Genomic DNA, 144,179 nt, shown 5'->3' on the forward strand with positions numbered 1-144,179 from the left:
ACGGTACTCCATTCTGTTAATTTATTTTTTATCTGTCGGCCCCAGCTGCGAACTTAGGCTCTGTGTGTAGTTAATCTGACCCTCTCTGTCGAGTCATCTCTATTTTACCTGCTGTTGTTGTGTTAGCTGATTAGCTGTTGTTGTTTTAGCTAGCTCTCCCAATCAACACCTGCGATTACTTTATGCCTGGGTGTATGTCTCTCTCAAATGTCAATATGCCTTGTATACTGTTGTTCAGGTTAGTTATCATTGTTTTAGTTTACAATGGAGCCCCTAGTTCCACTCTTCATGCGTCTCATATCTCCTTTGTCCCACCTCCCACACAGGCAGTGACCTCACCCATTACAACCAGCATGTCCAGAGATACAACCTCTCTTATCATCACCCAGTGCCTGGGCTTACCTCCGCTGTACCCGCACCCCACCATGCCCCTGTCTGCGCATTATGCCCTGAATATATTCTACCACGCCCAGAGATGCCCTCAATCTCACACAAATCATCAAGGAACCCACCAGGTACAACCCTTAATCTGTAAACATGGGCACCCTCATAGATGTTAACCTGACCAACTGGCCCTCCAAATACACCTCCGCTGTCTTCAATCAGGATCTCAGCGATCACTGCCTCATTGCCTGTATCCGCTACGGGTCCGCGGTCAAACGACCACCCCTCATCACTGTCAAACACTCCCTAAAACACTTCTGCAAGCAGGCCTTTCTAATTGACCTGGCCCGGGTATCCTGGAAGGATATTGACCTCATCCAGTCAGTTGAGGATGCCTGATCATTCTTTAAAAGTAACTTCCTCACCATCTTAGATAAGCATGCTCCGTTCAAAAAATGCAGAACTAAGAACAGATATAGCCCTTGGTTCACTCCAGACCTGATTGCCCTCGACCAGCACAAAAACATCCTGTGGCGGACTGGAATAGCATCGAATAGTCCCCGCAATATGCAACTGTTCAGGGAAGTCAGGAACCAATACACGCAGTCAGTCAGGAAAGCAAAGGCCAGCTTTTTCAAGCAGAAATTTGCATCCTGTTGCTCTAACTCCAAAAAGTTCTGGGACACTGTAAAGTCCATGGAGAACAAGAGCACCTCCTCCCAGCTGCCCACTGCACTGAGACTAGGTAACACGGTCACCACCGATAAATCCATGATAATCGAAAACTCCAAGAAGCATTTCTCAACGGCTGGCCATGCCTTCCTCCTGGCTACTCCAACCAAGTCAACAGACAGATCACTGTACCACCGTACCTTCTCCGCTGTGCAATCTGGTTTCCGAGCCGGTCACGGGTGCACCTCATTCACGCTCAAGGTACTAAAGAAAATCATAACCACCATCGATTAAAGACAGTACTGTGCAGCCGTCTTCATCGACCTGGCCAAGGCTTTCGACTCTGTCAATCACCATATTCTTATCGGTAGACTCAGTAGCCTCGGTTTTTCTAATGACTGCCTTGCCTGGTTCACCAACTACTTTGCAGACAGTTCAGTGTGTTAAATCGGAGGGCATGTTGTCCGGTCCTCTGGTAGTCTCTATGGGGGTGCCACAGGGTTCAATTCTCGGGCCGACTCTTTTCTCTGTATATATCAATGATGTTGCTCTTGCTGCGGGCGATTCCCTGATCCACCTCCACGCAGACAACACCATTCTGTGTACTTCTGGCCCTTCCTTGGACACTGTGCTATCTAACCTCCAAACGAGCTTCAATGCCATACAACACTCCTTCCGTGGCCTCCAACTACTCTTAAACGCTAGTAAAACTAAATGCATGCTTTTCAACCGTTCGCTGCCTGCACCCGCACGCCCGACTAGCATCACCACCCTGGATGGTTCCAACCTAGAATATGTGGACATCTATAAATATCTAGGTGTCTGGCTAGACTGTAAATTCTCCTTCCAAACTCATATCAAACATCTCCAATTTGAAATCAAATTTAGTCGGCTTTCTATATCGCAACAAAGCCTCCTTCACTCACGCCGCCAAATTTACCCTAGTAAAATTGACTATCCTACCGATCCTCAACTTCGGCGATGTCATCTACAAAATAGCTTCCAATACTCTACTCAGCAAACTAGATGCAGTTTATCACAGTGCCATCCGTTTTGTTACTAAAGCACCTTATACCACCCACCACTGCGACCTGTATGTTCTCGTCGGCTGGCCCTCACTACATATTCGGCACCAGACCCACTGGCTCCAGGTCATCTACAAGTCCATGCTAGGTAAAGCTCCGCCTTATCTCAGTTCACTGGTGGCACGATGGCAACACCCACCCGTAGCACGCGCTCCAGCAGGTGTAGCTCACTGATCATCCCTAAAGCCAACACCTCATTTGGCCGCCTTTCCTTCCAGTTCTCTGCTGCCTGTGACTGGAACGAATTGCAAAAATCGCTGAAGTTGGAGACGTTTATCTCCCTCACTAACTTTAAACATCTGCTATTAGAGCAGCTAACCGATCGCTGCAGCTTTTTCGCCTACCTCCTCATGCCTTTTTCACACAATGTATATAGAGTCTTTTTTTCTACTGTGTTATTGACTTGTTTATTGTTTCCTCCATGTGTAACTCTGTGTTGTTGTCTGTTCACACTGCTATGCTTTATCTTGGCCAGGTCACAGTTGTAAATGAGAACTTGTTCTCAACTAGCCTACCTGGTTTAATAAAGGTGAAAAAGGCAGAATCTGAAATGGCAGCCTATTCCCTAAACCCCGAGTCGGTATTCCCTTCGACCTCGCCCAACAATTGGGGAAAACAAACATTCTTTCCCGTTGACCCCCATTGTAAAAGAGCCAACTTCGGCGTAGATTTTTTGTTATACTGAAATAACAAGAAATGCTGAAAAGCTGCTGTGCTGGTCAATGTAACCAGGTAAGAAATCCCATGAGAAGAGCCCTGTGGTTTCAGGTTTTCGATGTGGAAGACTGGGAATTTGTGGGGACTCGGGGTCCAAGTAGGTAAAACATTTAATCACAGGTAAGACATTTGTTCAGTATAGTCTGTTTGCTAGTTGAGTTCCACTCACTACTTGTAGCTTTATAGTCAGTTTGTTTGTGTTGTTGTTCTTGGCTAGCGTGGGTAACGTTAGCGCCGTCACGAAATGGGGCATTAGGGAAGCCCTACAATATTATGTTTTTCTAAGGAGTGAGAACGCTTGGGAGCAGGCAATGCTGAAAAGTAATCTTTAGACATGTATTTTTCTTAAATGTATTTTTATAATTGACTAAAACAAGCAGACAAAAAGAAAATTGCATTTGAAAAAGGTCACTTTTTGATGTTATCCAATTGGGTAACCACGGGTTGTTTCACTTACAGGCGAGCTGGGCCGCAACGTTCTATTTAATACCGACTGGGACTATACAGTGTACTATTTTTGAACAGGGTTCACATAGGGCTCTGGTCAAAAGTAATGCGCTACAGATGTAGGATCTTAATTTGAGTCAGTTTGCTATAGCTGGAAAATAATCCTGTCGCGTTGTGAATTATTATGTGGATTATAATTAACTGACATTTTTGGGGGGGTTAATACATTATTTGTAAGGGAAAATCAAATATGAAATCAAGGTGAATTTACAAACTTCTGAAGTCCTTTTAAACCTTAAATACAGTTTTACATTTCCTCTATTGCAGGAAAGTTCTCTTGCAAAAGTGTGATCAATTTAAGATCCTACATCTGTATGAAGGGAATAGGGTGCAATTTCAGACACAACCAAAGGCTGCGTGCTTTTTATATTAGACATAGTTTTGATGGGCAAAGTGTCCGGGCAGTAACTCTGCATACCAGAGTTAGAGTCCAAGTCCAGACACAGATATTGGCTGTAGCTTGGGTGTGGGGTATGGTCCAAGCCTACGTGGGTCTGGGTGTTTGGGGGACTAGGAGTCAGTAGCAGCAGGGCTATTGTTATGGCTACATTGTATCTGTGCATTGAACAGGAAAACACAGCACACAAATAAATCATTAAAATGTAGGGATCATACAGGTTCCACATCTGGCTCCTCAGGCTTCCTCTAACACAAAGCCAAGCATATGAGACATAAGACCCGAATAAGGATGAAGGCAACTGGCTCAGGTTATCCATGAATCATACAGCCCAGGGATGGGCAACTTTAATGTGGTAGGGGCCACAAAAAATCTGAACGCATAATGAGGGGCCACAGTTGTGAGCAAAACCTTTTAGCATCCCCTCCTCCTGAGAGAACAGAGCCATTTTTTAAGTTTTAAAGTTATTTTTTGCACATTTTGATATGGGGATAATTGTGTAGTTTTAAAGCACGTTTGCTGCAATTCTACACATTTTGCCATAGGGTGGAGAGAATTTACAATTTTATAACTAATTTCATGCAATTCTACTAATTTTTTGTGCTGTTTTACAGATAATTCCCAAACATTCTACACATTTTTTCATAGGATGGAGAGAAATGTTAGCAGTTTTTGATATGATATCTGAGTGAGACCGACTAACAAAATCAATGGGGCCCCCCCGGCAGGTAATTTAACCAAGATTAATACATTTAGATAGCTGGTCGCTAGACTCATTTACCAATCGAAAAACAAATAGCTGACATGGGCTAATTGAGTAACTATCAGTGACTGACAACAAGAAAAAAACTGGTGATGCACAACCAAATTTCTAAATTGCACCTTGTGTATTTGTCACGAATCCCTCTGGAACTTTCATTACATACACCTGGCCCCTATTCCTAGTGATTAGTAATTGTATAAGTGTGTCCTTGGTTTACCATTGTCCTGTCGATTATTGTTACTATGTCCGTTGGTGCGTGTGAGTACCTGTGCTGTGTGTTTTGGCTTTCGTGCCATTATGGATTGAGCAGATGATTACGGGTTTCGTCTCGTGTGTTAATCATTATGGGCGTGTGTTATTTATTTGAGGTACTCCTCGCTCTTTTGTTTGGGTTTCAATCCTGTGTTTTTGTATAGTGTTTGTTTGGTCCCTGTGCCTTTACAGGGCACTCCGTAATTTGGGTACAATAAAAAACCCTACTACCCATTCCTGCGTCTGTCTCCCAAATCTCTTTATACCAACGTGACCCCGACTGAGTTTTTGTTTTGTAGAAATTTACCAGAGGGCCTTCAAAAGTTGTCAATTCCTGATATAGCCTAACATATGAATTATTATGTTATGTTTGTTATCAAAACTGCCAAATTGTGAGGAGGGATAATTTATATTAAAAGTTGCACTATACTTCTGCAAATGTAGATAAATACACTGGTTATGATGTAGTGTAAATGTCTGCAGAAAACCTCAATGGAAGTCCACTGAAAGCAAGTGAAATATATTCAGGTCTTCAATCTAATCCAGTCAGTCTCCCAAAGAAGACTTACTCAACAGTAATCATTTAAAATGTATGTTGAGGATGTAGGCTACTAACAATGTTTTGAAAATAAATCTGTAATATTTTTATAGAACAGTCCCTAAACTCCCATCCCTGGCTGTGAGATATTTGTCCACACAGTGACCGCAGTGCTGTGGGGTTATGGAATAACAAGGTGCTCCATGCATTATTAATGGAAGCTCGACCATGAATCTGTTTAGAATAATATCAGCTATTTCCCTCCGCCTCATTACTGTGTGTTTTTAAGCATGTGTTTGGTCGCCATGGACACCCCACTCTACAACATTCTCTCTCCTCCCCCCCACCTCCCTCTCCTATTGAGATTCAGATCATGAACAGCACTTGCTGTTTTTAATTTTCATTTCATCATAAGCGCTTTTAGACTGTTGCCAGAGCTTATTTGCAGTTTTTCTGCAGACCTCTTCACTACTGCCTTCTGACAGGACAGATGCTGCAATTAATCACGCCGGGCAGAGAAATGGGCATCATTGCTCCACACAGAGATGAAGAGCCAATCACTACACACTACAGCATCAGCAGCCAGCCCTCAAAACCCAAATTACAAATGCCTTTTCAAACGAACTAATTGAATACAAGGCCACATTTTGAAAATTATATCAATCGGTGGTATAAAATATGCATGAGTTTTATTTCACAATTTTTTTTCCAGGTCCAGATTTATTTCACAATTGGTTTATGATAAACATCACTCCCCCCTACGTAGTCTAATGGATTTTTTGCTCATTGTGGATATATGATAATTATTGTATGCCAGTCTTCCCTCCCCCACTCATTCACCATGTTGATGTAAGCCCTGATGATTGGGGTGGCAGGGTATCCTAGTGGTTAGAGCATTGGACTAGTAACCACAAGGTTGCAAGTTCAAATCCCTGAGCTGACAAGGCAAATCTGTCTATCTGCCCCTGAACAGGCAGTTAACCCACTGTTCCTAGGCAGTCATTGACAATAAGAATTTGTTCTTAACTGACTTGCCTAGTTAAGTAAGACATCATTTTAAAATGTTATCTTAGAAATGAAGTAGTTACTATGTGATGGTACGAAACGGTTAGTTCCAGGTGAAGAAAGAGTCAGAATCCAAAACATTTGTCAGTGAGAATGAGGACTGTTATTGAGACAAGCACCAGTTACATGCTGACTCTTTCCAGTCTCAACACTGTTTGTTTGACACAGTTACAATGGTTGGTACTCCATGTTGAAATCACAGAGAAACATATACAAACTATAATAATGGAAACAGGAGAAGTAGGTTTTATATCCCTGCATCGTTATTATTATTATTATTATTAAACGTCTTATTTACTCCATATAAAGCATACATATCACTTTTTTTAAATTATCTTGAAATAATTCTATACATAAATATTGTTTTTCTTTTCACATTTTTAAAAAATAAGGAGACTTCATACAAAATTATGGTTAATATCATGGCTTATAGTATAATAGAGTATAATATCATGGCTAATTATACTATTATGGCTAATTATACTATTATGGCTAATAGTATAATAGATGGAATGTCTCTGGTTGTGTTTTCATTTAAACTCAAATGTTAAATTAAATGTCCTATTAAGAGCTCAAAAACAAGTAGAATATTCATACTAAAATGCATTTATTCTATGGACAGTTTTAAGAAAGCAGTTGGATTTTTATCTAAGCAAAATACAAACAAATGAATTGCTGCTATTATAACTCATAAAAAAGTATAAAAGAGCAGAAATGCACTACGTGATATAGCAATCAGGTCATTTTACCAATGTTTTAATTACAGCCTCACATATTAAAACTTTACAACAGGTGATATGAAAAATGTACAACGCTTCTCTTTTCATCATGGATATATCACTTCATCTGGAAAGAAAATACCCTCATTGCCTTTTCAATTGGCTCTGACAGTGCAACAAAGTGTCTGCTACTTCTTCTGTTTACTTTTGATAAGTTTTGTAGTATCAAGGAGTACGTAGTGTAAAAATACATCAATCAATCATGAAACCATCAACCTTGATCGTGGAATTTTTCATTTACCATAAAATATCCCCTTTATCACACCAAATAAAAACATAATTTAATTCTTAAACATCTGAGGTAAAAACAAATACATAAAAGGAGGATTTTTTGGAGTGCCAGTTTTACACACACTTTTTGAGCAAATGGGTATTTTAGTGGAAAGAGGAGGCCCCCAACTCTACAAAACACTTACAGCAGGTTACATTTACAGTTTGATGACATAGGATGACATAAATGATCTTATGGCAGTTTATGTCTCTGTCTGTCCATTCTTCCATTCCTCCATCCAGCAACCCCCACAATCACCCATCCCCAAGACATTTTTCAGTTCCCTTTTTCCTTAAGATATTGTCTCTTGCCTTCATGCCATAGGATGAATGCGCTCAGATATCACATTGGCCTGAAATGCATGATGGTTTAATGGAGAGTTTCCTTTAGACAATTTGTTAACAGTTACATCTGCAGGAATGTAGGGCAAGAGAAAAATGGTAAAAAGGTAGAAAGTCTCATAATATACTGGCCAGTGTGGAAACAAGTTTAATGTGTGGGTTACTGGTCTCCAGTATTGTACCTGTAAGTCATTCAGTTCAGGTGTTCTTCTCTGGGAGAGGTTAGAGCTGCAAAACAAAATGCCTGTTGAAATCCATTCATTGTGTCCAGTAGTTGGGCTGAAATGACAACTTTGACCTCATAAATAAAGCTTTATCATTAAATAAAAACAGGGCATTCCTTCCCCTGTGTGAGTCAGGTATACCAGTCCTTTCACAAATGTGCCCAAAGTCAGTTTTGAATTGACAATTGAGCGGAGACAAACAAACAAACAATAAACAATCAATGGGCATTTGCCTACCGACTTATCCTCATAGCGCAGCCTATTTTATAGACAAAATCCAGCTAAGTTATCTGCCCCTTTACATGTCTACGTAGGTATTCATATCCGTCTATAACAATGGACAAGTTCTTTGTAAAACATTCTAATTCTTACACACTTCTTAAGTGCAACTTAGAAAAGCAACGTGGAAATTATGCTTTTATTTCTATTCCTCTTCTTTGAGATAAGATAGATATCTTCCATTCATTTGGCTCAGTAGATGGAGACCTGGGACAGAACCTGGGCGTGGGCCTGGATCTGGGAGGGGTGTGGCTGCTGGGGGGTGGGTTGGGGACTGCCCATGGAGGCGGAGCCCCCCACAGATTGAGGTGTGCTGGGTGAGTGTTGTGGTGGGGAACACTGGGACTGGTGCTGTTGCTGCTGTTGTTGGAGATGCTGCTGCATCTGCTGCTGGTGAAGCTGCTGCATCTGCATCTGGTGGAGTTGCAGTTGCTGTTGCTGCATATCATGCCTCTGCTGCTGCTGCTGCTGCTGCTGCTGCTGCTGTTGTTGTTGTTGTTGTTGTTGTTGTTGTTGCTGTTGCTGTTGCTGTATGTTGTGTTGCTGCAGCTGCTGCTGGAGGTGGTGCTGGAAATGCTGATGCTGCATCTGCTGCTGGATCTGCTGGTGGTGCATCTGCTGCTGCTGCATCTGGTGGTGCTGCAGATGTTGCTGCATCTGCTGCTGCTGTGTTTGCTGCTGCTGCAGCTGCTGCATGTGCCCCCCCACGCCACCCTGCATGGGCGGGCTCATCTGGGACACCGTGGGCTGGGCCCCGGCCACCATGGCCCCTCCTCCACCACCTCCACCCATCTGGTTCAGCAGCTGGGATGGCACACCGTTGGTCATGTTCTGGTGCTGCACCGTCACCGAGGTCACGATCTGGTTGCCCCCCAGCCTCATCTGCAGCGGCTTGGGGGCGATGGCCCGTGGCATGCCGTTCTGGAGAGCCTGGGCCATGGAGGACATAGAGGACATGGACGGGTGCTGGGAGAGTGGGGAAGGCAGCATCAGACCTGGGGACAGGCTGGTGGAGGCCAGGGTCTGCTGGACTGAACGGATGGTCTGAGCCTCTGCTGATTCCTGGGCAGCCTGGAAGTGAAACAACAGCATGTTAGATACAGACTAGGAATGGACACTAGACTAGACTTACTCACAAAATAAATGTTTATTTCGACAATAGCCTGAGGTAACAACGTAAAGCTATAAATCCTCTAACTTTCTAAGATTTCAATCTTGAAAAGATTCAGGATCTGCATGCAGCTCGTGCAGGAAGATTTGAATATCTAAGTTTACTACTTGTCACAATGAAATTCAAATCAAATCAATGTTTCTTTTGTCACATGCGCAGGATACTGCTGATATAAATGGTACAGTGAAATGCAGCGCTCCTCAACAATGCAGTACAAATATCAATATCAATTATAATCAAGTCAAATCAAAAATATAACAAGTCAGAAATAAAAACTAGGGGTCTTAGGCTTCTTCCCAGCAGTTCACACTTCTGTTGGGTGAAAAGTGAAAGAAAGCAGTGTCTCACCTTTGAAACCAGGCTGGCGCGGTAGGCAGCGAGGGCTTTTAAATATTCCTTTTTAGCAGCCTCTGTTTTGCTTTTATAGCCCTGTTATGACAAGACGGACAGGTGTGAATGACAGGTGACAAACAAAGGATCACTCTGTAAAGAGATACAACATCTAAATGCAGGCATAGGCAGCACAATATAACTGACTAAACAGCCTTCTACTTTTGATGTCTATATTCATTGATTTATTTTTGTAGCTCTCGACATATTGATTGGGAAAATAGCGGGCAGGAGAAATTATACAATCTGACTTCATGCATCCCCTTAGAGCAATTACTGCTAATTACTGATCATCATGCATTTGCTTCTCAATCAGATATAAAAGTCAAGGGCCAGTATTCACAAAGCATCTCAGAGTAGAAGTGCTCATTCAGGATCTCCCCTGTCCTGTCCTGTTCATATATAATCGTATTCAGTATGATCTAAAAGGCTAAACCGATTCTATATCAACACTCCTAGTCTGAGATGCTAGGGCTGTGTTTAGACAGGCATCCCAATTCAGATTAGTTTTTTCTTCCAATAATTGGTCTTTTGATTAATCACAGATCTTTTCACATCAGATCTTTTTCAGAACTGAAGATCAGAATTGATCCGAAAAAAAAGATCAGAATTGGGCTGCCTGTGTAAACACAGCCTTTGTGAATGCAGACCCAGTGGTGTAAATGTCATAGTGTAGGATTGCTCTGACAGATAATGATGGATTACCTGCTTCTGTTCCTCTCCCAAGCCATCCCACATGGAGGCCACTATCTTGGAAACCTCTCCGAAGGTGGCGTTGGGGTTTTGACCCTTAATGGCGGCCTGTGTGTCTCTGAAGAACAGGGCGTAGGCTGAAACTGGCTTCTGGGGCTCGTTGGGGTCCTTCTTCTTCTTCTTCTTGGGGGTCTTGGGCTTCTTCCCAGCATCTGGCGCTGGGCGCTTTTCTCCTGCCATTACCTGTTACAAGAAGAGTGATCTGGTTTAGACAGATTAATGTAATTCAATGGTGACTTGTGGTAGTGCCAAAGGAATTTGCATCTGACACTTTACTAACACAACCACCTTCAACAAATGCATATGAATATCAATCAGTCACTGTGCTATTCAATCAGGTATATTTCACACTAAAGTGAGCACAGTTTTAGTGCAGCCTTCTTTAAAATGTGTTTTTATTTAAGGCCCTTTCATAGAGTTTTCCTCACTCACCCTATTGTCCTGGTCTTGGTCGTCCTCGTTGATAGAGCTGGAGGGTGAGGGCGTGGCCGACTTGCTGGCTGGTGGTGAGGGCGAAGTATGGGGGATTTTGGGTCCTGTCATGTTCAAGCCTAGCTGGGCACTGAGCTGGGACTGGTTGATGGTGGTCAGCTGGTTACGGGACATCATACCATGGGGGTTGTTCATGCTGATGATGGATCTCATGACCATGGCGGGGTTAGGGGGGTATTGGCGGAGGTGGCCCTGCATGTTCTGAATCAGAGGAGAAAGAGAGGGAAAAGTCAGTAAATATGACAGCATCTTGTAAGAGACTGTACTGTATCTGTAGCCTGGTCCCAGATATGTTTATGCTATATAGCTATTTGTTTGGCATGACAACCAAATAGGAGTTGGCTATACAGCACAAACATATATTGGACCAGAGCATAACAGAACAAAAATCTGGTCATCACATTCTTCCAGACTGCCACATGGCCAGAATGCATGACATAACATACATCTTCAGTTTTCAAATGTTCAACCTGTACAAATCAGCTGGGCTTGACAATCTGGACCCTCTATTTCTGAAACTATCCGCCGCCATTGTCGCAACCCCTATTACCAGCCTGTTCGACCTCTCTTTCATATCGTCTGAGATCCCCAAGGATTGGAAAGCTGCCGCAGTCATCCCCCTCTTCAAAGGGGGAGACACCCTGGACCCAAACTGTTACAGACCTATATCCATCCTGCCCTGCCTATCTAAGGTCTTCGAAAGCCAAGTCAACAAACAGGTCACTGATCATCTCGAATCCCACCGTACCTTCTCCGCTATGCAATCTGGTTTCCGAGCCGGTCACGGGTGCACCTCAGCCACACTCAAGGTACTAAACGACATCATAACCGCCATCGATAAAAGACAGTACTGTGCAGCCGTCTTCATCGACCTTGCCAAGGCTTTCGACTCTCTCAATCACCATATTCTTATCGGCAGACTCAGTAGCCTCGGTTTTTCGGATGACTGCCTTGCCTGGTTCACCAATTACTTTGCAGACAGAGTTCAGTGTGTCAAATCGGAGGGCATGTTGTCCGGTCCTCTGGCAGTCTCTATGGGGGTGCCACAGGGTTCAATTCTCGGGCCGACTCTTTTCTCTGTATATATCAATGATGTTGCTCTTGCTGCGGGCGATTCCCTGATCCACCACTACGCAGACGACACCATTGTATACACTTTCGGCCCGTCATTGGACACTGTGCTATCTAACCTCCAAACAAGCTTCAATGCCATACAACACTCCTTCCGTGGCCTCCAACTGCTCTTAAACGCTAGTAAAACCAAATGCATGCTTATCAACCGATCGCTGCCTGCACCCGCATGCCCGACTAGCATCACCACCCTGGATGGTTCCGACCTTGAATATGTGGACATCTATAAGTACCTAGGTGTCTGGCTAGACTGCAAACTCTCCTTCCAGACTCATATCAAACATCTCCAATCGAAAATCAAATCAAGAGTCGGCTTTCTATTCCGCAACAAAGCCTCCTTCACTCACGCCGCCAAGCTTACCCTAGTAAAACTGACTATCCTACCGATCCTCGACTTTGGCGATGTCATCTACAAAATGGCTTCCAACACTCTACTCAGCAAACTGGATGCAGTTTATCACAGTGCCATCCGTTTTGTCACTAAAGCACCTTATACCACCCACCACTGCGACTTGTATGCTCTAGTCGGCTGGCCCTCGCTACATATTCGTCGCCAGACCCACTGGCTCCAGGTCATCTACAAGTCCATGCTAGGTAAAGCTCCGCCTTATCTCAGTTCACTGGTCACGATGGCAACACCCATCCGTAGCACGCGCTCCAGCAGGTGTATCTCACTGATCATCCCAAAAGCCAACACCTCATTTGGCCGCCTTTCGTTCCAGTACTCTGCTGCCTGTGACTGGAATGAATTGCAAAAATCGCTGAAGTTGGAGACTTTTATCTCCCTCACCAACTTCAAACATCTGAGCAGCTAACCGATCGCTGCAGCTGTACATAGTCTATTGGTAAATAGCCCACCCATTTTCACCTACCTCATCCCCATACTGTTTTTATTTATTTACTTTTCTGCCCTTTTGCACATCAATATCTCTACCTGTACATGACCATCTGATCATTTATCACTCCAGTGTTAATCTGCAAAATTGTAATTATTCACCTACCTCCTCATGCCTTTTGCACACATTGTATATAGACTCCCCTTTTTTCTACTGTGTTATTGACTTGTTAATTGTTTACTCCATGTGTAACTCTGTGTTGTCTGTTCACACTGCTATGCTTTATCTTGGCCAGGTCGCAGTTGAAAATGAGAACTTGTTCTCAACGAGCCTACCTGGTTAAATAAAGGTGTTCTCAACGAGCCTACCTGGTTAAATAAAGGTGTTCTCAACGAGCCTACCTGGTTAAATAAAGGTGTTCTCAACGAGCCTACCTGGTTAAATAAAGGTGTTCTCAACTAGCCTACCTGGTTAAATAAAGGTGAAATAAAAACATAAAAAAATAATAATAATAACACATGGCCCTGGGTCTTTAACTTCTCCCATTATCAACTATGATGAATTATCTTGAAACCTGAGTAGCCAGTTTGATCTGCCATTAATAAATAGCTTCACAGCTCAATTGCTACAGTTCACAACACTCTATTGTATGGAAATCTGTGGCACAGCTTTGACTGCTCAGACCCTGGTGTATAATGGACTGAGTTAGTACCCTTGAGATGGTTAGGCTACATAACCTCAAATGCCAGGACAAAAAAATAAAGATTGTGCAAGTCACGATTTGTATGCACAATGACTATCTCGAAAACATTTTGGATTTAATGCCCATACAACAAATAAAAATGTTATACATTTCTGTGAAATCTGACATTTTGAAGGTAATACATTTGCCCTAGTTGGCAGATGGGGGCCCAAATGATACCTTCTCCATTATGTTTAAAGATGAAATGCTATCTGCTGGCAGGTTTCATAGATCATACTTTAACTGCCAAAGAGTGAAAATATATTTATATATAATCAACTCTATAATTCAACTGTCTGAAGGGATACGATTGGCGTGTCATGGGCATTTTTCTTCCTCTTTATACAATGCTGAGTATATGATACCATCGATACCATCTTCATATTTTCTAATTTATCTTCCAGATAAAACATTATGCTTTTCAAAATCTCTTTGTGTAAAGGGAGAGGTAGATGTTTGCATTGAGAATTCCACTGAGGATGGAATTACATGGCCTGTCATTCTCTCAGAGGGGAGAATGATCAGGGATGCAGCGGAGGTGACAGGGAATAGTGAAAAATAACCAAACACAACAAAAATGTGATTTGTTTAGGAGGTGTGTGTGTTTGTGTGGTGTGTGTGTGTGTGTGTGTGTGTGTGTGTGTGTGTGTGTGTGTGTGTGTGTGTGTGTGTGTGTGTGTGTGTGTGTGTGTGTGTGTGTGTGTGTGTGTGTGTGTGTGTGTGTGTGTTCTCCCTGAGTAACATCCATCTGGTATTCAGCAGCAGCAAACTCCATCTCTCCCAACATCAACACATCATATACCCACACACCTTGCTTTATTGAGAGAACCTTACGAACCCTGTCTTCAAAACAATATTCAAACACCTTCTCAGAACAGAAACATATTGAATTTACAATCCATTTGTCTCCCATCTTTCTCATGTGCCATGTCTACTACCTATCATAAATCAGTCTACAAGGCAGATATGTATTCAATATTTACATAGAAATACTCCACCAGAGACGGAATAGAATACAATTTAATGATGCAAACATGCAAACCATTCAATTCGCTCTTTGAATAAATAGTGAAATAAAACATGCCAACCATTCAATTCTCTCTTTGAATAAATAGTGAAATAAAACGTGCCAACCATTCAATTTTCTCTTTGAATAAATAGTGAAATAAAACATGCCAACCATTCAATTCTCTCTTTGAATAAATAGTGAAATAAAACATGCCAACCATTCAATTCTCTCTTTGAATAAATAGTGTAATAAAACGTGCCAACCATTCAATTCTCTCTTTGAATAAATAGTGAAATAAAACATGCCAACCATTCAATTTTCTCTTTGAATAAATAGTGAAATAATACGTGCCAACCATTCAATTTTCTCTTTGAATAAATAGTGAAATAAAACGTGCCAACCATTCAATTCTCTCTTTGAATAAATAGTGAAATAAAACATGCCAACCATTCAATTCTCTCTTTGAAAAAATAGTGTAATAAAACGTGCCAACCATTCAATTCTCTCTTTGAATAAATAGTGAAATAAAACATGCCAACCATTCAATTCGCTCTTTGAATAAATGGTGAAATAAACTCGAGCAATGGGATAACGATGTAATGTTGATTTACATATCTTCAGTTTTCAAATGTTCCACTTGATGTGTAAGTCTCATTGTCACCTCCAAGTAGTGAGCTACAGTAAGTTAGTGCTCTGAGTGACTCTCTGCTCATTGAGAGCATCACAGATGAAACACACTGAGCTCTGTAGTCATGACCATCTGTGTAACAACATTTCAACACAATATCACAATGATGCAATATCACTTAGAGCAATGACACATCATGCCATTTGTGTCAAATGTTGAGTTTTCTTCATAACAGCTATGGCCCTGCCCTATTCAAAGATCGTTTGCCTTTCAAAATGTATCTTGTGTCTGCTGGCTTTGGTGATAGTTGCCATTTTTGTAAATGGGTTTGTGGTGAAATAGCTTACACTAGTGTTACAACAATATCACCAAACCCAGATTGCTATACAGACTATAGTGGTACAATACTATAAACTTGACTGGTGGCTATAAATACATCTACGGCTCTTTACAGCTCACAACTACTTACCTAAAAGAGTGAGTGATTCATGTAATCTATATGAAATATATATATATTTGCTATGCAACTACAGTGTAAAAAAAAGTACCATGTATGTAAAATGTGTGTAACATATATGCTGTATGTAACAAAAAAGCTGTACAAACAAAGTTTGAAGAGGAATGAGTGATTATAGAGTAGGTGAACATACCCTAGCTTAGGCCTAATGTTAACACATCTATATTAACCATACTATCAAAACACCCCTGGATAATACTAGTCCCTGAGAAAGGGCTACAGTGGTTGTGAATGTATTGTGTGAATCTGCAACAAGTCTGTTAATTTATGTCCTTCTGTCCTCTCAGTTGCATTTTAATTAGAATATTGGATGCGTCCTAACTGGCACCCTATTCTTTATATAGTGCACTACTTTTAACCAGGGCCCATAGTGCAATATGTTGGGAATAGGGTGCCTTTGGGACGCAGATATTGTCTGCAGTCACAGCAGACATCTAAGAAGACAGCTTGATAGTCATCATAAATCTGTAAATAAGTCATTTTCTTGAATGCACAATGGCCAGATGTGACAAGTGGGGCAGCAGGTAGCCTAGTGGTTAAGAGCGTTGGACCTGTAACCGAACGGTTGCTAGATCGAATCCCCGAGCTGACAAGGTAAAAATCTGTCATTCTGCCCCTGAACAAGGCAGTTAACCCACTGTTCCTAGGCTGTCATTGTAAATAAGAATGTGTTCTTAACTGACTTGCCTAACTAAATAAAAGTCAAATAAAAAAAACGTCCCTATCAGGCTCCATCCAGTTTGTGTGTGTGTATACATGGCCATGTGTATCAAACACAAGTAAACCTAGAGTCTATGCAATCTACTCTCCAATCAATATGGCTTTGTGAAGGAAATCTTGAGATGGAGACTCTCAACATCTATGCCTTTTAAAAAACCTCAAGCTCAAGGAACCAGCACGTCATGTGTACCTGTAAAGCTGTCACAAGCATATTGGCTTGTTTGATAGAAGGCTTTTAGCTTTGACTACACATCCTATCCTCTCCCCTGCACCAAAGCATCCCAACAACTATGTATAAGATGCAATAAAAAAAAAACAATAGCCGAGACCCTTCCACAACACACTGGCTAATAAACACAGCAGCTGGACTGAAAATGCAACATTACTTATTCAGAAGTACCAGAGATAAAATCTCAATATCAGTGATGTCAATGAAAAGAGCCTTGTGTCTGTTCTTGAAGATATTGGAATCAGAATTTGAGGAGGTGGGGAATTTAACAGGCTGAAAAGAATGTTAACAAGTTAAATTTCCATTCAATCATTGACAGAGGCTCTTGGAAATGTTCCATTGCAGAAGAGGGGTAAAATCATCTATATGGTAATTATAAGGATGAGTCCCCCAGTAACTTTCGCCAGCATGAAAGGTCAGTCCTATTAAAGATAGTTTATCAGTCCTCTGCACATAGTCCTTTACTGCATGTGCTTTTAAACGGGTACATCTTATTTTCTTACTCCTCCCTTTTCGGCTCCCTGCCCGCAGAACCTTGGTGCTTAAGCCAAATGAGAAAAATGGAATTTAGAATGCTGGTAAAGGCTATAATAGCATGAAGATAAATTGTTTTTCGACTCCTCTCTCCCCTGTCTCTGGCTTTAACAAACCTCACAGTATACTGCTGTGCATATACACAGTCACAGTCCATCCACTGACTAACCCCTCTCCATCCAACCCCCCAGCCCAAAAACAAAATCTTCCCTTCCACACTCCCATTTTACCTGACCTTGAAGGGCTACACATCCCCTTCCCCTTCTCCCGCTCCCCCATAAATGCCCTCCCCCAAAACCCTTCCTTCCCCCATTTCTCCCGGTGCACTGTGGGTATTTAAAACTTGTTCAACATGATATCATTTCATTTCAAGTGCTGGCTGCCTAAGAAAACTAAATTACAGAATCAATCATACAGAAGGTCAGGTTGAGACTTCATTACAAGTATTGCATGCCTGCATGAATATCTTTCATTTCTGACTGACCCAATATGTCACAACATCTCCACTCTCTGAAATGAATGTACAACTGATGTCAGTGCTACTCAGCTTGGAAGGAAGATAAGAGAGTGTAAAAAAAAAACTGTTTCTGCAACACTGGTCATATTTTCCATTTTATTCAAGACAGTGGTTTGTGACAGGTCAGAATCTAGGGGATTAGATTCATAGACTATCTGTACACTATCAGGGAGTAATTAACATACTGTACATACAGTCAGCTACAAATCCCCAGGTCAGACCAAATTGCATGGCATTACTGGATGTTGGCTATAGAGAAAAACAACTGTCAATGAATGTACTAGTCGAGCTGGCTAAATGTTTGTGTGTACTAAGTCATTAGGGTGAACATAGCGCACATGATGCAGATTAGATTCCTACTGACAAGACTTGGCAAATAGTCCGTATGTATTCATGTAAATACAATAAACATGCATCTCTGCATCAATTTTGGGCAACAAACTAAGAAAGATACATTTGACTCCATATTAATCTCTATTCAAACGGGATATTTGGGCTATTTCTAACCCAATTATGAAGATGTGACACGTAGAAGGGACCTTTTTATAGACCGCCATATCCACCCATACTTTCTTACAAGGGAGGAAACATGGGAAAAGTCTAACTCTGTGCAAGGATACTGTAGACAAGACAGAGATATTTTCAGAAATAGCACCCAGGGGCCTGTGCAGTGCATCGTAGAGAGCGAAAGAGAGAGAGAGAGAACAAGAGAGAACGGGAGCTCTAAATAAATAGAGACTGGCAGTTCCACCTCCAATAGTATTTGGCACTATTGACAGAGACCAAATCACAAATCAGGAGGACACATGCTGCGAGACACAAATGACAGTCAGAAGCTTGTTAGGAGAGCAGATTAAATAAATAATGACTTGCTTTCTGCCAGCCGTTTCTGACTGTCTGCAGCCCACAGACATGTATTTCTCTTTGTAGAACCATAGCATTTGTGGCCAATTTGCAAGACATACATGGAGCATTGGGGGAAAGGAATTAGTGGAACACTTGGCAGAGCAACTACATGGAGGGGGATTTGAAAATGGTACAGGTACATTGTACACCCGTTGTTTGTTTTTTTGTCATGGTGGTGTAGCGAGAGGCTATTACAGTTACGAATTACCCAATGCCACAGAGCTAAGAGAACAGAGAAAACTATTTGGGGAATATGAAAACTGTGGCTGGTTGGGAAACATACTTACTATGTTTTATTTGCATGGTTTATTTATATGTCCTTGCAGACGTTTCAAATAAGAGATACACAACAGTGTAGTGTACATAATGTTGTCCCCCAATGTCATGCCACTGACAAAATTAACCTAAAATATAATAACACTTTTATAAACACTGTATAGTTCATTAAAATAGTTACTTCCCTCAACCCTTTTCAAATCTCAAACCAAAGACAATGGCATAGATCAATGTAATTTCCCTGCGTTGTCTCTGTGTTCAGGACTTTTGGGGATCAACCCATATCCAGAATATAATGGAGTTCACGGTCGGTAAGCCTTTCTGCCTTTCTGTCTGTGGTACAATGTTTGCTGAGTGATAAAGGAGCAGAGCAGTGTGCAACAGTCTCCCAGTGACAATGCCACGAGGCAAAGGAGCAGAAACCGCACATTCTTTCCCTGTAGTTTTAATAGAGTCTCCTTACAATCAGAGACATGAGCCATGCAAATGGTGTTAAAGAGGAATAATGTTGGAGAATCAAATCTAATCCTCCACCAAGTCGTGAGAACAGTCAGGACTGTAATTGTGTCAAGGTTCCGTTTCATCTCCAGATGTAAAAAAGCTTAACTGACCATGAAATGAAAATTCTTTAGGCAAAAGTCTTCCGGGGCTCGCTTATGCAGCACAGATATTTTAAAAGCTGCAATTATTTTACATGCCAGCAGCATGGAAGGGAGGAAAAAAGGCAATGAAATGTTATAGCGCCTGCCCATATCGGAATGTAAATACATATTCTGTAATATCATACACTGTATGTGATTCACCATATGTGTCTGGTTTAAAAGTGGGGGGTCTGAAATACATTTTTACATGGATAATAAGCTAAAACTATCATGATATTTTTGTTCAATGTAATGATTGTTTTTGCAGTTCACCCCCCAAAAAACACAGCATCAATATCATCTTTCTGCTTATAATGCTTTTTGCTTCCATATTTTCTTCCTATAATGATCCCATATTACTGTGATAGTGTCAGCGAGTGACATTTCCACGTTTCCTCCTCAATGCATTTCATCCTCAATGGCATTTAAGAAAGCTTTTTCTATCAAAATGTTTTAAATCTATAACATAGAACTCTATCAACATACAGAAAGTGATTACTGGGTTCCGGAACCATTCCACATTCTCTCATCCACACCAATGAACAGGAAGGCTAAGCTGGAGATCCATTCATTGACTCCCTTTCTAAGTACTCACACCGAAGGTTAATTCTAGTAGCATCGTGATATTTAACCAAATACAAAACCTGGGATTCTGAACTCTGAAACAAAGCTCTGTCTGTCAGTTGACTGAGTGCATTCAGGCTCTGAACATAACAACATGTGGATATATTTTCCTATTATAAAGAGGGTTATTTTTGTCGGCTCTGGTTTTCCTTTATAAACCCAAACAGAATTCAGTATTTACATACTGCGACCATTGTCTCGCTAGCATTGTGATACCGTTCCATCCTCCAGCTTTATAAACGGGCCAGATGCTGTGCCAGATGCAGTAACAACTGGAGGTGTGCACTGAGTGCAGTCAAGGTTACTCTATGGCCTAATAAAGGGTAAAGGTATTCTCCAGGTAGTCAGATCATACTGTAATGGTCACATGGGCTCTCCTGACCTTTTTCTATTTATATGTGTATATGACAGCACCTTGATCATGTACCCAAGTGTTGATGCCTGGTACTCCATTTTCTATGTGCATGAACAAATATGTCAAATTGACACCTTTAACCCACCCTCGCCCTATAATTATTGATGAGGTGCATGTCCTAATAGCACGCTGTACTTGATGCCTATGCATGTGACCATAGTATCTATTAAATCCCTCTACCCTAAGTGTTGGTCCAGTCTAGTACTCACCAATGGCAGGCCGTTGATGCTGGAGAGCCCCTCCTGGTCCATGAGGTTGCGTGAGATGGTGATGGAGGGCAGCTCCAGGCTCTGAGGGGGGAACTGGGGGGTGAAGGGTCCCCTGTGCTGGAGCGGGTGCCCCGGGAATGGGGAGTCCACATCCGATAGGCCCAGGCCAGACTCTGTCTCTGGAGGAGGGGTGATGGGAGGGATCTCAAACTCCTCGTCTCCCAGGCTGGGGGTGTGGAATGTCTAGAGAGCAGATAGGGAGAGGAAAGTACACGGTCATATCATTGGATTCATGTTTGCGAAATCAATACAGATCATGTGTACTGTATAGGAAACTAGTAGTGAAAGTTGGCTGAGCGGGAAAAGGAAGGAAAAGCACACACCCACATCAATGGATGAATTTATGATCAGTGTATGTGTACTGACGCTACCAGCCTAGATACTTTATAATGACATTTAGCTAAAACTATCTGCAGATGTAGGATCTTCATTTGAGCCAGTTTGCTAAAGCAGAAAAATAATCCTGCAGCAACAGGAAATGTGAATTATTATGTGGATTATAATTAATGGAAAAAATAGACAAATATGCACATCCAATTCATCAGGTGCAGGCCAGAAGAATGTATCAAAGAAAAAAATAAATGTCCACAACTCTGGTATGATCCCAATGATCATGTTACAGATGTAGGATCTTAATTTGATCACCCTGTTGCAGGAGAACTTTCCTGCAATGCAGGAAATGTTAAAGGTGTAGTGTATTTGAGGTTTAAAAAGAATTCTGAAGTTTGTAATTTCCACTTTAACATTTCAGAGTAGATTTTTCCTTATGAAGAATGTGTCAACCCCTACAAAATTTTCATTAATTATAATCAAAGGAAAAAAGGAATATCTGCAACTCTGCTATGCTCCCATGGGGATTTTATCAGACGCACAAAACAGACAACGTTTTGATCCGAGTTTGAATCATTCTTATCTCTCATACCTGCATGAAGCCTTCCTTTCAGGGATGTATTGTTTAAAAGAGGAGAAGTTAGGTGGAGTGGTACTAACACTTGTCTGTAACCATACAGAAATGTAACATTTCTTAAAACCCATTAAAGTTCACTCTGAGCAAAGTAAGGAGGGAAGAGGGGAAAAAAAGCAACTACAAAAAAGTGAAGAAATCATGAGAGAGGAGAGGATACATGATAAAAGCCCCTTAATCTCAGGGATGGAAGATCTTTGGTCTGAAGTGCGGAGAAAATACACGTCACAGAGACATGGGTTTAAAGAAAATATTCGGAGAAATATTACGCTTGGCCAGAAGGGTTTCTCATTGTTCCCCTTGGTTGAACCCTTAAATCTGCTCATCAAACAGTCTAATCCCTCTGCCTGCAGAATTCAAGCTTTTGGACACACTTAATTAGCTTATTTGGATTCTTGGAGATGGTACCAAATGCTCTGCTCACCTACTGCTGGTCTTGTCTTCATTGGTACATTCCTTAAGCCACTCAGTAAAAGGCCAACGTATTCACATAGCGACCCACTATGACCACATCAGAGTTACATGCATATAGGACGCGCCACAATTGGAATCAGCCACTACTAGCATGGCAGTCAAGATACTCTTTCCTCAATATCAAAGGTCTAAAGTCGAGTTGAAATAAGTATTTCTGTTTGTTGTTTGTTTCTGTGTGTTGATATCAGTGTTAATACACTTTTTTTTACCAGGACAAGCTTAGAGGGGAGGCAGAACAGAAGTCCATCAGCCTCTCTCTCTCTCTCTTTCGATCTCTCTCTTACAGGCAATGAAAAAACCCAAGGCAGTGGCAGCAGAGCGAATATGCCAGCTTAGTCCTTGATTAGAGAGTAGTAATGTTTCTGTTGCTTGCTTTGGCACACAGACACTTGAAACAAATTCATTGCCTACTCAGGGCAGCTGTCTTGACAAGCACTGATGAATTCCAGAGGCAGAGACAGCTAATAGAGTTGTATTTTCATGTTCCCTTAGTTTCAGACCACTTTTAAACTTTCTGATGCTTGTTTCACAGCTGTTCAATCAGTCCTCCTTTCTGAAGGAGTCACTGCATGTTCATCACAGCTCTGGACTCTGGCTTAAGGCTTCCTCATGCTTCGGTTCTGGGGGCGCATAGCAGGACTCAACTAGTGTGCTCGCATACTTTTGACCTTTGCTTGAAAAGACCTTTGCTTTAAAAAAAAAAAAAAAAATGCCAATAGTACTAGTTAGTCCATCTTGAGACGCCGTAACCAGTATAGAATTACTCAAAATGAATCTCCTTTTTACGCTGCTGCTACTCTCTGTTAATCATATATGCATCGTCACTGTAACTATACACTCATGTACATACTACCTCAATTGGGCCGACCAACCACTGCTCCCGCACATTGACTAACCGGGCTATCTGCATTGTGTCCCACTGACCACTCGCCAACCACTCGCTACTGCTACTATATTTTCATCATATATGCATAGTCACTGTAATCATATCTACAAGTACATACTACCTCAATCAGCCTGACTAACCGGTGTCTGTATGTAGCCTCGCTACTTTTATAGCCTCGCTACTTTTATAGCCTGTCTTTTTACTGTTGTTTTTATTTCTTTACTTACCTATTATTCACCTAATACCTTTTTGCACAATTAGTTAGAGTGTGTAAGTAAGCATTTCACTGTATTCGGCACACATGACAAATAAACTTTGATTTGATTTAAGATTAATCTAAGGTAATAACAAAAAAAATCTGTCATTCATTTAGATGTTTTTGCCAAGGAGATCTTAGTCGCGCAACTTTAAACCTAACTAGGATGTTTGGTTTAGTATTTCTCAAGTGAAAAGATTTGCATGAAAACGAGTCGTCTATCATTGAATGACGACAAACACTTCTTTGAACAATCCCTACTGTTGACCAATTACAAATAGATTTGGTTTGCCTCAATAAAAAATTATGTGTGTATGAACAGCCGGAGAAAAATCTAGCCAAAGGACAAAACAAACAACATTTTCACAAAATGTCATCATAATATATGTATGAACTGTTTCAGTTGGGAAGCATGCGGACAGTTTTATACTGTCTTAGAAAAAAGGGTTCCAAAAGGGTTCTTTGGCTGTCCCCATAGGAGAACCCTTTTTGGTTCCACATTGAACCATTTTGGGTTCCTTGTAGAACCCTCTGTGGAAAAGGTCCTACATAAACCCAAAAGGCTTTAACCTGGAACCAAAATGGGTTCTCCTATGGGGACAGGCAAAGAACCCTGTTTAAGGTTCTAGATACAGTTGAGGTCGGAAGTTTACATACACTGAGGTTGGAGTCATTAAAACTTGTTTTTCAACCTCTCCCCAAATTTCTTGTTAACAAACTATAGTTTTGTTAAGTCGTTTAGGACATCTACTTTTTGCATGACACAAGTCATTTTTCCAACAATTGATTACAGACAGATTATTTCACTTATAATTCACTATATCACAATTCCAGTGGGTCAGAAGTTCACATACACTAAGTTGACTGTGCCTTTAAGCAGCTTGGAAAATTACAGAAAGTGATGTCATGGCTTTAGAAGCTTCTGATAGGCTAATTGACATCACTTGAGTCAATTGGAGGTGTACCTGTGGATGTATTTCAAGGCATACCTTCAAACTCAGTGCATATTTGCTTGACATTATGGGAAAATCAAAATAAATCAGGCAAGACCTCAGAAAAATAATTGTTGACCTCCACAAGTCTGGTTCATCCTTGGGAACAATTTCCAAAAGCCTGAAGGTACCACGTTCATCTGTACAAACAATAGTACTCAAGTATAAACACCATGGGACAACGCAGCCATCATACTGCTCAGGAAGGAGACATCTCCTAGAGATGAATGTACTTTGGTGCGAAAAGTACAAATATATCCTAGAACAACAGCAAAGGACCTTGTGAAGATGCTGGAGGAAACAGGTACAAAAGTATCTACATCCACAGTAAAACGAGTCCTATACTGACATAACCTGAAAGGCTGCTCAGCAAGGAAGAAACCACTGCTCCAAAACCGCAATAAAAAAGCCAGACTGCGGCTTGCAACTGCACATGGGAACAAAGATCGTACTTTTTGGAGAAATGTCCTCTGGTCTGATGAAACAAAAATAGAAGTGTTAGGCCATAATGACCATCGTTATATTTGGAGGAAAAAGGGGGAGGCTTGCAAGCTGAAGAACACCATCCCAACCGTGAAGCACAGGGGTGGCAGCATCATGTTGGGGGGTTGCTTTGCTGCAGGAGGGACTGGTGCACTTCACAAAATAAATGGCATCACGAGAAGGAGAAATATGTGGATATGTTGAAGTAACATCTCAAGACATCAGTCAGGAAGTTAAAGCTTGGTCGCAAATGGGTCTTCCAAATGGACAATGACACCAAGCAAACTTCCAAAGTTGTGGCAAAATGGCTTAAGGACAACAAAGTCAAGGTATTGGAGTGGCCATCACAAAGCCCTGACCTCCTACAGAAAATGTGTGGGCAGAACTGCAAAAGCATGTGCGAGCAAGGAGGCCTACAAACCTGACTCAGTTACACCAGCTCTGTCAGGAGGAATGGGCCAACATTCACCCAACTTATTGTGGGAAACGTGTGGAAGGCTTCCCGAAACATTTGACTAAAGTTAAACAATTTAAAGACAATGCTACCAAATACTAATTGAGTGTATGTAAACTTCTGACCCACTGGGAATGTAATGAAAGAAATAAAAGCTGAAATAAATCACTCTCTCTACTATTATTCTGACATTTTACATTCTTAAAATAAAGTGGTGTTCCTAACTGACCTAAGGCAGGGAAATTTTACTAGGATTAAATGTCAGGAATTGTGAAAAACTGAGATTAAATGTATTTGGCTAAGGTAAACTTCCAACTTCAACTGTATATATTTTTTCTAAGAATGTAGAGGAGAGCAGGATAAATTACAGAAAGCTTTTAACAACCATGTACTGTGCTCTAGTCTACTACTGCCATCTTATTTAATGTTAACGCCACCGAAAAAGCAATGGAACTTTTTTTATTTTTTTATTTAACTAGGCAAGTCAGGTAAGAAAATAATATTATTTTCAGTGATAACCCACTGTTCCTAGGCTAACTGACTTGTTCGGGGGCAGAACGGCAGATTTTTACCTTGTCAGCTCAGGGATTTGATCTTGCAACCTTGCAACTGTTTGGTTACTCAGCCAATGCTCTAACCAGGCCAATGCTCTAATCAGGAGAGAACATCATCATCACAGGCTTCATTACCAATCTGAACCTGTCATTTAGAGAAGAATGATGTGCAGTAAAAAGGGCCTCTCTGTTTGTTTGGCTGGTTTCACAGGCCTCAGAAGGATACTTTAGGGGAGGAAAAAAGGACCTCACCATTACATTCATTTGTATTACTCTCTAACCTTTTCATATGGGTACAACTTGCCAAGATCTGTGTGGAAGAAGCTAAACCAGGACAGTGAACAGAGCTGGATAGGGATGTTGGACCGTAGGCTGATGCATTGTGGCCTGAATTATAGTGGCAAGCAGGATGAGGTTTGAGACAGCCTTCCCTTAGACGAAGATGAGCAAAGGTGAGCTCCATTTTTATCGTAAAACAGAGCTAATGTGACCGTGACCTTCAAGATAAACTGACCTGCCCTGGAGGGCAGGAATAGAGGAATGTTATTTTCCTAGTTTCTGATAAATAGTGTAATTGTCACGCCCTGGTCGAAGTATGTATGTTTGTCTTCATTTATTTGGCCAGGCCAGGGGGTGACATGGGTTATTGTGGTGTGTTTTTGTCATGGGGGGGGGGTTGTGGGGTGTCTAGCATAGTCTATGGCTGCCTGAGGCGGTTCTCAATCAGAGTCAGAGTCAGAACCATATTTAGGCAGCCATATTCTTTGAGTTGTCGTGGGTGATTGTTCCTGTCTCTGTGTTAGTTGTCACGAGATAGGCTGTATAGGTTTTCACGTTCCGTTTGTTGTTTTTGTATTGTTCGTGTTTTTCCTTTATTAAAGATGTATCGAACTAACCACGCTGCATTTTGGTCCGACTCTCCTTCAACGGAAGAAAGCCGTTACAGAATCACCCACCACACCCGGACCAAGCAGCGTGGTGACAGGCAGCGACAGCAGAAGCAGCGAAAGGAGGAATGGACATGGGAAGACGTTTTGGGTGGCAAGGGTTGTTACACTTGGGAGGAGATACTGGCTGGAAGAGATCGCCTCCCATGGGAACAGGTGGAGGCACTTAGGAGAGCAGAGGCAGCCGGAGAGAGGAGCCAACGATACGAGGGAACACGGTTGGCAAGGAAGCCCGAAAGTCAGCCCCAAAAATGTATTGGGGGGGGCTCAGGGAGAGTGTTGCAGAGTCAGGGTTTAGACCTGAGCCAACTCCCCCTGTTTATCGTGAGGAGCAGCGATCACAGGACTTCTGGACTTGGGAGGAGATATTGGACGGAAAAGGACCCTGGGCACAGCCTGGTGAATATCGACGCCCCAAAGAAGAACTGGAGGCGGCTAAAGCGGAGAGGCGCTGGTATGAAGAGGCAGCACGGCGACGCGGAGGGAAGCCTGAAAGTCAGCCCCACAAATTTATTTGGGGGGGGGGTCTCACAGGGAGTATGGCTACGCCAGGTAGGAGACCTGCGCAAACTTCCTGTGCTTACCGGGGGGCTAAAGAGACCGGGCAGGCACCGTGTTATGCTATGGAGCGCACGGTGTCTCCAGTGCGGGTGCATAGCCCGGTGCGGTACATACCAGCTCTTCGTATTGGCCGGGCTAGAGTGGGCATCAAGCCAGGTAAGGTTGGGCAGGCTCGGTGCTCAAGAGCTCCAGTGCGCCTGCACGGTCCGGTCTATCCAGTGCCACTTCCACACACCAGTCCTCCGGTGGCAGCTCCCCGCACCAGGCTTCCTGTGCGTGTCCTCGGTCCAGTACCACCAGTTCCAGCACCACGCACCAGGCCTTCAGTGCGTCCCGCCTGTTTAGCGCTGCCAGAGCCTTTCTCCTCTCCTGCGCTGTCGGAGCCTCCCGCCTGTTCAGCGCTGTCGGAGCCTTTCTCCTCTCCTGCGCTGCCGGAGCCTCCCGCCTGTTCAGCGCAGCCGGAGCCTTCCTCCTCTACAGCGCTGCTGGAGTCTCCTGCCTGTTCAGCGCAGCCAGAGCCTTCCTCCTCTCCTGTGCTGCCGGAGTCTCCCGCCTATTCAGCGCTGCCAGAGCCTTCCTCCTCTACAGCGCTGCTGGAGTCTCCTGCCTGTTCAGCGCAGCCAGAGCTGCCAGTCTGCATGGAGCAGCCAGAGCTGCCAGCCTGCATAGAGCTGCTAGTCTGCATAGAGCAGCCAGAGCTGCCAGTCTGCATGGAGCAGCCAGAGCTGCCAGTTTGCATGGAGCAGCCAGAGCTGCCAGTCTGCATGGAGCAGCCAGAGCAGCTAGATCCGCCAGTCAGCCAGGATCTGCCAGTCAGCCAGGATCTGCCAGTCAGCCATGATCTTCCAGATCTGCCAGTCAGCCATGATCTTCCAGATCTGCCAGTCAGCCAGACTCTTCCAGATCTGCCAGTCAACCAGACTCTTCCAGATCTGCCAGTCAACCAGACTCTTCCAGATCTGCCAGTCAACCAGACTCTTCCAGATCCGCCAGTCAACCAGACTCTTCCAGATCCGCCAGCCAGCCAGGATCTGACGGAGCCAACTACATGCCTGAGCTTCCTCTCAGTGCTGAGCTTCCTTTCAGTGCTGAGCTTCCTCTCAGTGCTGAGCTTCCCCTCAGTCCCGAGCATCCCCTCAGTCCCGAGCTACCCCTCAGTCCCGAGCTGCCCCTCAGTCCCGAGCTGCCCCTCAGTCCCGAGCTGCCCCTCAGTCCCGAGCTGCCCATCAGTCCAGTGGGGTTCTGGGTGAGGACTACTAGGCCATGGTCGGCGGCGAGGGTGGACTATCCTAGGACGCGAGGGGGAGGAACTAAGATATTGATGGAGTGGGGTCCACGTCCCGACCCGGAGCCGCCACCATGGACAGACGCCCACCCGGACCCTCCCTATTGTTTTGATGTGCGCCCGGGAGTCCGCACCTTAGGGGAGGGGGGCTCTGTCACGCCCTGGTCGAAGTATGTATGTTTGTCTTCATTTATTTGGTCAGGCCAGGGGGTGACATGTGTTATTGTGGTGCGTTTTTGTCATGGGGTTTTTGTGGGGTGTCTAGCATAGTCTATGGCTGCCTGAGGCAGTTCTCAATCAGAGTCAGGTGATTTTCGTTGTCTCTGATTGGGAACCATATTTAGGCAGCCATATTCTTTGAGTGTTTCGTGGGTGATTGTTCCTGTCTCTGTGTTAGTTGTCACCAGATAGGCTGTATAGGTTTTCACGTTCCGTTTGTTGTTTTTGTATTGTTCGTGTTTTTTCTTTATTAAAGATGTATCGAACTAACCACGCTGCATTTTGGTCCGACTCTCCTTCAACGGAAGAAAGCCGTTACAGTAATGGAGGGAGGGAGAGAGAGAGGAAGTGAGATCGTTATCAAAGACTCATCACAACTCATGGTTGTGTTCCTCATCTCCCGTCCATAATGATGATCTAAATTAACATCTGCACGAGTTGGGAGCTGAAAATTGATACATGAAGTTAGCTAAGGCTCGCCTGGGGTACGGAGGGAGTGTGTCAGCTGTCAGTGCAGGGCAGGCCTCTCTTCCTCAGGGGAGAGGTGCCAGACTAGGAGTGCTTGCCTGCCTGCCTGGCTGGATGGATGGCTGGTGGAGCCCAGAGAGTAACACACTGTTACAGCATTGCAGCATTACTGCCTGGTGTCACTTCACATAAAACCTGGCTAATTCTGCACCAGGAGCAGTTTAGAGGGGCTCTGATCTCAGGTTAAGAGATGCACAATCCACTTCCTTCACATCAGCAGCCTGGTTATCCATTTAAATTATTATGAATGCTCAGCCCAGCCAAGTGCCAAGCAAACCAGATGTTGGCTTCATGTTTGTGTGTGTGTGTCCATGTCGGTCACTGTGTGTGTGTGTGTGTTATGTGTTATGTGTGCCTGCATGTGTGACGGGTCGTTCCATGGGCAGGCGGAGGGTCCGATGGCATAGGGGGCAGAGCAGGGCTTGTAAGAGGGAGCTGAGGCCAGACCAGATCAATCCAGCATGTGTGGGCAGATGTATAGGGAATCTCCCAAGCAGCCACAGAGCCCCAGTGCTGTATGATATAGTGTGTTGTTAATATACAGGCAGCATTACGTGCATGGTGAAAAGGCCAGTAGATTTATGACAAACACATTGGCTCACTGCTAAAGTGTTGACTATTGGAGCTAACAGGCAGGGATTATGGAAATGTTCAGGAAAAGCATGAGACGATTCATGGTTGAGTTTCTGATGCTAATGATCTGATGTGTTTCTGTGAACCATCGAGGACTCCACTCTCTCTCATATTCCTTCTATCTAGAACATGTATGGTGTTCTCACTCCCAATATCGAACACAGCAGCAAGAAAAAGCTTTTGAGGCAATATCTCCAGCCTTTCAATAAACTTCTGTAATCCAATTCACTGATGCAATAACCAAGACTTGTTAAAGGCAGAGCCATGCAATTACTGAATATAATAGGCCCCGGGATCAATAGAGCCAGGATTGAGACTCCAGTTTCCAATATCTAGCGAGGCAGCAGAGCATAAAGATACTCAAATGATAACATCACAGTGGGCTCGCAATCAACATTTCAAATTTGTAACCATCTCGAATCCATTTCTACATAGATCATTACTCCTGTCTAATTTGATTGGAAGGGAGAAGTGATACCCACCGCTGAGTGGAATTGAATCCCGGTGTACAGTATCATACTCTCTAAGGAGAGCAGTCAATCCTCCCTGTCAGGATGGGTGTTTTAACAGGAGCACACCAAGGTCATCTTATCTCATTCTGTAAGTTCAGAATAATAACACACCAGCCATCTACAGTAAATATCCAATGTTATTTTATCTGTTACATATGATGTTTTGGTTGATTTTGATACACCAGCCATCTACATATCCAACATTATTTTATCTATTGAATAAGCATATTGGTTTATTTTGATACACTAGTCATCTAAGTATCTAATATTGTTTTATCTATTTGAATAAACATGTTGGCTTATTTAAAGATGTTCTCTGAGTTTGAGTATACCAGTGAGTAATAGCATGTAGTGTTTGTGTAGAAATTACTCATTAACTAGTGTTCCGTATTATACAAGAGTTGCAGAATGCAGTTGTATATATTTAGCTGCTGTTAAAGTCACTCATTCATCATGGAGCCAGATCCATTTTGGCTGGTGCTGGTACAGAAGCCTTCCCTTCCAGTGCACCCAGAGCCAAGGCCTGTCACATTAACTTGATTAATACAGCGTTACAGTAGAGAGAAATCTCATTTTAGTGTGAAATTACACAACTCAAAGTGGAAAGTCACTTAAATTTCTCCTCAGTTCAGGTTACAAGAAACAATACTTCACATACTCCAATCCTTTTTTCATTAGAAAAAATAAATAATCTGTGCTCTGCCTGTGGTTAAACAATTTCTTTATCATTCTCTCTTTACATGCACATATGCACGCATGCACATACACACACACACACAAAAAGTGGGCTGAAGTACAATGCCATCTGCGCTGTAACACTGGAAACAGTTGTTCCTTTTGATAAAATGCAAATGAGCTGCTTGGCTATTCTATTAACTCTCCTGCCCTCGCCCTACCTACCACCCGCCCACCAGCCCCCACCCAGCCAGTCCAGCCACACTGGGCTTTCACAGCTTGGGCTGAATGCTCTCTGAACAGCTTGTGATGGCGTGGCCTCGACTCGCCTCACCACAGAGGGACTCAGCCATAGAAGTAGAGTTACTAGATTGGGTTAAAAAAAATCACCTTTGATCACGGCACATTGAGTTGCATGAGGATGCCGGTTCTAGTAATTATATTTCTTTGGCCTCAGCAGCCCCTGGACATGGAGGATGGATGCACCTAGTTTGAGAAAATGTGTTGGCAAATGGAACATCTCCCTATATGACTCTAAACTTCTTGATGCTACCCATCCCATTAGCGGGATCATTTTCATCAGCAATCGCTGTAATGCTATACATAGCACCACAGTCAAATAATATTACAAAAAAATATTCATATTCATGAAATCACAAGTGCAATATTGCAAAACACAGCTTAGCCTTTTGTTAATCCAGCTGTCGTCTTATGCTTTACAGCGAGAGCAATCCAAGCGTTTGTGTAAGTTTATCGATAGCATAACAAAACATTATGTACACTAAGCATTAATTAGTAGCTAGGTCATGAAAATCAGAGAAGCAATCAAATTAATCGTTTACCTTTGATGATCTTCAGATGTTTTCACTGACGAGACTCCCAGTTACACAACAAATGTTCCTTTTGTTCCATAAAGACTATTTTTATACCCAAAATACCTCCGGTTGTTTGTCGCGTTATGTTCAGAAATCCACAGGAAAGAGCGGTCATGACAACGCAGACGTATATTCCAAATAATATCCTTAATGCCCACAGAAACATGTCAAACGTTTTTTATAATCAATCCTCAGGTTGTTTTTAAAATATATATTCAATAATATCTCAAACGGGTGTGTAGGTTTTTCAATAATACCGGGAGAAACAATGGCCGCTTTACTCTGTAGCGCAAAACTCACTCTGAGAGCCCCCACCTATCCATTTACGCAATGTGATCTTTCACGCTCATTTTTCAAAATAAAAGCCTGACACTATGTCTAATGACTGTTGACACCTTAGGGAAGCCATAGAAAAAGGAATCTGGTTGACATCCCTTTGAATGTAGCATAGGCATGCATAGAAACAGAGAGGTTTCAAAATAAGAGGCACTTCCTGATTGGATTTTCCTCAGGTTTTCGCCTGCAATATCAGTTATGTTATACTCACAGACAATATATACAGTTTTGGAAACTTTAGAGTGTTTTCTATCCTAATCTGACAATTATATGCATATTCTAGTTTCTGGGGCTGAGAAATAGGCAGTTTCAAATGGGTACGTTTTTTAGCCAAAAATGAAAATACTGCCCCCTACACGCAAAAGGTTAAGGCTTTGTAGTTGGGTCAGTCTGTGCAGTCCCTGCTGTACTGTAACTGCTTGACTGAGTAGCATTACCATTGAGGTATTGAGTTAAGAAACTATAGCTTTCTCAACCATGGAGAGAGATGTGATGTGTAACATTACAAAGGAATCTGTTTTGCCCTTCTCTATGGCAATACTGTGGTTGCTTGGTACATGGTTGAGAGAGCAGGCTAGATCAGTCTCTCTTTAGACAGCACCATGGTACACTAAACAGTATGAGATTGCCCTGTTTTGAACTACTGTGGATAGATGATGAGTATTTTTGGTGCACTTATCCCTAATGACAGGGCAGGAAAGAGGGTGGAGGTCGACTACACTGGTATATTTAGCACACGGTTGAATCCTCAGTCACCAAAGCTCAGAGGGACATGAAATGTGAGTTTGTCAGCTTAGCAGCAGTAGTCCCAAACCTACTCTATGTGTCCTTACCATAACATACACAGATCATTCAGATACTTCTAAAGTCATGCCACATGACATTCAAGGCATTGGAACTACCAGGCAAGACAGAGAGTGGTTTTGTGAGTGATGGCACGTGTTTCTCCTCAGGCTCCTTGATCATGTCTTGGAACACGAGGGAAAACAGGTGATTACATCCCTAACTTTCTGACACCTCACCTTGACTCACCTAGAGACATCACAAGGCTTTCAGAAGAGAGGGCTCTATATTGAACTTGACTAATCTTACTAATTATCTACGCAGGGTCTTGCTTCAGTATGAAGCAATTTAACAGCAATATAACAAAAGCCTTATATTTATTTTACTAGGCAAGTCAGTTAAGAACACATTCTTACTTTCAATGACAGCCTAGGAACAGCCTAGAACGACAGATTTGTACCATTGTCAGCTCGGGGATTTGAACTTGCAACCTTTCGGTTACTAGTCCAATGCTCTAGCCACTAGGCTAGCCTGCCGCCCCAATAGAAATGTTTAAAATGAAGCAATTTATCAGCAATACAACAAAGCCTTACTCGATGTTAAAAACAACTGTAGCCTATAATTTGCTATAGCTCGTATGCCAGTACACTGTCTGAAAAAAATAGTAGTTAGTTATCTCTGACATCTGATTCATTGACTTCCCTACATCTCCATTATTGGCCTTGAAATGATCAGAATGTGGAGAAGGGATCAGAACGTGGAAACAGGATCAGAACGTGGAGAAGGGATCATAACGTGGAGAAGGGATCAGAACGTGGAGAAGGAATCAGAGCGTGGAGAAGGGATCAGAACGTGGAGAAGGGATCAGAGCGTGGAGAAGGGATCAGAACGTGGAGAAGGGATCAGAACATGGAGAAGGAATCAGAGCGTGGAGAAGGGATCAGAACGTGGAGAAGGAATCAGAGCGTGGAGAAGGGATCAGAACGTGGAGAAGGGATCAGAACATGGAGAAGGGATCAGAGCTTGGAGAAGGGATCAGAGCGTGGAGACAGTATCAGAACGTGGAGAAGGGATGAGAGCGTGGAGAAGGGATCAGAACGTGGAGAAGGAATCAGAGCGTGGAGAAGGGATCAGAACATGGAGAAGGGATCAGAGCATGGAGAAGGGATCAGAGCGTGGAGACGGTTTCAGAGCGTGGAGACGGTATCAGAACGTGGAGAAGGGATGAGAGCGTGGAGAAGGGATCAGAACGTGGAGAAGGGATCAGAGCGTGGAGAAGGGATCCGAGCGTGGAGAAGGGATCCGAGCGTGGAGAAGGGATCAGAATGTGGAGAAGGGATCAGAGCGTGGAGAAGGGATCCGAGCGTGGAGAAGGGATCCGAGCGTGGAGAAGGGATCAGAATGTGGAGAAGGGATCAGAACGTGGAGAAGGGATCAGAACGCGGAGAAGGCATCAGAATGTGGAGAAGGGATCAGAACGTGGATCAGAACGTGGAGAAGGGATCAGAACGCGGAGAAGGCATCAGAATGTGGAGAAGGGATCAGAATGTGGAGAAGGGATCAGAATGTGGATCAGAACGTAGAGAAGAGATCAGAACGTGGAGAAGAGATCAGAAAATGGAGAAGGAATAGTTGAGGAAAGTAGAGAAGGGATACTTACATCACCACCACCAGCGACATCTGCCATGTTCATGTAGTTGTTGTTGTTGGCAAACTGCAAGAGAAGAGAACAGATCATCATTATACCTCTGGCCTCGTACCAAGATTATGTCAAATCAGTGTCACAGAGATATTTCCTTTCACAGATCCATTCAATTAGTGCCACTTGCATTTACATTTTTCAAATTTACGTGTTGAGTTAAGTCCTAGTTGTTTCTGATTGGGTGAGTAATTTCTGCCACATTGCTCTATTGTCACGTAGTAGAAAGATGTCTTTCGAGAGGTTATAGCCAATTCACTGCAAGGTAATGAAAATCTGGGCCGGCTATTCATGCCTTATGGGATGGTAATTAAGCACGGGTTTGCATCACAAAGCAAAGTATCAAGATGTTCTGGCAGGTTATTAACTTCAAGTAACCCAAGGGAGGAGGATGCTGCCAAGGAACTAAAAAAAGATGGTGGGAGAGTACCAATAGGACATGGAGCGGTTGTGGTTTTTTGGATTGGTGAAAGGCAAGCATGAATGGAGGGGATACGTGTTGCTAGATGAGCTATTACAAAATGTGTCCTTTAGTTTAGTTAAGAAATAGCAACAGTTCTGTGTTTTGCGTCCATGACGAGCCCCCTAAACCCGCACACACAGCCCTCCTAGCAAAATGGCTGCCATTTCCTTTCTTCTGAGACACAAGCATGCTGACAGGTAGGAACAATGGGACACAGAATGAAGAATTATGCACTAACAGCTGGGCCCTAGAGCACAATGCACCTCTCTGTGACCAGGCTACAGCAGCAGCACAAACCCCACAAACCCCAGCCTACACCGGGCAGGGAGGAAGAGGGGAAGAGGTTTGTGTCTTCATGAGTCCTCCCTCTGTGAGACACTTTCTCCATTTGCACAAAGCACTGGAATAATCTCATTTTGTGTATTTATTTCAAAGTCATTCTAGTGAAACATTATGAATGTGGAACAAGTCAAATAATAGAGGGAGAGAAAAAATGGTTTCTTATCTTTAGCGGAAGCAAAACAATAGTGGAAATAAATTAAGACCATCAGATGAGAAGTGCATTAATTTATTTTCCACTCCTTTGTTTTTTTCTCCCCTCGTTTTCTTGTGAGTGGTTAGTATGCGAATGTAATTACCAAAAGAACTGTGGCTAATCAACTGTGAATGGTATCCATTAATTAGCCTATGCCTTGGAGAGAGAGCGTGTAGAATCAGCAGCAATGTTAACAGCGTAATGCACCAATGAGAAGGGAAGCCACAAGCCCCACTAGCAGTTGGCAAAGCAGGTGGTTTGATACATTCAACACAACCCGTTTGAAGACCTCTTTACCTGGAGCTGTCCCACTGAACTGTATCTGAGCTGAGCACTCAAACACACACACACACACTTCCCCCCTCTGTACTTTCAGACCTGACATGGCCCGGGTACACACACACACGCACGCACGCACGCACACACACACACACACACACACACACACACACACACACACACACACACACACATCTGGCATTCTGAGCAGCACTCTGCTAGTAATTAACCTTAACGCAGCCTGGGCTTATCTGTGAAGTGTTACACTGTCCCCTTCTTTTAGATTACAAATTGAAGCCTCAGAGATATCACTCTCTATTGAAACACAGGCAACATTGTGTTGATGTAGGGAGAGATAGGAGGGTTTTGTGCAGTGCTACCTCTTCCTAACACCCTTGATTTTCACTGGTGAGTGAAACGTTAGGGGGTGAACAAACAATAGCTCTGGAACCAAGAGAACTCTGAACATTGTGGGAAATGGAGAGGGAACATAAGGATCTAAGGAGGTGAATACATCATTTTGTTGTTATTGTGGGCTTTCTAATGGCAAGAACTGATGTGGAGGTAGGCTATGTCTTCACAGAGCATGCAGGTAGTGTGTTGGTTGTCAGTGTTTAGTTATTCATTAATGTCATCAACATCCAACTGTTTCCCAATGCAATTACTACCTGCAATATACAGATGTAGGATCTTAATTTTGATCACTCTTTTGTTGCTGAATATTTTTCTGTGCCGCAAAAAATGCAGTTGAGCTTCGTGATCTATATAAATTCACTGAAAACCCGCACTAACACACGGTTATATTGACAGTATTCCACTTTTCATGTAGCTTCATTTTGACCAGTTTATAGCCTAACCACTGATCAAGCAACATTATGGACTAAACATGAAAATCCTGTTGCACAGGATTATTTTGCTGCGACAATACAGGTCACATTAAGATCCTATATCTGTAAACTACCACCTCTGTGGTGTGTGCTCCCAACACATGGTGAATTTATACCTCAATAATACTGTATGTGCATGTCAGAGAACAAATCCATGTAAATTCTTCCATTGGCTGCCTCTCCTTCCAGTTCTCTGCTGCCATCGACTGGAACGAACTACCAAAATCTCTGAAACTGGAAACACTTATCTCCCTCACTAGCTTTAATTAAGCACTAGCTGTCAGAGTACCTCACAGATGACTGCACCTGTACATAGCCCATCTATAATTTAGCCCAAACAACTACTCCTTCCCCTACTGTATTTATTTATTATTTTGCTCCTTTGCACCCCATGATTTCTATTTCTACTTTGCACATTCTTCCACTGCAAATCTACCATTCCAGTGTTGTACTTGCTATATTGTATTTACTTCGGCACCATGGCCTTTTTTTGGCCTTTACCTCCCTTATCTCACCTCATTTGCTCACATCGTATATAGACTTATTTCTTCTACTGTATTATTGACTGTATGTTTGTTTTACTCCATGTGTAACTCTGCGTTGTTGTATGTGTCGAACTGCTTTGCTTTATCTTGGCCAGGTCACAATTGTAAATGAGAACTTGTTCTCAACTTGCCTACCTGGTTAAATAAAGATGAAATACAAAAATAAAAAATACCAACACCAGGCTCTAAGGTGAGACAATAGGAAAACAAACAACAACAATTGATGCTGGCCTGAGGTCCAGTAAATTAGCTTCAGAGAAAACACTGCAAAAAGGAAAGTATTGTGAAACTCTTTAGGAAGACGGCCCTGTTTCCATGAGGTGTGATTTATTGTGCTTCCAGTTCCAGGGCCCAGTTCTCTCCTCTGAGAACTAATCTGTATACCAAATGGCACCCTTTGCCCTATGTAGTGCACTAATTTTGATCAAAACCCTATGGGCCCTGGTCAAGAGCAGTGCACTATAAAAGGAACAGGGTGCCATTTGGGACACATCCTAGTCTCTCATCAACACCATTGGAAATAGTCCCCAGCCTCCAGTATCAATCTTGACCGTTAAGAGCTTTACCCTACCGTGGCAGTCGCTTGGCCACATCCTTCAGTGGACAGTGAGTAGCAACACGATCAGATCTTGTTATTATTATATTGTTGCTCCCAATTAATCTTTGTGGAACGCCGGCGTTTAATGTTCATGTTTCACGGCCGGCCCTGAGTCAAATGCCAGATGAAATTAAGTGTGATTGGAAGGACTGTGCAGCTGACGGCAGAGCCTGCACTAAAATGGGTCAGAGCAGACAATAAGCGCTCTGTAATTAAAATGATGAGATGAGCAGGATGGATGAACAAACTCTGCCTGCTACAGTCCTCGTTAGGACAAAACCAAACCACGCTATGTTACACAGGAAGCTTTTTGGCAGCAGTGAAATCTGCCACTGGTTGAACTAAGGGGTATTATCTCCCGAACATGACAGAGTAAATGTTACAGAAATGTTATCATGGGGTGTTCTTATAGGAACCAGGGAACTGGGGGTGAAAAATCTGTAGGAACATAAGAGCACAGCAGCAACAGGCCAGGCAAACCTGTTACTAAGCATTAGACAGCCCTCACATTCAAGCTCCAAGCCCAGCATGTTTGGAAAAACAAGTGATGTCTCTCTTTCCCTCTCCCAATCTCTCTTTCTCTGTCATTCTCTCTCTATATCTCCTAAAGGCTCTATCTGGCAGAGGGGAACAAGCAGCAGTAGAGTAGAGTAGAGCTTTAAAATAGCCTTGGGATAGAAGGCTTTTATTAACAGAGTGGATCCATGGCCAAAGGAGCTCTGTGTAACACGAGCCTCGACGGTGTGAGAGAGACAGAAACAACAGAGCAAACACACTGACTGACCGGCCATCTACCTAGTGTTTTCACTCCCAGCCACTTCCTCTCTATCTGCACCAGCAGCACATTTCTTTCTTCAATAAATGTTTCAGAGAACAGAGAATTAAAGAGCTTACATGATCCTGATCCTGCCGTGAAAAGGCTGTAAATGCTGTACTGTCTGGGAAAACACTCACAGAGAGAGACAGAAAAGCATTAAGCTTTCCTCACAGTGAATCAGACGAAGAGATTAGTTCATATTTCTCTCTGTGTTTTGAGGAGGGAAAGAATACCCAATATTTTTTCCATTGGCAGTCTTCTCTCTCATTATAGTGCTATGATGAGCTTTGTGAGAGCTGGAAGAGGAGGAGGGGAGATGGTGGCTCTTTACATCTTCATTTGCTGAGATGCATTTGCTTTCTCCATGTACTGTAAATACCATAGTAATTCATCGGTTTGCTTTTATTTGGAAAGACTTTCCACCCAGTAACTTGCATTAGGATCTTTTACTTCACATTTTCCTGTATGCATATATATTTACAAACTGACATTCTCCACATTTGATAACCCTGGCAAAGCCATTGTATGACTGATACCAGTGTCATTTCAATATCTTCTAACCATAGTTCAAGAATATTTGTATGAACATATGTCATATTGGAAATAAGCTGTTGACAGCTATTATACCAAACACTATTATTTCAACCCCAGGGCAAACACAATATTACACCAGTATGACCCCATCTAACCCCCAGTATGAGGTAGGAACCAAATGTATCAAATCAGTAAACATGGGAAGTACAAGTTAGACCCACAATTATGCCTTGAGAGCCTCGGTTGGACAACTGTCATATGATGATGCTCATAAATGTCAGCTTGGACTGTTGTGCTGGTTTGGTCACCATACAGTCCACATTCACAAGAGCATGAACAGAGAGCAAAGTCATCGAAAACATAATTTTATAAGAATAAATCAAGTAATTCTTTCCGCTTAAGTCTTGGAGTGTAAAATTACATACTAAATTGAATACAAAGGGTCTAGAATCTTCCCTCTTCATCTGCACTTTAGACTATTCAATTTCAAAGTTGACTCATGAATAAAGCAAAATTAAATGACCTCACAATAACTGATTGGCCATGTCACAAATATCCAGAGAAGAGAAAAAACAATGTCTACTCTGTGATGGACGAGAGTCAGAATGAGCAGAATATAGGCTACTTAGGTTACATAATACAATCCAAAGCCATCAGTATCAGTACCTGCTTGACAGCAGGTAAGCACCTTGACTGTGTTCCTCCTCCCTCCTCCTCACAGAAACACCAAAAACTAATTCAATCATGAGCAGACATTTGCCAGAAACATATCAGCTGCTGACAAGCAATTTTACAGTTCAACTATGAGCTCAGTAATCACAGCATAGCCTCCGTTCTCCGGGACATGATGCTTATGCTAATATGTTCTCCAGTCCAGTCATCGCTCTGTAAGAAGGATAAAACACCAGTCAACTTGAAACTACACTATGCCTCTAGTTCAGTCCAGAGTAAAACACAAGTACTTTGCTCTGTCTTTTTATTTGAATATTTCCATTAAGATGACAGCCACTGTAGCTTTGTCCCTTTCATTTAGCAGAAGGGAAGGAGACCAAGACTAGCAATACAAACGGAACACTTTCCCTTCTGCCCAACCTCCACCAGGCCAGTTGCAGCTTGGGTAAACACCAATCTCTGATTCCCTGGGTCCTTCTCACCAAATACATGCTCATTTACCACCCAATACAGCATAAACAGTCTGCAGCTGGACCCTCCTGTGATTATAGGGGCTATTCACCCCCAGCATGCCCCCATACATGCAGTGCCAAGCTGACACATATAATATATATATATATATATATATATATATATATATATATATATATATATATATATATATATTCCTCACTATGTGTTCTGCAGTCAATTTGTAAAGCGACTCTAGTGCACAGCGTGTCCACACAGTCAGCTCACAAGCTGTGTTCTGATCTGCAGGATGGATCGATCTGTAATTCAGTTTAAAGCTAAAATCATTACTCCCACAGCACAGCACAGACTGTTCCCTCCCATCAGAACTAACTGACTGTTGGTCCAGGACTACACAAGAAGTAACATTAAAGTGAATTTCTCTCTGTCTGTCTCCCATCTTTCCTTCTCTCTCTCTTATTCTCTCTACTAGAGGTTGACCGATTATGATTTTTCAACGCCGATACCAATACTGATTATTGGAGGACCAAAAAAGGCAGATAACGATTAATCGGCCGTTTAAAAAAAATCTATTTGTAATAATGACAATTGCAACAATACTGAATGAACACTAATTTTAACTTAATATAATACATAAATAAAATCAATTTAGCCTCAAATAAATCATGAAATATGTTTAATTTGGTTTAAATAATGCAAAAACAAAGTGTTGGAGAAGAATGTAAAAGTGCAATATGTACTATGTAAGAAAGCTAACGTTTAAGTTCCTTGCTCAGAACATGAGAACATATGAAAGCTGGTGGTTCCTTTTAACATGAGTCTTCAATATTCCCATGTAAGAAGTTTTAGGTTGTAGTTATTATAGGAATTATAGGACTATTTCCCTCATTTGTATTTCATTAAGCTTTGACTATTGGATGTTCTTATAGGCACTTTCGTATTGCCAGTGTAACAGTATAGCTTCCGCCCCTCTCCTCGCTCCTCTCTGGGCTCGAACCAGGAACACAACGACAACAGCCACCCTCGAAGCAGCGTTACCCATCACTCCACAAAAGCCGCAGCCCTTGCAGAGCAAGGGGAACAACTACTCCAAGTCTCAGAGCGAGTGACGTTTGAAACGCTATTAGTGCGCACCCTGCTAACTAGCTATCCATTTCACATCAGTTACACCAGCCTAATCTCATGAGTTGATAGGCTTGAAGTTATAAACAGCTACTGACAAACGCACAAAGGTGCTGTTTGAATGAATGCTTACGAGCCTGCTGGTGCCTACCATCGCTCAGTCAGACTGCTCTATCAAATCATAGACTTAGTTATAACATGATAACACACAGAAATACGAGCCTTAGGTCATTAATTTGGTCGAATCTGGAAACTATCATCTCGAAAACAAGACGTTTATTCTTTCAGTGAAATACGGAACCGTTCCGTATTTTATCTAACGGGTGGCATCCATATGTCTAGATATTCCTGTTACATTGTTACATTGCACAACCTTCAATGTTATGTCATATTTGCGGACGACACAACAGTGGTAGGCTTGATTACCAACAACGACGAGACGGCCTACAGGGAGGAGGTGAGGGCCCTCGGAGTGTGGTGTCAGGAAAATAACCTCACACTCAACGTCAACAAAACTAAGGAGATGATTGTGGACTTCAGGAAACAGCAGAGGGAACACCCCCCTATCCACATCGATGGAACAGTAGTGGAGAGGGTAGCTAGTTTTAAGTTCCTCGGCATACACATCACAGACAAACTGAATTGGTCCACTCACACTGACAGCGTCGTGAAGAAGGCGCAGCAGCGCCTATTCAACCTCAGGAGGCTGAAGAAATTTGGCTTGTCACCAAAAGCACTCACAAACTTCTACAGATGCACAATCGAGAGCATCCTGGCGGGCTGTATCACCGCCTGGTGCGGCAACTGCTCCGCCCTCAACCGTAAGGCTCTCCAGAGGGTAGTGAGGACTGCACAACGCATCACCGGGGGCAAACTACCTGCCCTCCAGGACACCTACACCACCCGTTGTTACAGGAAGGCCATAAAGATCATCAAGGACATCAACCACCCGAACCACTGCCTGTTCACCCCGCTATCATCCAGAAGGCGAGGTCAGTACAGGTGCATCAAAGCTGGGACCGAGAGACTGAAAAACAGCTTCTATTTCAAGGCCATCAGATTGTTAAACAGCCACCACTAACATTGAGTGGCTGCTGCCAACACACTGTCATTGACACTGACCCAACTCCAGCCATTTTAATAACGGGAAATGATGTAAATATATCACTAGCCACTTTAAACAATGCTACCTTATATAATGTTACTTACCCTACATTATTCATCCCATATGCATATGTATATACTGTACTCTACATCATCGACTGCATCCTTATGTAATACATGTATCACTAGCCACTTTAACTATGCCACTTTGTTTACTTTGTCTACACACTCATCTCATATGTATATACTGTACTCGATACCATCTACTGTATGCTGCTCTGTACCATCACTCATTCATATATCCTTATGTACATATTCCTTATCCCCTTACACTGTGTATAAGACAGTGGTTTTGGAATTGTTAGTTAGATTACTTGTTGGTTATCACTGCATTGTCGGAACTAGAAGCACAAGCATTTCGCTACACTCACATTAACATCTGCTAACCATGTGTATGTGACCAATAAAATTTGATTTGATTTTATTTATTTACGTACAATTCTGGCAAAATAGGCGGTCCAAACTGTTGCATATACACTGATATTAATATTGCCTGCTAAACTAGATTTCTTTTAGCTAAATATGCAGGTTTAAAAATATATACTTCTGTGTATTGATTTTAAGAGAGGCATTGATGTTTATGGTTAGGTACACATTGGAGCAACAATACGCACTGCATCGATTATATCTAACGCAGTACACGCTAGATAAACTAGTAATATCATCAACCATGTGTAGTTAACTAGTGATTATGATTGATTGATTGATCATTTTTTATAAGATAAGTTTAATGCTATCCAGCAACTTACCTTGGCTTACCGCATTCGCGTAACAGACAGTCTCCTCGTGGAGTGCAATGAGAGGCAGGTGGTGGACTAGTTAACTGTAAGTTTGCACGATTGAATCCCCCGAGCTGACATGGTAAAGATCTGTCATTCTGCCCCTGAATGAGGCAGTTAACTCACCGTTCCTAGGCCATCATTGAAAGTAAAAAAGTGTTCTTAACTGACTTGCCTAGTTAAATAAAGATTAAATAAAGGTGTAAAAAAAATGTTTTGTCCAAAAATACAGATTTCCGGTTGCTATGAAAACTTGAAATCGGCCCTAATTAATCGTCCATTCTGATTAATCCGTCGACCTCTACTCTCTATCTCTCTCTCTGTCCCTTACACTCTCTCTCTCTCTCTCCCGCTCTTTCTCTCTCTCTCTCTCGCTCTCTCGCACTAGGCTTGGGAGGTATCCAGATTTTCTTACCTTCATACCGACCATATGCCATCCCAGAATATTCAGTAATACCAGCAGTGAACAAAATCCCACTGAGCCTCTGTAATCCAAAGGTTAGAAATGCTAACAAGTACATGTAACATCCCATAGAGAATGCTAACTAAATGCTAACAAGCTTATTGTGAACATTTTATACAGTCTCTGACCTAAATTATTTACAGGACAGACATCCCAGCTCATAAAGTTATACAAAAAAATGCTACACAGTTTGTTGCACGCACAAAACAAATAATAGACAACAAGGCTCCAGCAATAGATTCTCTGGTGTTACCAATCTTAGCTTAATTTTGGAATAAGCTAACCACTTAGCTAGATAGAAAACTAGCTACTAAATTAGCAAATCAAAAGCACAACTGCAGAGCAATTAGAACATTTTAGACAGCTAACTTAATAGTAATAAGATATCTTGCTGGCAAAGATTTAGTTGTGAATTCCATGCTGTAACAAGGCTCCAGTCTCTCGTCATTGTGTGCTTGTAAGCAATCACCACATGACTGAGAACTATAATGAAAAATATGTGACAGGTGAAATAAAGAATGGGATTTTCTTAATCTCCTAACGTATTGCACAAATTGACTGTAAATATTTACTTAAAAAGTAGCTACAAACAGTAAAATTAATTTTTAAAAACTTAAATAACTAGTTTCAACGGTATTGACGGTATTATTGAAAAACGATCCCATGGCTATTTCCAAATACCCAGTTATATGGTACAGTATATACGGTATACCATTCAAGCCTATCTCTCACCCCTCACTAGATTAGAATGGAGCAGTAGAACAGGTCTGAGAGAGAAAGGCTTAGTGTTATCAACAGTTCTGAGAGACAAAGGCTTGGTGTTATCAGAAGTCTGGATCTAACAGATGACAGTTTTATTCAGTTTGTCTCTGATTGTCTCTCTCTTTAACAGCCTGTCCACTCTCTTCTTCTCTGGCCCTGCATTGGTTGCATCCCAAATGGAACACTATTCCATAGGTCTTTGGTCAAAAGTAGTGCACTATTCAGGAAATAGGTTGCTATTTGGGACATGCCCATTGTGTAGTCAGTCTTCCCTGTTTGCTTTAATAAATCTGACCTGATGGAATTGTTTAACCCCATGCTGGGAAATCAACATGGCTATAAAAGACCACCTGTTCACTGACTCTACCAGTGTTTGATGTCTTGAGTCACAAATATTACTCTATTACTTATATAGCAGTACTTTTGACCAGAGCCCTATGAGAGCCCTATGGGCCCTGGTCAAAAGTAGTGCACAATGTAGGGAATAGGGTCCCATTTGGGAAGCAGCCTCGGTGGAGTTGAGTGTATTAATAAAACTGAGTTTCAGGTCTCGTGTGCAGGTCCCCTCAGAAAGATTTTGTGTAAGCTCACTTTAACTTATATGAAAGACACAGTCCCAAGGGTGCTCTCTCTGAAATGTGAGAGCACCTAATATAGATGTGTCTATTTGGGACGGGAGTTAAACCTAAGTAGAGCCTCTCAGGTACTATATTACAGTACATGACATAACTAAGAATATTACTGCTTTCTTGTTGCTGGCTTAAGAAACATGGGCTACACTTGGAAACAAGCTGAAGTGGTCAATTAAGAAAATAAAGGAAATGAGATTGGATGATTTTATAGTGTGCTTTGCTTTCAAGTTTCTTATCTGGGCCAGCTTGTTTTGGTAGTGATGAGAGAGAGACTGTAAGTAAAAGTCTGAGGTTAGTGACGCAGACATCTTTTGTCGTGTTTGCTGCAGAGAAAACATAACCAACACTGGGCCGAGGAGAGTTGTGGTGTGGTTCCGTATGAAACATTTTTCTTGTTATTAATCCTGTGTCACATATTCACTGTTGTCCAAAAATGTTCCCTACAACTCAAACAATGAGTTCATCTGTTTCAGGAATATGGAATATGTGGATAAATAGGCAGTATCAATCAACCACGTTCAGAATTATGATGACACAAAGCTACTTCCATTACAGTCAAAACAAATGTCAGAAATTCACTGGATCTGTGATATATGTACACCAAAGCCTCAACGCTGTAGTCCATACTAGGACTGTTGTGGTGACCGTATTACCGCCACACCGGCGGTCACAAGTCATGAAGGCAGTCAAATTCCACGTGATCATTTAGTCATGGTAATTAGGCTTCTCCAAGCTCTGATGCTGCTGATGGTCATTAGTAGTCTACCAAACTTGCTAACTGCCTGGTACTCAGCACTTTATTGTCCCTCTAATCACTCTGACATCAATGCAAATGTGTTCGAAAATCAAATCAAACACTTCATGAGAGCTCATGAGCTCGTTTTGCAACATTTCTATAGGCTCTGCAATTGCGTGAGAAAATAGAGTGATAGACTCTATTAAAAAGAGGAAGATCCCATCAGCTTTCTATAGGCTAGGCCTACTATATTATTTTTCAACTCCTAATATTAAGTACATTGCTTATATTTACAGCAGGAGTATAGCCTACCTGGCTGGCATGGAAATAAACCACTGGAAAAGAGTTCTACATTTTTTTCCCGCTGCCCTTGTTTTGATACAGGTGCATGATTATGGTCCATTTTAAATCAAAACAAATTTCACACATATGTATTATTTAGTATATGTTGTCACGTGTGCTCACCTGCATGTCGTCAGACTCACCTGGACTCCATCACTTTCCTGATTACCTTCCCTATATATGTCCCTCCCTTTGGTTCCTTCCCTATATATGTCCCTCCCTTTGGTTCCTTCCCTATATATGTCCCTCCCTTTGGTTCCTTCCCTATACATGTCACTCCCTTTGGTTCCTTCCCTATACATGTCACTCCCTTTGGTTCCTTCCCTATATATGTCCCTCCCTTTGGTTCCTTCCCTATATATGTCCCTCCCTTTGGTTCCTTCCCTATACATGTCACTCCCTTTGGTTCCTTCCCTATACATGTTACTCCCTTTGGTTCCTTCCCTATACATGTCACTCCCTTTGGTTCCTTCCCTATACATGTCAATCCCTTTGGTTCCTTCCCTATACATGTCAATCCCTTTGGTTCCTTCCCTATACATGTCACTCCCTTTGGTTCCTTCCCCAGGCGTTATTGTTTCTGTTTCTGTTTCATGTCTGTGTGCTGTTAGTGTTTCTTGTTTTGTATTATGTCGCGTTTATTTAATTAAAACACTCACTCCCTGAACTTGCTTCCCGACTCTCAGCGCACATCGTTACATATGTAAAGACAAGATTAAATCAATAATTGTCTGATGGGTGACAATATTATCCTATCACGTGAATTATATATTATCACGTGTGAATGATGCCCAGCATAAGAAACAATGCCTTTTTTTGCGACTATTTCTAATCATAGTCGCACACCTCATGCAGCCTAGCCCAAGGTTTGTATCACAACTAAATTGTCCAAATAACTTCTTAAAATTAAGCACATTATTCTGCTTTACAAGGGATGTAGGGCCTAACTGGCATACATAAGTAGCGCGTGAGATCAATTTTGGGGAAGATAAGTTTCACAATAAAAATGTGCCTTTATAATAATATCATTACATGCATAATTGCATTTGCGGTCACTGTTGATAATGATGTTTTCCACTGATGGAACATTCGTGCTTATAGCCTTGCTATAATGTGAATAAATAGCCTAATAGTTTATCAACTTTTTAAGCTACTGTAAATGTTCTGATCTGTTGTGTCAGCCACATTGTGTAAAAAATATTTTTTGGTGCTAGTGGTTGTATTCATTTGGGATCTATCGCAACCCAGAACTGCTATGGTTTGAATATTTATTTATTGCACAGACTAGAATAGGTCAACCTTTGTACCATGGAGGATAGTAGATTGACATAGGCTAGTGCGTTTGCTGTTCGTTAGGCCTACTCATCTTGTTGGCTGACTAAAAGTAAATGTGGACAGTTCTTCCAATATCTTCAATATGCAAGTTGCGTCCCCGATGTGTCTGTTTTTACTTGCAGCCTGTGAGAAAGACCCAATCAAGCGATGGAGCGTGCAGCACTCAGCGAGAAGGGCACAACAGCCACTGGCCGCAAAAGGCATGAATTTTTTTAGGGTGCATTACGGTCACACAAAGTGGATGCCGCCATGAAATTCTAGGCATTATCAAGTGCTTGTCAAATTGTGAATGAGAGACTGATGTAGTGTGTACAGCCTGCACAATATAACAAAGCAAAGACCATGCCTTTCAAGCAACTTTTTCAAAGTATCATTAAAGTTTCGCATCATGCAGCCTTACAATGTATTAAAAATCTAAACATAAAGCCCGACATTGGTAGAACAACTAAAGTTACATTAATAACTCTAAATGAAGCATATAGGAGTAGCTATTTCTTTACTAACCGCTCAACACAAAGTAGTCACATGAGCGCACTCCCTCAAATCGTTTGGAGAATCCTTTCTATTTTATTCAGCTATGTTCAATTGTATTCTTCATACTATAAAATAATGGCACAGAATTCTAAGCAAATCCTGTCTGCTAAATTAATTAGTGTAGCCTACTACAGCCATTTGGCATAGCCAGATCAGGGCCTAACATAAGGACAACTCAGAGTATGCTATTCTGTTCTTCTGAAATAGACTAACTACATTTTCTTATCATGTTTCTTTAGACCTGTCTAAAATAAATAATAGATTTATTGTGAAGGTGTAGGATATATGACATGGATTTATGAGGCTTTTAAAGTGTATATGTTCATAAGGTCAGCATCAGGGGCTTGTAGGCTATGTGTGGAAGCCAAGAGATGCTAAATGTGTTTATGTTAATTAAAGGTCAATTACCGTGAGACCGACAGTCAGTTGATTGACAATCACCGGCTGACAAACCTTCGTGACCACCACATCCCTAGTTGATACCAATAATGACCAAAAGCATCTGTTCTAGCACTTTGCCTACATGGACTTGTGTCCTTAGCCTGGGTCCAATCCAGCTAGTCTACATATTATGTACATGAACCACCCCCTCCCCTCTTCTCCCTTTACCACTGAGTCTGGTCTGGTCCACACTCCCGAGAGCAAATCCTAAAAGAAAGCAGTAGCTGAATGAGGAGTTTCATCTTTGATCTAGAGGGGTGCAAAGCCATTGGCCCGCCGCCACAAAGGGGCTTAGGGCTGAGGAGAAGAGTATAAGGCCTCAGAAACATGGGGAAGCTTTCCCACAATGCCTGCTGTTAGCAGCACAGACACAGACACACAAGCCCAGTGCAGTCAAACATTTAATTTACCTGTGTTTTATATATATACAGTATTTCCACCTTATGAGGTTGGAATAATACTGCAAAATTGTGAAAATTATGACAATGCCGTTTTAGTGTAAGAGCTGTTTGAAAAGACCACCTGAAATTTCAGCTTATTTTGCTGGATGGAGTTTTGGCCTGCCAAGTGACATCACCAGGATGTACATTACTTAATAGACCAATAAGAAAGCGAGTTCCAAACCAGCTAGTTTTCAGTTTTCCCCTCCCTGCTCAGACCACTCCCAGACAGTCCTAGCAAAATTCTTGCTTGAGATATTGCCCTTTGCTAAGAAGCTATTTTTGCTTCTTTTTGACCATTTTAATTTAAAACAATCCCAGTAAGGTAATTAATTTTTGCCCAGAAATGATTTGATATTGAGAAAAGAACAGCTGCATAGGACCTTTAAGGAAATGACATGAGAGTAGTCCAAATCAGCTTGGTGGTGGTGTTGTCTTGCATTCGCCTCTAAACCTTGAATGTCTACATGCTGTTTACTTTGGGACAGCTTTGAAGTAACTCCAGCACCAAGATGCTATCATTTAAACCAGGCTTACTTTTACTGCACTCTTAGCTCTCTGGTCTATGGCTACTGTAGTTTTAGGTGTGTCATTATCTGAGATAATGCATTGTTTAATCGCCATACAGGAAAGATTTTCATCACAGTAGATGGGTTTGTTTCAGTGGTATTAGTGCTGATGGTGGTGTTGCTGTACTAGATATGACAGGTGGGTATGGGCTCAGTGACCTGGATCCATCCCTATTGAGAGCTGCAGAGAATGGAGTCTTCTCCTATTGCCTTGGCAGAACAGACACATTTCTCTATTCCCTGGACACTATTACTGGTTAAACACACTCATTAGAATGGTTTTGCCTCTGTACACACTGCAAAACGCAGGTACCAGTCACTGTTTGAGAGACTCACTGTAAGTTAATCCTCTAATTCTTTGAGAGTAATTGCATAAAAATGACATTTAACTCAGGAGGTTGAAACAACGTTTATAAACCAGGCTACCGTTATAATTTGACTCAGGCAGAAAAGCTTCCTGGATTAAAAGTGACAGTATGAAAGTTTTCTACCATCCAATGCTTATGTAAATAGATCTGATGTACCAACAAATTATTCCACCAGCAAATTCATTGTGTACAATCAGTAGGATCTGTAGTATTACCTGTTAAGCTTTCATGCTTCTTTTCTTACTTGCAAAACAAAACTCTTTAGGCTAGTAATGGATTAGGTAAATACCTGTGTTTTTCTCCATGCATGTATTGTAAAGATACAGCTGTAAACTGGCGTGGGTGTACTGTATCTATCTACCCTGTGCTGTGCTGTGCTGTGCTGTGCTGTGCTGTGCTGTGCTGTTGTAACAGTATAACTTTAGACCGTCCCCTCGCCCATACCCGGGCACAAACCAGGGACCCTCTGCACACATCAACAACAGTCACCCACGGAGCATCGTTACCCATCGCTCCACAAAAGCCGCGGCCCTTGCAGAGCAAGGGGAACTACTACTTCAAGGTCTCAGAGCAAGTGACGTCACCGATTGAAACGCTATTTAGCGCGCACCGCTAACTAAGCTAGCCGTTTCACATCCGTTACACTCACCCCCCTTTTGACCTTCCTCCTTTTCCGCAGCAAACAGTGATCCGGGGCAACATCAATGTAACAGTATAACTTTAGACCGTCCCCTCGCCCATACCCGGGCGCGAACAAGGGACCCTCTGCACACATCAACAACAGTCACCCACGGAGCATCGTTACCCATCGCTCCACAAAAGCCGCGGCCCTTGCAGAGCAAGGGAAACTACTACTTCAAGGTCTCAGAGCAAGTGACGTCACCGATTGAAACGCTATTTAGCGCGCACCGCTAACTAAGCTAGCCGTTTCACATCCGTTACACTGTGCAGTGCTGTGCAGTGCTGTGCTGTGCAGTACTGTGCTGTGCTGTGCTGTGCAGACCTGTGCTGTGCTGTGCTGTGCAGACCTGTGCTGTGCTGTGCAGTGCTGTGCTGTGCTGTGATGTGCTGTGCAGTGCTGTGCTGTGCTGTGATGTGCTATGCTGTGCTGTGCAGTGCTGTGCTGTGCTGTGCTGTGCAGTGCTGTGCTGTGCTGTGCTGTGATGTGCTATGCTGTGCTGTGCTGTGATGTGATGTGATGTGCTGTGCAGTGCAGTGCTGTGCTGTGCTGTGCTGTGCTGTGATATGGTGTGATGTGATGTGCTGTGCTGTGCTGTGCTGTGATGTGCTGTGATGTGCTGTGATGTGCTGTGCTGTGATGTGATGTGCTGTGCAGTGCTGTGCTGTGCTGTGATGTGCTATGCTGTGCTGTGCTGTGCTGTGCTGTGATGTGCTGTGCAGTGCTGTGCTGTGCTGTGCAGTACTGTGCTGTGCTGTGCTGTGCAGACCTGTGCTATGCTGTGTTGTGCTGTGCTATGCTGTGTTGTGCTGTGCTGTGCTGTGCTGTGCTGTGCTGTGCTGTGCTGTGATGTGATGTGCTGTGATGTGGTGTGATGTGCTGTTCTGTGCTGGCTGCATGCATCCTTCCTTGCCATGTATTTTTCTCGATAAGACTACAGTAAGTATAAACCGACCAGTTGTTCAATCTCTATAAATCTGAGAAACACAAACTGCTGAGCGGTGACTCATATATCAGTCTATTATACACTACAGGGCTGACTGTATTAAACAAATGGATATGCCTGCAGCTGGAGGAGAGAGCCAGTATAGGGGAGCAGAGGTTATTGTCTAATTTCAATCTTGGCTGCCTTCCCAGAACTTTACCACGTTCCAATTTGTGGCTGTGTTGCTTGGCACTACTGACAGAACAGAGAGAGGTCCTGCTGCAAATACTGTTTGTGTTCGGCTACAGAAATGTGTCTGGAAAACTGGCAATCAACAGGTCGGCACAGATTAACGCAATGACTGGAGCAAATTAGCTGAAATTGTGGAAATGCTATCGATAAAGATGTTTTCCTTTGGGTTGTTGAGCGACATATACCTGCCATTTTTGCCAGTCGTTGTTAGTTGTTAACAGTATTGTTCTCCTACACAATCATTGGGGGATGGTGTGTAAGATCACATATACACCCATTATGGCACAAGAGTCTATGTTAATACACTGCCTAGCATGTTATGAATTGTTTTATTCCAAAGTGAAAGGACAGCTGCAAAGGACAACTGTGGACAACAAAAACAGCTGTTTATACCTGCATATTACAGACAATTAGCTATTTCAAGTCTGTATTTTCCAGCATACTGCCCTCCATTCAGCAATTTGACTGACAATTCGTGGCAACAGGGCCTCCGAAAACAAAATAAAAAAAACAAGCGTCTGTTGAGTTTCAGATATTATTTTCGTTATGTGACAGGAGCCATCAAGACTAAATGCTCTGTTCATGCTTTTCACTCTATTTACAACTGAAGTGCCATTTTAACATTTCACTTTTCAAAGGACGTGTAAGATTATGATACCTACTGTTGAATAATTACAAAGACTTCATCTTCATTATTTATTTCACATCACAGCAACCAGTGACATTTAGAGAGCTTAAGAAGAAATCCGCACTACCGATATGTTTAAACACAATGTAAAATGATTCCGTTCCTCAATGTTAGAAAGAACAACGAGATCAAAGTGAACCTGAACATGACAGTCCACAGAGTTAATGTTTTAGAGGATTTCTTTTTTACAGGGAAGGAAAAAGAGAAGCTGAGCTTAGCTAGCAAAGCATTGAAAAAGGTGAAGAGAAAATATACCTCTCTCTCTGTCTGTCTGTCTCTCCGTCTCTCTCTCTCTCAATTAAATTCAAAGGTGCTTTTTTTGTCATGAGAAACATATGTTTACATTGTCAAAGCAAGTGAAATAAACAATAAACAAAGGTGAGAAGACACAAAACATTAACAAAAAACGATTAGAATTTAACAGTAAATATTGCACTCAAAAAGGTTTCAAAAAGATAAATACTTTTCAAGTGTTATATTATCAGCTATTTACAGTGTTTTAGTAATGTGCAAATAGTTGAAGTACGAATAGTACGGGAAGATAAATAAGCAGATAAATATTGGTGGTATTTGCAATGTTGTTTGTGCTCCTCTTGTTTCCCTTTTCTCATGGCAACGGGCCACAAACCTTGCTGCCATGATTACACAGATATGGGAGTTTATCAATGTTTGATTTGTTTTCAAATGATTTGTGTGTCTGTGTGATTTTTTCTCTCTCTCAAAAATATCCTTGTTGAGGCTGACACGTAAAAGGCATTTGACCAATCAAATACAGCCATGACACTTAAAAGTGTGGATTTCCCTCGGGATAATATAAGGCTAAGCGTTTGCCTTTACGAATAATGTATGAGCCAATGGTATAACTCATAAAGTCAGTCATGTGCGCATACAGTACATTACAACCATAAACCAGCATCTGGTTCTGGAATGGAAAGTAGGAGAGTCATGGTAATGTCATTAGTCTATCCAACCCCTTTCAACTGAGTATACTAGATGAAGTGAAATACATTACATTAAGATCATGGTTCAATTAGATTTGTTAGTGTGTTCTAGAACATGAGGATCTACTTATTGCAACGTAGAGGTGCTTTAATGGACAGTTTAATGCTGGGTATCAATTAGGTTGACTTCAGAGATGAAGTAGTGTACAGTTTGTTTTAAACAACTACGGGAAAAAGTATCTGTTTTTCCACGCTTAAAAATAACACTGCTCATTTGATATTGTACACTACTCCACCTCTGAGGCAGCAAGGTCTGCTAAGTGTCTATAGCAAAATAAGCCATTGACTTCCTCCTTTGACCACAGCTCCCTCAGAGCAGTTTTATCCCATTTCTAACAGTCCAGGAAGATGATAAAGGGGTCAGACAGTGACATATGCTGTATTTGAGCCTTGACCTCTATGTTAGGGGTAAATGGGAACCACGCTGTAAGTTTCTGCACCAAAATAAACGAGACAGTTCAGCAAAGGCCGGGTTCCACCATACGTTCTACAAAGAACCCAAGCACTTTCCCCACTGTGTGTGTGTATGTGTGTACATGCCTCTCCATTGGTCTTCATTAAGCTTGTGTTTGAACTGTTTCTCCACATCTCTGTAAGTATAGTCTACTGGGAGCAGCTGCAGCCCCTTCATACTGTAGCAGCCCACATCTCATCTACTCTACACTGTCCTTCTCACTATCCTTCACGTCCTTCTTTAAAGACACAGAGAGTGAGAGGCTTTTAAACAGTTGTGCTGGACAGGTGGAGAGAAAACACCACTTTCTTTTGGAGAGAGAGAGAGAGAGTGACAGCCAATTTACCTGCAGAGAGGGGGGCAGATTCAAAGGACACAGAGATAATTCATCTCTTCATTCATGTAAACTGAAGAGATCGACCAAATCAGCTCTCCAACAGTATTGACTGTTAGCTCCTTGTATTTGACAGTTTTTGTTAAATCGGGAGCATTACTGCTATCATGCTGGCCCCAAAATCCAAATAAAGGCCTGGATTGGAAAACGAGGCGACCATCACACTGGGAAGCAATAATAATCCCAATCTCTTTATTCAAATCTGCCATGTGTGGATATTCAGTGTGACTGAATAGCCATGGGAATGTTGCTCCAGCATATCTCTCCTGTCTGTCTGTAATTGAGCAGATGTATACTCTGGAAAAGGCTTTCTTATTATAACTCGGCGACACAAAGTTTTCTATTTAATGTATTATTCATTTGTAAAGGCCTCTCTAAACAGGCACATCGCAAATTGTGATATATTATAATTCAGTTAATCTTTCTCACTAGCATCATCTGAATCCATATCCTTCATCCATATCATTTTTATATGATGATTTGTTACCCTCAGATTTGTTGTTGGCTCTCTCTCGCCCACAGACCATCAGACATCAGTGCTAGTTACGCTGGTCAGTGTAGAGTTGTCAGATCCAGGAATTCAAAGATCAGGAACAACAATAGCCAGAGGCCTGCCTGACTGGGCTCTAAAAGCCTCTATGTCAGCACACAGTGGTTTGACAGCCTGTGTAACAAACTCTGGATGTATTTTATCTTACAAGCTTTACATAGAGTGTTGCATATTCTCTCAGTTATGTTAGTATCACTTTCTACAGAGAAACATCATGTTTTTATAATTAAAAGAGAAACATGATACTGATCATATATTATCATGAGTGTTTCCTCACAAGTGCTGTATGTGGGGTGAGTTCAGTGAATAGAATTATGTGGTCAAATATGACGAGATGCAAAAAAGGACAACAATTTAAATTAGTAAAACATGTGAAGCCATCACACTGAAGCCTAATAAAGAGCATATATTAATTGTAATCCCATGTGGGTAATTATGAAAGGAATATGCTCAACCACAATTTGGGAAACTCTGCCAGATTCAGCAATAGTAGCCATTACGTTAACTACTATACATTTATGAAATAGTGCTGTGAATATCCTTTCCCTCAAATAATATTTTATTCACTTTTAGGAAAAGGGATATGTTACTTTTATGTTCCCTAAACACCCAATGCTCTGATTCATAATTTGTCATTGTTATTCAGAACTCGCTCACCTCCACTTAAAACATGATCCTTCTGGAGTCTAATGAAGCACCAAGGTAGGTCCCGGGGGGTTCCGCCTTGCCAGAGAAAACCTCTGATTTATGTACTACTTTGGTTTTCCTGCTTAAGGCTTGCCTGTTGTGTTGTGAGAGAGATGACCCCATCACCTGCCTGGTGATGAATATGCAGATGGAGCATTTACTCTTATTTGTTAATTAGCTCCTGTGAAAAATATATTCTCTCTGAAAATGTTAATACCCACAATACACTACAAACAGCCAGTCTGAACATAAGGCTCTCTTTCTGTCCTATCGTTTCCCAGTCTCCGCCTTCTCACAATTAAACCAAAAACAATCTGCCTGTATTTGCAATGACACTCCATTGCTGGATAAACTTTGATACCCAGATTAAATAAAATGACACTTTTGGACGGCACTAAGCAGCCATCGTGCGGAACTGATTGGCTTTTAAAAACATCAATTAGTACTCAACCTTGTGGCTGTCCAACTGTAGCCTGCTAATGTGAGTGCACACACTTGTGATTTAGCCTCAATATCATGGCTCTATCAGGCCTCAGTTTAGCCTGGAGAGATATTAGCACAGCCCACTCTCATGTTGGAGTGTCACGGACCTCTTCATCTGTTTTGAGTAAACAAAATAAAACTGCAACCGGAAAATATGAGGGCTTGTTTGTAGTTAGACATGCTGGAGGAAAACATAGAAAGGGAATTTGTGCCTTTGATCCGCAAACATGATCTGAAACCCCCTGCACACTAGGCTCGTTCATAAAATGAAAGAGATCCGGGAATTGAATAAACAGGCCTGGTATGTGGTGGACACTGGTGGAAAATGTGTTAATGTTATGAAAACATTACACATCCTGCATTTTTTGTTGTTTAACCTTTAGCTAGGCAATTCAGTTAAGAAAAAAGTCTTATTTACAATGACAGCCTACTGGGGAACAGTGGGTCAATTGCCTTGTTCAGGGGAAGAATGACAGACTTCAACCGTGTCAGTTTAGGGATTCGATCCAATAACCTTCCAGTTACTGGCCAAATGCTATAACCACTAGGCTACCTGCAGCCCCTGGATGCTGTGTACATATGTAATCATTAGTCCATCTGCTGAATGTACTATCCTCAGGCAAAAAAATATATAAACTGGAAAGAAAAAATGTAAATATGCTTGAATTCTTTGAGCCTGTCCCATCTGTAAATAATTGGAAAGATGCTTTAATTCTTTGAGGGAGTCCAATAGGTTGGGCGATATACCGTTTACACCATATACTGGAGTATTTTGAAATACAGTTGGTATTATTTTTTCAAAACTATTATTTGACACATCTTAGATTTCTTATAGTTATACTTTACTACCTCCGCAGCCCCACGAGGCAGGGGTGCCCACAGATCCCCCCTTGACTTTTTCAACATTTTGTTACAGCCTTATTCTAAAATGTATTTTTTTCCCTCATCAATCTACACACAATACCAAAACAAAAACAGGTTTTTAGACATTTTTTAAATATCACATTTACATAAGTATTCTTGGGTATGATGCTACAAGCTCGGCACATCTGTATTTGTGGACTTTCTCCCATTATTCTCTGCAGATCCTCTCAAGCTCTGTCAAGTTGGATGGGGAGCGTTGCTGCACAGCTATTTTCAGGTCTCCAGAGATGTTTGATCGGGTTCAAATCCGGGCTCTGGTTTTGCCACTCAAGTACATTCAGAAACTTGTCCCGGAGCCACTCTTGCATTGTCTTGGTTGTGTGCTTAGGGTTGTTGTCCTGTTGGAAAGTGAAACTTCGCACAGTCTGAGGTCCTGAGCACTCTGGAGCAGGTTTTCATTAAGGTCCTCTCTGTACTTTGCTCCATTCATCTTTGCCTCGATCCTGACTGGTATCCCAGTACCTTCTGCTGAACAACATGATGCAACATGATGCTTCCACCACCATGCTTCACCGTAGGGTTCCAGGTTTCCTCCAGACCTGACGCTTTGCATGCAGGTCAAAGAGTTCAATCTTGGTTTCATCAGACCAGAACATTTTGTTTCTTATGGTCTGAGAGTCTTAGGTTCCTTTTGGCAAACTCCAAGCGGGCTGTCATGTGCCTTTTACTGAGGAGTGGCTTCCATCTGGCCATTTTACTATAAAGGCCTGATTGGTGGAGTGCTGCAGAGATGGTTTTCCTTCTGGAAGGTTCTCCCATCTCCACAGAGGAACTCTAGAGCTCTGTCAGAGTGACCATCAGGTTCTTGGTCAGCTCCCTGACCAATGCCCTTCTCCCCTGATTACTCAGTTTGGCCAGGTGGACAGCTCTAGAAGGAGTCTTAGTGGTTCCAAATTTCTCCCATTTACGAATAATGGAGGCCACTGTGTTCTTGGGGACCTTCAATGCTGCAGAAATGTTTTGGTACCCTTCCCCAGATCTGTGCCTCGACAAAACAGATCTGTGTCTGCGGACAATTCCTTCAACCTCATGACACTGTCAACTTTGGGACCTTATACAGACAGCTGCGTGCCTTTCCAAAACATGTCCAATTAATTCAATTTCCCACAGGTGGACTCCAATCAAGTTGTAGAAACATCTCAAGGATGATCAATGGAAACAGGACCTGAGCTCAATTTTGAGTCTAATAGCAAAGGGTTTGAATACTTATGTAAATAAGGTTTTTCTGTTTTATATATTTTATAAACCTGCATTAAAAAAATTAAAATCTGTTTTCCCTTTGTCATTATGGAGTATTGTGTGTAGATTGCTGAGGATTTTTTCAAATTTAATAAATTTTAGAATAAGGCTGTAACATAAAAAAATGTGGAAAATGTCTGAATACTTTCCGAAGGCACTGTATGTCTACAGAAGTATGTGGACTCCCCTTCAAGTTAGTGGATTCGGCTATTTCAGCCACACCTGTTGCTGAAAGGTGTATAAAATCGAGCACACATCCATGTAATCTCCTTTGACAACCATTGGCAGTAGAATGGGATTACTGAAGAGCTCAGTGACTTTCAACGTGGCACTATCATAGGATGCCAACTTTCCAAAAAGTAATGTTGTCAGATTTCTGCCCTGCTAGAGCTTCCCCGGTCAACTGTAAGTGCTGTTATTGTGAAGTGGAAATGTGGGGGCGCCCCTGCCTCGTGGTGGCTGTGGGGGTGCATGCTACACCTCTGCTTACAACTATAAATTCAGTATAACTATAAGAATTCTAAGATGTGTCAAATAAATTATATCCAGCTCAGGGCTCCAGCTATGCATTTGGTTAGTCCCTAGATGTCAAGATCAAGCTCCTTGGTTACAGCAGAGACATTCAATTCCCCCTGGATGAAGATCCCTGTTGCCTAAATTGTTTTGTGTGTCAAAAAAAAATGTAATAAATGTTTTTGGGAGGTTACAGAAATGGTATGAAGGTATGAAAACCTGGATACTGCCCAACCCTAGAGTCCATATTTGGTAACTAGCAAACTACCAGTCCAACAGAGAACAATATGAGAAATAACTTATTGTAATTGCAATAACAGTAATTGCAATAATAATGGCGAGCACAATTACACAGAGGAATGTGCTTCAAGTTTATGTCTGATAAGAGCCAAAGCATCAGACAATCACTGAGGTAATTACAGAAAGATATGTAACTCACACTCCTCCATATAACTTCAGCATATCGCCTCATTAACGACCATCTTAATTCCATTTTATCCACAGTTTATTACAATACTCACCACTCACAGATGTTGGTAAACATGAATAAAGCTTCGCTTGGAACATGCCTCAGTAAACAATGCTTTTTTTCTGGTATTTCTCGACATTTGGGCCGAGAAAATGTATTATCTTTTGAAGCAATAGTTAATCGCTATATAGGCTAAGTATTGCTTAAATATCTTACTAGCATCTGGAGGATAGCTTGTGGAGGAGAAGTAGGTGTAATCTATGATGTCAGCAACAGGCTAATGTTGTCATTAGCCAATAGGAACGAATGTCTTACGCTTACAGTCCAATCAAAATATGACATCACCAGACATCCTCAATGTTTTGTGGCAACAGGATCCCTAGATAGTAGAAGGCTTTATTAGTCAGTGATCAAAGCTAATGGTGCTAGGCCGCTAGCACTATGGCCTGTTGAGAAGCAAATGGTCTGGATAAAGCAGTAGGAACATGATCCAAGCTACTATCCAAAGCATACAGATATGCTGCTGTTTCAACAACATCACAAATTGAGACCTTTGTAACACCAGACAACTGCTTTCAACATACACAAAGGATCTGACATTGGACAGTGACCAATCTCTGGCTCTCTCCAGGAGAAGCAATGGCACTCTAATAGACTTCACTGAAAACAAACCACGACAACAAAGAAATACTTGATTTACTTTAAATGACTGTTGTCATTCAAGCCAGCCACACCCATGTAAAAGGAAGTGTGGTGTATCAAGGGTAAACCCCTAAGTATTGGTGCACAGTACCTTGCAAACGTATTCATCCCTCTTGGCAATTTTCCTATTTTGTTGCATTTACAACCTGTAATTTAAATTGATTTTTTATTTGGATTTCATTTAATGGATATACACAAAATAGTCCAAATTGGTGAAGTGATTTTTTTTTTAAATAATACAAAGCGGAAAAGTGGTGTGTGCATATGTATTCACCCCCTTTGCTATGAAGCCCCTAAATAAGATCTGGTGCAACCAATTACCTTCAGAAGTCACATAATTAGTTAAATAAAGTCCACCTGTGTGCAATCTAAGTGTCACATGATCCGTCACATGATCTCAGTATATATATACACCTGTTCTGAAAGGCCCCAGAGTCTGCAACACCACTAAGCAAAGGGCACCACCAAGCAAATGGCACCATGAAGACCAAGTAGCTCTCCAAACCGGTCAGGGACAAAGTTGTGGAGAAGTACAGATTAGAGCTGGGTTATACAAAAATATCAGAAACTTTGAACATTCCACGGAGCACCATTAAATCCATTATTTAAAAATGGAAAGAATATGGCACCACAATAAACCTGCCGAGAGAGAGAGGGCCGCCCACCAAAACTCATGGACCAGGCAAGGATGGCATTAATCAGAGAGGCAACAAAGAGACCAAAGATAACTCTGAAGGGGCTGCAAAGCTTTTTGGCCATCAAGGAAAACGCTATGTCGGGCGCAAACCCAACACCTCTCATCACCCCGAGAACTCATTCCCCTCAGTGAACTACGGTGGTGGCAGCATCATGCTGTGGGGCTGTTTTTCATCGGCAGACACTGGGAAACTGGTCAGAATTGAAAAAATGATGGGTGGCACTAAATACAGGGAAATTCTTGAGGAAAACCTGTTTCAGTCTTCCAGAGATTTGAGACTGGGACGGAGGTTCACCTTCCAGCAGGACAATGACCCTAAGCATACTGCTCAAGCAACACTCGAGTGGTTTAAGGGGAAACATTTAAATGTCTTGGAATGGCCTAGTCAAAGCTCAGACCTCAATCCAATTGACAATCTGTGGTGTGACATAAAGATTGCTGTACACCAGTGGAACCCATCCAACTTGAAGGAGCTGGAGCAGTTTTGCCTTGAAGAATGGGCAGAAATCCCAGTGGCTAGATGTGCCAAGATGATAGAGACAGTTATGCACGCTCCAGTTTTCAGTTTTTTTTGTCTTATTTCTTATTTGTTTCACAATAAAAAATATTTTGCATCTTCAAAGTGGTAGGCATGTTGTGTAAATCAAATGAAACAACCCCCCCAAAAAAATATATATATATATTGATTCCAATTAGTAAGACAACAAAATAGGAAAAATGCCAAGGGGGTGAATACTTTTGCAAGCCACTGTACATCAGACAAACAACTTGTGATACTACCTAACAGAGCTATCTTAGAATTGCCAGTAATCTCAATGTCACTAGAACAATCCCAAAACCAAAACTCTGTAAGGTCTAGGCTGCTCTCCTAGAAGATGCATATTACAAGCTAATTGAGTCTGCTGGAAACTACAGGGGGGCTGAAGGTTCACCACGATTAGCTTGTGTAACTGTTGAAGGTCAACGCAGCTCTGCTGAGCAGCCACAAGCCTTCATAAAACCATGCAGCGTATCATTATTTTCACAGTGTTTCATTATGGATTGTTAACCTTGGCTAACTCCCCAACTAACGCTTTAATCAACTGCCTGTAATGTCTCTGATACAATGTTACCATTCTGCTTCTCCTTCTCATTTATCAGCGGGTAGGAAGGAAAAACGTACCTGTGTCTCCATTATAGAAAGAGAGAAAAAGAGCGAGAATAATAAGAGAGCAAGCTCCTTTCCCAGGATCTGCATGTGTCTGGAAAGACGTGAGTAAGAGCTTCCGATGAGGAGAGAGGAACGTTCAGGGTTATTGCCCATTGTCAGAGAAACTAGATCGTTTTCCTAGAAAGGAATGGAATATGAAAGACTTTTCAATAGCATGTAGTCTCAGGAGGAAACTAAAGAACTCCTCAATGCCGAAGCCTCTTTCTCCTTGGCCTGGTTCCTACCACTGGCATCCCACACCATAGCCACCTGTGAGGATGTGTACACTGGGTCCCACTGCAATGAAGAGATGAGCTCAAACAAAAAGCCTAAAATATCAGCTCCTTTCCGAAATGTACTAGGGGAGTCTTCATAAGACAAATACATTGTGGAACACTCTCATCAACTCATCAGTTTGCAAACAAGCAGAGGTTGCAACCAGCGACCTCTAAACCCCACAAGAATGATTGCCAAGAAACAAAAGAGAACTTAACCAACTAGTGGATGACTTTTCAGAGTCTTCTCCCTCCACATCAATACTGCTTTCAGAGATCCAGATGGAGGCCAGCAGCAAAGTGTCCCCTTATTGGGCCTTTATTGGTACATCCTACATGCAACAATGAATTAAGGCAGGGGAACGGGGAGGCACGCTTTTTGTTTAAGACAGTACGTCTGAGGCCAATAAAAATCAGCAATGAAGCAATCGCTGTATAATTTTTGGGAACCATCTGAAAAGAGAGCACTTTCCAGTTTTAAAATGCGTATGAAATAAATATTAGAGCCGAGCCAGAGCATGAGATAAACCATATGTTTCTTGGTGGATAAAAAGAATTATCCATAGGCTCGTGCTTTCTACAAAACGCTACATGTCTTTATCTTTTCTCCAATATATAAAAGTGAACTCATATAAATCTGCACTCCAACTAAATAGTGATTTACAGTAAATGTGTGGTACATTGAGAACAGATAGGGAAATGCTACTCGGGGGGGAGTATGTTACTTATCAAAAGTTGGGTTCAAAGCGGATATGTGAGAGGGATTTGTGTGGTTGCCAGACGTGTTATTTTATTGAGAGTAATGGTGCACCCCATAGGCTGATACAATCTGACAACATCTTAATGGTTATTGAATATGTTAGAGAGAGTTTGATGTTTTAGTAAAAATATCTGTTTTTCTCTCTCACTTTTTCTCTTTCCCTGTTTTGATATTGGGGCTCACTCACCATGTGTCTTATTTCATATGTTGGCATAATGATGAATTGCTTTGGGTTGTACAGTCAAGCACTTATTTTCAGAAAAACATTCCAGGCATCACTGTGAACTGATTGCTTTGGACAATTGTGTCCTTGGAGCGACATACTACAGGCTGGAGTAGTAACTAGAATTGTGTACTTGTACACAAATAAATGAATACTAAGTATCCATATATGAGATTAATGCTTTGTGACAGAGAGGATAAATGATCAATATATGAATAGGCACTACTATCCAGTTAAATAACCATGGACACAATCAACTATTTAAACCCATAAATAAACAACAAGAAACTAGAGGTCGACCGATTAATCGGAATGGACGATTAATTAGGGCCAATTTCAAGTTTTCATAACAATCGGAAATCGGTATTTTTGGGCACCGATTTCCGATTTCATTTGTTTTTTTAAATACATTTTTTATAGCTTTTATTTAACTAGGCAAGTCAGTTAAGAACACATTCTTATTTTCAATGACTGCTTAGGAACTGTGGGTTAACTGCCTTGTTCAGGGGCAGAACGCTCTAGTCCAACGCTCTAACCATTGCCCTCCACGAGTAGCCTGCCTGTTACGCGAATGCAGTAGAAGCCAAGGTAAATTGCTAGCTAGCATTAAACTTATCTTATAAAAAACAATCAATCATAATCACTAGTTATAACTACTAATCCAGTTTAGCAGGCAATATTAACCAGGTGAAATTGTGTCATTTCTCTTGCGTTCATTGCACACAGAGTCAGGGTATATGCAACAGTTTGGGCTGCCTGGCTCATTGCGGACTAATTTGTCAGCATTTTACGTCATTATGACATACATTGAAGGTTGTGCAATGTAACAAGAATATTGAGACTTAGAGATGCCACCGGTTAGATAAAATACCGAAATAATAAACGTTTTGTTTTCAAAATGATAGTTTCCGGATTCGATCATATTAATGACCAAAGGCTCGTATTTCTGTGTGTTATTATGTTATAATTAAGTCTGATTTGATAGAGCAGTCTGACTGAGCAGCAGCAGGCCCGTAATCATTCATTCAAACTGCACTTTCGTGCATTTTGCCAGCAGCTCTTCGCAAGCACAGCGCTGTTTATGACTTCAAGCCTATCCGTCTCATGGCTGGTGTAACCGATGTGAAATGGCTAGCTAGTTAGCTGGGTGTGCACTAATACTGTTTCAAACGTCACTCGCTTTTAGATTTGGAGTTGTTATTCCCCTTGCGCTGCAAGGGCCGTGGCTTTTGTGGAGCGATGGGTAACGATGCTTCGAGTGTGGCTGTTGTCGATGTGTTACTGGTTCGAGCCCAGGTAGGGGCGAGGAGGGGGACGGAAGCTATACTGTTACACTGGCAATACTATAGTGCATATAAGAACATCCAATAGTCAAAGGTATATGAAATACAAATGGTATAGAGAGAAATAGTCCTCTAAATACTATATTAACTACAACCTAAAACCTCTTACCTTGGAATATTGAAGTCTCATGTTAAAAGGAACCACCAACTTTCATATGTTCTCATGTTCTGAGCAAGGAACTTAAACGTTAGCTTTTTTACATGGCACATATTTTACACGGCACACATATTTACTTACTTTATTCTCCAACACTTTGTTTTTTCATTATTTAAACCAAATTGAACATGTTTCATTATTTATTTGAGGCTAAATTGATTTTATTGATGTTTTATATTAAGTTAAAATAAGTGTTAATTCAGTATTGTTGTTATTGTCATTATTACAAATAAAAAATATTAAAAATCATCCGATTAAATCGGTATCGGCTTTTTTGGCCCTCCAATAATCGGTATCAGTATCGGCGTTGAAAAATCAGAATCGGTCGATCTCTAACAGAAACATTCTCCCAATAACAGCTCTTTCAAAACTCTCAGAGCTAGGCCTACACAGAGAAGAGAGACAGACAAGGCCATGTCAGCACAGTGCCTATATACTGTAGATCTCTGCTACCATTTAATTCTAACATAAATTATGGCAAATTACATTTCCAGGAAAAACAAAGGACTTTCTGCAATAGAATATTCTTATCATTCTAATGCACGTCTATAAAAGATCCAATTAAAATCTGCCAGAGTGTGATGGCGCTTTTCCAATTTATATTAGCTTTTGAGGAGACTATTAAAGTTTATTTATTAGGTGAAGATGACTTTAAATACTACACTATTAACGCTGCAGTAAAATTGGATTAGCAGAGTGAGATTTTAACATTTACCCTGTTACCGCATATATAACGTTGGGGGAGGGGCGATCTACGATCAATGACTATGACCTTCTGAGGCCAACATGCCTCCTCTATTTCCATAACACTGACACCAGCTGTTGGCTTGGGGACCTCTGCACTGGCTGGGAAAATGTAAGAAAACAGTTTGGAAATGGAGATTAACATAGCCGTTAAAGTCAATGTGTTCTAAACGTGACACGGATTATTTCTTTACTACTGTATTACAGTAACCAAGGCATAGGTCCAAGTTACATTAAATCACCTATTGAAAAACAGTACGTTGTTACTGCGGTTAATTTCAGTCTCCCATTTAAACATTCAAATAGCTGTTGTATTACTCCATTTTCTGTATGCTTTGTTCAGCAGGTCTAATGGATATTTGCCCACCTGCTGACATTGTCTTCTCCCTAAAGGACGACCTGGTGGTGACACACACTGAGCATTATGGGAATGTTACATGGTCGTGGTGGCGCTATAGGCAGCTGAACAAAGGATAGCTGGACTAATCACCACAGTATGGCTGCGTCTGATATTGCACCCTATTCCCTATATAGTGCATATTGTTTTACCAGGGCCCTGGTCAAAAGTAGTGCAAATTAGGTGGCATTTTGGATGCACATAAATCTCCTTTGCCTTCTACATAATATCTCTCTCTCAGTCCCTACAGCACATAACTCACTAATGAGGTGACATTTCACAGTCACAACAACGCATTTCCCTGCAAATGAAAGTCATAACAGTCAGCAATACCTTGATGAGAAGTAAAATACTTCCTTTCTGAACAGTAAGGGATGGTCTGAAAAATAACACAGTCAAAAATTCAAACAATGGAACTTTTAAGTCTCGTTTTCTTGACAGGACCTCCTATTCACGTGTTGGGTGAAGGGGGTCATGCATATTTGATTGTGTAAAACGTCACATTTCTAATCTATCTACTAATTCAATCTGTGTTGGATTAAAGGTTAAATCCAGGGGAGTTGAGTTAAATGTTCTGATACAGTCCTCCGTCAGCCCATTACGAGGCATTAGAAATTAGATACGTGAAAAATATGATGGCAGTCTCACTGCAACAGTGCTTTAAAAATAAATGTAAGTGTCTTAACTGCAATGCGAATAATTTATAGGACACAATTTATTGAATCACCCAGCCAGAACTGATTGACTGGTCCCACTGCTTAATTCACAGTAAAAGCCGTTTCTGTGGCACATAATCATTTATTCTCTCTCTTTAAAGATGGAATCCTTAATGGTGAAGCTGTCATGTACGTTTGGGATATTATAACACCACAGAAGTTACAGCAAACAACAAACACAGTTGTTTTGCCTCGAACATCACTGCACGCTTCGATAGAACAGCAGAATATGTACTGGACAGGAGTTTGGTGACACCTTAATTGGGGAGGATGGGCTCGTGGTAATGGCTGGAGCGGAATCACTGGAATGGTATCAAAAACATCAAACACATAGTTTCCATGTGTTTGATGCCATTCCATTTGCTCGTTCCAGATATTATTATGAGCCATCCTCCTCTTAGCAGCCTCCACTGATGTACTGAAATTTGTTGTACCACGCTGCTGATTTCCATTTGGACGTTGCTCACCTCCGTTTAGTCGACAAAACAAAAACAATAACAATGGCGCTGGGGTGAACAGATTCTATCTTTAATAAGTCAGTGAGGTTGATGCTGTCAGAGATGTAGCGAGACAAATAGGATGAGACGGTTTATCGTGGTGGAAAAAGAAGATCTCATGGTGAGTTAGTAGACCCTGGTGTGATATAAAGAGACATGTTAGGCTTGCCTAACGACTCACCCTGGATTTAATTATTCTGCTCTATCAATCGCTCCATACATTCAGTCTAAAACTGTCGTTTGTGTGACTTCAAAATGAGGGTAGTTGTAGAGAACAAATTAATTAGCGATTGGATATTCTCTAACAAGTATAACCAATCAGATTACCAAAGTTAATGATGTCATCATATAGGCCAGCTCTGGACCAATCCATCGTTTTCTGGGACCAATCAGAACAGACAGAATGTGTTCACATTCTCAAAATAGTTGGAGATAGAGGCAATTCCAGACTCAACGTGGAGAAGAAACATCGGTTGGCCAGAGCGATGTGGATGAGTAGCCAGGCAAATGCTTGGCTGTGGTTTTAAAGCCTAAAGAAAGTCCATCTAGGACCCTTAGGCAGAGGACGTGCTACAGCTCAAGTTTCCAGGGTACAGTACCTTTGTTAAATGATTCAGAACTTTGACAGTTTAAGCAATACTGGTTAAATGAGGCCTTTCTCTCTCATTCACTTGCAGGTGTGTCATGATAAATGACCGTAACCCTACACCGAGCATGACACCTCAGCTCTGAGCTACTACCCGTCTATTATATCTGAGTGCTGTGGAGCTGTAACAGTGACACGGCTGTTGGATTGTCCAGAGAGAAAACAGAACCTTCTGAGACAGTCTCTCTGTTCCCATGTCCAAACTAGCATACTACTTAAAAGGAAGCAATGTATCGGGCATGTGTTCTACGTCGTAGGCTAGTGTGGACATTCCAAAATCAAATCATATTTTATTTGTCACATGCTTGGTAAACAACAAGTGAAATGCTTACTTATGGGCCCTTCTCAACAATGATAATAGAAAAGTAGATACACAATGAGTAACTTGGCTATATACAGGAAGTACCAGTACTGAGTCATTGTGCAGGGATACGGGGTAATAGAAGTAGATATGTACATATCGGTAGCTATAAAGTGACTAAGCAACAGGTTAGAAAATAAACAGTAGCAGCAGTGTACAGTATGTGATGAGTCAGAAGAGTTGGTGCACGAAGGGTCAATGCAAATAGTCCGGGTAGCTATTGGTTAACTATTTAACTAACTATTTAGCAGTCTTATGGCTTGGGGGTAGAAGCTGTTCAAGGTCCTGTTCGTTCCAGACTTGGTGCATCGGTACCGGTTGCCGTGCATGCCCATTATATTGTTTCATTCTAAGTAGTATGCTAGTGTGGATATTCAAATGTAGCAATACTTTGTGAACTCATATCTACATGCAGCCTGCTGGCTGATGATGGTGATGTGAGAAGAGGAGATGGAATGGATTCATGAGCACTGGGTGGTGGTTGGATTAAAAGTGGACACCGCAGAGACATACAAACACAAACAGGAGCACTCCCTGTGTGTGTGTGTGTGTGTGTGTGTGTGTGTGTGTGTATGTGTGTATGTGTGTATGTGTGTGTGTGTGTGTGTGTGTGTGTGTGTGTGTGTGTGTGTGTGTGTGTGTGTGTGTGTGTGTGTGTGTGTGTGTGTGTGTGTGTGTGTGTGTGTGTGTGTACACATTGCAAGGAATGATGCGTGTAATAGCTTAGATCATCTACAGCGCAGCCATAGAAAGCAGAGAGTATGATCTACTAATGTTCCACCACAAGGCCACCTCTAATATACAGTATATGACTCACAGTCCAGACACAGCTTCCATAGCAACAACTATTAGTGTCTTCCATGCAGGAAGCTTTACTGAGCTGATAGAAGTTCAGAGCTAGGACAAAAACGTAAACACTACATAGTTAATCACATACACACATCAGTTTAAATCATGTAGATAGAAATTGGGGAAATTGTCTGAATCTGCAGAGTAACTCACTTTCGGACAGAGCATCCATTAGCTCAGGGGTTCCAAGTACTGTACTTCAAGTGAGCGAGCTAAAAATACATTTCCCCAATCTCAAATGGAAAACTGGCTCTTTAATAAATCTGTTGAACTAGGCTTCTGACAAGCTGCAATTAAAATGCCCAGGAAACACATCAGCTTTTCACTTCCTCAACATTTAAACATTTAAACATATGACTTCAGTTACATCCATCAACTTTAGAAAATGGCAAAGTAAGCAGCTTCTCGGGGTACCAGCGATTTAGAGTCCTAGTAGTGTTTGGATATGTTTACAATGTGTGTGTGGTGAAATGGCACCAGCTGTGTACACTGACAAGATGCACACGGCCCACTGTGTGTTTGAAGAGCGTCTTAACCCCTTCAGTACCACTCCACAGACGGGACAACAAAGACCACGGGAGGCTAGGCCAATCTGGCTGTAGGGGACAATGGGGAGATATTGCCCCAAGGGTTTTCTGGTGTGAAGGGACTGTAATGTAGCATCTCTGAGTCTATTTATGTCCTTTCTGCTTTGTTTCCTATACATATGCAAGGGACAATAGGATCCAACCCATCCTCAATCAGGCTTTTGTTTCACCTACATGACTCATTTAAAGGCTCAGTAAAGTCCTAGAGTATGCTGACTGCAGCTGCAGCCTTCCATGCTCATGTGTTATGCTGTGAATAACTTCCCATTTGTTGTTCTTACAGTGTATGTAGTCTATTACGTATGATAGACAAGTGGTTGATACAACTCAAAGTTGAAATATAATCCATTGATAAGCGTTTCCTTGGATAAGAGGAAACATATCCATTTGGTACAGTCACAGAGGCTATCTGTCATCAGAGCCAATCAGCTATTACTATCAACCCTGCTCAGTGAAACACACTTTCTGTTTACAGCGGTTGTCATTGAAAGGATTCTTGGAAGACAATCGTTCACTCTTCCGTAATGACACCTTTTAAACCAACAGAAAAGTATGGCTACTGAACAGCGGAAAAATGATATCAATCACAGTTAACACAATGCTAATGCATATTACATAAACTTTGGATCTGAACATAGCCATCCACAATTTATAATCACTTACTGGCAGTATTAGTATTAGTTTCACAAACTGAAACTCTGTAGTAGTGACAGTGCTGCAGGTGCAACACATTTCTCAGTTACATCTGGTAACAACCAACTAATTACCTCTACCAGTGCAGCTAATGAAATGTATATTACATCTAAAACATTATTAAACTTCAGGGGAGTATAACACAGGACTATACATGTGCCAGTAACAGGGGAGGTGGGGGGGGCACGCTCATGAACAAAGGCATTTCAGTCAATCAAACAGTCAAATCAAACCTGACTTTGAGACATGCTAAATGTAAACCAGTACAGTTGAGAGAATACCAAAAAAGCTCATAGCCTTTAGTAGTGTCCAATCTGAAGAGTTTGCCCAGTTATGTAGACCACAAACTGTCCCACATTTAAACCAAGGGGGACATATAAAAGATTCAACGTTTGAGACAGAAAAGGAGAGAAAATACACCCTGATGACCAGAAATAATCTAGGCATGTATTCATAAGGTTTCACAAGTGAAGCCGGGCTTCTTGTAAATTTCACTGACTAAGACCACATGTGCTCAGTATAAACCAAAGAGCCAGTAAAAGCCAAGTCATTATCCCAGATAAATTGAATGTAATGTAAGACTGCACACAATTTCTGGAGTACCAACTACCAACCAATCAGTGGCTAAAAAGAGTCCTTGTGGGTATATACCCCTAAACATAGTTGCCCTGTGTCCCAGCTTAAATCAAAGCACTTTACCAAAGGCACCCTGCTGAGCCTGCCCTGTCATACACCTGAACACAATCCACACCATTAAATATTAAAAATGTATAGAATGATAGGTAGCATAGATGAAGTGTGCTTTAAATCAGCTCTTAATGACATTTATCATCAAGACATTTAAGTCAGAGTCCAAGGTTCAATTCTACTAGATTACTAGCAGCTCATGTTCCCTTGTAAAGTACATGATATTAACATATCCCCTTCATCTCATTGCCAAATCACGGCTGGATTCATTAGTCATGAATCATGATGACTGTAATACCTAATTAAGTTTGTGCCACTCATTTGGATGTTTCTGTAGATTTAAAAGAATCTGTGATGTTTGAAAGTGATTAAAACGGAATTATTTCCTCAGACAATATTTTGAGAGCGTGTTACTGTTTATACATCACATTGAGTACCCATTGACATTGACCAAGGCACTGTTAAAGCTTCTTGGAGCGGGAACTTGACATGAAAGCTATAATAAATAACTCTGTTATCAACCCACGTTAATTTGAGTCTCTACAACTTGAAAACCTGACACATCGTCTGGATGACTAATGTTTCCTCTCAATGAGTTTGGTCGAATCAGTTTCGGGATGATGTGCCTTGCATTATGCAAACACATGCAAATCTCCCTTCCACTCAGCATGCAGAGGCTTCTGAATTGGCATGTGATATGTGGTTTGTGATGAGACATGTTGCAGAGGGAGTGCTTCATTTCCTCTCCCTCTCAGACTACAATTGCATTTTTGCCTATTCCTGACAGAAATACTATTTCCTTTCTCAAACTTTGGCCCGGGGAGTTTTCAAGCAAACACAAAACCACACTTTATCTATTATAGGATAGTCAAACAAATGTGGTTGCACTTGGGAGCTTTAACAAGCCTGGGCTATTTGGCTAAGCAGACGCAAACACTGCTCTGGTCTCAGAATGTTCTCAGAACAGGGTTATAGTATGTTTTCTACTGGTTCTCAGAACAGTTTTAGAGGATGTTCTGGGGGAAAAGTCTGGAAACTCATTTGATATGGACTGTCTCTCTTTTGGCAGCTTACCATGCTTCCACATCCTGAAGATGTTGTCAAATAGAACCATTATCCTTTTCAAAACAACTACTCCTTTGTGCTTGTGATACAAAAACACCAAATATCTGCTGCTGGTTGTGTACTAAACCACCTGTCATTCTGGGACTGTTTGTGTAAGGATATCTCACATAGGATAACCCTACTAGGGACAGTATGACATTTTTTTTCAAAACACTGCAACACATCAGTAAACAGGGACATATTATCTGTGAGCAAAAGAAGGGATCACGATCTGAAACAACAGCAGTTGAATCAGACATCAGATATCAGATATAAACATAAACAACCGGCTCACTTCAAGGATAATGAATACCTTTCACAATTCATGAATTGGCCTCGAATATGACCAGCTCTATAGGTAGTGACATCACTTTATCATGTGCCTTCAGGGAATCTAAAACATATGAACTGCATGTTGATTGATGATGTAGACTAGAAGCTCCAGGTGGAATTATAAACACTGCACATTAAATGATTAAATTATTATGGATCAAGACACTTTTTAAAGGCTCTATCACACATGTAATCAAGTCGATCACTCATCGTAAAGTAGCAGTGTCACTGCCACCAGGCATGAATAGCTTACTCTGCAAGAGATAGGATACCAAAACTTCGTCCAACAGGGAGATGTGCTATATGAGAAAGCATTTCAAGCGTAAACATTATGACATGCAGAACTCCAGCACCAAATGAAGATGGTAACTTGCCTAATTGATTAAAGTGTGTAATGCACTGGTAAAACGACCTCTTGTTTTATTGTGTTATTCTGTCTATTTTATAAAAGCGTTGTAATGCCAATGCAGAATAGGATTAGATGATGAAGTAGCCTAATTAATTCTAAAATAAAACATTCCCAATCGTGTACAGCACCATTTTCCATTATATCAGTCTGTCTGGACTCAGGGGGAATGGGGTTTGAATACAGTGTGCAGAAACAAGATAGAAGTACGCAAAACAATGTAGATCACAAATGCTCACCTTATTATAGTTGTAGTAGCCCAAACAGTGGGAAAAATCCAGGTTTGGTGGGTCTCCTGGAATAGGATTTCCTCCGGCAGTCGGATAAAACCGTACATCCATGATGTACCAGGCAACAACGCAGCTGTACTGTGAACAGAGCTCAATTTGTTTCTACCTTTTTACAATCCACGCGCACAGAGTGAGAGAAAGGCGGCGAGGCGGGCAAGCTTTATCGGGACCGTAAATCAAAGAAATAGAAAGCGGGATAAGAAGAGGTAAGGGATAAAATACAACGTTTTGTTATTCCTCTTCTATTTGTTGAAGAAGCTTTTCATAGTTTTGAAACCCAAATAACGGTTGAGCTATGTCCAAGCTCGTCCTCAAGGTTTATGATATCTGCGCCAAGCGGTGATGTTTGCCCATGCATTTAGAGGCAGCTGCTGTACACAAAGAAGCCACGCGACCGGCAGGGACAGACTGCACAATCGTCTTTCCCCTGTTCAGCTAGCGAAACAAAATTGAAAACAGAGCTAACGTTGTAATAGGTGTATAAATAAGAAGTTTTCCCCCCACCGTCTCGTTTCTTTCAGAAGTTGTTTTTCCTCAACTTTGCACAGTAGTTGGCGAAGGTAGCACAAAGCAATGAGGATATTGTATTCCCTGGAATTCTGCTATAGTGTTCCACCAGTGGAGAGTGGGGTTTGGGACAAAATCTGATACATTTGTGCGGTCAACCAATAATGTGGAATTAGTAGATTTGCTTTACAACACTACATAGATACTTGGTTCAGTCTTTGGCTCTGTTGATGAACAATGTGTGAACAAATCGGGATACTCCCCGAACACAGCACGCCACTCCCATTTAGCCAGCATTTGCCTCAATGAAAACACTAGATAGTTACATTTTACACTGCTTTCAGTCTCTGGGGATACTTTGATTGACCGATTTTATATCTAAATACTCAATCAGCAATATACACATGTTTTTACAGCAGTTGCTTGAATTGCGAATTGAGTGGGATACAAACAATTAGTTTATGTTTGTAATAAACTGGTAATAAGATGGTCATGAACCTTATTACTATAATTGTTTCTATGTGCTTTACTAAATCACACATTTGTCCTAATGAAAATCTCTTCAAAACAAACAAACATGAGTTTTGAAAGCCAATCCAATTTTAGGAGTAGTTATAGCCTGAAGCAGCTTGTTGGTCCCCTCCCTAATATGACCACATGGGACACTAGAATGAATACAGTCTATTTACAATAATCATCATGTTTCAATGATGTGTCGCCCTACTTGTTTATTTTCTCCTCTGAAAAGATTGAACGAACAGTCAGTCTCCCATTACAGGGATTGGAGGAGATGTACTTTATGTGTGCTCGGCCTCTTATGTATATAATGATAACCTGATTTCTTGTCAGGCCGAGTCAAACATATACGGCCACATGTAGAGACATGGCCTATTAGATACTTCAACCACCTGCCTGCACATCTTTCTCTTCAGGATAGTAGGCCTGCTGCATACATACTGACCAGTGGAGAGATGAAAATGATGGGCATCACTTATTAGCACCCACAAAGAGACCCCGGACAAAGGGCTTTCTATTACCTTTCTGTCACTCACTCACTCACTCACTCACTCACTCACTCACTCACTCACTCACTCACTCACACACACACACACACATAAACATCTAAGGACAAAGTATTATTCTTCTTGTATGTAAACACATATCTACACATATACCTAAACATGGAGTGCTGTCATACGTGTTAGAGAAATGGAGATCTTGAGTTACTGAACATCTCAGATCTAAGGTTCCTTTGTGGTCCCAATTGGGTGAAGGTTTGGTGTATGTTTTCATTGTATAAGATATTCTGAACGTGGGAGGTGTTTAGCATGTGTTATTGAATCAAATAAATACAGTATATCATTGTATGCCCATGCTAGAAGATAATCAATGTTTTGAGTGCTGTCCAACGATCCAACGCTTGCTTTGAAATGGTTAACAAATTGTAAAAAATCCATGTAACTTCATCAAGAAAATATACTTTGCATTTATGGATACGTTGACCCAAGGTGGATGTTTTTATGTTATGTTTCTGGATAATTAAACTACAAACTTGTAAAAAAAAAAAATTTAAATAACATTATACATGTACACATACAGATACACCCACATATACACTCAATCACATCTCTTTCACTATCACTCACTCACTCACTCACTCACTCACTCACTCACTCACTCACACACACACACACACACACACACACACACACACACACACACACACACACACACACACACACACACGCACACGCACACGCACACACACGCACACAAATAAAAACCCACACAATCTCCCACATAATTTATCAGATAAGAGTGCCACCGCCCGCCCGCCACACTACATTTCTAATTCAATAGCTCATGGTTATTAGATATGTTTTGGTTTTGAATAAAGCACGGCTGTGCTCTGGCTCCGGCAGGTCTTTGGGTTGGTGTTGTTATTTATGTCTGTGTTTAATGTTGTTCGCCCATGCAGCTGCGGAGCTGAATTCATTTCCGTATTGTTGGTTGGGTGTCAGTGTCCCAGCCTGATGAATTATGCCTTGCTACCATGGATATGTCCCAAATGGCACCCTATTCCCGTTATAGTGCACTACTTTTGATCAGGGATGGGAATAGTGTGCCAATTGGGATGCACACATTTGTCATTTTCTCCCTCTCCAACTCTCTCAGGCAACATTGGAACCATTTGGTAACCTGAAAACAAATTATCTTCCGCTAGCTCTCGTTCAAATTCAATTAAATCAGTGCTGAGTAATTATGTGGAGGTACAAAAGAGTAATAAATGCAAAATAATTAATTAACCTAATAATCTTTATTTATGGTCCCCCTCATATTAAGTATGGGATTCCTTTGTGCGGCAACCTGAACAAATAACTGCTGTTGGATATTTGTAACTGAATTCTCGTGCTTGTTTTTCATCCTGTGTTACATTAGTGAAATCAAATGCTCATTATTTCCCATCTCAAATTAAAAACAGCTCAGGTACATGTCATACCCAGATCTGTTCTGATGACCATCTCATTCACCCATTAAGCACATATTGTGCATGATGGATACAGCTGCATCAGCATACGTGTGAGAATGTCAATCTATTCGAGGAAAGTGGAGAATTTATGTGAATTACTGACATGTGTTGGATATAAGATATGCAACCCTAACACCTGACCAAATGTGATGTGCAGAACATGTATTATCAAGCTACATTTGCTAAGACGAGACTAGATGATTTTATCAAAACATATAACATAATACTGTACATGTACAGCAAAACAAAATTTCATCGAGGAAGCTTTTATCCTTACTGAAGGGCACCATGTACCCAAGTACAATGTACAAATGTATTATCTCCATACTATTCTACTAAATCCACAACCTACTGTAACACTATTTCCAAGGCTACAACCTCACCTTGACATGGGAAGCCTGGAAGCTTCCTGTGCTTTGTGTTTGTTCTGTCGGGCCATTGGTTAATTAAACCTCTATCTATCCAGCCAATGGTTGTTTTGTGCATGTGCACCATAGCATTCGTCCATTTGATTTCTCTTTGTATACTGAACAAAAATATAAATGCACATGTAAAGTGTTAGTCCCATGTTTCCTGAGCTGAAATAAAAAATCCCAGAAATTTACCGTAAGCACAAAAAGCTTATTTCTCTAAAATGTTGTGCACAAATTAGTTTACATCCCTGTTAGTGATCCTTTCTCATTTGCCAAGCTAATCCATCCACCTGACAATTGTGGCATATCAAGAAGCTGATTAAACAGCATGGTCATTACATAGGTGACCCTTGTGCTGGGGGACAATAAAGGCCACTCTAAAATGTGCAGGTTTGTCACACAAAATGCCACAGATGTCTCAAGTTTTGAGGGAGGGTGCAATTGGGATGCTGACTGCAGGAATGTCCATCAGAGCTGTTTTCAGATAATTGAATGTTCATTTCTCTACCATAACGTCGTTATAGAGAATTTGGCAGTATGTCTACTGTGACTTCAGTAGTATCACAACTTGTTGTGTCTAGTAATACTGTAATTGTCATTCATGAATAGATTAATGGATGAATGCAATTCTTTGAGAGGAGATTTGTATTTCACAGTATTTTACTTTAATTATATGTGAATGGTGCAAGCAGGTTGGCTGCTAGGTAACGTGTTAACACATTACAGCATGTCAATGAATATTTGGTGTTTTATATTACTTTCACTTCTAGAGGCCTGAACAAAAGCTTCCACTTGGCAGCGACAACAGTGCAAAACAAACCAAGGACATGGCAAAATGCTCAACCATTAAATGATCCATAAGTGGTTTAGGTTTAAGACTTGCTGCCACTCCAATCTGTCCCCTATACAATTCAAATGGATGGGGCACTGCTACTACATATCAGTTAAATTGGTACAGCACTGTCACTCATGAGTGCAACAAATATAGCCTAAAAATATGTTAAGGACCCAGAAACAACAATACCATGTACCCACTAGTGGTCAAAAGGTTTTTGCTGCTCCAATAATACAGTATGGTATTTTATTCTGTGGGATTGAATTACTGTACCATTTGAAAATGGCAATTCTTTACAGAATCCTGTAGTTAAACGTTTCACTGTATTTTACTGTTAATAATACCCCAAATTAGCATATAAATGACAGTTTTCTATTACAGTGCACTGTTGGTGATCACTCAGTCAGTTCACACACACATATACACCTCCCTGACACACACTCCTAGGAGATAAATAGTGGCCTGCAGCTAGCCACTGAGGAGTGAACATGAAGTGGATAATGCAGACCCAAACCCCACAGAGAGAAAGAGACAGCCTCCTGAGCTGTGGACAGTCATTAAGCATCTTTCTAGCTCCTTTTGAATACCTCCACCACAGAAGAAGATACTGTGCCATGATTTACAGTCATTTGACCAATCAGATCATATCCTTTGACTATAGTGCACGATATAGTGAATAGGGTGTCATTTAGTCTGAGTATATCTAGCATCCAGCAATCCTTCTCACCCCCAACAAGATTTAGATGCAAGTGGCTGTTCCACTGGTTGTCATAAGGTGTATGCACCAATTTGTAAGTCGCTCTGGATAAGAGCGTCTGCTAAATGACTTAAATGTAAATGTAATGTAAATGTTCATCCCGCAGGAGATAGATTTAGATGTGCTGTGCTGTGTTTCATGCCATGCTCTTGGGGACCATTGCCTCTATTACACTACTCGGTAATGATGAGAAGATTAAAGCCAAACTGAACCATCCTCTTCCTCTAAGGTGATAGGCCTATGCGGTGATGTCACAGGGCATGTTTGTGTAACATTTCTTTGAATGCTGAATCATATCCGCGGCACCTACATTTGCATTTGAACATTTGTAATACCATTAACGCCTCAAAGCACAGTTTCTAGGGAATATGTGTTACTGAAACAGTTATTTTCACTGACTGTTGTTTAAATGCTCAAACATGAACATGAAATGGGAGATGAATCTGTCTCTAGAATGTGTAGCTTTTCAATGATGATGTCTACCAGAAACCTATTCAATTTTCATTGAATGATGTTCTATACTAAGGTGCTGAAACTCCATTCCACTCAGTCCCACCCCATCCCAAAATACAGTGCATACTAGCACCCTAATTAATATGCATGACTTGAGTTCCCTCCTTAGTGGCCAACATTGTATTTATATTCAGAGACAGTTTAATCATTCAAAGTAAGCCATCCCCTATTCGAGTAACACATACAGTACATTAAGAAGATTGTAATTGCAACCTCTACAAATTGATTTCCCCTGCCCTTTAAAACAAAGACAAAAATATTGTTTATAAGTAACATGTTACACAGTAACCACTGTTACTGTTAATACTATGTTATTATACAGTTATTACTGTATACAGGACCTAAATAACACTAGCTACCCCTCTCATAACCCCCAAGTAGACCAATGAAAAGTAATCTACAGAACTCTGACAAATCTACAGGATACTTCATTATATTATTCTCAATTAAAACCTGTCGTCAGCAGCATTAGTAATCTTAGCGCTCGTCATTCATACTAATTAGTAGAGCAGCCTCCAGTGTCTCATGCTGGAAGAGGATATTTCAATATCCCATTAAATGATGCAGAGATATGATGCTGATTGACATTCTGTAAAAACTCGGGGAAGTAATTACATTATATGCTTCAGTGTTTTTATAATCATTTCATATTTCACAAGGCTTTCCGTGTGTAAAACATATAATTGTGAGAACCCTCCACAAGGGCTTCATATTAATGTCAGCGTGATACTAAAGTTAAAGAATCTTATTATCTGACACTTTTACATGGTATTTTTGTATAAGGTTAACGCCTGCACTTCTTTGTATACAATCTGATCTACCCACAATATTGACAGATACATGAAACTTAAGATTGTCTTGAGGTAAAATAAGAAATAGCTATCTCCCGAAGAGCTTATTTTCCAAATGCTACAGCATAATGAGATTTCTACCCACAACCTCTTTTGATGGATAGTTTGGGGTTGCCATTTTGGTAAATTAAATAAATTATTCTGCCACAATTTGCTTTGTCACATCTTTGTGTAGTCTGTTCCCCTTCATTGCTCTGAATGAGAATGTATTCTCTTCATCTCATCGTTAACTAAGCAAATGAGCATGTTTACAGGCTTGCTGTCACCCTCCTGCATAAATACCCATCTACATTGATCCTATTGTTGTCTGAAATTCAAGTATGTCATGTCAACGCATTCTTTCTGTCATAATGGTAAGCATTGAATTCTGCTAGTGACTTTCAGGGCAACATGTTCCTGTTCAGTTTGTACAAATCTAATCAAACATTATTTGTCACACGTGCCAAATACGGCAAGTGTAGACCTTCCCATGAAATGCTTACTTACAAGCTCTTAACCAACAGTGCAGTTCAAGTAGAGTTAAGAACATATTTACCAAATAAACTAAAGTAAAAATAATAAAAAGTAACACAATAACATAACAATAACGAGGCTATATACAGAGGGTACCAGTAGCGAGTCAGTGTGCGGGGGTACAGGTTAGAGGTCATGTATACATGTCGGTAGGGGTGAAGTGACTATGCATAGATAATAAACAGCGAGTAGCAACAGTGTACAAAATAAAATGGGGGTCCGGTGGCCATTTGATACATTTTTCAGCAGTCTTATGGCTTGGGGGTAGAAGCTTTTAAGAAGCCTTTTGGTCCTAGACTTGGAGCTCCGGTACAACTTGCCGTGCGATAGCAGAGAAAACAGTCTATGACTTAGGTGACTGGAGTTTCTGACAATTTCATGGGCTTTCCTCTGAGACAGCATATTATATAGGTCCTGGATTGCAGGAAGCTTGGCCCCAGTGATGTACTGGGCCATACGCACTACCCTGTGTAAGTGCCTTACGGTCAGAGGCTGAGCAGTTGCCATACCAGGCAGTGATGCAACCGGTCAAGATGCCATCGATGGTGCAGCTGTAGAACTTTTTGAGGATCTGGGGACCCATTCCAAATATTTTGTTGTCATGCCCTCTTCACGACTGTCTTGGTGTGTTTGGAACATGATAGATCATTGGTGATGTGGACACCAAGGAACTTGAAACTCTTGACCCGCTCCACTACAGCCCCGTTGATGTTAGTGGGGCCTGTTCGGCCCGCCTTTTCCTGTAGTCCACAATCAGCTCCTTTGTCTTGCTCACATTGAGGGAGTGGTTGTTGTCCTGGCACCACACTGCCAGTTCTCTGACCTCCTCCCTATAGGCTGTCTCATAATTATTGGTGATCAGGTCTGTTGTGTCGTCAGTAAACATAATGATGGTGTTGGAGTCGTGTTTGGCCACTCAGTCGTGTATGAACAGGGAGTACAGGAGAGGACTAAGTACACACCTCTGAGGGGCCCCAGTGTTGAGGATCAGCATGGCAGATGTGTTGTTGCCTACCCTTACCACCTGGGGGTGGCCCGTCAGGAAGTCCAGGATCCAGATGCAGAGGGAGGTGTTTAGTCCCAGGGTCCTTAGCTTAGTGATCAGCTTTGTGGGCATTATGGTGTTGAACGCTGAGCTGTAGTCAATGAACATCATTCTCACATAGGTGTTCCTTTTCTCCAGGTGAGAAAGGGTAGTGTGGAGTGTGTTTGAGATTGCGTCATATGTGGATCTGTTGGGGCGGTATGCGAATTGGAGTGGGTCAAGGGTATCCAGAAGGATGCTGTTGATGTGAGCCATGACCAGCCTTTCAAAGCACTTCATGGCCGACGTGAGTGCTACGGGGCGGTAATAATTTAGGCAGGTTACCTTCGCTTCCTTGGGCACAGGGACTATGGTGGTCTGCTTGAAACATGTAGGTATTACAGACTCAGAGGTTGAAAATGTCAGTGAAGACACTTGCCAGTTGGTCCGCACATGCTTCGAGTACACGTCCTGGTAATCCATCTGGCCTCGCGGCTTTGTGAATACTGACCTGTTTAAAGGTCTTTCTCACAACAGCTAACGAGAGCGTTATCACACAGTCATCCAGAACAGTGCTAAAATAATGACAAGGCCCTATTAGAGCTGTCACAGTGACCGTATTACCGCCACACCGGCGATCACGAGTCATGAAGGCAAGTCAAATTCCACATGACCGTTTAGTCGCTGTAACTAGGCTTCTCCAAGCTCTGATGCTGCTGATGGCCATTAGTAGCCCACCAAACTTGCTAACTGCCTGGACTCAGCACTCTTGTCCCTCTAATCCAGTGGTTCCCAACTTTTTATAGTGCTGTACCCCTTCAAACATTCAACCTCCAGCTGTGTACCCCCTCTAGCACCAGGGTCAGCGCACTCTCAAATGTTGTTTTTTGCCATCATTGTAAGCCTGCCACACACACACTATACGATACATTTATTAAACATAAGAATAAGGGTGAGTTTTTGTCACAACCCGGCTTGTGGGAAGTGACAAAGAGCTCTTATAGGACCAGGTGTCACGTTCATCATAACGAGGAGACCAAGGTGCAGTGTGATAAGAATACATTCTTCTTTAATGAAAGAGTGACTGACCATAGTATACAAAACAACAAAACGAATGTAACGCTATAAGACACGAGTTCTGACAGGCAACTACACATAGACAATAACCCACAAAAACAAAATGGAAAATGGCAACCTAAATAGGATCCCCAATCAGAGACAACAATAAACAGCCTATGGCTGATCCTCGCCATAGGCCCCGGGCTGGGGACCCTCGCTGCGTGGATCATTGTTCTGGATTGGGGACCGTCGCTGGAGACCCCGGGCTGGGGACCGTTGCTGGAGACCCCGGGCTGGGGACCGTCGCTAGAGACCCCGGACTGTGGCCCATCGTCGGAGACCCCGGGCTGGGGACCGTCGCCGGAGACCCCGGGCTGGGGACCGTCGCTGGAGATCCCGGGCTGGGGACCGTCGCTGGAGGCCCCGGACTGTGGCCCATCGTTGGAGGCTCCGGACTGTGGTCCGTCGTTGGAGGTTCTGGACTGTGGCCCGTCGTTGGAGGTTCCGGACTGTGGCCCATCGTAGGAGGTTCCGGACTGTGGCCCGTTGTTGGAGGTTCCGGACTGTGGCCTGTCGTTGGAGGTTCCGGTCTGTGAACTGTCGCCGGACGCTCTGGACTGGGTACTGTTGCCGGACGCTCTGGACTGGGTACTGTCGCCGGACGCTCTGGACTGGGTACTGTCGCCGTACGCTCTGGACTGGTTACTGTCGCTGGACGCTCTGGACTGGGTACTGTCACCGGACACACTGGACTGCCGAGGCGCACTGTAGGTCTGGTGCGTGGTGCCGGGGACTGGTGCTACCGGGCTGGGGACACTCACCTCAGGGCGAGTGCGGGGAGGAGGAACAGGGTGTACTGGAGGCACGCTGGAGGAAGAGGACGAGGAGTAGGAACAGAACACACTAGGTTGTGTAGGTACACTGGAGAATTGGTGTGTATAGCCGGCATCAATTGTTCCGGAACTTTAACACATGTTTCAGGATGAGTACAAGAAACGGACACAGGTGGCATCGGACAGCTAACACGCTCCTCAAGGCGAATGCCGTGCATACTATGCCAAACCATCAGCTCTCTCTCTCTTCACTCTCTTCCAATTTCATCAACAACTCCTTGAATGTCTCATAATCTCTCCTCCGTTCACTCTCCACCAATCTGTCCAATAACTCCTCGACAATATCAGACTCACTCCTCAACTTTGCCGACTGCTACATGTGCTCCCCCCCAAAAGATGAATGGGGTTTCTGTGGCCTACCTCCCCGACGTCGTTGCTGTCCTCTCTTACTTTGCTGTTCCTCCTGCGCAGTTTCCACCTGCCTCCATGGTAGGCGATCCTCTCCTGCCAAAATCTCCTCCGACGTCCAGGATCCTTTACCGTCCAGTATTTCGTCCCAGGTCCATTTTTCCACAAAGCGCCGTTCCTCCCTTGGCAACCTAAATAGGATCCCCAATCAGAGACAACGATAAACAGCTGCATCTGATTTGGAACCAATTCAGGCCACCATACACCTACATTTACCTAGACATACCAAACCCCATAGATGTACAAAAACCCTAGACAAGACAAAAACACACTTACCACCCTCGTCACACCCAGACCTAACCAAAATAATAAAGAAAACAAAGATTACTAAGGTCAGGGCGTGACACCAGGGCGCAAATAATAACATAATAATAATCAATAATTTTAGCTCTTTATTTAGCCATCTTACATATAAAACCTTATTTGTTCATCAGAAATTGTGCTTGAAAGGATGCACATAACTCTGAAATGTTGGGTTGTATTGGAGAGAGTCTCAGTCTTAAATCATTTTCCACACACAGTCTGTGCCTGTATTTAGTTTTCATGCTAGTGAGGGCCGAGAATCCACTCACATTGGTACGTGGTTGCAAAGGGAATCAGTGTCTTAACAGTGCGATTTGCCAAGGCAAGAAACTCTGAGCGCAGCCCTATCCAGAAATCTGACAGTGGCTTCTGATTAAATTCAATTTTCAAAGAACCGCTTGTTGCAATTTTGATGAGGCTCTCTTGTTCAGATATCGGTAAGTAGACTGGAGGAAGGGCATGAAAGGGGTAACGAATCCAGTTGTTTGTGTTGTCCGTTTCGGGAAAGTACCTGCGTAATTGCTCACAAAGGTGCTTCGCTTTATCACATTTGACATTGTCCATAAGCTTGAGTTCATTTGCACACAAAAAAATCATACAATGATGGAAAGACCTGTGTGTTGTCCTTGTTAATGCAGATAGGAAAGAGCTCCAACTTCTTAATCATAGCCTCACTTTTGTCCTGCATATTGAATATAGTTGCGGAGAGTCCCTGTAATCCAAGATTCAGATCATTCAGGCGAGAAAAAACATCACCTAGATAGGCCAGTCGTGTGAGAAACTCGTCATCACGCAAGAGGTCAGACAAGTGAAAATTATGGTCAATAAAGAAAACTTTAAGCTCGTCTCTCAATTTTTAAAAATGTGTCAATACTTTGCCCCTTGATAACCAGTGCACTTCTGTATGTTGTAAAAGCGTTACGTAGTCGCTGCCCATATCATTGCATAGTTCAGAAAATACACAAGAGTTCAGGGACCTTGGTTTAACAAAGTTAACCATTTTCATTATAGTGTCCAAAATGTCTTTCAAGCTGTCAGGCATTCCCTTGGCAGCAAGTGCCTCTCGTGGATGCTGCAGTGTACCCAAGTGGCGTCGGGAGCAACTGCTTGCACACACGTTACCATTCCACTATGTCTCCCTGTCATGGATTTTGCACCATCAGTACAGATACCAACACATCTTGACCACCAAAGTCCATTTCATGTCACAAAGCTGTCCAGTACTTGAAAAATATCCTCTCATAATGTTCTGGTTTCCAGTGGTTTGCAGAAGAGGATATCTTCCTTAATTGACCCCCCATAAACGTAAAGACATGCCTATACCAGGACCTGAGCCAGGCCCGCCATGTCTGTTGACTCATCCAGCTGTAATGCATATAATTCACTGGCTTGTATGCGAAGCAGTAATTGTTTCAAAACATCTCCTGCCATGTCACTGATGCGTCGTGAAACAGTGTTGTTTGAAGAAGTCATTGTCAGTATATATTCTTTTTGCCTTTTCCCCCAGCAATGTCCCAGCCATATCCGCGGCAGCAGGAATAATGAAGTCCTCCACAATAGCATGGAGCTTGCCTGTCATAGCCACTCGGTAGCTCACCATATAAGACGATTCTAGCCCTTTGTTATTAATGGTATCTGTTGCTTTCATACAGGTCTAACTACTCGAAAGTCATCTTTCTTCTCGCTCAAAATACTTCCCGTAGCTTATTTTTTAAATTGTCATGTTTCGTTTCTAAATGTCTGCGCAAGAGTAAAGGTTTCCCGTGAGAGAGTAACGGTTAATGTGATTGGATGTTAATTATTAATGAATTAATTGTTGTTATTTCGCTGAACACTATATGGTTTAATTGTATTTTTGGCAGTGAAACGAGGCTACTCGTGTATAGTCGAAAATGTATAGCCACGTTGGAAAATATAAATGTACTGTTTGAAAATGTGAAGAAATAAAAATGTTAAATACATTTTTAAAACTTCTTAATTTGGCGTACCCCCGAAGGCATTGTGCGTATCCCTAAGGGTATAGGCTATGCAATTGCGTGAGATAGCATCTATTAAAAAGAGGAGGATCCCATCAGCTTTCTTTAGGTTAGCCTAGCCCATAAGCCTATTTGATAAGGTTTGTATCGCAACACAAGTGGCCAAATAATTCACTTTACAATATAAATATAATCACAGGTAGAACAGTTGAAACTGGAGCAGCAGCACGGCCATGTGGACTGGGGACAGCAAGGAGTCATCATGTCAGGTAGTCCTGAGGCATGGTCCTAGGGCTCAGGTCCTCCGAGAGAGAAAGAAAGAGAGAATTAGAGAGAGCATACTTAAAATCACACAGGACACCGGATAGGACAGGAGAAGTACTCCAGATATAACAAACTGACCCTAGCCCCCCGACACATTAGGACAGGAGAAGTACTCCAGATATAACAAACTGGCTCTTCATGAGAGCCAGTTTAATCATAGTACTTGATGGTTTTTGTAACTGCACTTGACATTTTCCTTATTGACTGACCTTCATGTCTTTCAGTAAGGATGGACTGTCATTTCTCTTTGCTTATTTGAGCTGTTCTTGCCATAATATGGACTTGATCTTTTCCCAAATAGGGATATATTCTGTATACCACCCCTACCTTGTCACAACACAACTCAAGCTCAAGCACATTTTTAAGAAGAAAATAAATTCCACAAATAAATTTTTAACAAGGCACACCTGTTAATTGAAATGCATTCCAGGTGACTAACTCATGAAGCTGGTTGACAGAATGCCAACAGTGGCTACTTTCAATAATCTCAAATATAAAATATATTTTGTTATGTTTAACACTTTTTCGGTTACTACATGATTCCATATGTGTTATTTCATAATGTTGATATCTTCACTGTCATTCTACAATGTAGAAAATAGTTAAAATAAAGAAAGCCCCTTGTGAGTAGGTGAGTAGGTGTGTCCAAACTTGATCGGTACTGTATATGTATATTTGGTGTGTATATTTGGTGTGTAATGTGTATATTTGTGTTGTATTGTGCAGGGCACATGTAACCCAAAAGAGTTCTACCTTGAATCAAAAAGGGTTACCATATGGGGACAGACTAATAACCCTTTATTTCTAAGAATGTAGAGTTGCCAGGGTCACAGGCTGCTAAACCCTCTCATCTCCATAGCACACATGAAAGGTACTGCAAAAGAATGAATCTAAGGACAGAGTTCCAGAGTCCGAGTCTATTTAGAAAATCATTTTCTGCTCTTATGTGTCCACTAATGGCAGTGATAATGCTGACAACTGGCATCAAAGACAAGTTATTCTGTTTGATTCAGTGTGACCACTCTCTAATGGCTGTCACTGGTCTTATTCTGATGTTTATATCATAGGTTTGTAGCTAGGAATCTCATCAATATTTATGCAACACTGCAGTTAAGCACTGCTCACTCCTCACTATTGCACAGCTTGAGGGCTGTTTGCCGTTAGCTGTTCTGCTTTGAGCGTTGAATATTACATATTGCCCGTTGGATAGAAAAGCTCACAGGAGTCTAGCGGCTGTAGGCTGGCTTAATCTGAAGCTCATTTAAAACAATACATGAAGACTTTATCTTACCCATAGGTGTCCAGTAGAGATAGCTGTTGAATGGGGTATTTATTTTGTGCTTTTACCATGGCCTGGAATATTACTGTAGTGTTGGTCCCTGAGCATTGAGGAAATACAATCTGATCACATCGAAATGATATGTGATATGGTATGGACACTGGTCTTGGAAAGGGACCCTTAAATTTGGTGTTTCAATAGATAGAAGAGCGATAGAATAGCATTTCCTACTTGGTTTTATCTTGATTTGTTTTCCTATTGGCTTTGAACTACAATTTTTACAACATAATACATTAAACTACAAACACATTCTGGATGACCTTTTCTGGCCATTATCTCAATGATATCATGGCTTGTCTTTACGATAGCCATTCAAACACATTAAACAGTAGCCTGAGAATGGAGTTGGCCTCTTGGCCCGTAGTCTTTCGAATTAAATGTCAACAAGAGTGTAAAACTAAATGTGACTTCATATTCCGTTGAATATAACTGTGTCATTTGCTGATATCAAATCAAATCAAATCCAATGTTATTTGTCACATACACATGGTTAGCAGATGTTAATGCGAGTGTAGCGAAATGCTTGTGCTTCTAGTTCCGACAATGCAGTAATAACCAACAAGTAATCTAACTAACAATTCCAAAACTACTGGCTTATACACAGTGTAAGGGGATAAAGAACATGTACATAAAGATATATGAATGAGTGATGGTACAGAGCAGCATAGGCAAGATACAGTAGATGGTATCGAGTACAGTATATACATATGAGATGAGTATGTAAACAAAGTGGCATAGTTAAAGTGGCTAGTGATACATGTATTACATAAGGATGCAGTAGATGATATAGAGTACAGTATATACGTATGCGTATGAGATGAATAATGTATAATATGTAACATTATATAAGGTAGCAATGTTTAAAGTGGCTAGTGATATATTTTACATCATTTCCCATCAATTCCCATTATTAAAGTGGCTGGAGTTGCGTCAGTGTCAGTGTCAGTGTGTTGGCAGCAGCCACTCAATGCTAGTGGTGGCTGTTTAACAGTCTGATGGCCTTGAGATAGAAGCTGTTTTTCAGTCTCTCGGTCCCAGCTTTGATGCACCTGTACTGACCTCGCCTTCTGGATGATAGCGGGGTGAACAGGCAGTGGCTCGGGTGGTTGTTGTCCTTGATGATCTTTATGGCCTTCCTGTAACATTGGGTGGTGTATGTGTCCTGGAGGGCAGGTAGTTTTCCCCCGGTGATGCGTTGTGCAGACCTCACTACCCTCTGGAGAGCCTTACGGTTGTGGGCGGAGCAGTTGCCGTACCAGGCGGTGATACAGCCCGCCAGGATGCTCTCGATTGTGCATCTGTAGAAGTTTGTGAGTGCTTTTGGTGACAAGCCGAATTTCTTCAGCCTCCTGAGGTTGAAGAGGCGCTGCTGCGCCTTCTTCACGATGCTGTCTGTGTGAGTGGACCAATTCAGTTTGTCTGTGATGTGTATGCCAAGGAACTTAAAACTTGCTACCCTCTCCACTACTGTTCCATCGATGTGGATAGGGGGGTGTTCCCTCTGCTGCTTCCTGAAGTCCACAATCATCTCCTTAGTTTTGTTGACGTTGAGTGTGAGGTTATTTTCCTGACACCACACTCCGAGGGCCCTCACCTCCTCCCTGTAGGCCGTCTCGTCGTTGTTGGTAATCAAGCCTACCACTCTTGTGTCGTCCGCAAACTTGATGATTGAGTTGGAGGCGTGCGTGGCCACGCAGTCGTGGGTGAACAGGGAGTACAGGAGAGGGCTCAGAACGCACCCTTGTGGGGCCCCAGTGTTGAGGATCAGCGGGGTGGAGATGTTGTTGCCTACCCTCACCACCTGGGGGCGGCCCGTCAGGAAGTCCAGTACCCAGTTGCACAGGGCGGGGTCGAGACCCAGGGTCTCGAGCTTGATGACGAGCTTGGAGGGTACTATGGTGTTGAATGCCGAGCTGTATTCGATGAACAGCATTCTCACATAGGTATTCCTCTTTTCCAGATGGGTTAGGGCAGTGTGCAGTGTGGTTGAGATTGCATCGTCTGTGGACCTATTTGGGCGGTAAGCAAATTGGAGTGGGTCTAGGGTGTCAGGTAGGGTGGAGGTGATATGGTCCTTGACTAGTCTCTCAAAGCACTTCATGATGACGGAAGTGAGTGCTACGGGGCGGTAGTCGTTTAGCTCAGTTATCTTAGCTTTCTTGGGAACAGGACCAATGGTGGCCCTCTTGAAGCATGTGGGAACAGCAGACTGGTATAGGGATTGATTGAATATGTCCGTAAACACACCGGCCAGCTGGTCTGCGCATGCTCTGAGGGCGCGGCTGGGGATGCCGTCTGGGCCTGCAGCCTTGCGAGGGTTAACACGTTTAAATGTCTTACTCACCTCGGCTGCAGTGAAGGAGAGTCCGCATGTTTTCGTTGCGTATTCGTCAATGTTGTTCTCTGACGCAATACGAAACATTTCCCAGTCCACGTGATGGAAGCATTCTTGGAGTGTGGAGTCAGCTTGGTCGGCCCAGCGTTGGACAGACCTCAGCGTGGGACCTTCTTTTTTTAGTTTCTGTCTGTAGGCAGGGATCAACAAAATGGAGTCGTGGTCAGCTTTTCCGAAAGGAGGGCGGGGCAGGGCCTTCACGGAAGTTAGAGTAACAATGATCCAAGGTTTTTCCACCCCTGGTTGCGCAATCGATATGCTGATAAAATTTAGGGAGTCTTGTTTTCAGATTTGCCTTGTTAAAATCCCCAGCTACAATGAATGCAGCCTCCGGATAAATGGATTCCAGTTTGCAAAGAGTCAAATAAAGTTCGTTCAGAGCCATCGATGTGTTTGCTTGGGGGGGGGGGATATATACGGCTGCGATTATAATCGAAGAGAATTCTCTTGGTAGATAATGTGGTCGACATTTGATTGTGAGGAATTCTAAATCAGGTGAACAGGAGGATTTGAGTTCCTATATGTTTCTTTCATCACACCATGTCTCGTTGGCCATAAGGCATACGCCCCCGCCCCTCTTCTTACCAGAAAGATGTTTGTTTCTGTCGGCGTGATGCGTGGAGAAACCCGCTGGCTGCACCGCCTCCGATAGCGTCTCTCCAGTGAGCCATTTTTCCGTGAAGCAAAGAACGTTACAGTCTCTGATGTCCCTCTGGAATGCTATCCTTGCTCGGATTTCATCAACCTTGTTGTCAAGAGACTGGACATTGGCGAGAAGAATGCTAGGGAGTGGTGCATGATGTGCCCGTCTCCGGAGTCTGACCAGAAGACCGCCTCGTTTCCCTCTTTTTCGGAGTCGTTTTTTTGGGTCGCTGCATGGGATCCATTCCGTTGTCCTGTTTGAAAGGCAGAACACAGGATCCGCGTCGCGAAAATCATATTCTTGGTCGTACTGATGGTGAGTTGACGCTGATCTTATATTCAGTAGTTCTTCTCGACTGTATGTAATGAAACCTAAGATGACCTGGGGTACTAATGTAAGAAATAACACGTAAAAAAACTGCATGGTTTCCTAGGAACGCGAAGCGAGGCGGCCATCTCTGTCGGCGCCGGAAGTTGTGATATTGAGTCTGCCAGAGAAGTATGCCTCATCTCTATGGTCATAAATTAGTCCAGATTTGTCCCTGTTTGAGTGACACGTATTTGATTTGTAGCAAGTAGTTAATTTCAAGCCTAATCGGGTATGCTATCATTTAACTCAACTTCCTGTCATTCCTACTGATGGAATAGAATCCTGTCCTCTGGACTCATGTCATTCTATTTGACTAATGTCATTCTATTTGACTAATGTCATTCTATTCAAATTATGTACAGATGTAGGATCCTAATTCGAGCCAGTTTGCTACAGCAGCAAAATAATCCTGGAGCAACAGGAAATGTTATTTATTATTTGGATTATAATTAATGGACATTTTTGTAGGGGTTGATACATTCCTCGTAAGGGATAATCAAGTTTGAAATGTCAGGAAAGTTGTTCTGCAACAGGGTGATCAAATTAAGATCCTATATTTGTAATTCTATTTCAATTTCTAAACACAAGCAACCTGCTGAGGTAAATAGTAGCTACACTGTTGATGGCACAAACATATTAGGTTGTAACTTGTATGGTAATATAACTAACAAGTCAGAACAAATTGGTATTGTTTTTCTATGACAACCAATCTAATCTGATTCCCAATACAGATATTTGATTTAGCGTTAGGGTTGCCATGACACCAGAGGAGTGTCATATTAAGCTCTGTGAGAACTGGCTCAGTCAGAAGAGAGGGAGGACAGCCATGTTTAGACAGTGGAGAAACAGAGGTAGTAGATGGATCTGGGTCTTAGCCAGGATCATACTGCTACTGTCTCTGTCTCTCTCAACTGTCATTTACATTAGCACAGAGAGATCAGAGGCTCAGTCAGATACATTCAGAGTCACCCCTCCCATTGTGTGTTAGTGTGTTATTTGGACAAGTACAGGATTTGATGTTTAGGGTTTATTATATTTTCAATAATCAGCTATAGGCTTCTGACTACTCATTTGAATAGTGTCCATATCATGGAGATCTATGTCATGTGACCTTTGTTATTCTAATGACGACTAACAGAGATGAGAGCATATTCAGACTACAACTTGGACACTATCCAAAATGTGCTCTTAAGTGATGAAATGAGGGTTTTGGAATAATAATAGCTTATAGATCATTCTCTGTTTAGAACATAATGTATGATAAATCCCCCTACAGTATGCTGTCAGCTACCCACAGATAAAGGGCTTGTACTTATCCAGAACTAACAACTTCTCTTGTTTGTCTTAGTTTATGTATTGGCTTATTGTAGATAAAGACGACCATTCAAGCATTTTGTGGTCAGGTTTAAGCATACATGTTTGTTTACTGTATACAAACCCAATTCTTGTACAACTATGTCTTGCGTGTGTATCTTAAATGTAAATGTAAATGTAAATGTATCAATAGTATTCAAACTCGTGTCCAACAACTAGGATTTAAAAAAATCTGTGATTACATTTCTTGTAGAGAGAAACACTCCATGCTACCCAAAGCAACAGAAAGAAAGATTCATTCTAGAATAGAGGTGGAAGACATAGAAAGGAGGAGAAGACGATAGAGGGATAGATGTCTGCAGACAGTCAATTTACTCCCAAACACTGTTTGGGTTATTGAGAATGATAACAATGTAGTGAGGAGGCCTTTGTATCGTCACACACAGACATGTGTTTCTCTGAGGCAGACATAATTGGCATTCTTTCCTTCCCGGTTCTATCTGGGCAACATCAATCTGTATTGCAGGGCTGTCAGAACTGTCTGAGTCACAGAATAAAGCCTGGCTCCTAAAAGAGAGATGCTGTGAAGTGGTGGAGCTAACAGCCTACCACAAGATGTTGCTGAGGATGAGAGGATATGATACCGCTGGTCGACAGATAGAAGAGACTCAATCCTACTCTTTACTCCATGTGTCATGGGGCAGGTTCAGTGAAAAACAGACTTTAGCACTAAAGCCCCATACATGGTGACAGTTACAGATGGATTCTCTTTTTGATGTCCAATACCACATCAATAACAGAGAAAATGGACAGGTGTGTATACAACACCAGAAACCATGTCATAAAATGACAGTACTCAGACTGGCTTTACTGTCAATGGATTTGGATTGCTTATTTCTTTTAAAATGTGAACAAATGTAAGGCTTACAATTTAATAAGGATACATGTATTTCATAAGGATGACATGATAACATATTTATCCATCTAATAAAATAATGTGAGACTTTTTCAAATAATCAGTTTACATTATGAACATTATGAATGTTCTGAATTCTCTCATAACTAGGATAAAAAAGATTGTTTGAGGGAGAGGCAATATTTTACTGGGTGAAAAAGGAGCAGGCAATCTGCCTTTAGAGTAGAGAAGGCAGCAGTGTTTTATAATGGAAGAAATTCAATGTGACATGTCGAGAATGAATTGCTCAGTCAACCAGAAATATCCCTTGTTCTAATGGCCTGGGACATTCAATGGTGTATTCCCTCCCCTTCCCTCCCCATCTCTCTCTCTCTCTCTCTCTCTCTCTCTCTCTCTCTCACTCTCTCCTCTTCCCCCATCTCTCTCTCACTCTCTCACTCTCTCACTCTCTCATTCTCTCATTCTCTCTCTCTCTCTCCCCTTCCCCCATCTCTCTCTCACTCTCTCCTCTTCCCCCATCTCTCTCTCTCTCTCCCTCTCTCTACCTCTCTCTCACTCTACCTCTCTCTCTCTCTCTCTCTTTCTCTCTGTTTGTGAGTCTATATGTGTAAACCCAACACGTTATAAATGATCTATGACCACTGATATTGATATTACTCTAAGAGTGGCAGCCAGGTTTCCACTAAAGAAGCTACATTTGTACAACAACAACTAAAGGACCTAATTGACCTATGAAAATTTAATTTGCTCGGATTTCATCGCCACGCGTTGTAACGATCCATTGATTCATTTTTCAAACAGAGCTGGCCTGTCTCTAAGGTTCATTAGCCAATAAAGTAAAGGGAAAATTCTGGACCTACTGTATCTAAAATTGTATTACAATGTACAATTTGAAAATACACAGTAGCCTATAAAGCTCCACTGATGGTTATTGTGCTTGTCATGTGTACAGTGAGCTATGTGTATACAGTATCTTATATCTGTCATCATACTGGTAGAGATTTTTTGCTTCTCTGGTTTAATTTAAATGTAGATCTTCGGTCAGTGAAATAAAATATTCCCAGGGCATTCCCCTCACTGGAGAGATATGGAATATATTGTCATGTATCCTTTACCAGTATCGCAAAATATATTTAGAAATCCATGTTATTCAATTATTGCACCCACACTGCTCGTACCCGCCAACGAGCATCTGCGATGCCAAGGGCTAAAATAGAACTCCTTTCTATTTCTATAAGTCCTGCCTCTCCCATCTCCTCATTGGTTTATAGAAGCAGGTACCCACGTGCCATCTCCTCGTTGGTTATACCCACGTGAGTGACTGAAAGACGAACTGTTTTGCCTGTAGTCGTGGTAATACTATGAAAGTTTAGATGCCAATCACCATATAAGTTCAAAGATGAAAAAGCTGGAAGGAGGAGAGATGACTAGAAACAATTCGGTTGGATGTTTTATGTGTGGATTAATTGGCGGAGTAGAGGAGCTTGTGCATTTCAGGTAAAATAACAACTCAATGTTTATATCCCAGGACAAATTAGCTAGCAACAGCAAGCTAGCTAAATAGGAAAAATTAGCTAGCAAGTGCACGCTAACTAGCTAAATTGCCATATATGTTTAATGCTTTTCGACCTGTCCCCAAATTAATGTGATTGGTTCAGAGTTTGTTTTTCTATTTTAACCTGCGTGTCGTGATCGCTTTTGGTGTAGGGGAACAAAAATAAATGTATGCACGATAGCGCACAATGGCGCAGGCGCGCAACCGGTTTGGGTTCCGTGTAAGGGTGTGCTCTACACAAGATTGACATTTCATTTATCAGTCCTGTCCACACACACGATGTCTCTATACCTTACATGACATAATGATCTTCTGGGTGGTTTAATCATGGGTTGTAAGATCCCCTTCTATTATCAAAGACTGATAAATGATGATAAATGTCTAAGATGTCACCATCACATCCATTACAGGGGTATTTTGCCACACACTCACACACAATTTCATTATGTATCAGTGAGTGTGTCAGTGGTATTGTTGTAAATAGTGCTGATTCTCCCGTGTCATCAACAGGGTTTGGTGGAGGACGACCCAGCATCTAATCTGCCCATAGGACGGGTTAACAGTAACACACACTCACAGTCAGCGTAGCCTACCACTGCCTCTCTGAATACTAAATAACTCTATATTAATACATTCAAAATGGTGTGAAGATCAGCTCTCAATGTGGTAACTATACTGTATGTACTGTACGTTCAACCAGAAACAAGAAATGATCAGGATTCAAAGGCTAAAAAGACATACTACATCTGGGAGTTATCCTACATCTCTATCCTATATATCCCTATCTATCTTCTGATACCAGGTTATACTGGAGTTTATCATGATTACAGATTAACCAGGGGTGAAAGTAGATTACATTTCTTACCGGTAAGGGACACCTAAGTACATGCACACACTTTTTTTAAATAGGCCTACTACAAAAATTACAGGGTAGCCGACTCTGCTGACACTGACAAATAGACAAATAAAAACTATTTTGTCTGATCCACATAATCTGCCTACAAAAAGGGGAGACACAAATACAATATGACGTCCATCTAACCTGGAGGAGGAAATTATTGTCTGAAAACAAACAAAAGTGGCACTGACCCAATGATAAAGACACTGAATAGAGGTAGAGGTATATCAAGCTATACTCAAAGATGCAATGTTAGCTTGTTTTAACTACTCCTATAGAAATGGTAGTCTGTAAGGTACTCAGTAGGATGGTCTGATTTCACTATTATTAAAACAAGACCCAGATGGCAAATATAAATATCCAGTCTATCTAAAAAAAACTGGAGGCCCTTTACATTTCAATGTTGTAATGCAAAAATACTAGCGAAATGCATAGCACTCAGAATTAAAAAGGTTTTACCAGATATTGTTCATCCTGATTTGACAGGTTTTTTACATGGACGATACATTGGAGATAATGTACGACAACTACTAGAAATAATATAACAACATGAAACATCTAAGAAGCCATGCCTGGTATTTCTAGTGGATTTTTTCCATTTTGGTGATTCTCTTATAAAATAGGTAAAAATAATGTATAGCAACCCCAGGTGTAAAATAGTAAATAGCGGAATTGTCAAGAGGAGTTAAACAAGGGTGTCCGCTGTCACCATATATATTCGTTTTTGCCATCGAAATGCTAGCTATTAAAATCAGAATCAGTGTAAATAAGTATTTAACTGATCATCAAAAAGAAAGGAGGACCAAAGCACTCTTCATATAATAGATTAAAATGCCTTTATTAGTATGGCATGTTCAATAGAAACAAAGTTTTTAAAAACCGACGCGTTTCGGATGCATGGCCTTCGTCAGGGAGTACAAAAAAAAGAGGAATACAAGGTCCTCTTTTATTAAACAGCTTAGCCCTAATTGGAAGAGGGAGTGGTTACACAATTGATTGGACACACCTCGTAAGCAATACTATACACATTAAAATACTGTAGCTATGTTATCATAAAAATACAACTCCAAACTAGAAGTATCAGAACACTAAAAGGTAGTTCTAACCCTAAATATGACTGGGAGAAGTGTCAAGAACAAGAAAGCTAAATATACCATAGTACACTAGAACACAGCAAAACATGAACAACAACAGTCTAACCAAAGCTGAAGGCAATAGAGCAAAATGTCCACTAGATGACAGCAAATGGACCCATCACAACCCTACAGGAAGGGTGAGAAATCCATATCTTCATTTAAACCAGGGTATTTAGTGGCCTGTAGTTTGTAAATCCAAAAACTTTCCCTTTGGTTTAACTGTTTAAGACGGTCCCCTTTTCTAATAGAGGCCGGAATATGATCGAAACCCATAGCTTGTAGGGAGGCAGGGTTGCCATGGTGTAAGGACTTGTAGAGCCTTGCCATGGGGTAGTCTTCATTACCTACCCGTATGGTGTACTTGTCCATAAATGAACAGATTGTGGTTAAAAAAGCAGACAAAGGTGGTGCTACAGCAGTGTGGAGTAAAGACAAATATGTAACAGAAGCCTGCCGTCAATTAGACAATGATGAATTCTACCAATATCTTACCTTCAACCCTAGTGGTAATGAAAGTCTGCCATCTCTAAGTACATTGATTACTTTATTAAGCCTTTTCTGACGTCACTCCCAGCCTATCTTCAAGATACCACAGAGGAATTGAACAATATAGGTACAGCTTCCTTTTTAGTCACCATGGATGTGGAATCTCTATACACCACCATTGAGCATGAACAAGGTTTGGCAGCTGTGCACCATTTCTTGAGTACCTCACTGACTGAATGTACTCTTAATCATAACATTTTTATCTTTCAGGACCGTATTAAACAGGTCAAAGGTTGTGCCATGGGAGCTACAGCCCTTCCTACGCTGGTTTGTACTTGGGTAAATGGGAAAATGACTTCATTTTGGATCCTTCTAATAACCATTTCTTTGACCGGATTATATGGTGGGGACACTATATTGATGATGTTTGCCTGTTTTGGTCCGGTTCTGTTTGGGTTATTTCCTTCCACCAATACCTTAACAACATTAACCCTAACATCAAACTAACTATGGAGTACAGCAAGGATAACATTCATCTTTTGGACCTCGACATTAGTAAAAATGACAAAGGTTGTTTGCACACATCAATCTTTAGGAAGCCTACAGATGGGAATACCATTCTGAGGGCAGACAGCTTTCACCCTAAAAGGCTAAAAGAAAACATTCCATATGGCCAATTCCAAAGAGTCCGCAGAATTTGCGATCAGGAAACAGACTACAGTGTCAAATCTGTTGAATTGGAGAATCGCTTCTTGAATCGGGGCTACAGCGTTCAGGTCCTGAAAGATGCCGCTATAAGGGCTGGATAACTTGACAGAGAGAACTTTTTTGCGAAGGGGAGAGCCTCGTGATACATCAGAGAGGGTGTATTTTGTTACAAGATACAGCACTGAAGCAGAGAGCATTAAAATAATCATTATAAACAATCGGGGAATCATCCAAAGTGATACGCTACTACACCAAGTCTTTCCTGAGCCACCAGTCATAAGCTTTAAGAGATGTCCTACCCTAAATGACAAATTAGTCCACAGTTATCTTCTGGGTGACTCTCAAAAAACTTGGCTTGACCACAAACCCAAGGGCTCTTTTAAATGTAACCATTGCAACCATTGCAGTAATATTGTACAGAAGAAGTATTTTGTTGACACAGCTTCCAAAATGGAGTATTACGTCAAGCATTTCATTAACTGTAAAACCACTCATGTCATCTATAGATTGGAATGTCCACAATTACATTTACATTACATTACATTTAAGTCATTTAGCAGACGCTCTTATCCAGAGCGACTTACAAATTGGTGCATTCACCTTATGACATCCAGTGGAACAGCCACTTTACAATAGTGCATCTAAATCTTTTAAGGGGGGGGGGGGTTGAGAAGGATTACTTTATCCTATCCTAGGTATTCCTTAAAGAGGTGGGGTTTCAGTTGTCTCCGGAAGGTGGTGATTGACTCCGCTGTCCTGGCGTCGTGAGGGAGTTTGTTCCACCATTGGGGAGCCAGAGCAGTGAACAGTTTTGACTGGGCTGAGCGGGAACTGTACTTCCTCAGTGGTAGGGAGGCGAGCAGGCCAGAGGTGGATGAACGCAGTGCCCTTGTTTGGGTGTAGGGCCTGATCAGAGCCTGGAGGTAACAATGCAAGGTGTTCTACATTGGAAGGACAAAGAGACGCCTTCAAGACCGCTTAGCGGAACACAAGTACGCCATACGGGTAGGTAATGAAGACTACCCCATGGCAAGGCACTACAAGTCCCTACACCATGGCAACCCTGCCTCCCTACAAGCTATGGGTATTGATCATATTCTGGCCTCTATTAGAAAAGGGGACCGTCTTAAACAGTTAAACCAAAGGGAAAGTTTTTGGATTTACAAACTACAGGCCACTAAATACCCTGGTTTAAATGAAGATATGGATTTCTCACCCTTCCTGTAGTGTTGTGATGGGTCCATTTGCTGTCATCTAGTGGACATTTTGCTCTATTGCTCTCAGCTATGGTTAGACTGTTGTTGTTCATGTTTTGCTGTGTTCTAGTGTACTATGGTATATTTAGCTTTCTTATTCTTGACACTTCTCCCAGTCATATTTAGGGTTAGAACTACCTTTTAGTCTTCTGATACTTCTAATTTGGAGTTGTATTTTTATGATAACATAGCTACAGTATTTTAATGTGTATAGTATTGCTTACTAGGTGTGTCCAATCAATTGTGTAACCACTCCATCTTCCAATTAGGGATAATTGATAAGCTGTTTAAAAGAGGACCTTGTATTCCTCTTTTTTTGTACTCCCTGACGAAGGTCATGCAGCCAAAACGCGTCGGTTTAAAAAAAACTTTGTTTCTATTGAACATGCCATACTAATAAAGGCATTTTAATCAATTATATGAAGAGTGCCTTGGTCCTCCTTTCAATTTGATGACCAATTTACCCCTTTTACCAAAGAGCACCTTCTATCTCCCAAAATGTACTATTGTGTACCTTAGTAGCGCTTCCCTTCCACCTCTTTCTACGAAGAATTTAACTGACTTGCCTAGTTAAATAAAGGTTAAATAAAAAAAATAAAAGGTTGGGAACCACTGGTATACGCTATGCTACACTCATACACAGTAATGCTTGTGAATGCAAACAAAACACACATATTTGCCTGTTTCCTCAGTGGTGGCTGAACACTTAATACCAGTATGTGGTGGTCTATGGGGGTATGAGGCCTGACAAAGTAGTGGACTAGACTGTGTCATTGAATCATTAGCAGTGGAAGGCCCCCTCCTGCAGAACCTAATGCACTGTTTCTCTGTTCACATGCTCTGCATTTAATCTATGGACCATGGCGCTGACTGACTGTGCTCTAATACTCTCTGACGCATTAGCATTAAGCTGGGGCTATAATATAATGTCTAGTAGATCTAGTAGAGAGAAAAAAGAGCCTCCCTGCTATGCAGCACTCTGTTCAGGGACAATGCTTAGAATCACCACATTATTAGTCAATTCTCCCCAGCCATAAAGAACGGGAAAAAAATGGGAGAAAAAAATTCACCACAGAATATTAATGCAAAAATCCAAACACATTTGTTCCCATGGCAACCATTCAGCATGTCATTCACATGTCAAGCGGCATCAGCGTGCGATGGGCTCCATTGTCCGAGGGCCTGCTGCTGCCTTGACGAGTCCCCCTCTGTTGCAGCACGGTTTGGACTGAGACACATTCAGACAACACTTCAATCCCCCTCCCACACCCCTCTGACCGACATCCAGGTCATTCACCACAGTGTTATTTCTCTCTTTAATTCACGTTTGGCTAGTTTTTCTTTACCGATAATCACACAACAAATAACCACCATGGAAAAAGAGAAGTAGAGAGTTAGAGAGAGAGAGAGAGCGCAGAGGCAGGGCTATTTGGCTTCTTTTTAAATACAAAGCGAGGATTAGATTCAATTCAGGGGGCCTGCTCGTTCAGATCAACACCTCAAATATTTCTGCTTTATTTGGTAGATTTAGTGGGCGGTACGGTGAATGCAGAGCTCACGACTGGCTGTCTAGATCAGTTCGGCAATCACAATGGACGAGAAGGCCATTTGATTTCTGTAATGTCTGCTAACATGGTCTAGTGTTACCGCTGGATGACTGGCAATGCTCCAGTATTTCCTCCCTGCATTGATGTCAATATTGTAATGTTAAAGAAATCATAGTTAAGCTTGTGCAGAAATTATTGTACTGCTATTGTAGCATGGTCAACTGATTGACGTTTACAGTGTTTTTGTTCAAGGTAGTTGATAGCTATGATAGTGAGGGACAATGCTCAAAAAACTCATATACAGCATACAGGGTATAGGTCTGACAACATTTCAGTGCTATGCAAAGAACAACATTATTCATTAGAAACTGTCTGAAAAAACGAATTCTCCCTGTGCCTGTGAAGTACAGATTGTTCTCCTGAGTAAAGCTGAAGCTGAAGACGACAGAGGTTCATACTCAAACAGCAATCTCTCAATGTCTGTGCGTGAGTGTGCACGTGCACGTGCGTGTGCATGTGTGGAATTGAAGCTGATGACAACAGAGGATCATACTCAAGCAACAATCCCTCAGACCAGCCCTTCACTGAGGAGCACAGCCATACTACCCCCACCCAATCATCTGACAACAACCAGATCAATAGACATCAGTGTGCATAATATATGATATCGAACAGTGTTGAAATCTGTGTTTTTGTATTTCCATTTGATTAACCCTCCAGCAGCTCTTAATTAAATGAGCATGCACATCCAACAATACACTGATTATCTACTATACTGAGTCTAAAATAAAAGCCTGTAGGATAGAACAGTGACTTGTAATCGTGCATATACTACACTAATACAACTCCATGCTTTTATAAGATTCCTGTTTGTTATTGTTACACAATCTAATCTACAAATCGTTATAATGCTTGCTGTTATTCCCATGTTGTCCTTCCCTTCCTGATACAAAAACCCATCGCAAATCTATTACAGCTCACCCAGAATGTTCCCAACTCCAGATGCCAGTACAGTCTATTTCAGCAGATACAGGAACAACTTTCATGCAGTCTGTCTAACATTGCAGAGAAGTTACTGTAGTTACGTATAATGTCTTCCAAATAAGAATTTTGATGGATCAAACGGAAGGAGTGAGAGAGAAAGAGAGAGAGTGTGAGAGAGGGTGAAAGTGGCGCGCGTGAGAGAGAGAGAGAAACTGGGAGAGAGAAAGAGAAAGGGAGAGAAGGAGAGAGAGAAAGAGAGAGAGAGAGCAATAGAAATAGAGAGAGTAGTATTTTACTCTCCTCCACTGTGGCTCACCCTTAGAGTTATTCAAACAACAACAGTGAAATGATGAACTCAGCACAGGAGCTGTAGAGCTGAATGAATGAGAACTTTATTTTGAGTATATTAAAAATTAAACAGAGCGGCACAGTAGTTGTATAATAATATACCAAAGGCACGTAGCCATGGAAATGGAAGGTCATTGAAGTGCCTGCTGCATTTCCACTGTTCTCTTGTTTTATTTCCATCTCAGCTGAATGCCTGGGGGAGAGAAACTATCAAAAATGCTCTTTTATATTCAACATCTGTTATACAACATGTAGTAATTAATACCGTGCATACTATTGTTGTTTAACAAGGACAGTGAATGATGTTCTTCTCTCTATACAGTAGCTGCATAGGAACATCTACCAGTATTCACTATCACCTCTCAAAATGCAGTAGCCTTGAAGTACATTCAGTGAATATAGATACAATATAAAATACAACGCAGTTTTACAACCCCAAAAGGCTTCTATAGTCTTCCCATAGTAAGTTATGTATTCTGCAATGTCCTGAATCATATTGCTGTTTCACCCCCAAAGCTATCTTAAACAACAGAAACAATCAGAATCTTGATAGTCAGCAGCTTATTTTACTTAGCGTTATTATGGTAAATATAGTTAAAAGACGTAAAGAGTAAGTCAGATTATCATACAGTATATACATCTAGAGGGATAACGTCTAAACAAACTCCTGAAGCTGCCCTCTGACCTGATATGAAGTGTGAGAGTGTGAGAAACGACGGGTTAAACAGTGCCCAGGTTTAGACTGCTAAACAATGTCTCAATGGTTAAAGTGTGGCGTGGGAGTGAAGGCTAAAGAGACATACGACAGCCTCCCCGCCCACCCCTGCACCTCCCCTGCTCACAGCTAGTATCAGACCTAATGAGCCAGTAATCGGAGGAGTGGGATGTTTTTCTTTAGAGAAGCCTGGGGTCAGCAACACACAATGAAGACAACAACAAAGACTCTGTGGCGTAAATGACCGTTTTCTCTGAACTGCAGCGTCAGCGCGACCTTCAAAAGCATGCTGACAGAATATTCACCAAAATTCTATGGAAAACATATGAAAGGGCTTTTTGTTTGTAGATTTTCCTTTTTTTTATTATTGTAATGCGCCCGTCACGTCGAACCCCTCTGCGTTCTGGAACCAGTTTTGTGTGCATGCTCACTAGAGACAAGCTCGTTTTCCCACACATACTCATCAGTATCATCCATCCAGATGCTCGTGTAACAGGCAGTAATGTATTGTTTCTACTGTAGTTTCAAAGACTTCTTGATATTTGTTCCACAAAACATTGTATTTAATGGCTCTGCTCCAAACTAAGTCATGTTTCAATCAGTTAAGAGATGTTTTCTATCATCAATCCCCCATTCAATAGTGATACAGATGACACCTGGATGTCTGTAGCTACTTTTCCCTGTCCATGTGACTGTTCAAAAATCAACCATTTGGCCAGCCTCTCCATCCAAATGTATTTCAGGTGTCCAACTCTACCCCACAATCACAGAGCCCTCTATGAAAGGCTGATTGGCTTTTTGTTAGTTTTGTATTCAAACGGAAAACGCTTTTGATATTTCTGCAATTATATCAGTGTTTGGCTGACCTCTTGAGCTACACACGGCTATCAAAGCCCATCAATTTGTCTCTATTGTCTGCATGCGGCAGGGTGAAATGAAAGAATATGGAAGCACATAACAATGCAAACTGACTACAATGACAGTTTATCAAATACAAAACCACCTGAGTGTTTAGATGGAACATTTAGAGCCTTGATTAAACACGTTTTTGTATTGAGAAGAGTAGTGACAGATGTTTTCATATTTTCTATTTTACTTACTATAAACACAGAGGAAAGTTGTTGCTGTAATTGAAGTAGATAAGGTAAGGTAAATCAAGTAAGGTGTGCATTTTATTCAACAACCTTGTTTTTCAGAACATGTTAGCTAACTTCACTGGCTACTTGTAGTGTGACATGTCCGATGACGGACACAGGTGTGCTGCATAGGTTGTCCACCTCACCCTGTGCTATGATGTTATTCATCCCACATCGATAAGACCACAGATGGCCCCTAGACCTAGCCATCTGAGTTTTCAATGTTCAGAGGTGTGTCCACCCTCTCCTCAGATTTAGGTTTTTCTTTTCCCAGGCCCTACTCGGGTGTATTTATGGTGACAACACCCTCAAACTCCCCTCCTCACCCTCTGTCCAGACCTGGGTTCAAATACTATTTGAATTCATTTAATTGAGTTTGCCTGTTGCAAAGGAGGCACAAAAAAGTCCCAAAAGCATAAACCCCACCCACCTGGCACTACAGGCAGGAAAGAGCAAAGGCTTACAATATTTGAAATATTTAAAATAGTGTTTGAACCCAGATCTTCTCCTGTCCTTTCCTGGCCCAGCCATGTAGTCTCATAACCCAGTAGCCCAGCGCTGGAGGCTATGACACACAGCTCCACACTAATACGACCTTGGGGATATTAATATTATATCCTAGATGGAAAATTGCCTGTCACTTCATCATAGTTTCCTAGCTAACTCTGCACGGGAGTTGTGTCCACTGAATACAAATGGGGGAACAAGAACAAGTGTGAGCTAATGATATTTCATTTGTATAGGATGACATTGAAACAACACATTTGTTTATATAAAACTAATTTGATGGCGATGGCGTCATCATCCCCTCTCCATGCTCTGTGATAGGTTAACTAGTAATGAAGAGAAGACTTTTGGGCTAATTAGAACTGTAGCTGTCAGTGGAATTGGCAGGTCTGGAGCAGAGCATGGCTGAGTCACAAATGGCACCATATTCCCTATATAGTGCACTACTTTTGATCAGGTCCCATAAGACTCTGGTCTAAGGTAGTACATTATGTAGAGAATAGGGTGACATTTAGAACTCACACGTGGTTCTATAACCACACAGATGGGATTCATTGGTTGAGAGAATCTAAATCACTCTCAACCAATTGTTGATGTGAAAGTAGGGTGTAAATTAGAAACATAAGGACAATCACAGAATCAAGCTGCGTGCAGCATTGTACGCTTGTTAGTTTGTGTTTGTGTGCATGAGTGTGTCTGTGTGTCTGGGGGATGGTTACCTCACTGACACATCACACTGGGGTTAGATCTGGTTGTGCCATATTGATCTACACTGCCTCTCAGACATTGTCTCATCAAGCCACCTAACGGCATTAGCCTGTGATTGAAAATTCCTTTAAAGTTAACTGCTATAAAGGTGATTGATTGGGCAGCCAGTTAATTGAATTCTCCTCTAATGCACATTCATAAAACAGATGATTCATAAAACAAATGATTTCACTGATTATGATATGTAATAAAATATGGGTTCTAGGATGAAATGCCTATAGTCATCATAGGGATATGTTCAGATGTTCTTCATGTGACAAAGTATACATTGGAAGATCCATTGTGGCTCTGGATCAAGGATATTGGACACACAGGTTTCAGCTGTTTAGACTTGATCTCTTGTTAAATGCAAATGAGCACAGTTAAAAGCCTCTCCAGCAAGCTCATTATCAGAGATCTAATGAAGACCTAACACAAGGGAAAGAGGTGGAGGAAGAGGAAAGAGTAGCTACAACCTCTGGTCAGACACTTGTTTATGGCCATAGATTTGTCTGAGATTTTTATAGTCTCAACATTGTCTCTTGTTCTCATTTGAACATCTATTGACCTTGTGTTGCATTGATCAAAGCTTGAGACTCTTCAACAGAGAGGTATTGAACACTTGTTTGACAAGGTTCTGTCAAACGGTGTTGTCATGGCGACGAGCGGCAGCTAAACAAGGCAGTGCTGATGCTTTTGTGCGGTGCAGAAAGACAGTTAAATGACTAAATTACTAATCTTTATGATATTTTTCCATTAAGAGAGTTGCAGCTGTGTTTGTAATGATTACTAATGTCATTAATTGCGCTCAGTTTTAGCTCATAGAGGCTTATAATGATAGCAGCATACACAGCTACTGTATAATGCTCATGGTGCGTTTGGGTTTTCTGTTCTGTTCTGAGTGCGTCCAGCAGAGGACAGCCAGACATTGATCCTCCTATCCACTTTAATAATCCCTCTACGACTCACTTCCACTTTCATGAAGAACACAGTAATTGAGATGTATCCATTTACATCAGTTGGGTCTCAGTGTTTTTTTCTCCTTCCACCATCTTCCTTCAATCTTACACAATAGAAGCACTTGAGGCAAACTCAATTTGGCAAATACATTAAGGCCTGTGTCTGTCTAATCACCAGGTGTTTGGGGCGCCTGGTAATGCCACTTCCCATGGTGGTTTGTGCACAAGCATCTTGACAAGGGCAAAGATGAAGGGATGACAAGAACTCTGTAGCTCCTAGGCACAAATAGCAGTGGTTAGATCATCACTGGACTTAACTGAATACGGAAAACATGGGTCAGAAAATGAAGGGTGATCCACTCTGACCAGTCCACTGACCAATATATAAATCAACCAACCAACCAACCAACTGGAGCTAGTCGATATCTTGTCCCTTTATCGTTACATTCTGAATCATTAGATTCCTGCTCTGCCTTTCTTTCCTAAATTGTAAGGTAGAACATGGCCAGAAGCGTTTCTTGATTTTTAAAATTTGGGGCTTGGTGGAAGTTAACAATTCACCTGATGGTAAGGGACATGTTTTCTCTGTAGAAGGTAGCAGGGATTGTGCAAGCATTGTGGTGCTATGAATATCTGAGAGCACAAAAGAGCAATAGACTGATGCAGCATAGGCGTTCTGACATCTGTTCAGACAACTCAAAAGAGAGGGAACTCTATCTTCAGATATGTTCATATTCAGAACACGCATAACAGACTCTTTTCAGACTCTGTCTTTTGAGATATTCATATTCATGAGATGAGAACATAAGCAATGACAAGAGCTACTGCCATGACCTTTGACTCTCAACAGGGGGAAATATCCCTGCTGGACCAAACACATGTTCACCCATTGGTTGTTTTCATACAATTATTAATCTCTAACATCATATCTTCAAATGATAGTTTTGTAGCCACAGTAGTTAAAGAAGACAAAATTGTTAATTTTTTTCTTTTTTTTCAAATTCATAATTTGTTTCCAAAGTTTAATCAGGACCGAAATATCTTTATTTTCCAGCTACTACAATAACCTAACCAACCTTCAGATCTGTCACATCTGTGTAGGAAAGACCTTATCCCTGTCTTCTTCCTTTAACTCTCACTCTGACGGAAAGGAGCTGTCCTTCCCCATCCCCGTCCAGGCATCACTGTTGCCATGCTTATTACATTCTGTCAAAACCTGCTCCCTCCTAAAGCTAGTTAGAACTGCCGTTATGGTATAATACTGTTTGTTCTTCTCCACAATGTCCTCCTTCTACATTATCTCTCTGCCAACCTTTACTGGAGAAAATACATTTATTTTACATGGCCTTGATAATGAACAATATATGTTATCCTCTGTTCTAAAATTGTCATGTGTTTAGAATGCGTTCATTGGCAGAGAGAGCATCTACTTCATTAGCTTTGAAGTTCAGAGCTGGTTAGTGAAATCCATTAGGATGATGTAAAATGGATCTGATGGTGAATATAAGTGAATTTCATGGAACCATGGGAAGGTTCTTCAACCACATGTACATTTGTCCCTGACAGACAAACAATGGTGTGCGTGCATGAATATCTCTCTGTGTGTTCACCAGAGTACCGAGTGTGTGTTTGTGTGCACGTCCACACACTCATGCGCTCATGTTTGTGTACCATATGTAACACACACACACACACACACACACACACACACACACACACACACACACACACACACACACACACACACACACACACACACACACACACACACACACACAGAGACACAGACACAGACACACACACACACACACACACAGACACAGAAACAGACACAGAAACAGACACAGAAACAGACACACACACACACACACAGTAATATCCATTCAATTTATTGTGCTGCAATTCCCAGTCCCTCCAGTTTCGCCTGAGGTGGACTATATTACATTTCATCACAGTTTCATTTTCTCCTACAGATGAGAAATGGGGGTGATGTTGCAGTAATGTAGCATGTATGTGTTAAATCAAATCTCTAATCAAATCAAACACACACAACTCATGGTGTTTGTGCTGTGGGGGCCTGGTGAAATGAAACACCATCTGTTATCACATCAAGACTGCCTTATTAGAACATAAAATCCAACAGACACTGTGATGACAACAAGGATAATGAATACGAGAGGTAATGGAATGTGATCAGAGGATAGGCTTGAACAGTGTGAGACCATGGCTCCTTCCCAGTTCAGACATAATATCACACACCACCTTTCCACTGTGCACCGCAATGTTCACTGTCATGCTGTCACTGTCAGCGATACCGTTTGGAAATGTATATTGATCCAGTTTATTTGGCTATTGATGGATTTTGTGGAAGGGATTTTATTTGAGGAGATTGAGTGGTGAAAGTGTAGAATCTCAAATAAAACTAATATCATTCATGACACATCATCACAAGAAATGTGGTATTCTCACACAATATACTGACTTTAATACCAAAATTAGGTTTGTTCTTAGTGTGTTCTTGGCCCTAGCCCATAGTGAGTTGTTTCCATCCAGACCCACCTCAGGCCATGATGGTGATACAGCCATTCTCAACTGACTGTGATGGAGACGTGTTTATTTATTTACAATAAATCCCTGTCTGTCGTCTGAGACTGACGCTCTAGCCTGAAGGGAATGGTCCAACAGATCCCACCTCCTGCTTTTAGACTACTGTACCAGAGTGTACTTTATATACTCTAACTGTATATCATAGGACTCATTCTAAACACCCAACAACAGGTGGCTGGATTACCAACATGGCTCTGCAGCTAATAATACCAAGGACTCAATGTATCGTTTTCCTCATGGACATTGGCCAAACATTGCTAAGGGGGACATAGTGGCCATAGTGGGCAAAGTACTCAAGTGTTGATAGGAAGACTACTGACTGAAGAAGCTAAATGAATCGCTGTCTTAGCAAACGATGCATTGTTTGTACATATAGTTATTCATTTAGATTATTTAGCCACTAGTCTTCCTATCAACACTGAAGTACTATGTCCATCAGTCTTTGCTTCCTTTGTTTCTGATTGGAGGAGGATCGCTTGATCTTCAACGAGGAAGCAAGGGAAATCAGGAACAAGAAAACCGGGTAGAAAGAAGAGAGAGAATAGCAAGAACAAGAAAAAACATGAAATAGAAATGGAGAATATATAAAAAGAAAACATGTTCTGTGGCTTACTTTGTAAATGTGAGAGTGCCATCTCCAGACAGTCATTAAGTAAGTTCTGTTGTGGTTTTAATTATCAACAGTAAAGCAATCTGTTAATAATTACAAACATTTGCTTGTAGCAATTACAACCAGTGGCTAGTAGCAGTTTAATGTGCCTGCTCCACTATAATCTCGACTGTAATTAGAGCACACACAGGCAGAGCTCTGGAAGAATTGCTGCTCAGCTCCCAGACAAACAAGACACGACTGAAATCCCCATTTTATCAAACTGCCTCAGGCACACAAAGGTGAAACAAACATAAATTAACAGTAAACATTACACTAGCATAATTTCCAAAATAATAAAGACATTTCAAATGTCATATTATGTCGATACACAGTGTTGTAATTATGTGCAAATAGTTAACGTACAAAAGGGAAAATAAATCAACATGGGTTGTATTTACAATGGTGTTTTTTCTTCACTGGTTGCCCTTTTATTTTAGTTTTTTTAATTTAACCTTTTTTTAAAGTCAGTTTAATTTAACCTTTTTTTAAAGTCAGTTTAATTTAACTTTTTTTTTAAGTCAGTTTAATTTAACTTTTTTGAAAGTCAGTTAAGAACAAATTGTTATTTACAATGGCGGCCTACTGGGGAACAGTTGGTTAACTGCCTTGTTCAGGGGCGGAAGGACAGATTTTTACCTTGTCAGCTCAGGGATTCAAACTTGCAACCTTTCGGTTACTGGACCAAAACTCTAATCACTAGGCTACCTGCCACCCTTGAGCCACAGGTCACAAATCTTGCTGCTGTGATGGCACACTGTGGTATTTCACCCAGTAGATATGGGAGTTGATCAAAATTGGATTTGTTATCAAATTCTTTGTGGATCTGTGTAATCTGAGGGAAATATGTCTCTAATATGTTCATACATTGGGCAGGAGGTTAGGAAGTGCAGCTCAGGTTCCACCTCATTTTGTGGGCAGTGTGCACATAGCCTGTCTTATCTTGAGAGCCAGGTCTGCCTACGGCTTCCTTTCTCAATAGCAAGGCTATGCTCACTGAGTCTGTACATAGTCAAAGCTTTCCTTAAGTTTTGGTCAGTCACAGTGATCAGGCATTCTGCCACTGTTCTCTCTCTCTCTCTTTCTCTCTCTTTCTGTCTCTCTTTCCCTCTCTTTCTCTCTCTCTCTTTCTCTCTCTTTCTGTCTCTCTTTCCCTCTCTTTCTCTCTCTCTCTAACCGCCTGAGATGTTCGGAACACTTCTCACATTCTAATCCTTTTGTTTAGGTTTTCTTAGCAAAGCAATTGCAGACTACAGCAGCTTCTCCTTTTCACACCCTTGTAAATGGATACATTTTCCAAAGCCTATACGGAAAATTGGAAAATATTTCAAAACGCGAATGTAAGGTACATGTTGTGTTTATCGGAAATGGAAAATAGCTTGCAATACACATAATGTTTATGTCAATCTGATGCAAATAAACATCAAGAGACATGGGCTATCATGATCATGCTATCGTTACTATAATAAACCAACTTTTTGGGGGGAGTCTGTGTATTGGTTGGACTCCCTGAGTTGGTCATTCTGGTGGTTAGCGACGGAAAATAACCATACCACAATGTAGCCTCCTTCACCCCAACACATGATTTGTGTCAACAAAAGCCTACAGTTGAAGTCGGTAGTTTACATACACTTAGGTTGGAGTCATTAAAACTTGTTTTTCAACCACTCCACAAATTTTTTGTTAACAAACTATAGTTTTGGCAAGTCGTTTAGGACATCTACTTTGTGCAAGTCTGGTTCATCCTTGGGAGGAATTTCCAAACGCCTTAAGGTACCACATTCATCGGTACAAACAGTAGTACGCAAGTATAAACACCATGGGACCATGCATCCGTCATAACGCTCGGGAAGGAGACGCATTCTGTCTCCTAGAGATGAACGTACTTTGGTGCAAAAAGTGCTAATCAATCCCAGAACAACAGCAAAGGACCTTGTGAAGATGCTGGAGGCAACAGGTACAAAAGTATCGACAGTGGGGCAAAAAAGTATTTAGTCAGCCACCAATTGTGCAAGTTCTCCCACTTTAAAAGATGAGAGAGGCCTGTAATTTTCATCATAGGTACACTTCAACTATGACAGACACAATGAGAAAAGAAATCCAGAAAATCACATTGTAGGATTTTTAATTAATTTATTAGGAAAATATGGTGGAAAATAAGTATTTGGTCAATAACAAAAGTTTATCTCAATACTTTGTTATATACCCTTTGTTGGCAATGACAGAGGTCAAACGTTTTCTGTAAGTCTTCACAAGGTTTTCACACACTGTTGCTGGTATTTTGGCCCATTCCTCCATGCAGATCTTCTCTAGAGCAGTGATGTTTTGGGGCTGTTGCTGGGCAACACCCACGGGGTGAGATCTTGCGTGGATCCCCAGATCGAGGGAGATTATCAGTGGTCTTGTATGTCTTCCATTTCCTAATAATTGCTCCCACAGTTGATTTCTTCAAACCAAGCTGCTTACCTATTGCAGATTCAGTCTTCCCAGCCTGGTGCAGGTCTACAATTTTGTTTCTGGTGTCCTTTGACAGCTCTTTGGTCTTGGCCATAGTGGAGTTTGGAGTGTGACTGTTTGAGGTTGTGGACAGGTGTCTTTTATACTGATAACAAGTTCAAACAGGTGCTATTAATACAGGTAACGAGTGGAGGACAGAGGAGCCTCTTAAAGAAGAAGTTACAAGGCTGTGAGAGCCAGAAATCTAGCTTGTTTGTAGTTGACCAAATACTTATTTTCCACCATCATTTGCAAATAAATTCATAACAAATCCTACAATGTGATTTTCTGGATTTTCTGTCATAGTTAAAGTGTACCTATGATGAAAATTACAGTCCTCTCTCATCTTTTTAAGTGGGAGAACTTGCACAAATGGTGGCTGACTAAATACTTTTTTGCCCCACTGTATATCCATAGTAAAACGAGTCCTATATCAACATAACCTGAAAGGCCGCTCAGCAAGGAAGAAGCCACTGCTCCAAAACCATCATAAAAAACAAACATTTTTTTGCAACTGCACATGAGGACAAAGATGGTACTTTTTGGAGATATTTCCTCTGGTCTGATGAAACAAAAATAGAACTGTTTGGTCATAATGACTATCGTTATGTTTGGAGGAAAAAGGGGGAGGCTTGGAAGCCGAAGAACACCATCTCAACTATGGAGTACGGGGGTGGCAGCATCATGTTGTGTGGGTGCTTTTCTGCAGGAGGGACTGGTGCACTTCATAAAATAGATGGCACCATGAGGTAGGAACATTTTGGATATATTGAAGCAACATCTCAAGACATTAGTCAGGAAGTTATAGCTTGGTCGCAAATGGGTCTTCCAAATGGACAATGACCCCAAGCATACTTCCAAAGTTTTGGCAAAATAGCTTAAGGACAATATAGTCAAAGTATTGGAGTGGCCATCACAAGTCCTGACCTCAATCCTATAGAAAATTTGTGGTCAGAACTGAAAAAACCTGAATCAGTTACACCAGCGCTGTCAGGAGGAATGGGACAAAATTCACCCAACTTATTGTGGGAAGCTGGTGGAAGGCTACCTGAAATGTTTGTCCCAAGTTAAACAATTTGAAGGCAATGCTACCAAATTCTAATTGAGTATGTAAACTTCTGACCCACAAGGAATGTGATAAAATAAATAAAAGCTGAAATAAATCATACTCTCTACTATTATCCTGACATTTCACATTCTTAAAATGAAGTGGAGATCCTAACTGACCTAAGACAGGAATTTTTTAATAGGATTAAATGTCAGGAATTGTGAAAAACTGAGTTTAAATGTATTTGGCTAAGATGTATGTAAACTTCAACTGTATCTCGAGGAACTCCACTTACCAGACATAAAGTGAAATGTGTCCCTCGCTATCAAATAAACATCTGAATCCAACTTTTGTTCAAACCGCACCATATTCCTGCTGTGTGGGAAGTCTCGTGTGAAGTGCGTGGTCTAACGACAGCCCGCTGTCTAACTTGGTAGGAACAGTGGCAACCTGTCATTCAGGGCCGGTGGATGACAGGTCACCACTTTTTTGTCCAAACCGCATATTTTAGCAAGTAAATCTTGGTGGGGCAGCCCCGGCTAAAAAAAATTGATACATGCCAGCAAAGCCACAACACTAGACAATACATTATTTGGACTATAACGGTGACAACCTGTGCCCACAAACTGAGCCTACATAAAGCTGTCCCAACAGCAGAGTCCCAACAGCAGAGTCCCAACAGCAGTCCAAACACCTTACCACTGTTACACCTGGCTATCAGCGGAGCCTTGTCTGGCAGCGAAACAGTTCATTCAGCCTCATTTACTGCCTTAAAAAAAACATAGCTGATATGGCTGACTTACTTAAACAAATGTGGTTTCAACTGACAATTGAGGTGTACAAATGATGGCATAAGGGGACGACGAGCAGATAAGACACAATCAGTCATTTAGAATAATATACTAATGAGCGAGCTAGGACGGACGTAGTCAATATAACTATTTGTTCAGCTCTTTTGAAATTTACAGCGACAGAATTCAGAACATGGTCCGTTCTTACAGTGTTCTCCCAGTACATCAAGTCAGCACTGTAGGATAAATAAATGGGGCATATAAGCAGGCAAGTAATCTTACAATATTCGACGATGACATTTCTCTAAAATGGGGTATAGGTTACATGTGCACCACCAAGTCAGAACTGTAGGCTAGATTATGAGGGGAAAAGGGACCAAATTATTAGGGTGAGGCACATGGACTACTAACGGCTTACTACACAACATACACTTAGTATTGCTTTCTTAGCCACAGTATACATATCTCCCTGGCATATTACATCATTAATGCAGCAGCAAACAATACTTTTTTGGACTCATCTTGTTGTGCTGTGCTCACTTGAATAGGATGGTGGCGCGGCGGTCCTTCGTGGGCTAATTTTGTCATCAAATCAAATCAAATGTATTTATATAGCCCTTCGTACATCAGCTGATATCTCAAAGTGCTGTACAGAAACCCAGCCTAAAACCCCAAACAGCAAACAATGCAGGTGTAAAAGCATGGTGGCTAGGAAAAACTCCCTAGAAAGGCCAAAACCTAGGAAGAAACCTAGAGAGGAACCGGGCTATGTGGGGTGGCCAGTCCTCTTCTGGCTGTGCCGGGTAGAGATTATAACAGAACATGACCAAGATGTTCAAATGTTCATAAATGACCAGCATGGTCGAATAATAATAAGGCAGAACAGTTGAAACTGGAGCAGCAGCCCAGTCAGGTGGACTGGGGACAGCAAGGAGCCATCATGTCAGGTAGTCCTGGGGCACGGTCCTAGGGCTCAGGTCCTCCGAGAGAGAGAGAGAAAGAAAGAGAGAATTAGAGAGAGCATATGTGGGGTGGCCAGTCCTCTTCTGGCTGTGCCGGGTAGAGATTATAACAGAACATGACCAAGATGTTCAAATGTTCATAAATGACCAGCATGGTCGAATAATAATAAGGCAGAACAGTTGAAACTGGAGCAGCAGCATGGCCAAGTGGACTGGGGACAGCAAGGAGTCATCATGTCAGGTAGTCCTGGGACATGGTCCTAGGGCCCAGGCCAGTTGAAACTGGAGCAGCAGCATGGCCAGGTGGACTGGGGACAGCAAGGAGTCATCATGTCAGGTAGTCCTGGGGCATGGTCCTAGGGCTCAGGTCCTCCGAGAGAGAGAAAGAAAGAGAGAAGGAGAGAATTAGAGAACGCACACTTAGATTCACACAGGACACCGAATAGGACAGGAGAAGTACTCCAGATATAACAAACTGACCCTAGCCCCCCGACACATAAACTACTGCAGCATAAATACTGGAGGCTGAGACAGGAGGGGTCAGGAGACACTGTGGCACCATCTGAGGACACCCACGGACAGGGCCAAACAGGAAGGATATAACCCCACCCACTTTGCCAAAGCACAGCCCCCACACAACTAGAGGGATATCTTCAACCACCAACTTACCATCCTGAGACAAGGCCGAGTATAGCCCACAAAGATCTCCGCCACGGTACAACCCAGGGGGGCGCCAACCCAGACAGGCCGACCACAACAGTGAATCAACCCACCCAGGTGACGCACCCCCAGGGACGGCATGAGAGAGCCCCAGCAAGCCAGTGACTCAGCCCCGTAGCAGGGTTAGAGGCAGAGAATCCCAGTGGAAAGAGGGGAACCGGCCAGGCAGAGACAGCAAGGGCGGTTCGTTGCTCCAGAGCCTTTCCGTTCACCTTCCCACTCCTGGGCCAGACTACACTCAATCATATGACCCACTGAAGAGATGAGTCTTCAGTAAAGACTTAAAGGTTGAGACCGAGTTTGCGTCTCTGACATGGGTAGGCAGACCGTTCCATAAAAATGGAGCTCTATAGGAGAAAGCCCTGCCTCCAGCTGTTTGCTTAGAAATTCTAGGGACAATTAGGAGGCCTGCGTCTTGTGACCATAGCGTATGTGTAGGTATGTACGGCAGGACCAAATCAGAGAGGTAGGTAGGAGCAAGCCCATGTAATGCTTTGTAGGTTAGCAGTAAAACCTTGAAATCAGCCCTTGCTTTGACAGGAAGCCAGTGTAGAGAGGCTAGCACTGGAGTAATATGATCAAATTTTTTGGTTCTAGTCAGGATTCTAGCAGCCGTATTTAGCACTAACTGAAGTTTATTAAGTGCTTTATCCGGGTAGCCGGAAAATAGAGCATTGCAGTAGTCTAACCTAGAAGTGACAAAAGCATGGATTCATTTTTCTGCATCATTTTTGGACAGAAAGTTTCTGATTTTTGCAATGTTACGTAGATGGAAAAAAGCTGTCCTCGAAATGATCTTGATATGTTCTTCAAAAGAGAGATCAGGGTCCAGAGTAACGCCGAGGTCCTTCACAGTTTTATTTGAGACGACTGTACAACCATTAAGATTAATTGTCAGATTCAACAGAAGATCTCTTTGTTTCTTGGGACCTAGAACAAGCATCTCTGTTTTGTCCGAGTTTAATAGTAGAAAGTTTGCAGCCATCCACTTCCTTATGTCTGAAACACATGCTTCTAGCGAGGGCAATTTTGGGGCTTCACCATGTTTCATTGAAATGTACAGCTGTGTGTCATCCGCATAGCAGTGAAAGTTTACATTATGTTTTCGAATAACATCCCCAAGAGGTAAAATATATAGTGAAAACAATAGTGGTCCTAAAACAGAAACTTGAGGAACACCGAAATTTACAGTTGATTTGTCAGAGGACAAACCATTCACAGAGACAAACTGATATCTTTCCGACAGATAAGACCTAAACCAGGCCAGAACATGTCCGTGTAGACCAATTTGGGTTTCCAATCTCTCCAAAACTTTGTCATTAAAGTCTGGCATTCTCTAGATTTATGGTGCTTTCAAGACAACTGGGAAAAAACATGGTTGAATCATGACATTAGTGATCTTCAGGTCAGAGCTCTAGAAAGAGGCCCGAGTTCCCGACTTGGAATTCCGAGTTGGATGACCGTTCAAAACGTATTTTCCCAGTCAGATCTCATTTTTTCCAGAGTTCCCAGTCATTTTTTGTTACTTACCGAAGTCTGAGATTTCCCAGTTCCTAGTTTGCAGTTGTTTTGAAAGCTGCATAAGTCATGCTAGATTGACAGCATAGCCAATGTTGAATTTTTATCCTTTTAAGCTTGGAAAAGAGACCCTTATACCCAGACTTGGACCACACAGCCTCTCCACTGAATAGCAGGCTACTGATTGCTTTGCAATGCTTGCAGTTAGCCACTGATTCCTTCCAAACCACTCATTGTTGAATTAAAAATGTCCAACTTGTTGTGTAATGTTTATGTCCGATGGCAAATGAGCACCAATACATTTTATCTATCATTTATCTTCAGAATTTTTCTTCATACGACAAGGATTGAAAAGAATTTGCCAGTAGATTGACGACTTGATTCATGATGATGGCTTCTAGCTTGCTAGCTAAGATTTTGAAAGTATGATGTCAAATCAAAGCTACTGGAGATTTAACATGATTTGACGTAATTCCATCTGTGGCCAATGACCTTGAGCCTTCTTGGGTGGGCACTTCAAATGTAACTCTATGGCAGCACCCAAGGGGCTTGAATTTTCAAGCTACTTCTGTATATTTTGGGTGACGTATTATCCGCATTATTGACAGTATACTGAGCCAATCACAACGCAACTAGAGAACATTACCAACCCCTATGTCCGTATGTTCCGCTGGCTGCCTCACCACCACCACAAAAAGCACTGAGCTGGTTGAAACCCCTGCATATTGGAGCTGTCTTACAAAAGAAAACAAAAAAGTGACCATGTTTGTATGCAGCTTTATTAACTCAATAATATAGATTTTTTTTTTACATTGTTTGTAAACTGATATGTGACAGATTTTAATGCCAAAATAACATGCAAAACAGGCACTAAACAGGTGGGGCTCAAAACAGGTGGGGCTCAGCCCCAACAGCCCTGAATGACGGGTCGCCACTGTTCCTACCAAGTTAGACAGCGGGCTGCCATTAGACGACAAGCTTCACAAGAGAATTCCTACACAGCAGGAATATGGTGCCGTTTGAACAAAAGTTGGATTCAGATGTTTATTTAATAGCGAGGGACACATTTCACTTTATGTCTGATAAGCAGAGTTCCTAGCGATTATACATATGCTTTGTTGACAGGAAACATTTTTGGGGTTGAAGCCGGCTATATTGTGGGAAGGTTATTTTCCGTCGCCAACCACCAGAAAAATGACCAACTCAGAGACTCCCGATGTTGTGTCACAAAATTATAAACCAACCATAACCTAGAGTACATGTGTATCCATCTTCCCTCTGTAATCACTGAATCAGTTTAGCAGTAGCAGCAGAAGATCTGTAAGGCCGAGAGGGGAACATTGACAGTTCTGTTTTAATCAGATGGTCTTATGTCAGGATCAGATGTGTGACAGAGTCAGGTCCTCTCCTCTGCTCTCCTCCACTGCAACCACAACAGCCATTTCAGCATCACAGAGGGGGTTGGGGGGAGCAAACGGCTTGACAAGCCTGGATCTGTGTCTGTCATTCATGTATCTGCAATGCATCCCCCGTACATCCCAAGTACACGTCTAGCTATGGCTCTCCAAAGTCAGCTCTGGGATGTTGTGTCAAGCTGCATTGTCAAGCTGAATTTGAGAAGATGTTGTGGTGTGGAAAAAGGAAAAACAAGAAATAGAAGATATCCTAGGTTGTGTACTGCGCTGAGCTGAGCTTGCTGAGCATTCATGTGTCCCTGTTTGTGTGTTTCTGATTGGAGTTTATTACTGTTCAAGGAGTAGATTTCATTATTTTGTGTGCAAATACATGTACTTACAAACAAGTATACATACAGACACACACACACACACACACACACACACACACACACACACACACACACACACACACACACACACACACACACACACACACACACACACACACACACACACACACACACAGTAATAATAATAGCTCAGAGGAGTACATATTTCACTGTCACTAAAAACCCATTCTGGTCTGTCTCAGGGCTCTTTTCCTCTCAGATGATAGCTATTAATTCCCGTCAGAGCCTGCTTGATGGAAGGCTAACATTTTATATTGTTGATACACTTCCGACTCAAGCTGCATGCTCTCAATTACAGATGATAGATAGCTGGTAACCTGGTTACAAATGGGCTTGGCTGTTTAGATGATGACAACCACCTTTATCAGACTGGCCAGGCTGGAAATAGGCTTGGAGCTCAGGCTGCCTGGAGTCCTCTCTCTCTCTTCAGGCACTAATGTGATTCGTTCCTTTATATCAGTGAAGAGAAGAGATGGCTAACTGCAGCTACATCCACTGGTTCATGACACCACAATCAGCTGGAAGGAGTATTAGGCTTGTCTGTTTCTGCTGTTTCTGCTGAATCTAACAGCAGCCCCCATATGGAAAAATCATATATTGGAATATATTTAAATAAGATTATTATGAGCCGTTCTTGACTCAGCAGCTTCCACTAATGTAAATACATTGGGTAAATGTATTTATCACATACATAAATGCAAAATATTTACATATTCTCTACCGTTCAAAAGTTTGGGGTCACTTAGAAATGCCCTTGTTTTTGAAAGAAAATCACATTTTTTGGCCATTAAAATAACATCAAATTGATCAGAAATAGAGTGTAGACATTGTTAATGTTGTATATTACTATTGTAGCTGGATTTTTATGGAATATCTACATAGGCGCACAGAGGCCCATTATCAGCAGCTAATCCAAGTTTATAATTTTAAAAGGCTAATTGATCATTAGGAAACCATTTTACAATTATGTTAGCACAGCTGAAAACTGTTGTCCTAATTAAAGCAATAAAACTGGCCTTAGACTAGTTGAGTATCTGGTGCATCAGCATTCGTGGGTTCGATTAACGGCTCAAAATGGCCAGAAACAAAGAACTTTCTTCTGAAACTCGTCAGTCTATTCTTGTTCTGAGAAATTAAGACTTTTCCAAGTGAGACATTTCCAAGAAACTGAAGATCTCGTGCAACGCTGTATACTACTCCCTTCACACAACAGCACAAACTGGCTCTAACCAGAATAGAAAGATGAATGTGAGGCCCTGGTGCACAACTGAGCAAGAGGACAAGTACATTAGAGTGTCTAGTTGGAGAAACAGACACCTCACAAGTCATCAACTGGCAGCTTCATTAAATAGTACCCGCAAAACACCAGTCTCAACCTCAACAGTGAAGAGGTGACTCCGGGATGCTGGCCTTCTAGGCAGAGTTGCAAAGAAAAATCCATGTCTCAGACTGGCCAATAAAAATAAAAGATTAAGATGGGCAAAAGAACATAGACACTGGACAGAGGAACTCTGCCAAAAAGGCCAGCATCCCGGAGACGCCTCTTCACTGTTGACGTTGAGTCTGGTGTTTTGCGAGTACTATTTAATGACACTGCCAGTTGAGGACTTGTGAAGTGTGTTGTTTTACAGGGTCAGCCAAACATTGTAACCACTACATGAACAACCATGCCCATGGACAGAAAATGCATGCAACAGCATAGACTACTAAACGTGTGATTCTAAAATGACTAGGCTAAGATTAAGATTAATATAATTAATACAAGTATTTGAAAGTAATATAGCTCAAATTGATAGTTAAATACAGTTCCATGCCAGCTACATTTTTACTACATTTTTTGCACTGGTTAGAAAAGATGAACATCAAAACAGCTGCAGCGATTTCTTTAGGTTGGTATCCTATACCAAAGGACTGAAAAATAACTTTAAAAGAAAGCGAAAGTATTTTAAGGGCCTTCATTCCCTGACTATTACACCCCAGATTGGACTTCAAAATGAAATTCCTTTCATCATTAAAGTAGGGCCTCCACACTGCACCACGTAAAGGATCACATTCATTATCAAAACAAATATGGGATTTCATTATAATTTAATACATTTTTGATGATCATTTTTATTTCCATATTTATTTGTAAAGGGACATGCAATAACAAATTATTGTCTCTGGGTTTTCCATTACAATCTTTCCATTAGGTTTAGAGAGAGAGAGAGCGAGAGAGAGAGCGAGAGAGAGAGAGAGAGAGAGTGAGAGAGAAAGAGAGAGAGTGAGAGAAAGAGAGAGTGAGCAAGAGTGAGAGAGAGAAAGAGAGAGAGGTCATGATCAGATGAGCTCCTGCATTTTTCAGCATGTTCTAAAAAAATATAGATTTAGAGTTAGATAAACTTGGATTCTTTTGTCAGGAACATATACAGGATGCTACTCTGTACAACATAACCTTCACTCCAAATCAAATCTCAAAACCAACAACCTGATTTTGGACGGAATTACAGAATCACCTAGAAGGCTTAAAACTACGAAAGATTATTATTCCAACGCTATACAGCAAATGCTCTGGACAACAACAGAAAACTGAAAACACCATCCAACCTGGAACTGAGTGATTAATGTTTAGTCTGAAGCTATATTTTATTTCCAAAAGCCAAGAAGAATTACATTACATTACATTATTTTATTAGGACTGAATGCTAAATTAAGACTGCCAAGATTGATACAACTTTAATTAGCACTGATGTGTCAAGTGAGAGGTGTCGAAGCCCTTTAGCCCAACAATGGCAAGGAGTCACACAGTCTACTCCAACCAAATGGAGAAACCTTAGAAATGAAAAGATCACAAAATGAAGCTCCTTATGGAAAATCAAGAGACACTTTTTGAAGACTATTATTTAAAAAAAATAGAAACATCAGCAACCTCATCTTCCACACAAACCATTCCCTGGCATGGCACAGTGCTCTATTAGCACACTACCCCTCTGTTAAGAGAGGGGGGTGTTAACGAGGGGTGGAAACTCAGGATACTAGACAACGAGGACTCTGAGTCAGCTAATATAAATCTCTACAAGTCTGGAACAGTATTGATACAGGACAACCCCAAACAGTTTTAGCTGGACTTTCACCTAATCAAAGAATTAGCCCAGCAGGAGAAGCTCTCCCTTGAGAAAGATACCCTCACCCTGTGCGGGTCAGACCTCACCTCTTCATTATATAACCCCACAGACAAGCAACCCCAAGCGGAAAGTCAACCTCCCAGCACAGAGTACTACCCCCTCATTGAAATGAAGGAAAAATGTACCCAGCTGGAGGTACGGCTGGTGGAGCTGGAACAGCAGGTGATTACACTCCAGTCAGCACAGACCCAGACAACAGTCCAGCACAACAACACCCCCTTAACCAGACCCGGGGACCTGGAGGTGGAGAGAGACATATCTGCACTCTGGACTGTGGTGAGACAACTTTAACAAGAGCAGAGCAGGAGAAGAACAGAGCACTAGAGGAGAGGATCAGACTGCTGGAGGAGAGGGTGAGGGGTGAGGGGGGTGGCGTGTGCCAGAGAACAACACACTAGAGAGGTGGCCACCTCCGCAGAGAAGACAGCAGAACAGCCCACCTCAGCTCCTGACAAAAGTCTCAACACCACAGTCTAAACTCTGGTGTCCAAACACCCAGCACGCCCTAGCCCTTCTGTCTGAGGACCAACTAGGTTCACCTAGCCACATAATAATACACACAGGCACAAACGAACCAAGAACACAGCAGGAAAGGGTGGCCACAGTACTGAAGGGAGTGATTCCCCAATGCTCAAGTGATTATCTCCATCCTGCTACCACAAAAGACTCCCACCCTGCTACCATACAGCGGGTAAACACAAGTATTTCCTGTGACTGTTCCACAAAACCAAATGTTTTCCTGGCCCAGGACTTGAACAGCCTTTATGACCAGGTCCACCTTTATAAGGCAGTAGTGCCCACCTTTGCCCGGACTCTAAAGGACATCGCTCTCAAACGCAGCACCAACACTTCACACAGGAGCAACAGATCAATAGACACCCCGCCCAGACCAGCGAGACACTCTCACAGACCTGCGGGAGTCCCCCCTTGAGGACCCACGCCAAGAGGACCGACATCCAGACCACAACACCACCAGCCACAAATACACCCCCACCCCAACCAATCAACAACCCCTCCAAGTCAACCATGCCCACTCCCCATTTAGGCCCCCTTAGATCAGACCTATACCCCTCCTGCCCACGCCATGCACCCCACCCTTAGGGCCTCAAAATGGAAGTCACACGTACGCCCATGCCGTGAGCGGACAAACAGGGCCAACCCCCACTCTTAAACTAGCCTAAGCCAATGGCATGTACCCGATGCTCAGAAGGCTCTGCTCACACTTACTGGCCTGAGGCCAAACCACATGACCAACAACATTGGACACTTTATGGAACACAAAGCCTTCACTATCTCATCCTGGAATATCCAAGGCCTGAGGTCATCTGCCTTTGGCCTAAAGAGCAGGAACCTGGACTTCAACAAAGAAATCAGAAATACAGACATTGTCATCCCACAAGAAACCTGGTATAGAGGAGACGGACCCACTGGTTGTCCTCTAGGTTACAGAGAGCTGGTTGTCCCATCCACCAAACTACCAGGTGTGAAACAGGAAAGAGACTCAGGGGTTATGCTAATTTTGAATAGAGCAGACCTAACTAAATTAATCAAAACAGGAACATTTTACATTTGGCTAGAAATTCAAAAGGAAATTACCTTTAACAGAGAACAATTTCCTCCTGTGTGCTACCTATGTCCCCCCACTAGAATCTCCATACTTTAAGGAAGACATCTTCTCCATCCTGGAGGGGGAAATCAATCATTTCCAGACCCAGGGACATGTTCTAGTCTGTGGCAACCTAAATGCCAGAACCGGACAAGAACCTGACACCCTCAGCACACAGGGGTACAAACACCTGCCTGGAGGTGAAAGCATTCCCTCCCCCATATGCCCCCTTAGGCACAACTATGACAACATAACCAACAAAAACGGGTCACAACTCCTGCAGCTCTGTCGCACGCTGGGTATGGACATAGTCAGTGCGGGGGCTTCAAGGGGACTCCTATGGTAGGTACACCTATAGCTCATCTCTTGGAACCAATATACACAGGCAGTTAGGAAAGCAAAAGCTAGCTTTTTAAAACAAAAATTTGCATTGTGTAGCACAAACTCAAAAAAGTTCTGGGACACTGTAAAGTCCATGGAGAATAAGAGCACCTCCTCCCAGCTGCCCACTGCACTGAGGCTAGGAAACACTGTCACCACTGATAAATCCACTATAATTGAGAATTTCAATAAGCATTTTTCTACGGCCGGCCACGCTTTCCACCTGGCTACCCCTTACCCCGGTCAACTGCCCTGCACCCCTCACAGCAACTCGCCCAAGCCTCCCCCAATTCTCCTTCACCCAAATCCAGATAGATGATGTCCTGAAAGAGCTGCAAAATCTGGACCCCTACAAATCATCCGGGCTAGACAATCTGGACCCTCTCTTTCTAAAATGATCTGCCAAAATTGTTGCAACCCCTATTACTAGCCTGTTCAACCTCTCTTTCGTATCGTCTGAGATTCCCAAAGATTGGAAAATTGCCACGATCATCCCCCTCTTCAAAGGGGGAGACACTCTAGACCCAAACTGCTACAGACCTACATATATCTATCCTACCCTGCCTTTCTAAGGTCTTTCGAAAGCAGATTACCGACCATTTAGAATCCCATATAGACTTCTCCGCTATGCAATCTGGTTTCAGAGCTGGTCATGGATGCACCTCAGCCACGCTCAAGTTCCTAAACGATATCACAACCGCTAAGAGACATTACTGTGCAGCTGCATTCATTGACCTGGCCAAGGCTTTCGACTCTGTCAATCACCACATTCTTATCGGCAGACTCAACAGCCTTGGTTTCTCAAATGACTGCCTCGCCTGGATCACCAACTACTTCTCTGATAGAGTTCAGTGTGTCAAATCGGAGGGCCTGTTGTCCGGACCTCTGGCAGTCTCTATGGGGGTGCCACAGGGTTCAATCCTCAGGCAGACTCTCTTCTCGGTATACATCAATGATGTAGCTCTTGCTGCTGGTGATTCTCTGATCCACCTCTACGCAGATGACACCATTCTGTATACCTCTGGCCCTTCTTTGGACACTGTGTTAACTAACCTCCAGACGAGCTTCAATGCCATACAACTCTCCTTCTGTGGCCTCCAACTGCTCTTAAATGCAAGTAGAACTAAATGCATGCTCTTCAACCGATCACTGCCCGCACCTGCCAGTCCGTCCAGCATCACCACTTTGGACGGTTCTGACTTGTGGACAAGTACAAATACCTAGGTGTCTGGCTAAACTGTAAACTCTCCTTCCAGACTCCAAAATGAAATCTAGAATCGGCTTCCTATTTCGCAACAAAGCATCCTTCACTCATGCCGTCAAACATACCCTCGTAAAACTGACCATCCTACCGATCCTCGACTTCGGCGATGTAATTTACAATATAGCCTCCAACACTCTACTCAACCAATTGGATGCAGTATATCACAGTGCCATCTGTTTTGTCACCAAAGCCCCATATACCGCCCACCACTGCGACCTGTACGCTCTCGTTGGCTGACCCTCGCTTCATACTCATCGCCAAACCCACTGGCTCCAGGTCATCTACAAGTCTCTGCTAAGTAAAGCCCCGCCTTATCTCAGCTCACTGGTCACCATAGCAGCACTCACCCTTAGCATGCGCTCCAGCAGGTATATCTCACTGGACACCCCCAAAGCCAATTCTTACTTTGTCTGCCTTTCCTTCCAGTTCTCTGCTGCCATTGACTGGAACAAACTACAAAAATCACTGAAGCTGGAGACTCTTATCTCCCTCACTAGCTTTAAGCACCAGCTGTCAGAGCAGCTCACAGATCACTGCACCTGTTCATAGCCCATCTGTAAATAGCCCATCCAACTACCTCATCCCCACACTGTATTTATTGATTTATCTTGCTCCTTTGCACCCCAGTATCTCTACTTGCACATTTACCTTCTGCACATCAATCACTCCCGTGTTTAATTGGTATATTGAAATTACTTCGCCACCATGGCCTATTTTTGCCTTACCTCCCTTATCCTATCTCATTTGCACACACTGTATATATACTTTTTCTACTGTATTATTGACTGTATGTTTGTTTATTCCATGTGTAACTGTGTTGTTGTTTGTGTCGAACTGCTTCGCTTTATCTTCGCCAGGTCGCAATTGTAAATGAGAACTTGTTCTCAACTAGCCTACCTGGATTAAATAAAGGTGAAATAAAAATTAAAATAAAATTGGCAGTAGTACTGTAGACTACTTTATCACTGACCTCAACCCAGAGTCTTTCAGAGCGTTCAGTCAGCCCACTGACACCCCTATCAGACCACAGCAAAATCACAGTCTACTTGAACAGAGCAACATTCAATCATGAGGCATCAAAGCCAATGGAACGGAAGGAATGTAGTTCGGAAACCTACTAAGAAACAATTAGGCAACAACAATTTCAATCCCTTTTAGACAACATCCTGGACAAAACATTCCACTGTAATAGTAAAGGTGTAAACTTGGCAGTAGAAAATCTTAACAGTATATTTGACCTCTCAGCTGCCCAACCAAATCTAAAAATCTCAAATAGAAAACCGAAGAAAATGAACAACAATGACAAATGGTTTGATGAAGAATGCAAAAATCTAAGAAAGAAATTGATAAACATGTCCAACCAAAAACATAGAGACCAGTAGAAGTCTTCACTATGGTGAATAACTAAAACAATGCAGAAATACACTACGGAAAAGGAAGGAACAGCACGTCAGAAATCAGTTGAAGAATCCATAGATCCATAATTGAAGAATCCATAGAATCCATAGAATCCATAGGAAAATTGGAAAACACTAAATAAACAACAACACAAAGAATTATCTATCCAAAATGGAAATGTATGGGTGAACCACTTCTCCAGTCTTTTTGGCTCTATAACAAAGAACAAACAGCCAAAACATATACATGATCAAATATAAATATTAGAATCAACTATTAAAGACTACCAGAACCCACTAGATTCTCCAATTACCTTGAATGAGCTACGGGACAAAATAAAAACCCTCCAACTCAAAAACGCCTGTGGTGTTAATGGTATTCTCAATGAAATCAACAAATATACAGACAACAAATTCAAATTGGCTATACTAAAACTCTTTAACATCATCCTTAGCTCTGCCAACTTTCCCAATATTTGGAACCAATGACTGATCACCCCAATCCACAAAAGTGGAGACAAATATGACCCCAATAACTACCGTGGGATATGCGTCAACAGCAACCTTGGGAAAATCCTCTGCATTATCATTAACAGCGGACTCATACATTTCCTCAGTGAAAACAATGTACTGAGCAAATATCAAATTGTCTTTTTACCAAATTATCCTACGACAGACCACTTATTCACCCAGCACACCCTAATTGACAAACAAACAAACCAAAACAACGCAAAGTATTCTCATGCTTTGTTGAAAAAGCCTTCGGCTCAATTTAGCATGAGGGTCTGCTATACAAATTGATGGGAAGTGGTGTTGGGGGGAAAAACATCCGACATTATAAAATCCATGTACACAAACAACAAGTGTGTGGTTAAATTAGGCAAACAACACACATATTTCTTCCTACAGGGCCGTGGGGTGAGACAGGGATGCAGCTTAAGCCCCACCCTCTTCAACATATATCAACGAATTGGCGAGGGCACTCAAAGTCTGCAGCATCCGGCCTCACCCTACTAGAATCTGAAGTCAAATGTCTACTGTTTTCTGATGATCTGGACCAATCAAGGAGGGCATACAACAGCACCTAGATCTTCTACACAAATTCTGCCAGACCTGGGCCCTGACAGTAAATCTCAGTAAGACCAAAAAAATGGTGTTTCAAAAAGGTCCAGTCGCCAGGATACATACCTTGGCCTAAACCACAGAGTCACAGGTAACTTCAACAAATCTGTGAACGATCTGAGAGACAAGGCAAGAAGGGCATCAAAAGGAACATACAATTCAACATACGAATTAGGATCTGGCTAAAAATTCTTGAATCAGTTATAGAACCCATTGCCCTTTATGGTTGTGAGGTCTGGGTTCCGCTCACCAACCAAGAATTCACAAAATGGGACAAACACCAAATTGAGACTCTGCATGGAGAATTTTGCAAAAATATCCTCTGTGTACAACATAGAACACCGAATAATGCATGCAGAGCAGAATTAGACCGATACCTGCTAATTATCAAAATCCAGAAAAGAGCCTTTAAACTCTACAACCACCTAAAAGGAAGCGGTTCCCAAACCTTCCATAACAAAGCCACCACCTATAGAGAGATGAACCTGGAGAAGAGTCCCCTAAGCAAGCTGGTCCTGGGGCTCTGTTCACAAACACAAACACACCCCACAGAGCCTCAGGACAGCAACACAATTAGACCCAACCAAATTATGAGAAAACAAAAAGATAATTACTTGACACATTGGAAAGAATTAACAAAGAAACAGAGCAAACTAGAATGCTATTTGGCCCTAAACAGAGAGTACACAGTGGCAGAATACCTAACCACTGTGACTGACCAAACTTAAGGAAAGCTTTGACTATGTACAGACTCAGTGAGCATAGCCTTGCTATTGAGAAAGCCCGCCTTAGTCAGACCTGGCTCTCAAGAGAAGACAGGCTATGTGCACACTGCCCACAAAATGAGGTGGAAACTGAGCTGCACTTCCTAACCTCCTGCCCAATGTTTGAACATATTAGAGACACATATTTCCCTCAGATTACACAGATCCACAAAGAATTTGATAACAATCCCGATTTTGATCAACTCCCATATCTACTGGGTGAAATACCACAGTGTGCCATCACAGCAGCAGATTTGTGACCTGTTGCGACAAGAAAAGGTCAACCAGTGGAGAACAAATAACATTGTAAATACAACCCATATTTATGCTTATTTATTGTCCCTTTTGTACTTTAACGATTTGTACATCGTTACAGCACTGTATATTAACATAATATGACATTTGTAATGTCTTTATTCTTTTGGAACTTCTGTGAGTGTAATGTTACCGGTTCATTTGATTGTTTATTTAACTTTTGTATATTACCTACTTCACTTGCTTTGGCATAAGTTTCCCATTCCAAAAAGCCCCTTGAATGGAATTGAGAGAGAGAGAGAGAGAGAGAGAGAGAGAGAGAGAGAGAGAGAGAGAGAGAGAGAGAGAGAGAGAGAGAGAGAGAGAGAGAGAGAGAGAGAGAGAGAGAGGGAGGGAGGGAGGGAGAGAGAGAAAACTAGCTGTAAAAATAAAAAATAAATTGATGTATTTATAAGTGGATCTCTGGCTGTTTCTGCACCCTGGCAGAGTCTGTGGCCTGAATACAAATGCAATCTGTTACATAATGAATGAAGGCTTTACTTAGGGAATAAAGATTAGCAGCTGGCCTTTTACATCATCATCTTATTTCAGCAACACACACCTCTTGGGCATAGCCATTTTTCTGCAGCAAAAATGTTCCAGGGTTTTTTAAGTAATCTTTCCGGAGTAGCAGAGTTGGAGTAGAGGAGGAGGATAATAGGATTTGCATAGTAGCTCATCAGATGAAATATCTTGCCTTCTTGTTGTTGAAACTAATTTAAATCAATCTGGCTCGACCCAAAGCAATCTCAGTGAAAGAAAATGGAAGAAGGACATTTATCGATTGATCAGAGGAGATGGGCGGCAGGTAGCCTAGCAGTTAAGAGCAATGGGCCAGTAACCAAAAGCTTGTTGGTTTGAACCTCTGAGCCTACTAGGTGAAGAATCTGTTGATGTGTCAGGCACTTAACCCTAATTACTCCTGGAAGTTGCTCTGGATAAGAGTGTCTGTTAAATGACTCAAATGTAAAATTAGATATACATGTCTCATACACTTACCAGTAAGGGTCAACCAACAAACAAGAGCTCTGCTGCTGGTTAGTGATCTTAATGAATAAATCACTGAGCATGTATCTCAACCCCCCCTGACACACACACTCCTCCATCCCCCCACTTCAACAGTCTGATCCTAAACCGCTCAGCCACCCACTACCCCCATGGCCTAACACACACACACACACACACACACACACACACACACACACACACACACACACACACACACACACACACACACACACACACACACACACACACACACACACACACACACACACACACACTATCCCCCATAATGCACTGTGTCACCGTGTGTGCTCTAGGTCCCAGCAGAAATTAAACTCTTCAGAAAAGATAAACCTCATATTACTACATTGCCCTTTTAAAACACGTAAATGAAAACCCTTATCCTCTCTCGATGCTCTCGATGTTGCAGCTGTAGAACCTTTTGAAGAGCTCAGGACCCATGCCAAATCTTTTTAGTTTCCTGAGGGGGAATAGGCTTTGTCGTAACCTCTTCATGAATGTCTTGGTGTGTTTGGACCATTCTAGTTTGTTGTTGATGTGGACACCAAGGAATTTGAAGCTCTCAGCCTGCTCCACTACAGCCCTGTCGATGAGAATGTGGACGTGCGCGGTGCTCCTTTACCTGTAGTCCAAATCTCCGTAGTCTTGGTAACATTAAGGGATAGGTTGTTATTTTGGCACCACCCGGCCAGGTCTCTGACCTCCTCCCTATAGGCTGTCTCATCGTTGTCGGTGATCAGGCCTACCACTGTTGTGTCGTCTGCAAACTTAATGATGGTGTTGGAGTCGTGCCTGGCCATGCAGTCGGGGGTGAACAGGGAGTACAGGAGGGGACTGAGCACGCACCTCTTGGGAGCTCCAGGGTTGAGGATCAGCGTGGCAGATGTTTTGCTACCAACCCTCACCACCTGAGGGCGGCCCGTCAGGAAGTCCAGGATCCAGTTGCAGAGGGAGGTGTTTAGTCCCAGGTTTCTTAGCTTAGTGATGAGCTTTGAGGGTACTATGGTGTTGAACGCTGAGCTGTAGTCAATGAACATCATTCTCACATAGGTGTTCCTTTTGTCCAGGTGGGAAAGGGCAGTGTGGAGTGCAGTAGAGATAGCATCATCTGTGGATCTGTTTGGGCGGTATGCAAAATGCAGAAATGGGATTAGCTGCCTGTGAAAATTGTATCTAAACCACTCTGTCTAACCCAACAGAAGACAACGTTTTGATCATCTGTGTGCATAAAATTGTTGACGAGTTGTGCTTATTTTCAACCCTCTGTTCCTTTTCTCTACCCTAATTATCAGCCTAATGAGCCTTATCTTTATGTTAGCTAGCAATGAAGATGATAGGGACTTCAGGAAACAGCAGAGGGAGCACCCCCCTATCCACATCAACAGGACCGCAGTGGAGAAGGTAGAAAGTTCCTTGGCATACATATCACTGACAAATTGAAATGGTCCACTGACACAGACAGTGTGGTTAAGGCGCAACAGAGCCTCTTCAACCTCAGGAGGCTGACAAAATGTGGCTAGGCACCTAAGACCCTCACAAACTTTAACAGATGCATAAATGAGAGCATCTTGTCGGGCTGTATCACCGACTGGTACGGCAATTGCCCCCCCAATCGCAGGGCTCTCCAGAGGGTGTTGCGGTCTGCCCAACACATCATCGGGGGCAAACTACCTGCCCTCCAGGACACTTACAGCACCCGAAGTCACAGGAAGGCCAAAAATATCCTCAAGGACAACAACCACACAACAACCACACACCATTGCCTGTTCATGCCACTATCATCCAGAAGGTGAGGTAAATACAGGTGCATCAAAGCTGGGACAGAGAGACTGAAAATCAGATTCTTTCTTAAGGCCATCAGACTGTTAAATAGCACATTAGAGGCTGCTGCCTAAATACATAGACATGAAATCACTGGCCACTTTAATAAATGGAACACTACTGTCACGCCCTGACCTTAGTATTCTTTGTTTTCTTTATTATTTTGGTTAGGTCAGGGTGTGACATGGGTGACTTTTGGGTGTCAGAGAAAATGTATGGAGTAAAAAGTACATTTTTTTCTTTAGGAATGTAGTGAAGTAAAAGTTGTAAAAAATAAAATATTCAAGTACAGATACTCCAAAAAACAATTTAAGTTGTATTTTATACTTAAGTACATTACACAATTGTTATAGGATGAAAATAAATGGAATAGAGCTAAGCACAGGCAAAATCCTAGAGGAAAACCTGTTTCAGTCTGCTTACCCTAAAACACAAGGCCAAATATACACTTGAGTTGCTTACCAAGATGACTTTGAATATTCCTGAGTAGCCTAGTTACAGTTTTGACTTAAATTGATGTCAACATCTATGGCAAGACTTGAAAATGAAAACTCATTATGGAGTATTCTGTGTAGATTGATGAGGGAAAAAACAATGTAATATATTTTAGAATAAGGCTGTAACCTAACAAATTGTGGAAGAAGTCAAGGGGTCTGAATATTTTCCGAAGGCAGTATATATCTTTAATTTTCAATGCATTTTTAAACATTTCTAAAAACATGTTTTCGCGTGGTCATTATTGGGTATTGTGAGTAGATGGCAGAGAAAAAAATGGATTTAATCCATTTTAAATTCAGCGTTTCATTTTTTTATTAATGTCTAAAAATGTCAAAAAACGTAATTCCACTTTTACATTATCGGGTATTGGGGTGTAGGCCAGTGACAAAACAGATCCATTTGATCCATTTTAAATGTAGTTGATAAGACAATAAAATGTGAAATAAGTCAAGGGGTATTTGTGAGGCAGATGGCGCTGGAGGAGATGGCTGCCATTTTATGGGCTCCCAACCAATCGTGCTATTTTGTTGATTGTTTTGCATTGTTTGTAACTTATTTTGTTCACAATGTTGCTGCTACTGTCTCTTATGACCGAAAAGAGCTTCTGGACATCAGAACAGTGAATAATCACCTTTAACTGGACAAATAATTTTTCTTTAATGAGTCGGATGAGAGAGATTTACTCCAGACACCTGACAAGGCCCTCATCCCCATCATTCACAAGAGAAAGAGACGGAGATATCGCGGAAGGATGTTGGGGAGCCTTGTAAGGATCCGGCGACGACTGGCTAATCTGCCTTTACCATCAGTACTATTGGCCAATGTACACTCATTGGGTAATACATTGGATGAACTACAAGCACGTACAGTGGGGAGAACAAGTATTTGATACACTGCCGATTGTGCAGGTTTTCCTACTTACAAAGCATGTAGAGGTCTGTAATTTTTATCATAGGTACACTTCAACTGTGAGAGACGGAAAATCCAGAAAATCACATTGTATGATTTTTAAGTAATTAATTTGCAATTCATTGCATGACATAAGTATTTGATACATCAGAAAAGCAGAACTTAATATTTGGGACAGAAACATTTGTTTGCAATTACAGAGATCATATGTTTCCTGTAGTTCTTGACCAGGTTTGCACACACTGCAGCAGGGATTTTGGCCCACTCCTCCATAGAGACATTCTCCAGATCCTTCAGGTTTCGGTGCTGTCGCTGGGCAATACAGACTTTCAGCTCCCTCCAAAGATTTTCTATTGGATTCAGGTCTGGAGACTGGCTAGGCCACTCCAGGACCTTGAGATGCTTCTTACGGAGCCACTCCTTAGTAGCCCTGGCTGTGTGTTTCGGGTCGTTGTCATGCTGGAAGACCCAGCCACGCCCCATCTTCAATGCTCTTACTGGGGGAAGGAGGTTGTTGGCCAAGATCTCGCGATACATGGCCCCATCCATCCTCCCCTCAATACGGTGCAGTCGTCCTGTCCCCTTTGCAGAAATGCATCCCCAAAGAATGATGTTTCCACCTCCATGCTTCACAGTTGGGATGGTGTTCTTGGGGTTGTACTCATCTTCCTTCTTCCTCCAAGGAGTTTAGACCAAAAAGCTAGATTTTTGTCTCATCAGACCACATGACCTTCTCCCATTCCTCCTCTGGATCATCCAGATGGTCATTGGCAAACTTCAGATGGGCCTGGACATGTGCTGGCTTGAGCAGGGGGACATTACGTGCCCTGCAAGATTTTAATCCATGACGGCGTAGTGTGTTACTAATGGTTTTCTTTGAGACTGTGGTCCCAGCTCTCTTCAGGTCATTGACCAGGTCCTGCCGTGTAGTTGTGGGCTGATCCCTCACCTTCCTCATGATCATTGATGCCCCACGAGGTGAGATCTTGCATGGCGCCCCAGACCGAGGCTGATTGACCGACATCTTGAACTTCTTCCATTTTCTAATAATTGCGCCAACAGTTGTTGCCTTCTCACCAAGCTGCTTGCCTATTGTCCTGTAGCCAATCCCAGCCTTGTGCAGATCTACAATTTATCCCTGATGTCCTTACACAGCCCTCTGGTCTTGGCCATTGTAGAGAGGTTGGAGTCTGTTTGATTGAGTGTGTGGACAGGTGTCTTTTATACAGGTGTCGAGTTAAAACAGATGCAGTTAATACAGGTAACGAGTGGAGAACAGGAGGGCTTCTTAAAGAAAAACTAACATGTCTGTGAGAGCCGGAATTCTAACTGGTTGGTAGGTGATCAATTACTGAAAAATCATACAATGTGATTTTCTGGATTTTTGTTTTAGATTCCGTCTCTCACAGTTGAAGTGTACCTATGATCAAAATTACAGACCTCTACATGCTTTGTAAGTAGGAAAAGCTGCAAAGTCGGCAGTGTATCAAATACTTGTTCTCCCCACTGTATATCCATCCAACAGGACATTAAAAACTTTAATATTTTATGTTTCACCAAATCATGGCTGAATGACGACATGAATAATGGCGAGTTATACACTGTATCAGCAGGATAGAACAGCAGCCTCCGGTAAGACAATTTTCAACCTCTCCTTGTCTGAGTCTGTAATACCAACATGTTTCAAGCAGACCACCATAGTCCCTGTGCCCAAGAACACTAAGGTAATCCACTCACGTCTGCCCCTAACAGATCCACAGATGATGCAATCTCTATTGCACTCCACAATGCCCTACAGTAGCTGCACCATCGAGAGCATCCTGACTGGTTGCATCACTGCCTGGTATGGAAACTGCTCGGCCTCCGACCGCAACGCACTACAGAGGGTAGTGCGAACGGCCCAGTACATCACTGGAGCCAAGCTTCCTGCCATCCAGGATCTTTATACCAGCCGGTGTCAGAGAGAGGCTCTAAAAATGGTCAAATACTCCAGCTACCCTAATCATAGACTGTTCTCTCAGATACTGCATGGCAAATGGTACCGGAGCGCCATGTCTAGATCCAAGAAGCTTCTAAACAGATTCTACTCCCAAGCCTTAAGACTCCTGAAAAGCTAATGAAATGGCTACCTAGACTATTTGCGTTTGTATTTGTATTTATTATGGATCCCCATTAGCTGCTGCCAACACCTCTTACAAAAACAAGTAATAAGGAAGTCAATCTCTCTTTCACTTTGAGCCATGAGAGATTGACATGCACGTCATTAATGTTAGCTCTCTGTGTACTTTTAAGGACCAGCCGTGTTGCCCTGTTCTGAGCCAACTGCATTGCCCCCACCTCTTTTACGCTGCTGCTACTCTCTTTTAATTATCTATGCATTGTCACTTTAATAACTCTACCTACATATTACCTCAATTACCTTGACTAACCGGTGCCCCCGCACATTGACTCTGTACCAGTACCGCCTGTATATAGCCTCGCAATTGCTTTTTTACTGCTTGCTCTTTAATTGTTAGTTACTTTTATTTCTTATTTTTTATTTATCTATTTTTTAAACATTTTTATATAGCAGGTATTTTTCTTAAAACAGCATTTTTGGTTAAGGACTTGTAGGTAAGCATTTCACTGTAAGGTCTACCTACACCTGTTGTATTCAGCGTATGTGACAAATAAAAATGTATTATATTTTATTTGATGAATACTTTCTGAAGGGACTGTATTTAGATGGCTTTCTTTCATTGATCCCTATATTCTGAACATGTTCTCTTAATGTATTCTAGTGAGTCTGTAGTCAAAATTCTAATTAAAGGCCAAAATTCTAATTAAATCACATACCCAAATGGACCTTGATACCATTTGAAAGGAAACACTTTGAAGTTTGTGGAAATGTGAAACTAATGTAGGAAAACATTACACATTAGATCTGGTAAAAAAACAATACAAACAAAAAACATGTCTTTTTTTTAATAAATAGAAAACACATATTTCAGATGCAAGAGAAAGGCCAAAATATAATATTGCAGTTTAGGTGCAATTTAGATGTAGTGTGTGTGCAACGTTTAAGATTGATCCAGTGAAGCACTGCAATACTGGACAATATTTTGTATCAAGTCTACCCAAATGTGCCCAATTGGTCAATAGATACATTTTCAAGTACATAACTATAGAAAACATACAATAATGATATGGCAATACAAAATGTAAGTTTACACACTCCCAGGAATGTCATACATGATGGATCATTAGCTTATACACTAACTTTCACACATCTAAATGGCCGGGTGGGGTGGGTGTAGAGCCAGAGACAGCAGGGGTTGAAACTGTAGATCCCAGTTCCTAAATATTAATATAAAAATGTATTTTATCAAACAAAACTATGCTACTTTTTCTCTCTGGGACCCTCAGGATGACAAATCAGAGCAAGATTACTGAATGTAAGTACATTATTTACCTTCAGAGGTGAATGTATCAAACCAGTTTCTGTGGTAAAAGTTTTTTGTTGTTGTGCACTCTCCTCAAACAATAGCATGGTATTTTTTTCATTGTAATAGCTACTGTAAATTGGAAGGTGTAGTTAGATTAACAGGAATGTAAGCTTTCTGCCCATATAAGACATGTCTATGTCCTGAAAAGTTTGCTGTTACTTACAATGTCATGCTAATCACATTAGCTCAATCTCGAAGAGTTAAAGGGATGGCTTAAGATAGATGTACTGAAAACCATATTGATTGAAAACTGCACCAGGAAATTTGTAGGCTAACAAGTAAGAGGGTTTTTAGCAGTTGAATTACATTTATTCAGTTAGCGCAAGGTAGCCACACCTCTAGAGTACATTACTCGCCTGCATTGGATAAGTTTGAATACCAACTAATGAGAAGTGTGTGGGAAAGTCATGTGTAGGAAAGGCACACATCCTAAGTCTGAGTTGGCCCTATGGGTCTTAGCCCTATGTTATGTAGTGCATTATTCCACACAACGTAGATAATGTTGTGAAATCAAGCATTGTGACAATACTGTCAAGTTCTTCCTTTGATCTTTCTGTGTTTCTTATGACTGAGAATAATAATTCCCAGACATCCCCTATTTTTGATCTTGTTGATCAGAAGACATATAATGACAGTCAGGCTATGTGTCATTAAAATTAAATAGTCATCCATACTTTTTAGATTAAAGAAAAATGTAAGATAATTGGAATGAGTAAAAAAAAATAGGATAACTAAATTGTATGGAAAGAAAATTAACAGCATCGTACCACTTTTAAATAATCCAGATTCATTCAAAACATAACAGTGTATAAGTATTTCATTTGTGTTTCATTAATAATGAGCTGGGCCCATTTCATTATAGTAACATTTTTAATCATCAATACATATAAACCAACTGATGATCTGTATTTGCCTAATAGTACAAGTGAATCTCATTAAGCCTCCTCCATTCAGGATATCCTGCATGTTAATTAATATACCTCAGAACCTTGTTGAAATGGGTTTGGTAAAAAAAAGTTAATCATTTGGCTTGATTCACAATTAATCCAATCGTCAGAGGGAAATTGAAAGTCTGACCTATAGCGGCCAAGGAGCACATCAATTGCTTGACGGACGGTTGTGTTTTGGTTTCCTTTTATATACCTGTACTTTGTTATGAAGTTTCAGTGTGGATGGATGGGTTGAGAGACGATCGAGGGGGCAGCCGCCACACAAAGAAGTCAGATCATTAATCTACCATGAAACTGAAAGAAACAGGGTTAAAAACATCTCAAACCCAGGTCCATGAATTGAGAACGGCTGGGAGGCAGGCACCCTATTCTTAAAGCTTAAGTTGTCGATAACAGTGTAATAGAGAAGTTATTATAGTACTTGAGTAAAAGAGGAGTTAGTTAATGATTATTGACTCAAACTAGAAGGTATTGACTGGTTAGTTCATCCTTGGGTTATACTCCCTTAGGGCATAGACTGTCCACTGCTCAATTTCACATTTTCCCAACTGGGATTTTTACCTTGTATTTAACCAGAAAATATAATAATGTGCTTAAGAAGAATGCACAAAAAATGGATTTCAACTATACAGTGGATTTATTGTTCTCTAAGGAATATTTACAAGAGATAATCTAAAGGCTTTCATTGTCTCTTTCAGATACAGTACCAGTCAAATGTTTAGACACACCTACTCAATCAAAGGTTGTTCTTGTTTTCACATTGTAGAGTAATAGTTAAGACATCAAAACTATGAAATAACACATATGGAATAATGTAGTAACCAAAAAAAGTATTTTATATTTGATATTCTTCAAAGTAGCCACCCTTTGCCTTGATGACAGCTTTGCACACTCTTGGCATTCTCTCAACCAGCTTCATGAGGAATGCCTTTCCAACAGTCTTGAAGGATTTCCCACATATGCTGAGCACTTGTTGGCTGCTTCTCCTTCACTCTGCAGTCCAACTAATCCCAAACCATCTCAACCGGATTGAGGTCAGGTGATTGTAGAGGCCAAGTCATCTGATGCAGCACTCCATCACTCTCCTTCTTGGTCAAAGAGCTCTTACACAGCCTGGAGGTGTGTTGGGTCATTGTCCTGTTGAAAAACAAATGATAGTCCCACTAAGCGCAAACCAGATGGGATGGTGTATCGCTGCAGAATACTGTGGTAGCCATGATGGTTGTGTGCCTTGAATTCGAAATAAATCACAACATGTCTTAAATTAATGTTTAACAAGGCACACCTGTTAATTGAAATGCATTCCAGTTGATTACCTCATGAAGCAGATTGAGAGCATATCAAGAGTGTGCAAAGCTGTCATCAAGGCAAAGGGGGGCTACTTTGAAGAATCTCAAATATAAAATATATTTTGATTTGTTTAACACTTTTTTGATTACTACATGATTCCGTATGTGTTATTTCATTTTGATGTCTTAACTATTATTCTACAATGTAGAAAATAGTTTGAAAAAACATTGAAAAAATCTGAATCAGTAGGTGTGTCCAAACTTTCGACTGGTACTGTAAATCTAAGGTAAAATTACTTATTGGACAGGCAAGAACTTCAACAAAGACACTTTCATGGCAGTGGACAGGTGTCTGCCGAAGTCGACTTCTGCCGAAGTCGATGCCTCTCCTTGTTCGGGCGGTGCTATGGAGCTATGTTTTTTAATTTATTAAACACTCCATTTTACCAAGTTCGATTCTTCTGCGCCTGACTTCCCTGCCACCTATACACACATTTAGGACAGAATCTCTGAACAGATATGAAGTCAGCAGGAGAAGGTACAACGGCCATGGAGGTGGAGGAGTGCGTCCAGGAACATACAGAGATGATATACCATCTGAGCACTGCCATGGATCGCATTGTCCAGAATATGGACCGCTGGGAGAAACAGAGTTTTCCAGCGCCTCCACCAGCACAACCGGGGTCTATCCTGAGCACCCCTTTCCCGCCTGAACCCAGTGGGATCCGTCTATCCATGCCACAGGGGTACGACGGAGCTGCTGCCAACTGCCGGGTTTCCTCCTCCAACTAAGCCTTTACCTGGCCACGGTCCACCCAGCTCCATCAGACAGTGAGAAGAGTTTCGCCCTCGTCTCGTGCCTCACCGGGAGAGCCCTGGAGTGGGCCAGCGCTGTGTGTGGAGAGGGAGATGCGACGTTGGACCATTTTGAGGAGTTCACCCGCCGTTTCCGGGCAGTATTTGACCACCCACCCGAGGGCAGAACAGCGGGTGAGCGCGTCTACCATCTGAGGCAGAGGACGAGGAGCGCCCAGGGGTTTGTTCTGGAGTTTAGGACCCTGGCTGCCGGCGCTGGATGGAGCAACAGGGCCCTGATCAACAATTATCGCTGTAGTCTACACGAGGACCTGTCCATCCGGCTGGACAACCTGCTGGCTACTCGCGGACGTCCAGATCAGGATGTGGTTGTTCCATCCTCCCGGACCCCCTCTCCGATACCCATGGAGCTGGGAGGGACGGTGCGCAGGGAGACTGAAGGGGGTTCCCGCTCGTGCACCATATGTGGTCGCAGAGGTCACACTGCTGGTCGGGCCGGGTTGGTTCCTCTGGGAATCGAGGCAGCAGGCAGGGCACTCTGGCATCACCCCAGGTGAGTAGGCACCATTCTCACCCAGAGCCCTCTGTTGCACATATGTTTGTTTCTGTCACTTTTCCAGATCCCCCCCACCCCCGCGTTCTCAGTATAAGGCGCTAGTAGATTCAGGCGTGGCTGGGAATATCATTAATAAAGTGTTAGCTCATAGTTTAGGGATCCCCATTCCCCGTTCTCGCCTTAGATAGTCAACCATTAGGGTCAGGGTTTATCAGGGAGGCCACCGCTCCTTTGAGTATGGTGACTCAGGGGGGTCACACGGAAAGATGAGTCTTTTTCTTATTGACTCTCCTGTGTATCCCGTGGTTCTGGGCCTACCCTGGTTAGCTTGTCATAACCCCACTGTTTCTTGGCCACAGAGGGCTCTTACGGGGTGGTCGCGAGAGTGCTCAGGTAGGTGTTTAGGGGTTTCCGTTGGTGCTACTACGGTGGAAAGTCCAGACCAGGTCTTCACTGTGCGCATTCCCCCAGAATATGCCGATTTGGCTCTCGCTTTCTGTAAAAAGAAGGCGACTCAATTACCACCCCATCGACGGGGGGATTGTGCGATAAATCTCCTGGTAGACGCTGCACTTCCCAGGAGTCACGTGTGTCCCCTGTCACAAGCGGAGACGGTGGCTATGGAGACATACAGTATGTCGGAATCCCTGCGTCAGGGGTACATTCAGTCCTCGACTTCACCCGTCTCGAGTTTCTTTTTTATGAAGGATGGAGGTTTGCGACCTTTATCGAGGTCTCAATAATATCCCGATGAGGTACAGTTACCCGCTACCTCTTATTGCTACAGCGATTAAGTCAATGCACGGGGCGCGCTTCTTCACTTCACTCTCAGGAGTGCGTACAGCCTGGTGCGTATCCGGAAGGGAGATGAGTGGAAGACGGCATTTAGTACCACCTCAGGGCACTATGAGTACCTTGTCATGCCGTATGGGTTGATGAATGCTCCATTAGTCTTCCATCCTTTGTAGACAAGATTTTCAGAGACCTGCACGGGCAGTGTGTAGTGGTGTATATCGATGACATTCTGATATACTCCGCTACACGCACAGAACATGTGTCCCTGGTGCGCAAAGTGCTTGGTCGCCTGTTGGAGCATGACATGTATGTCAAGACTGAGAAATGCCTGTTCTTCCAACAGTCTGTCTCCTTCCTAGGGCATCGTATTTCCACGTCAGGAGTGGAGATGGAGAGTGACCACATTGCAGTTGTGTGTAATTGGCCGACTCCCACCACTGTGAAGGAGGTGCAGGGATTCTTAGGGTTTGCCAACTACTACTAGGTTTATCCGGGGTATTGGTCAAGTAGCTGCTCCCATTACCTCACTGTTAAAGGGGGGCCCAGTGTGCTTGCAGTGGTCAGCTGAGGCGAACAGGGATTTTAGGCACCTGAAGGCTCTGTTTACCTCGGTTCCTGTGTTGGCTCATCCGGATCCCTCTTTGCCGTTTATAGTGGAGGTGGACGCATTCGAGGCTGGGATAGGACCTGTCTCTCAGCGCTCGGGTATGCCACTGAAGCTCCGCCCGGAGGAGAGGAACTATCATGTGAGGGACCGGGAGCTGTTGGCTGTCATCAAGGCTTTTGGAGACATTGGCTTGAGGGGGCTAAACACCCCTTTCTCATCTGGACTGACCATCGCAATCTGGAGTACATCCGGGAGGCGAGGAGACTGAATCCTCGCCAGGCAAGGTGGGCCATGTTTTTCACTCGTTTTGTGTTTACCCTCTCTTACAGACCAGGCTCCCAGAATTTGAAGGCAGAAGCACTGTCCCGGCTGTATGACACAGAGGAGCGGCCCATGGATCTCACTCCCATACTCCCAGCCTCTTGTTTGGTGGTGCCGGTAGTGTGCGAGCTGGATGCGGACATTGAGCGGGTGTCACGTGCAGAGCCCGCTTCCCCTCAGTGTCCAGCTGGATGTCTGTACGTTCCATCTTCTGTCCGCGACCGACTCATCTATTGGGCTCACACGTCACCCTCCTCTGGTCATCCTGGGATCGGTCGGACGGTGCGCTGTCTTGATGGGAGGTACTGGTGGCCCACTTTAGCTAAGGACGTGAGGGTTTATTTTTCCTCCTGCTCAGTATGTGCCCAGTGCAAGGCTCCTAGACACCTGCAGAGGTCAATTACAACCCTTACCCGTTCCACAACGGCAATGGTCGCACCTGTCGGTGGTTTTCCTAACCGATTTTCCACCTTCACAGGGTAACACCACGGTCCTGGTCGTTGTGGATCGTTTTTCTAAGTCCTGTCGTCTCCTCCCTTTGCCCGGTCTCCCTACGGCCCTACGAACTGTGGAGTCTCTGTTTACACACGTCTTCCGCCACTATGGGGTGCCTGAGGATATAGTGTCTGATCGGGGTCCCCAGTTCACGTCAAGGGTCTGGAAGGCGTTCATGGAACGTCTGGGGATCTCGGTCAGCCTTACCTCAGGCTTTCGCCCCGAGAGTAATGGGCAGGTGGAAAGTTAACCAGGATGTGGGTAGGTTTCTGAGGTCTTATTGCCAGGACCAGCCGGGGGAGTGGGCGACGTTCATGCACTGGCCAGAGAGTGCCTAGAACTCGCTCCGCCACTCCTCGACTAACCTTTCTCCCTTTCAATGTGTATTAGGGTATCAGCCGGTTCTGGCTCCTTGGCATCAGTCAGACCGAGGCTCCTGCGGTGGACAATTGGTTCCAGCGCGTGTAGGAAACCTGGGAGGCCGCTCACGTCCACCTTTAGCGCGCCGTACTGTACCAAAAAGTTGACACAGACCGTCACCGCTGGTGTTCGCACCAGGGGACAGGGTCTGGCTCTCAACCCGAAACCGAAACCCGAAACCCGAAGTCCTGAGGAGAGTGAACGAGGTATGTTATAGTTTACAGCTTCCCCCCAATTACCGCATTAACACCTCGTTCCATTTGTCTCTCCTCAGGCTGATGGTCGCTGGCCTGCTCCAGGAGGCTGAGGTGCGGGAGGTTCCTCCACTCCCTCTGTACATCGAGTGGGCCCCGGCGTACTCCGTTCGATCCATCCTGGATTCGAGACGTCGGGCAAGGGGCCTTCAGTACCTCGTGGACTGGGAGGGGTACGGTCCGGAGGAGAGATGCTGGGTTCAGGTGGAGAACGTGTTAGATCCTTCCCTGCTGCGAGAATTCCACTGTCACCATCCGGATCGCCCTGCGTCTCGTCCTCCAGGTCGTCCCCGAGGCCGGTGTCGGGGGGTACTAGCACGACTTCTGTCGATGCCTCTCTTTGTTCGGGCGGTGCTCGGTGGTCGCCGTCATCGGTCTTCCAGCCATCATTGATCCATTTTTCATTTTCCATTGGTTTTGTCTCGTCTTACTACATACCTGGTTCCAATCCCATTCATTACCTGTTGTGTATTTAACCCTCGGTTTTCCCTCATGTCCTTGTCAGAGATTGTTTTTCATTTATTTGTGTTTGTATTGGTGCGTGTCGGGTCCTCGTACCCATTTTGTATTGATTATTGTTATGGTTTTGGAGCTATGTTTAAATTATTAAACTACTCCATTTTACCAAGTTCGATTCCCCTGCGCCTGACTTCCCTGCCACCTATACACACGTTTATGACAACAGAGCTGTGTCTGTTCTGGGTAAAACTCTTCCTCGATTCCAAGAACACAGGATGAGATGTTACTATCCTTTGTGCAAGCACTTCCAAGAGTTAATGAACAGTGAGCGTGGTGGAATTTGGGGAGCGCATCGTCAGTAGTGTACCTTTGGTTCCTAGGGTGTTTCGGCCTTTCACACTATACACCCTCCCCAAAGGCGGCCAGCGACAG

At 42.2% G+C, this 144,179-nt stretch overlaps 1 protein-coding gene across 1 annotated transcript; it reads right to left on the reverse strand.

The window, feature by feature from the left end:
- Window positions 1-6,970: 6,970 nt before the first annotated feature.
- Window positions 6,971-74,391, reverse strand: LOC118360797 (TOX high mobility group box family member 3-like). The gene is made up of 7 exons (XM_052484767.1): window positions 73,542-74,391; window positions 35,152-35,205; window positions 21,015-21,257; window positions 11,021-11,281; window positions 10,541-10,771; window positions 9,794-9,874; window positions 6,971-9,345 (listed from the first exon to the last, which is right to left on the reverse strand). Exons 1-7 carry the CDS (start codon window positions 73,641-73,643, stop codon window positions 8,467-8,469), a joined length of 1,851 nt encoding a protein of 616 aa, XP_052340727.1. The 5' UTR covers window positions 73,644-74,391; the 3' UTR covers window positions 6,971-8,466.
- Between the last annotated feature and the right edge of the window lie 69,788 nt (window positions 74,392-144,179).

This window comes from Oncorhynchus keta, chromosome 2 (genome assembly GCF_023373465.1).
Source record: "Oncorhynchus keta strain PuntledgeMale-10-30-2019 chromosome 2, Oket_V2, whole genome shotgun sequence".
In the NCBI taxonomy this organism is placed as follows: Eukaryota; Metazoa; Chordata; class Actinopteri; order Salmoniformes; family Salmonidae; genus Oncorhynchus; species Oncorhynchus keta.

Excerpts from the sequence above, each read along its gene's own strand:
- LOC118360797 (XM_052484767.1), bottom strand. The coding sequence starts at position 73,643 with ATGGATGTACGGTTTTATCCGACTGCCGGAGGAAATCCTATTCCAGGA. Across the intron at positions 10,772-11,020 it reads ACCAAGACCAGGACAATAGG|GTAATGGCAGGAGAAAAGCG; the intron begins GTGAGTGAGGAA and ends TTCTTGTAACAG. Across the intron at positions 9,346-9,793 it reads GCGCCAGCCTGGTTTCAAAG|GCTGCCCAGGAATCAGCAGA; the intron begins GTGAGACACTGC and ends TTTCACTTCCAG.